Source organism: Neolamprologus multifasciatus, chromosome 4 (assembly GCF_963576455.1).
Source record: "Neolamprologus multifasciatus chromosome 4, fNeoMul1.2, whole genome shotgun sequence".
Lineage (NCBI taxonomy): Eukaryota > Metazoa > Chordata > Actinopteri > Cichliformes > Cichlidae > Neolamprologus > Neolamprologus multifasciatus.
This window is the reverse complement of record NC_140442.1, coordinates 31,252,871-31,397,049: the sequence shown is the minus strand read 5'-3', so window position 1 is coordinate 31,397,049 and position 144,179 is coordinate 31,252,871. Positions and strand designations below refer to the sequence as shown.

Below are 144,179 nucleotides of genomic sequence, written 5' to 3'. Positions count from 1 at the left end.
AGAAATAAAGACCTCCAAGTCATTAACTTGCCCACTCCAGCTCCTACAACCAAATGCAAACAGTAGGGAAGAGGGTTAGCTCCACCCACCACAACTCCCAAGCTAGCAAGAATTATCTATTCACGCTAGCACTGACTGTGCCTATAACACATATGTGACACACACGTACTACACATTTACAGCATCTAGCAAAGTCAGGCACAATGATGACAATAACTGAACTAAAGACACACAATCAGAAACATCAGGGTGGCTAAATATACATTATATGTGTGTTGTACGGTGTCTGGAAAGAAATGACACCCACCCACAGGGGGAGTGTAGAACCGGGGAGAGGCCAAAGGGGTACACTGTATTTATAGGGTTGCACCAAAGAAGAAGAAGAATGGGGAGGGGCTCCAACTGATAATGAACATAACTACAGGCTTGAAGGTCCTAAAAGTCAGGTATAACAGGAACTCAGGACCGTCTTGCTGTGAGGCGACAGTGCTAACCACCGTGCCACCCGAGTCTTTATCCCTTTTCACTTTTTTTCATGTCCCAGTTCAAATCATTGTCAACATTGATTGACTGATTATTTATTTCAACATGTGAACGATATACAAGTACATTTAGAAAAGAAAATAAGAAAGAAAACAAATACTTTACAAAATACATACAAAAAATAGTTCTGATTAATTTACATGTTGAAAGGGAAGAAGTAAACACTTATTTGATCCCACCCCTTTGCCATAAATTATCAGTTAATATTTAGTTGCTTCCTTACTGATATCATTTGTAATAAAAATAGTGAACAGATTTCTGATATACTATAATATCACATCATGAGGTTTTTTTTTAAATAGAGACATTCACTTAATTTAAATATTTTCCTTTTCTTTATAGTTTGAGAAGATCATATTTTTATAACTCTTTTTGAACAGTTTTGTGTTTGGACGTTGCTTTAATTCCATATTCAGACTGTTCCACAGTTTCACTCCATGAACAGAAACACAAAAGCTTTTTCTTGTAGTACGAACCTTCATTGTTTTGAAGTTACAAAAACCCCTTAAATTATAACTTCCTTCTTTCAAACAAACATACTCTGAATATTTCCTGGGAGTTCTTTATTTTTTGCTTTGAATAGAATTTGTGCTGTTTGGAATTTCACTAGATGGACTAAATGTACGGTGGCCCCTAGAGACAAAGCACGTACAAACTCCAAAACACTTGCAAACTCCAAAACACATGCAAACTCCAAAACACTTGCAAACTCCAAAACACTTGCAAACTCCAAAACACATGCAAACTCCAAAACACATGCAAACTCCAAAACACATGCAAACTCCAAAACACATGCAAACTCCAAAACACTTGCAAACTCCAAAACACTTGCAAACTCCAAAACACATGCAAACTCCAAAACACTTGCAAACTCCAAAACACTTGCAAACTCCAAAACACTTGCAAACTCCAAAACACATGCAAACCCCAAAGCACATGCAAATTCCAAAACACAACGGAAGTGCTCCAGGACGCTAGGGGCAGTGTTGAGCTCGCTTTGCAAAATAAACGGCAAGTTTGTCTGTATGGGACGGTCTAGTCTCTGTCGCGCTTCCCAGGTTGCCTAGCAACCATGATACTAACCGCTGGAAACGTGTCATACAACTTTGTTTGACAGAAATGAAGGAGAACATATTTTGTTCATTTGTTTGTTTGTTTCTACAAGAGCTTTGTGTGATTTGATAAGTATCTGAGGCTGAGACGACAGGACTGTAAAACATGATTTTTGGGCTTCATTTCTGTACTGAACAGTCATTTAAGATTAGTTAGTAAATAACAATTAGCTAATGTTGTTCATGAGACTAAAGTCATATCACTTTGGTAATGTAAATATAATATGGCCAATATTATAGTTATTATATTAATCATTATTAGCTATTACAGCAGTGAACATGAACTCTGTGTCAAATACTGAGCTTCAGTACAGATTCAAGTTGCAGTTATTTATAGGTCTTATCACCTTAAATCTTCACTCAAAGACAAGTATCTTTGACAGTGCATATATAGGTGTATCATATATAAGAGAGAAATGTTGTTCCTTCAGTATGTTGGCATTACTAAATTTGGCTCATTGCTTACATACGCGTGTAAAAAGAAATTATATGAGCTGTGATAACTGTGTCTGATAGAATGAAGAGTAGACTGATATATTGAATATTCCTTTATTGGGTGAGAAAATCACACCATGTCATAACTGCTTTAAGTCATACAGAATAGATATCAGAGCCTTAAACAGGCTGACTTCTGCTAAATGGGTCAAACTGGGCAGAAAGTCTACAAACACATAACATCCTTATAGATTATGATGTAACACTATAGATCAACTTAGCTCAGAATATATAAAGCATATAAACAATTACAGCAATATGATGCAACAAACACAGCAGTGCTACTGATCCAAAATACTCAAAGCTTCATAGAACTGAAACAAACATTTATTTTTAGCTCCATTCTGCTGCTGATACAGACTTTAGGTTTCTGAACATTAAACTTGTTGCTGCCTTTCATAGTGTGTAACTTGAAGGCCCTGAGTACTTTCTCCCACACTGAAAACACTGGATGATAACATTATTTGAACATTACCTAATAAGACTGATTCAGGACAGACAATTAGTTATGTTAAACTTTCCTAGCAGTCCTTCACAAACAGGGAACAGTCTGTCTATTCTCTCCATCTGTCAGCTGCTGCTGGCTCTTCCTCCTCCTCTTCCTCACACACTGCTGAGTTTGTCCTGGTGGATCATCAGGGGTGCAAAGCCTCACAGATGATGTGCAGCAGTGGGTCCCTCAGTCTGTCCTCACTCTGGACACTTGCAGTCGTCACACATGGAAATCAAATGTGTGATAAGCTGCAGGATTCAAACACAAGTGTAACTTATAAATACATGTTCATACTTTTATTCCACAATCAGAGAGAAAGAAACAGAGAGAGAGTGCAGGACAGACACACAGGTGACAGTCTCAGGTGTACACACTGCTACAAACAGGAGGATTTAGTGTTTGTGTTATTACGAGTGCTGAACAAGAAGAGTCCCAGATGGTACAGTGGACACATGTGTGACTCTGTGATTAAAGCATCTTTCTTTCAGCGTAACGAGTGAACCGTCAGCTCGTTCAAACACACGTTAAAGCCCGTTTGGCTCGACACCACCGAACAGTGGCAGCAATATAACAGAGCTAACATTAACAGTGCAGTGAATCCTGCTTGTGCCGTGATATTCAGGACTGCAAACCGAGCAGCATCACTGACTTTCAGCTTGTTGTGTTTGTGGATATATGACTGACTTTAATTATCCACAAAATCATCAGATTCTCTGTAAGATTAAAGTCAACTATTGAACGGCGTATATTTTGGAGTAAAGGCTTTAAAACCAAGTTAGTACAAACATCGCTAATGTCACATAACTTTCCCGACATGTGGCCAACAGTAATGTTTTAATGTTCTTCATTATAAAAAACATTTGCGCATAAATAAGTGACATAATATTCATTACTTACTTCTGAAAGTTTACTCTTCGGCGGCTCCGCTTCAGCCGTTTTTTTCGGCAAAATTATCCACATCACCGCCGCGCTATGAAGTCTGGGATATGTTGGGCCATGAAGGCTACAGCGACCCATCCTTAAAATTCAGGGAAATGAAGGACGCATTTGAGGGCCACATTTCGAGCAGCCTTTGAATTGGGACAGCCTTCGTCATGTCGCTGTGACGTAATCGGCCTTAAAATGCGGCCTTTAAGGCTGCAGACCCCAAATCCGGTCATTGGTACATCCTGGCTTGTGTAGTTACTAGGTAACAAAAGCTCAACACTGCCCCTAGCGTCCTGGAGCACTTCCGTTGTGTTTTGGAATTTGCATGTGCTTTGTCTCTAGGGGCCACCGTACTTAACAGCCTTTTGGAAATGATTTTCATACTTTCATGTAACAGTAAAAAAGAAATAATCCCCCTTTTGTTGTAGATGCGTAGTATTAGATGGTGGGCTCCTGAAGCCATCAAATTGCAGAGGTGGAGGTGGAAGGACGTCTGGTTGATGTACTACAACCCTCCAAGCTGGCTGTGGATGCTGGGAGGAGACAGCACTGTCTTATGAAGCCAAGTCAACCAGTGATACATGCAAACTTGTATCCTGGTGATAATTGGAGAGATGTCTGCCAATAAGTCTTTTGTGCAATATGAGGACATCTGAATAAGCAGCTCCCCCTACAACTTCCTGTGAGGTATACACCTTTAAAGAATATACTCTCATATTTCAGAGTTTAAGAACAATTTCAACCAAACAATAATCAAACACATAGAGAGGAAGAAACAGAGAAACACAGGAAACCCTAACCACCATGTTTGGAGGATCAGACTTTTTTGTTTTTGCTTTTTTCTTCAGTAATCAGACATATCATACTGCAATGTGTGCATACATGTACACAGAATAGCTTGAATGAAATGAAACCATAACAGTAGTATTTAACTAAAACTTCTAAAGTACCTTGTATTAAATATAATTGAACCTTTGTTTTTCATGTACTTTAAAATGAAAATAATGTTTAATGTCAGTTTTAGCACACATTCGAACATGAACATGGCCGCTGTCGTCTTCTTCCTCTCTCATTCTCTCTCTGTCTTCTCCCCTGACGATTTCCTCCTCTTTTTCCTTATTTCAGCACCTCCCGACAGTACCACAGTCCCACTCTTGGATGAAACAACAATGAAGTAGAACAAAGGAAGCTTTTATCACAAAAAAGTACATTTGGGATGTGTCCACTAATAAAAGGCACTTTTTTCTTGTTTAAAAACAAAAGTGAGAAATAAACTAATAATGTAGGTAAAACAGAAATATTTCCTGGATTTTTGCTTCTATGGTAGTGAGGTGCAGCAGGGTGTGTACTGATGAGGGCAGCCTGGCTCCTTCATTTAAATTTGGTCAGACTTTGAGGTCATATTGTGAGTTGCTAACCTCTGGATTAGCTCGCATGTCATCATCACACAGAAGATCTCAGAAACTGTAATGTCAATGTCAATGTTTTCATCCTGAATTGATTGAATAAAAATGGCAGTTTTATAAAAGTTACGCCTCCCTATTTTTGCCGTTTCCTGTCTTGGCTGCTTCATTCATGTTGGAAATATCATATCCACCAGCAAGCTGACTCTGAGGGAGACCATCAGCCTCAGCAGTGAAGGGCAGAAAGGTGCACGTGGAATACACATTATGGTATTCTACCAATTATGTAAGTGTTAAGAAAAAAATTATATCTCTATGTTTTGATAATAGTTTTTCAACATCTAATATTTGAGATAATTCTGATCTTTTTGTCATTAATCTCTTGGATGAGCCCCCAACTGTGCATGGCCCCCTGGGCAAGTGTCCAGCATGCCCTTTGGGTGATCCAGCCCAGCCTGGATAGCAAAATGACTCTGGACCGGTGTTGTACCAAAAAGTGATTGTCTGTTCATATTTATTCTACTGTAAATGACTTGTTGGTATAGAATATATGAAACATATGTCAAATGTTTCCTCGTGAATGATATCATCCCTTCTATCCCTTTGAAGACGTGAGGCTCCATAAATGCTAAAGAGGTAAGTATTATTTCTCAGTTGCAATTAATAGAAAATAAACTGTAGAAAAATAAACAAAAGAAAGAAGAAGAGAAATAACAATTTAACATAAACCCGTGACACACTCCAGGGTAGGGCTGGGCCATATCATACCATTCACGATAATACGGGTGTGATGTTGGGCAATGATAAGAAAATGAAATATCGCGATAGAATATGGGTAAAACGCGCATGCCCAGTGCCTTTGTTTACATACGCACATGGCAGCGACGCAGAATGAGAGGAGCGAAAGTAGATCGTTGAATAAAGAAGAATGAAACGGATGAACCAGAATTGGTTTGTAAAAATGCTGCAACTTCAGTGGTGTGGAACTGGCTTACCTTTCGTCCGTCAGATACACAACAAAGCACTATTTTGATAGCGCATGCTAGAGCTGTCGTTATTACCGTGTTTTTTGGAAAATACGGCACACTTAAGATCAATCCTTTGATAATATTTTTTTTAGTCGCATTTGCCACCAAATTGGTCGCACTCTAGAGCCCTGCAAGAGGATAGCAGAAATGGCAACAAATATAACAATAAAGATATTTTAGTTGGCGTAGAAGGACTAATGTGTTTTACCAAAATAAAGAAGAGATTGCAGGCTCTTTAACAGATCCGTGAACGGAGTCCGGATCGGAGTCCACTTGCACAGCGAGTCTGGAACTTGATTTGGATCCGGTCGTTTCCCAGATCATCCGACCCGGATCCGCTGTTGATTATAAGCTAGAATGATGCCCGCTAATGTTTGGCTCGAGTGTCCTAACGGCTATTACGGCAGCCAAGGAGAGCCCTTAATCTCCTACAAGGAGACTTTACACAGGTTAGTGTTGGTCACATGTTCTTTGCTGTCATCCACTGACATAGATGCATGTTTTGTAATCATAATCCATTTGTTCTTCCATGATTTTGTTTTTTCTGTGCAGAATTTTCAAAAGGCGACGGCCCCGTCCAGTCCCTGACAATAATGACCAAGACACAGTTGAATACAACACTGACGACCGTGACACTGTGGACTACAACACTGATGATTTTGTTGACTACAGTAGTGGCAGCAGCAGAGGTCTCTTTAGAGCCATCAAGGCATTGGGACTTTTGGTCCTCCTGCTGGCCTTGTGGTAGTACTACGTGCTTTTCTTCTGGATTAAGCTTCTTATTCTCTGTTTCTCTTCATCCACCAGGATTGATTTTCAGTATTGGAGGGCTGAAAATGGACTTTTCCACCCTGTTCATGAGTGAGGTATGAAAATCATATGAAGCTCATAATATATTCCCTGAAAATTACTCAGATAATGCCGGTTTATTATATATTATTATTAAATAGACTTTTCAATCCAGAGTACTTCAAGATTAGCACCCGCTGCTATCTGTATATCCTCCCTCATAGTAATCACAGTATTCCTAAATTTACCATCCTTTCAAGAGTTAAAAAACTTTTGTCCGACTAACCCATCTTGGTTTTTTTTGTGTCTCAGGATCACAAAGTAGATGTCATCCACTCCGTCACACTGCATGTGTTGAACAACTGGGGCAATTATAATCTGTTGTTGTTGTTGTTGTGAAATAACTGAAATAAAAATTTCAATTCAATTCGAATTCAATCACGAGTATTCTTGTCTGTACAGCTTACGAGTTCATTCTTTATGTATAAAAGAAAAGAGAGGAAAAATGTGAAAGTGAATCAGACTCCAAAACATATTTAAATAATTGTATTAGATCCAAAACATCCGGAAGCATAAACACAAATAACCACACACACAGAGACGGGGGAAAGCAGAGAAAACAACAAAACACTACTACACATGGAAAATAAACATATTTATAAGGACCTCCCGAGGAGGACGGCTAGCCAGCTGACATGATATATTTTGTACCGGCTAATGTATTTAATAAAACACACATACAACACTGCTAAAACAGTGGAAGTAAACAAAATTGAAAATCTCCATAACAGAGTTTTTTGGAGAGTTAGTTATGTTAGCCTAGTTGAGATTATCTATCTGCCGGGTGACTAGCTACAGTGTTGCCAGTACACACAGCAGCACTGCAAGTGTTTGTTAGAATGTTTAGGGTAAGCATTAACTTTCTTTCAATGTACATGTTGAGGGTCAGTCAGTGAGGTTCAGCTCCTGTGAGTGCCCGATTGGCAAAGATAAGTGCCATCATATGGCTGCATTGTTGATTTGGGTGGAGAAGAATGTGTATCGCACTGATGTGGAATGTGTATAGAAGAGCGTGAAATTATCCAAAGCAGAAGAAATTACTGCTTTTCGCTACTCAGGTTAAACAAACCCCAAACCCCAGCAGCAGTCTATTGTATTAAGTGTCCACTAAAATTAAAATAAAAGCGTTCTAACATCTCACTTGCTTGTTTTTATTAAGGCATACATGTACACTATTTTTATTAATAGATATTTCGCTACTGAGGTTAAACATGATATATAAGTCACTTAGATCACTTCTAAATGTTAAGTTTGGTTTATTTCAGTGTTTTATTTGTTCCTGAGTAAATCGGTTTGGCTGTGATTAAAGTTAAGCTTCATAACATATTACTCACAGTTAAATTAAAAGGGGACGGCAGTAAAAACTCCAGACATGTGACATCATCAAGTACGCTGGTGTTCCAATTGTACAAATCGCAAGGCCTTGCTCGCGTTCTCGGCAAGTCTCACCGAGAACGCGAGTATGTACTCGCGTACTTAGAATTGAGAAAGGGCCATGCTGCTAGTGATGGGAGCCGAAAGATCTAAAGGGAGCCGGATCTTTTGGCTCCCAACTAATGATGTGTGGATTGATCCTGAAATATTGATTCCTCCGATACCAATCATTTATGTTCTAGAATCGATTCTCACATTAAAATATCGATATTTTAGTAATTTAGAGTAAATTTGTAGTTTATCATTAACAGGAACACAGTGGAAAGAAACTATAACATTCGGATTGTCTACATTCAAAGGAACTACTTCCTCTTCAGCCTTTCATAGTCATGTGCGAAATACGGCTGTATAAATGTCTCGCAGCCCCTTGGCGTGCGCACTAGGGCTGGGTATCGTCACTGATTTCTAGAATCGATTTAATTCCGATTCCCAAGGTCCCGAATCGATTCGATTCACGATTCGATTTAATTCGATTCAATTCGATTCGATTCGAATCTGGGAAATTTTGACAGTCAGAAATATTATAATTCAGATCAGTACATTTACATATTTTTGTATCTATAAAAAGGAAGCTGACACATTATCAAAGGTGTGAGCATCACAGCAGAGGCCTTTGTGTCAAAGTAGCTGAAGATGAAACAGAAAAACATGAAGGAGATTTTCCTGTTCTGGGATTTTATAAAAATATTCTGCAGTAGATCAAAAACGAAAGAAAACCATTAATCAACACATGAACATTACCTCTGAAGTTACAGCGGTTTTATTAGAGACACGGCTGAGTGTTTTGCATTTTGCATAATTTTAAAAATTTTAAATTTGTTCAGTATTGAACGGCAGAAATTAGGTTTTCTTTTCGGAAGTATCCATCCATCCATCTTCATCCGCTTTATCCGGGGCCGGGTCGCGGGGGCAGCAGCCTAAGCAAAGAGGCCCAGACCTCCCTCTCCCCAGCCACCTCCTCCAGCTCATCCGGGGGAACACCAAGGCGTTCCCAGGCCAGCCGAGAGATATAATCTCTCCAGCGTGTCCTGGGTCTGCCCCGGGGCCTCCTCCCGGTGGGACATGCCTGGAACACCTCACCCAGGAGGCGCCCAGGGGGCATCCTTACCAGATGCCCAAACCACCTCAGCTGGCTCCTTTCGATGTGGAGCAGCAGTGGCTCTACTCTGAGCCCCTCCCGGATGGCCGAACTTCTCACCCTATCTCTAAGGGAGATGCCAGCCACCCTTCGGAGGAAGCTCATTTCCGCCGCTTGTATCCGCGATCTCGTCCTTTCGGTCACTACCCACAGCTCGTGGCCATAGGTGAGGGTAGGGACGTAGATCGACCGGTAAATTGAGAGCTTCGCTTTTACACTCAGCTCCCTCTTCACCACGACGGACCGGTGCAGCATCTGCATTACTGCAGCTGCAGCCCCAATCCGTCTGTCGATCTCCGGCTCCCTTCTCCCATCACTCGCGAACAAGACCCCGAGATACTTGAACTCCTCCACTTGGGGCAGGACCTCATCCCCGACCCGGAGTGGGCACTCCACCCTTTTCCGGCTGAGAACCATGGCCTCAGATTTGGAGGTGCTGATCCTCATTCCCGCTGCGTCACACTCGGCTGCGAACTGCTCCAGTGCGAGCTGGAGGCCCTCACCCGATGAAGCCAACAGAACCACATCATCCGCAAAGATCAGAGATGAGATCCTGAGGCCACCAAAGCGAAAGCCCTCTGCCACTTGGCTGCGCCTAGAAATCCTGTCCATAAAAATTATGAACAGAACCGGTGACAAAGGGCAGCCCTGGCGGAGCCCATCACCCACCGGGAACGAGTCCGACTTATTGCCGGCAATGCGAACCAAGCTCTTGCAACGGTTGTATAGGGATCGAATGGCCCGTAGCAATGGGCCAGACACCCCATACTCCCGCAACACCTCCCACAGGACACCCCGAGGGACACGGTCGAATGCCTTCTCCAAGTCCACAAAACACATGTAGACTGGTTGGGCAAACTCCCATGCACCCTCAAGTATCCTCGAGAGGATGAAGAGCTGGTCCAGTGTTCCGCGACCAGGACAAAAACCGCATTGTTCCTCCTGCATCAGAGGTTCGACTAGCGGACGAACTCTCCTTTCCAGCACCCTGGCATAGACTTTCCCGGGGAGGCTGAGGAGTGTGATCCCCCTGTAGTTGGAACACACCCTCCGGTCCCCCTTCTTAAAGATGGGGACCACCACCCCGGTCTGCCAATCCACGGGTACTGCCCCTGATCTCCACGCAACATTGCAGAGGCGTGTCAACCAGGACAGCCCTACAACGTCCAGAGCCTTCAGGAACTCGGGGCGGACCTCATCAACACCAGGGGCTCTGCCACCAAGGAGTTGTTTAACTGCCTCAGTGACCTCGCCCCCAGAAATTGGCGGGTCATTCCCCTCATCCCCAGACTCTGCTTCCTCCTCGGAAGACGCGTCAGTGGGATTAAGGAGGTCCTCGAAGTATTCCTTCCACCGCCTGACAATTTTCTCAGTCGACGTCAGCAGCGCTCCGCCAGCATTATACACAGTGCAGGTAGAGCACCACTTTCCCCTCCTGAGACGCCTGACGGTTTGCCAGAACCTCTTCGAGGCAGTCCGAAAGTCTTTTTCCATGGCCTCTCCGAACTCCTCCCACACCCGAGTTTTTGCTTCAGCCACTGCCCGAGCCGCATTCCGCTTGGCCTGTCGATACCTGTCGGCTGCCTCCGGAGTCACACAGGCTAACCAAGCCCGATAGGACTCCTTCTTCAGCCTGGTGGCTCCCTTCACCTCTGGTGTCCACCATTTGGTTCGGGGATTACCACCACGGCAGGCACCAACCACCTTGCGGCCGCAGCTCAATGCAGCAGCTTCGGCAATGGAGGCGCTGAACATGGTCCATTCGGACTCAATGTCCCCCGCCTCCCTCGGAATGCTGTTGAAGCTCTGCCGGAGGTGTGCGTTGAAGATCTCGCGGACTGGGGCCTCTGCTAGTCGTTCCCAGCACACCCTCACTACGCGTTTAGGTGCACCAGGTCTGTCCAGCGTCCTCCCCCGCCACCTGATCCAACTCACCACCAGGTGGTGATCAGTTGACAGCTCAGCCCCTCTCTTTAGCCGAGTGTCCAGAACATATGGTCGCAGGTCTGGTGATACGATTACAAAATCGATCATCGACCTACGGCCTAGAGCGTCCTGGTGCCACGTGCACTTATGGACACTCTTATGTTCGAACAAGGTGTTCGTTATGGCCAAACTGTGATTAGCACAGAAGTCCAATAACAAAGCACCGCTCGGGTTCAGATCAGGGAGGCCGTTCCTCCCAATCACGCCCCTCCAGGTCTCGCTGTCGTTACCCACGTGAGCATTGAAGTCTCCCAGCAGGACAACAGAGTCTCCAGGTGGAGCACCTTCCAGCACCCCCCCCAGGGACTCTAAGAAGGCTGGGTACTCCGAACTGCCACTCGGCGCATAAGCGCAGATGACAGTCAGGACCCATTCCCCGACCCTAAGGCGCAGGGAACAAACCCTCTCGTCCACCGGGAAAAACCCCAACGTACCGGCAGCAAGCCGAGGGGATATTAGAATACCCACCCCAGCCCGCCGCCTCTCACCAGGGGCAACTCCAGAGTGAGACAGAGTCCAGCCCCTCTCCAGGAGACTGGTTCCAGAGCCCAAGCCGTGCGTTGAGGTGAGCCCGACTATATCTAGCCGGTACCTCTCAACCTCACGCACTAACTCAGGCTCCTTCCCCACCAGAGAGGTGACATTCCATGTCCCTATTGCCAGTCTTGGCAGCCGGGGGTCAGTCTGCCAGGGCCTCCGCTCCTGGCCGCCACCCGGCACACAATGCACCCGACCCCTATGGCGCCTCCTGCGGGTGGTGGGCCTGCGGGAGGATGGGCCCATGTCTCCTCTTTGGGCTGTGCCCGGCCGGGCCCCATGGACTAAGGCCCGGCCACCAGACGCTCGCCCTCGGGCACCCTCCCTGGGCCTGGCTCCAGGGCGGGGCCCTGGTAACCCTATCCCGGGCAGGGTAAACTGTTCCCTCTGTGTTTTTTTCATAGGGGTCTTCTGAATCGCTCTTTGTCTGGTCCCTCACCCAGGACCAATTTGCCATGGGAGACCCTACCAGGGGGCAAAAGCCCCCAGACAACATAGCCCCTGGGATCCCTGGGACACACAAACCCCTCCACCACGATAAGGTTGCGATTCACGGAGGAGTTTCGGAAGTATATAAAATGAAAAAAAAAAAACGTCAGCTGACAGCGCTGTAAACAACGGTAGACTTGTGCGTAACAAGCAAGCGAATAATGCAGAAAACAGTATGGAGAGAGGGGGGAGAGGGAGAGAGCGAGAGAGAGCTGTGCATCGAGGTCGAAGCAAAATAGTAAAAGTAAGAGTGACAAACATCAAACATGACGATGTTTATGTGACGCGTAGTTTGGATCTTCTTTTGCTGCTGGTTCGGTCAATATTGTTTGGAGAGACATCAAACTAACAGCTTTAGAATCAGCTCATAAAGGGCGTGAACACAAAGCGCAGACCGCCGACAGATCAGAATCAGCGAGCTGTCGGCTTTCAGCCCCGACTGTGAGAAAGGTGACATCTAACTGATTCTGATCTGCGGGTCGCGCTGTGTGTTTACGTCTTTGTGCAGAATCCGTGTACCTGCTCTCATTTACTGTCTTAGCTGTTTGGTGGTTGTTGAAATTTTGTGAGATTTCACAAGAGATTCTGGCATTTCGGGCAAAATAAATTTATATTAAAAAATCGATTCAGGATTTTAATGAATCGATTTTACGTTATCCAAGCCAGAATTTTAATTGATAAATTGATTATAAAAACCCACCCCTAGTGCGCACCCACAACAATGGCTGAGTGTAATTGGAGTCATGTGTGGACATATTTTACCTCCACAAACAGCTGAGACGTGGTTTGCGATATATGTGGCATATATGTATGCTCCAAGAGTGAGGTGTTGTGGCCATACTAGGGAGACATTCAAAAGGGCTGTTGGGGGTGTGTGTGATAAATACATTTTTCAGGGTTTATTTATCGGATAAAATACGTTAAATGTCACCGTTATTATTGGCTGGCCTAGAAACAGTGGGGGTGTCCAAATTCAGAGGCTGCTTCCACCTGAGGACCCGGCCTTCGCGGTCTAAAGAAAGCTGGGTAGTACGTCACGAGCTCCCTCGGTGGACTGAAACTCTGCCGTCTGCTCCTTGCTATCTAAAATATAACCAGGCACTGACTTAAACTCTCGACCGTCTCACACTTCTGTTTAATCAGTTTTCTGTTTGACGTTTATTCAGCTGTGTGAAAACCCCAGAGGAACCCACCTGAGGGATTAATAAAGTTAAATTGAATTTAATCTAATCTAATAACTTTAATCTCAGCCAAACCGATTTACTCACGAACAAATAAAACACTGAAAAAGCTGAACAATAACATTTTTAAGTTATCAAAGTGACTTATATATCATGTTTAACCCGAGTAGCGAAAGACCGCGGGGGTTTGAAAACGATGTGTTGATCGGCTCAGATATTTGAAGTTTACACAGCTACATTCTCACCTGAAAATATGTTAAAAGTTTTTTTGCAACCTAGCAAGAGAAATAAGAGTAATATTAAAACTAAGTAGCTGCAGTAGTAGTAGCCATTGTTGGAAACTGGAATTAGCTGGGCCGCGCTATAAATTCTGCGATATGGTTTTTCAATTTTGTTGTCCGGGTGAAAAATCGGAAAAAGTTCGGGAGAATGGTGGCTACCGGGAGATTTTCGGGAGGTGCACTGAAATTCGGTAATCATATCACATAATATGACGAGCATATGTTGAGGCAACCTGAAGAGGAGGACAGGGACATGTGCTGCTAGAGCGAGACAGACATCTCTCACGGAGTCCTTTAGTGCTGCAGGCAGGCAAGGTGTTAAAATAGCGCACCACTTTTTTTATTTCTATATGATGAACTCTGCATTATTAGAAGCATTTCGTCACTCATTCAAGTGACTTCTTCAGTCTCCGCTGACTGCAGGTTTCCCCAATTTTATAAACAATACATTTGCACAATGACTGAAACTAGCACCACTGAAGGAACAATGGGCTGGGAGGTGAGTTCCTTGATCAATAATATGCAAATTGTCATGACCATTGATCATCAACCACTGATCAAAGACCACTGAGACCTGCAGTCAGCTGAGACTGAAGAAGTCACTTGGATGAGTGACGAAAGGTTTTTCCCACTGAAAACGCTACGTCCAGATGAACAGAGTCAATCTTTTGGAACACCTATAACTCTAAACATTTTGGTAAATGACATTGCTATTTCATGTTGGTACAAACATATGGCTTCGTCATACCTCAGTCTTTGTATATCAGGTCGTCTGCAGCTGTAGACCATAAGCTGAGCGGTTCAGTTTGACGTGGGAGACCTTTATGTGATCTCCTACATGAAAATCATGAATTGATGGCTCCCTGCACAAGGAGACTGTCATGGTGTCGTGCCCATCCTGATATCACAAACATGACAGAATGAAAGATTTATTCATTAATACAAACAGTCACTAACTACCAAAAGCCTGCAAGCTAATACAATCTGCTCATCTAACACCAATCTCAAATATGCTAAATTTCACCATTTTCAATATTACACTTTAGTTGCACCATTACCTGCTTCAGCTGCAGCTTTCTTATAGGCACTTGTTGTTTGCCTGCAACAACTTTCCTCACTGCTGAACACTGAAAATTCAATTAAAATCTAATGTCAGTTATAGTGATTGCATAAACCTGTGTGTGTAGATCTAGGCGTTTCTTTCTTGACTTACTACATCTATTATTTTATTATTGTTGTTAATGATAAATCTACAACCATTTACAAAATAACAGCGGTTGATCTTGTTCTCACAATTTAGTGTTTGTTTGACAACAACAACAAAAATTATTATTTTTACTTTTAAAGACATAAAAAAGTAATGGTTTCTTTGAAAACCTAAAGAAATATCAATTTTGATGGAACCAAAAATATTTACCTCCACAACCTCCCCTTCCACTGTCATAAGCCCTCCAAACGTTACACTCATTTTCAGCGGTGTTGCAGGGACAGGTGGATGAAGAAGCTCCTCTGCTTTTTTCATGAGGGCCTCTGTTACTGTAAGGGCAGGTGCCTTAAAAAGCTGGGTCCTTGCTGTAATATTGGTCAGATAATGGGGAGCTTGGCTCCTCAGCTCATGCCCCCTCATCATGTAAGACATGCCTTCTTTGAAGAATTCTCGTCTAAAGTAAAACAGAGTAATTTTCATCACTGTCTCTCCATCAGTGATGGCTGCCATCTTATTCTTTTGGTTAGCAGTGGTTTAACCACTCCATCTTGGATATCCCAGCTGATCACCCTGAGCTGGTCGCCAAATTTTAACACCCAGATGTGTATGGGTGGGGGCCGGACGTATGGCGTCTCAGGCCGGTTAGTGGTTAACTTCATTAAGGCCATTCTGAAACTGCGTTCTGATATAACGCAATAACACCTGTTGCTTTCATGCTGTTTATGATTTCTGGGTATTTAGATTGAACGGTGGGAACGAGAAGAGGTGGCGTTCATATCAATTGGGTGCTGCGTCCTGTTTCGATTGCCAGAATCCAAAGCCTCGAGAATCTGCTCTGCACATCTGGGCTGTCGGTAAAAACAAAAACAAAGATGTGAACATACACAGAATGCCACACAGTGGAAAACTTACAGTGCACTGCTATCAAAATACATTTTGCACAGTAGCAATCATGATACAAGAATGAAGTGAAACATAGTCTAATACTGCAAGATAATCTGTGATGCATCATATCTGCCCCTGATGAAATAAAACATACACCTAAACATGCTTAAAGCAGGAATTTTAAGCATTTTATTCAGACATTTACATTTCCACACATTTCTGTGCAATATCATTATTTCTCAGTCTTAATAATGAGGCAATTCATTTAATTAGCTTCGTGATTTGCTTTCCCCTGCCTTTATCCCCTGTGAGTTCCTTCTTCTGCAACATAAGTGAGTTAAATTCCTCATTCATTGGATAAGCACTATCATGAAGTAGTGATTCTGGTTAGTCACATTGGTAGAGGAATCTATGTACAGCACCAGACTGCTCAAATAAACATACAGTTGTGGTCAAAAGTTTACATACACTTGTAAAGAACATAATATCATGGCTCTCTTCAGTGTACAAATGTAAAAACTCCAAAACACGTAAAAACTCAGAAGCACATAAAAACTCCAAAACACGCATTTTTGACACATTGCTGAGCAATGAGAACTGAGAAAATCAGTTCGCGGTCAGTAAGCACAACCACAACTCATACATAAGGCGCACTGTCGATTTTTGAGAAAACAAAAGGATTTTAGTGTAAGGTAAGGTATAGTCCGAAAAATACGGTATATGAGTTTTGTAAGGTAGTTTGTTTCGGGGCAGGAGGCTGGGAGACTTCGCCGTCTGGGATACAGCACAGTTTCACACACTCTTCATTTTGCACTTTATGGCGCTATTGTAAATGGTGAAAATACTAGTAGTGCCAGCTGCACGGCGTCACGGAGGTAACCGCTAACCGCAGCGCTTTGACACCGTGCAGCCCCACGCACGGGCCGATCCGCGGTAATTCGTTAACAGAGATTTTCCGCGTTAATACAGTTATGGCGTTAACGTCATTTTAACGAGACTAACGCTGCAGCACTAAAATAGTAATCTCCAAATGTTTTCTACGGTGGCCCTGAGAGGCCAAACGGACTGCAACTTCAGAAAACACCTGCAAAAAGAAAAATGCTGCAAAAAGAAAAACACTTGCAAAAAGAAAAATGCTGCAAAAAGAAAAACGCTGCAAAAGCACACAAAGCACAACGGAAATGTTTCTGGGGAGACAATAACCGGACGGACCAGTTACACGAACCAAAACATGCTAACAAGGCCCTTTCTCAATTCTCAAGTATGCGAGCACGTACTCGCGTTCTCGGCTAGTACGTACTTGCCGAGAACGCACGGGAGTACGGACTCGCGATTTGTACAATTGGAACACCAGCGTACTTGATGATGTCACAGGTCCGGAGTTTTTACTGCCGTCCTTAATTTAACTGAGTAATATGTTATGAAGCTTAACTTTAATCACAGCCAAACCGGTTTACTCAGGAACAAATAAAACACTGAAATAAACCAAACATTAACATTTAGAAGTGATGTAAGTGACTTATATATCATGTTTAACCTCAGTAGTGAAATCTCTATTAATAAAAATAGTGTACATGTACATACGTGTACATACCTTAATAAAAACAAGCAGGTGAGATGTTAGAACGCTTTTATTTTTATTTTAGTGGACACTCAATACAATAGACAGCTGCTGGGGTTTGTTTAACCTACGTAGCGAAAAGACCGCGGGGGGATTGAAAACGATGTGCCGGGAGTCCGCTGTTCTCGCCGCCTGTAATAATCCTCGACCTCGCTGTCTGCTGTGGAGCTGGCGGGTCACAGACGTCTCCGAAAACGTCGGAGCTCGTTTGGAAATATATGATATCTTGATAAATCGAGCAGATATTTGAAGTTTACGCAGCTACATTCTCGCTTGAAAAGAACTTAAAAGTTTATTTTGTGACCCAGAAAGAGTAATATTTAAAAGTTTTTAGCCCCGCTCGTCCGCCATTGCCGCGTTTGAGTTTTGGACGAAATGCATTCTGGGATATTTAGCTGTACCAAGTCCACACAAGTCACCACCGATGCATGCTCGATAAAATGGGCGGAGCGAGAACACATCGGGACTTTTTCGCGTTCTCGGCTTGATGCGTACTTCAAATTGGAACAGTACTTGGTCTCCGACTGATGACGTATCACGAGTACACGAGAACGCAAGTACGCACAAGTACGCATATTGAGAAAGGCCCCAAGTGTGTCACTACCCGATCCGTACCGAAAACCCGATCGGTACATCGCATGCGCGAAAGGTGTCTACTTCCGGTTGAAGCGTTTTACGATAGTTACAGGTCAGAGTATCTGTTAAGATGTTAAGAATAATAAGTATATCTTAAAATGTTTCCGATAATAAAACCTTTAATATAATGTAGACAAAAACAAAAAAAATAAGAAGATAATGACAGATTGGAACTCCCGATTCTTACTGCGCATGTGCAAAGTTGGACCGTACAAATTGGGTCTACCCGATCCGTACCACGCATGTGCAAGGGTTTTCTTCTTCTTCTGTTCGTTTAATGGCAGTGTACTCCCCAGTGTACGAGGATACCGCCACCTGCTGACTGAGCGAATGAACCCTATTGTAAACTGAATTAGCATCATTACAAACTTGTGTTAAATTTGATTTAGTGATAGTCGAGTGTGTTTATGCTTGTCTGTGTGGAGAGGATTGTTGGAATAGTGATGATGATGTTCGCTATCACTGTCAATTGTCAGTAAACACTTCATCTGGCTGCTGAATCTTCACGTGAGATATTACAAAGTCTGTATTATTAACTCTGTCATTAGGCGCCATTCTTCTTATTTTACGGCGCTGTTGTTCAATCGGGGAACGCTCTCTGTTGAGGAGAAAAGAAAAAATTTGTTGCGGATACGGATTATCCATTGTTTAAATGTCCCGGTAGTCGAAAAGGAGGCAGAGCTGTTGAGAAATGCTAGGAGCTAACTGGGCGCTAACTGTGTCATTCAAATATATTGAATGTCGCAATGTTGGCAAAGAGAGGAAGTGACGTAAGATTTGCGCATGCGGGGTACCGATCGGGTTTCCGGTACGGATCGGGTAGTGACAAAGTGCACTGGGACTGGGAGACACTTCAAAGAAGTGGAAGCGGAGCGGCCAAAGAGTGAACTGTCAAAAGTAAGTTCTGAATATTATGTCACTTATTTATGTGCAAATGTTTAATAATGAAGAACATTAAAACATTACTGTTGGCCACATGTTGGCAAAGTTATGTGACATTAGCGATGTTTGTACTTTCAGGGTTTACTTTGTTTTAAAGCCTTTACTTTATACGCCGTTAGATAGTCGACCTTAATCTTACAGAGAATCTGATGATTTTATGGATAATTAAAGTCAGTCATATATCCACAAACACAACAAGCTGAAAGTCAGTGATGCTGCTCGGTTTGCAGTCCTGAATATCACGGCACAAGCAGGATTCACTGCACTGTTAATGTTAGCTATGTTATATTGCTGCCTCTGTTCGGTGGTGTCGAGCCAAACGGACTTTAACGTGTGTTTGAACGAGCTGACGGTTCACTCGTTAAGCTGAAAGAAAGATGCTTTAATCACAGAGTCACACATGTGTCCACTGTACCATCTGGGAACTCTTCTTGTTTAGCACTCGTAATAACACAAACACTAAATCCTCCTGTTTGTAGCAGTGTGTACACCTGAGACTGTCACCTGTCTGTCTGTCCTGCACTCTCTCTCTGTTTCTTTCTCTCTGATTGTGGAATAAAAGTATGAACATGTGTTTATAAGTTACACTTGTGTTTGAATCCTGCAGCTTATCACACATTTGATTTCCATGTGTGACAACTGCAAGTGTCCAGAGTGAGGACAGACTGAGGGACCCACTGCTGCACATCATCTGTGAGGCTTTGCACCCCTGATGATCCACCAGGACAAACTCAGCAGTGTGTGAGGAAGAGGAGGAGGAAGAGCCAGCAGCAGCTGACAGATGGAGAGAATAGACAGACTGTTCCCTGTTTGTGAAGGACTGCTAGAAAAGTTTAACATAACTAATTGTCTGTCCTGAATCAGTCTTATTAGGTAATGTTTAAATAATTTTATCATTCCAGTGTTTGCAGTGTGGGAGAAAGTACTCAGGGCCTTCAAGTTACACACTATGAAAGGAAGAAACAAGTTTAATGTTCAGAAACCTAAAGTATGTATCAGCAGCTGAATGGAGCTAAAAATAAATGTTTGTTTCAGTTCTATGAAGCTTTGAGTATTTTGGATTAGTAGCACTGCTGTGTTTGTTGCATCATATTGCTGTAATTGTTTATATGCTTTATATATTCTGAGCTAAGTTGATCTATAGTGTTACATCATATTCTATAAGGATGTTATGTGTTTGTATACTTTCTGCCCAGTTTGACCCATTTAGCAGAAGTCAGCCTGTTTAAGGCTCTGATATCTATTCTGTATGACTTAAAGCAGTTATGACATGGTCTGATTTTCTCACCCAATAAAGGAATATTCAATATATCAGTCTACTCTTCATTCTATCAGAAACAGTTATCACAGCTCGTACATTTGCTTCTTCCACACATATATAAGCATTGAGCCAAATTTAGTAATGCCAACATATTAAAAGAACAATATTTGTCTCTTATATATAATACATCTATATATACACTGTCACAGATACTTGTCTTTAAGTGAAGATTTAAGGTGATAGGAAATATAAATAAATGCAACTTGAATCTTTACTGAAGCTCAGTGTTTGGCACAGAGTTCATGTTCACTGCTGTAATAACTAATAATGATTAATATAATATTGGCCATATTATATTTACATTACCAAAGTGAGATGACTTTAGTCTCATGAACAACATTAGCTAATTGTTATTTACTAGCTAATCTTAAATGACTGTTCAGTACAGAAATGAAGCCCAAAACTCATGTTTTACAGTCCTGTGGTCTCAGCCTCAGATACTTATCAAATCACACAAAGCTCTTGTAGAAACAAATGTACAAAATATGTTCTTCATTTCTGTCAAACAAAGCTGTATGAAACGTTTCCAGCTGTTAGTATCATGGTTGCTAGGCAACCTGGGCAGCGCGACGGAGGCTAGACCGTCCCGTTTCACAAGCCTACAAGCCTCACACTTCCGGCCTCAGCGGTCTTTGAGTACGCGGCCCTTGAGGACTGTTAAGGCTGCGTACTTTAAGGCTGCTTCCCCTCTAACTAATCACTGTTTGATTTCCTTACTCATCTCATTAACCAAGGTGAAACATCAATCCCTTATTTGGAAATTTAACAACAACCTTCTGCATAATGACAACTTCTGCCTTGAAGTGAGAAATTTAATTGTGGAAATTGACAAATTAGATATGTCACATGTGAGCAAATGGGAATGGTTTAAATTCCAAGTTAAACAGATAGCAATTCAAATGAGCAAATCCATTGCTAAACAGAAAAGACAGGAGCAACAAAGCATTATTGAGAGAATTAACAGGCTATGCTGCAAACAGGATTTATCTCTGGACGAACAAATACAACTAAACACTTTTCAATCTCAACTAGACAAACTGTTCTTAGAGAAAGCCAATGGTGCCTATGTTCGTTCAAGAGCCCGATGGATTGAGGAGGGCGAGAAAAACTCTTCCTATTTTTTTAATTTAGAGAAACACAGACAAGCAAATAAGAAGATTCAATCACTGAATATCAAGGGGGTTTTGACTGAGGACCATGACAAAATAAACGTGGAAATACTTCATTTTTACAGTAACCTTTACAAGTCAACCTATTCAACGGAGAATGGCACTGTGTTTCTGGAAAGTCTTAGAGGCCTTAATGGGACATTGGATGTGGATGTAAAGGTTCGTATGGAGAGTAAACTTGCAATTGAAGAGCTGGAGAAGGCAATCGAACAAATGCCCAGGGGCAAATCACCAGGAATTGATGGGCTAACAGTGAAATTTTACTCCTTTTTCTGGCATGACATTAGATTAATGCTTTACAGTGCATACTTAGAATGTATTTCATCAACTAATCTTTCACCTACAATGAAACAAGGTCTAATCACTTTAATTCCAAAACCCAACAAAGACAAACTACTTCTGGATAATTGGAGACCCATAATCCTTCTGTGTAATGATTATAAATTACTGGCTCATGTCTATGCGAACTGCTTAAATGATTGTTTAACACATTTAGTGGATGAATGTCAGTTGGCGTTTATAAAAGGAAGACATATACACAATCACATTAGATTGATTTTTGATATGCTTGATTATCACCAGTATATAAAGACAGAAAGCTTAGTGTTGTTTTTGGACTTTTATAAGGCTTAAGACACGGTTGAACACCCCTTCCTGCTTAAAGCCTTGCATTTCCTGGGTTTTGGGGTAAACTTTTGTAATGTGATCAAAATGTTTTACAGTAACATTTTTAGCTCTGTTTCGCTTAACACTGGAATGACACCTAGGTTTGAAGTGCAGCGAGGTATCCGTCAGGGATGCCCTATTTCCCCCAAATTGTTCATATTAACCACTCAACTGCTGGCACTTATCATCCAAAAAGACCCTGATTTACATGGTATTAACATTTTTGACAAGGAATTCAAAATAAGCCAATTTGCTGACGATACTGCACTGTTTTTAAGAGATAAATCCATGGTAGCTAAAGCGCTTAACACTATCTCATTATTCTCCCAGGCATCAGGACTGTGTCTGAATATTAACAAATGTGAATTGTTACCTGTTCACACGTGTTCTGATTCTAATATAGCTTCTATAAGAGTTGAATTGGAAGTTAAATATTTAGGTATAGTGATTTCTAAAAATATGTCCCGAAGAGAAGACAACAACATCTATTCAATTCAATTCAATTCAATTCAATTTTATTTATATAGCGCCAAATCACAACAAATGTCGCCTCAAGGCGCTTCATAGATACAGAGAAAAGCCCAACAATCATATGACCCCCTATGAGCAAGCACTTTGGCGACAGTGGAAAGGAAAAACTCCCTTTTAACAGGAAGAAACCTCCGGCAGAACCAGGCTCAGGGAGGGGCGGCCATCTGCTGCGACCGGTTGGGGTGAGAGAAGGAAGACAGGATAAAGACATGCTGTGGAAGAGAGACAGAGATTAATAACAGATACGATTCAATACAGAGAGGTCTGTTAATACATAGTGAGTGAGAAAGGTGACTGGAAAGGAAAAACTCAATGCATCATGGGAATCCCCCGGCAGCCTACATCTATTGCAGCATAACTAAGGGAGGATTCAGGGTCACCTGGTCCAGCCCTAACTATATGCTTTAGCAAAAAGGAAGGTTTTAAGCCTAATCTTAAAAGTAGAGATAGTGTCTGTCTCCTGAATCCAAACTGGAAGCTGGTTCCACAGAAGAGGGGCCTGAAAACTGAAGGCTCTCCCTCCCATTCTACTTTTAAATACTCTAGGAACAACAAGTAGGCCTGCAGAGCGAGAGCGAAGTGCTCTAATAGGGTGATATGGTACTACAAGGTCATTAAGATAAGATGGGGCCTGATTATTTAAGACCTTGTATGTGAGGAGCAGGATTTTGAATTCAATTCTGGATTTAACAGGAAGCCAATGAAGGGAAGCCAAAACAGGAGAAATATGCTCTCTCCTTCTAGTCCCTGTCAGTACTCTTGCTGCAGCATTTTGGATTAACTGAAGGCTTTTCAGTGAGTTTTTTGGACATCCTGATAATAATGAATTGCAGTAGTCTAGCCTGGAAGTAATAAATGCATGAACTAGTTTTTCAGCGTCACTCTGAGACAGGATATTTCTAATTTTAGAGATGTTGCGCAAATGGAAGAACGCAGTCTTACATATTTGTTTAATATGTGCGTTGAAGGACATATCCTGGTCAAAAATGACTCCAAGGTTCCTCACAGTGTTACTGGAGGCCAAGGTAATGCCATCCAGAGTAAGAATCTGGTTAGATACCATATTTCTAAGCTTTTCAGCGCCGAGTACAATGACCTCAGTTTTATCTGAGTTAAGAAGCAGAAAGTTAGTGGCCATCCAAGTCTTTATGTCTTTAAGACATTCCTGCAGTTTAACTAATTGGTGTGTGTTATCTGGCTTCATGGACAGATAGAGCTGGGTGTCATCTGCATAGCAGTGAAAATGTATGCTATGTCTTCTAATGATGCTGCCTAGGGGAAGCATGTATAATGTAAACAGAATTGGTCCTAGCACCGAACCCTGTGGAACTCCATAATTAACCTCAGTGTGTGAAGAGGACTCTCCATTTACATGCACAAATTGGAGTCTATTAGATAGATATGATACAAACCACTGCAGTGCAATACCTGTAATACCTACAGCATGTTCTAATCGCTCTAATAGGATATTATGGTCAACAGTATCGAATGCTGCACTAAGGTCAAGAAGGACAAGCACAGAGATGAGTCCACTGTCAGAGGCCATAAGAAGATCATTTGTAACCTTCAATAAAGCTGTTTCTGTGCTGTGATGAACTCTGAAACCTGACTGAAACTCTTCAAATAAACCATTCCTCTGCAGATGATCTGTTAGCTGTTTGACAACTACTCTTTCAAGGATTTTTGATATGAAAGGAAGGTTGGAGATTGGCCTATAATTAGCTAAGACTGCTGGGTCTAGAGATGGCTTTTTGAGTAAAGGTTTAACTGCAGCCACCTTGAAGGCCTGTGGTACATAGCCGATTATTAGAGATAGGTTGATCATATATAAGATCGAAGAATTAACCAATGGCAGGACTTCTTTGAGCAATTTTGTAGGAATGGGGTCTAAAAGACACGTTGATGGTTTGGAGGAAGTAATTATTGAAGTTAACTCAGAAAGATCGATTGGAGAAAAAGAGTCTAACTTAACATCAATGGTACTAAGAGTAGCTGTAGATAATATTACATCTGTGGGATGATTATTGGTAATTTTTTCTCTAATGATAAAAATTTTATTTGTGAAGAAGTTCATGAAGTCATCACTAGTTAACGTTAAAGGGATGGTTGGCTCAAAAGAGCTCTGACTTTTTGTCAGCCTGGCTACAGTGCTGAAGAGAAACCTGGGGTTGTTCTTATTTTCTTCAATCAGTGATGAGTAGTAAGCTGTTCTGGCTTTGCGGAGGGCTTTCTTATAAAGCAACAAACTATTTCTCCAGGCTAAATGATGATCCTCTAAATTTGTGACACGCCATTTCCTCTCCAGATTACGAGTCATCTGCTTTAGGGTACGTGTTTGAGAATTATACCACGGGGTCAGGTACTTCTGATTAGAGACCTTAGTTTTCACTGGAGCTACAGTATCCAGAGTCGTACGTAGTGAGGAGGTGAAATTATTAACAAGATAATCGACCTCTGTTGGGGTAGCGTTCAGATAGCTGCTCTGCTCTGTGTTGGTACAGGGCATTGACGATGATAACAGTGGCTGGATTATATTCTTAAACTTAGTTACAGCGCTTTCAGAAAGACATCTACTTTGATAAAGTCCACTCTCCACTGCTGCGTAATCAATTATTGTAAATGTAAATGTTATCAAGAAATGATCAGACAGGAGAGGGTTTTCAGGAAACACTGTTAAATGTTCAGTTTCTATGCCATATGTTAAAACAAGATCTAGAGTGTGATTAAAGTGGTGGGTGGGTTCTTTTACATTTTGAGAGAAACCAATTGAGTCTAACAACAGATTAAATGCCATGTTGAGGCTGTCATTTTTAGCATCTACATGGATGTTAAAATCACCCACAATAATTATTTTATCTGAGCTCAGAACTAAATTAGATATAAAGTCTGAGAAATCAGACAGAAACTCTGTGTAAGGCCCAGGTGGACGATAGATGATAACAAGTAAGACTGGTTTCTGAGTTTCACAGCTGGGGTGGACAATGTTAAGCATCAGGCTTTCAAATGAATTAAAAGTCTGTCTTGGTCTTTCATTAATTAATAGACTGGTGTGAAAAATTGCTGCCACACCGCCCCCTCGACCTGTGCTTCGAGATTTCTGGTAGTTAGAATGACTCGGGGGTGTTGATTCATTTAAACTAACATAATCATCCTGCTGCAACCAGGTTTCTGTAAGGCAGAGTAAATCAATTTGTTGATCAATTATTAAGTCATGTACTAACAGAGACTTGGAGGAGAGAGACCTAATATTTAATAATCCACATTTCACTGTTTTACTCTTTGGTTCAGATGTGGATACTGTATTGTTCTTTCTTTGTGATTGTTTAAGTTGTTTGTTGCTGGTTTTTAGTTTGTTTTTTGTCTTTTTGGAAGCAGACACAGTCTCTATGGAGATGGGTTTTTGGGGGGGTAGCAGGAGGAGAGAAGCTGCAGAGAGGCGTGTAAGACTGCAACTCTGCTTCCTGGTCCCAACTCTGGATAGTCATGTTTTGAGGGGTTTAATAAATTTGTCCATATTTATAGAAATGAGAGCTGCTCCATCCAAAGTGGGATGGATGCCATCTCTCCTAACAAGACCAGGTTTCCTCCAGAAGGTTTGCCAATTATCTATGAAGCCCACATCGTTTCTGGGACACCACTCAGACAGCCAGCAATTTAAGGAGAACATGCGGCTAAACATGTCACTCCTGGTCTGATTGGGGAGGGGACCAGAGAAAACTACAGAGTCCGACATTGTTTTGGCAAAGTTACACACCGATTCAATATTGATTTTAGTGACCTCCGATTGGCGTAACCGGGTGTCATTACTGCCGACGTGAATTATGATTTTATTGAATTTACGTTTACCCTTAGCCAGCAGTTTTAAATTTCCTTCAATGTCGCCTGCTCTGGCCCCTGGAAGACAATTGACTATGGTTGCCGGTGTCTCTAGCTTCACATGTCTGAGAACAGAATCACCAATTACCAGAGTTTGACCCCCAGCGGGTGTGTCACCGAGTGGGGAAAAACGGTTAGACACATGAACGGGTTGGTGGTGTACCTGGGGCTTCTGTTTAGGACTACGCTTCCTCCTCACTGTTACCCAGCCTTTCCCCAGCTGCTTGGGGTCTGCCGGGGAACAGCTAGCGGGGCCTACGCTATCTTCGGCTGCACCAGCTACAGGGGCCTGGCTAGCTAAGGGTGAGAGCAGGGTGCAAAGCCGAGTCTCCAATTCAGTAATCCTGGCCTCCAGAGCTGCAAATATGCTACATTTGTTACAGATATCATTACTGCTAAAGGAGGCCGAGGAGTAACTAAACATCTGACACAATGAGCAAGAAAGTGCAGAAGGGACATGTGAAGTAGCCATGGTGCTAACGGGTCGGCTACGAGCTAAGCTAGCGAAACAGTACAGAGACAGTGAGTGAATACTATAAATTAGGTAGTGAGTACACAGAAAGTGTGCTTCAGATGAAGCACGTGAAGATTATACTGTGAAAAAAGAATGTATTTAAAAGTTGTTAATTAAACTGCTAAGCAAATAAGCTACTCAGAAACACCACTGTGTTTGAGCAGGAACAGGAAGCGATACTATACCACAGAGCGAGCGAGCGAACACCTCACATCTGCAATCGTATCGTCGACATGAAGAAATCCCTTAGTCGTTGGTTGACCAGGGATATCACTATATTTGGCAGAGTCATCCTTTCCAAAGCTGAAGGTATTTCTAAATTAATTTACCCATGTCATTCTCTTTATATTTCTCCCCAAAATATTAGGAAAGCCAACTCAATTATTTTTCAATTCCTGTGGAAAAACAAAACCCACTATATTAAGAGATCACAGTTGGTTAAAGACTATGAGAAGGGTGGTGTCAGAGCCTTAGACTTTGAATCAATGATCGGAACTTTTAAAATCAACTGGCTCAGAGCTTGTTTATCTCAGTCTGATTCCATGTGGTTTCATATACCCAGATCTTTATTTAAGGAACTAGGAGGAATTTATTTTCTATTAAGATGTGACTTTGAAACTAGTAAAATACCTGTTACACTCTCTAATTTTCACAAACAGATTCTTCATTTTTGGAAAATGATGTTTACACACAACTTTTCTCCTCACATGTCGACCTTATGGAACAATAGAGTGATAACTGCTAACAAAAAGACATTATTTATCAGGAACTGGTTTGAGAGTGGTATCTTGTTTGTAACTGACTTGCTGGATTCGAGTGGTGCTTTATTGGATTATGTGTCTTTCTCGAAGAGACACGACTTTAATTGTCCATTAAAAGAATACAGAAAAGTTTGCTGTGCTATCCCTTTGGCCCTAAGGCAGCTGATACGCAACACAATGCTTCATTCTGAGGTCAATCCAGCGCTGCCAAACTTAAAAATTGGTAACTGCAACCTAAATGATAGTAAATGTAACAATAAATTTATCAGTGTGAATTTCAAATCTATTCTTTTACAGGGGTTTAACTCAGGTAGATATTTGCAGGCCCTTCATGGGGATCAGTCACTCATGGAAAAGGCATTCTCAAAATTCATCAAGTGGCCTGTCTCCCCAAAAGTAAAAGAAACTCATTTCAAGATAATTAATAATATATATCTTGTGTCTGAATTTCTAAAGAGGAGGTTTAAATTTGAGGTTAATCAGTGTGCATTTTGTGATTCAGCCTGTGAAACATTACACCATTTGTTTTTCTCATGTCCTGCATCAGCTGCCTTTTGGTTAGAACTACACAGCTGGTTATCCCTCAAGATCAACGATATCCCCCAGTTTAATATTTCTGATATTATTTTCTATATGGCTAAACAACATCCATCTGTCTCTACTGTGATTAGCATTGACATCCTGTTAAGTAAATACCATATACATTGTTGTAAATGGAGGAATAGAAAACCATCCTTTACATGGTTCATCAATGACTTCAAACATTATTTCATGTCACTTAAAAAACTGAAGTCAAGCAGATTTGCCACAATCTATGATGACATTTCCCATTTGCTTCTGTTTTGATCATTACCTCTATTGTGTGTCAACCTGTGCTCTCTTTTTTAATTCTTCCCCGTTAATACTGTGAATTTTTGTCTAGCCCACTCCCCCCATGTCCTTGCTGTTAGTTTTGTTGTATTGACTGTTCTTTTTTATTTATCCTCCACGAGAGTTCATTTGCACCCAGATTTTAGTTAGCCTTTGTTAAATTGTCTTTTATATGTCAATATATACGTATGTCACAAATAAAAGTGTCTTGTAAATTATGTTTTTGTAAAGAATTTTCTCCCAAATCTCTTACATGCTAACTGTAACGTGTTATTTCTGCTAAAACCTGAACTTAAATGTGTATGTGGTCTTTATCTGTTTTTCTCTCTGTTTTAGATGCACATATCACATTTGAATTCTGCCACCAAGCCAGAATTGCAGGAATCCCCAGTGGCTGCAGCCAGACCCTTCTCACTTTGACAGCGAAAACGAAATTGTATTTTTGTTACTATTGATGCTGCTGATAAATAAATTTGATTCTAATTGGGTTTTTTTAAACAATCTGGGTTTATTAAAAAAAAAAAATCACCATCCCTCCAGCTTTTTCTTTGCCAAAAGTGTCCGTGTGTTATGTTTTTGTTTCTTTGCTACTTTTTCTGCATAAAGATTTTTCGCAAATATAAAATTGTCATTACTAACTCACCATTTCATATATCAGCAGTGCTACTGGAAATGATTGTACAGTGGTCCCTCGCTATAACGTGGTTCACCTTTCACGGACTCGCTGTTTCGCTGATTTTTTTTTTTAAACAGCAAATTGTTTTGTGCGTTCTGATTGCTGTAGACCATTGTCAATCAATCTAGTGGCGTACGGCTAGATTGGAGCGGTCCGCAACACCCGGACCCGTTTGAGGCTCGGGTGTGAAGTGTATGGTTTTCAGGGTTTTTAATCGTGAAGTCGGGTTCCCTGGGTCTTTTCCGGTGTTGTAGCCGTGTGTCTTATTTTGAAAGAACTATTTACGCGTTACCATAGCGACCGGAGAGCATCAAGAAGCAGAGAGGAGGATGTTACTCTCAATGTTGTTGGTGCATTTCAGGAGGACCCTGCTAATAAAGTTACACAATCACACAGTGAATTCGCGTTTATGGTTATATTTACAAAATACCAGTTAACAGTTGGTTTAAATAATAATAATGGATTGCATTTATATAGCGCTATTCAAGAACCTCAAAGCGCTTTACAATGCCACTATTCATTCACTCTCACATTCACACACTGGTGGAGGCAGCTACAGTTGTAGCCACAGCTGCCCTGGGGCAGACTGACAGATGCGAGGCTGCCATATCGCACCATCGGCCCCTCTGGCCATCACCAGTACGTGGTAGGTGAAGTGTCTTGCCCAAGGACACAACGACCGAGACTGTCGGAGCCGGGGCTCGAACCGGCAACCTTTGGATCGATTTGGATCGTTCGCTTCCCAGGTCATCCGACCCGGATCCGCATTGGATCCGCTGTTGATTATAAGCTAGAATGATGCCCGCTAATGTTTGGCTCGAGTGTCCTAAAATCACACTTTCCCTCTGAGAAACAGTTTCATTACACTTTAATACCGTATTTAAATGACCGTGGTCTTCCCTCATTCTCATATACGTCACAATTTTCTCACAGCAAAATCAAACAAATTAGTGACAGTGAACATGGAAAAGTTTTCTTCATTCACTGCAACACACCTTTGCACATGTGCTCGTGAGCGCATGTGTTGTGCTTTATGAATTTGGACAATATGATGCGGTGTTTATAAAGGGACTGAGAAGGAAAAGTTATTTAATTGAGAGCAAATTTCATTTAAAAAAAAACCCCAGAACTACTCACACCTTTGCGCGTGCGCACACGAAGTGCTGCTCTTATGGAACGCGCGTGCGTCATATTCGATTTGTGCATGTATCTGTTTGTAACGTAACTGAAAAAGCTGCGGTTTGAAATTTTTCTTCTGCACCTAAATTTTCTGGTTCAGATGAGTTCAGTGAGAAGCGCTAAACGTCCATATTTACGGAAAAGCACATTTAGTGATTCAGTTTCTTCAACTTTCGTTTTAAGTGAAGGTAAGTGCAATCTTTAGACTAAAAATCGACATGTTTTATCTTCACATCTTACATTTAATATATGTGTTTCAAATCTGAACATTTTAAAAACGATATCCAGTTGATTATGTCAGAAAAGCACTTTTTAGTGCATTCTACTGTAAAGGTGATTTTACTGCTTACCTGTTAGACGCAGCTTGTCTGATAAATATTAATTTCCTTTTGTATATTAACTATAAAAACAAAGAGTTTTTAATTCTTAAAGACCTTTTGACAGGATTTTGGGCCAAATTCATTTAGTTGCTTTGAGTCTTTACCGCTGTGGTGATTTCCTCTTTTTCTGAATTGTAAAAACTACATTGTGAACAAACAAACTGACATTTGAAAGAGATTTTTTGCAAGAAAAGCAAGAAAATGTTGTAATCTGTTGCTATGATATAAATCATAACAATATGATGCTATGTTTTTGAAGACACTGGGAAAATAAAGTTCTTTATTAAGAGCGGATTTCATAAATGAGTGTGATTCAAATATTATTCTGTTCATTAAAAACAAAACAAGCTGGCACCATGAAGTTTATATATAAGAGAACAGAGTTGCTTCTGATGGAAACATGCTCAAATCATAGTTATGAAGTCTGATAAGCTTTGTGTTAGAGACTCACTTAACCCCATGTTTCCCTTTCATTTTACAGCAATGTTGAGAAGAAGCCAAAGACTTCAGTCTAACGGCTATTACGGCAGCCAAGGAGAGCCGTTAATCTCCTACAAGGAGACTTTACACAGGTTAGTGTTGGTCTACATGTTCTTTGCTGTCATCCACTGACATAGATGCATGTTTTGTAATCATAATCCATTTGTTCTTCCATGATTTTGTTTTTTCTGTGCAGAGTTTTCAAAAGGCGACGTCCCCGTCCAGTCCCTGACAATATTGACAGAGACACAGTTGAATACAACACTGTGGACTGTGACACTGTGGACTACAATAACAATGATTTTGTTGACTACAGCAGTGGCAGCAGCAGAGGTCATTTTAGAGCCATCAAGGCATTGGGACTTTTGGTCCTCATGCTGGCCTTGTGTTTTGGTAAATGATCTCCTTCCACAAACAATTACAGTCTTTCTAGTACTATGTGCTTTTCTTCTGGATTAAGCTTCTCGTCTTATTCTGTGTTTCTCTTCATCCACCAGGATTGATTTTCAGTATTGGAGGGCAGAAAATGGACTTTTCCACCCCGTTCATGAGTGAGGTATGAAAAACATATGAGGCTCATAATATATTCCCTGAAGATTAATCAGATAATAACAGTTTATTATTATATATATATTATAACATGAATGGTTCTTCTCAATTGCAGTACTTAATGAATGGACATAAACAGGTGGAAAGGAAGGTACAAGAGCTGCAAAGGGAGTTAATGGACTTAGGAAAAAGAATTGACTTCCTTCTTCCAGTTGGGGACAGGATGCCCAACTTTGCTCTGGAGGAACTGGGTAAGACATGAAATCGGATCAGAATTCACGTAAGAATTTCTTTGTTGTTGTTTTGCGATTCCTTTCTCACTCTGTGTTTTTGTCTACAGGAGCAAAGATTGTTAAAGAACAGTCTTCAGCATCCTACCTTTCAGAACAGACTGGATTGAAGCTGTGGGGGCTTACATTGATACCCGCAAAACCACCCTGTGTAAGCCCAAGAGTCGTTATTCAGGTATAATCTACTTTCACAAAAAAACAAGATACTATCTCACACATCTGCATGATTTAATAGTCAAACACTAGTGGTCCAAACTGAACTCTGTTTTTGTTTCTTTTTCTCTGTAGGGTCGAGCACCCATGGTCCCAGGAGTGTGTTGGAGTTTTGCGGGCTCCCAGGGACATTTAACAATTAAGCTGCCACACAGCATCGCCATCAGTCATGTGACACTGGGTCACATTTCTAAGATGGTGTCACCATCTGGAAAGGTCTCCAGTGCTCCCAGGATGTTTTCAGTGTTTGTAAGTCACAGATTTCCACTGCACCACTGTTCAACTGTTGCATTTTACATATGTGTATATAGAGAACAACTTTATCTGTATTTATTTCTGTCTTTTCAGGGAAAGAGAGCATTAGACGACAGTGGTGTCCACCTGGGAACATTCGTCTATGATCAAAATGGAGATCCACTCCAAACATTCAGGATTCCCGTGAGTACACTGTGCCATTAGACACATGCACATAGACTTTTCTATCCAGAGTATTTAGAGGTTAGCTCCCCTTGCTATCTGTATATCCACCCTCATAATAATCACAGTATTCCTAAATTTACCATCCTTTCAAGAGTCAAGAAAACTATTATGCAACTAACCCATCTTGTTTTTGTTTTGTCTCTCAGGACGACAAAGTAGACGTCATCCGCTCCATTACGCTGCATGTGTTGAACAACTGGGGCAATCGTGAGTATTCCTGTTTGTACAAGTTCCGAGTTCATGGAAAGCTGGCATAACTAGCTTCCCATGAACTCCATCTATTAAAGAAAAGAGAGGAAAAATGTGAAAGTGAATCAGACTGCAACACATATTTAAATAATTGTATTTGAAAAAAAATTGTCAATTTAACCCATGTTTTTTTCTCCAGCGAACGTCCATCCCACCAGGTAAGACATGTCTGATTAAGATGTTTGCAGTCTGATTCACCTCACCCCCAACCAGCCGTGGCAGAGGGCTTGCCCCTCCCTGAGCCTGGCTCTGCCAGAGGTTTCTTCCTGTTAAAAGGGAGTTTTTCCTCTCCACTGTTGCCAAGTGCTTGCTCAAAGGGGATCATCTGATTGTTGGGGTTTTTCTTCTCTTATATTGTAGGGTTTTTACTCTACATATACAGTGCTTAACAAATTTATTACATCACCTGTCATAGATATAAGAACACCCCAAATTTCTTAAACCTGTAATTCTTACATTAGGTGATGTTCGACTAACTTTGTTAAGCACTGTGTTATTGTGAATTGGCCCTCAATTGGAACTCATTTGGACTGAATTAAATTTCTTGTAAAACAGAAAAATTCTCTAAATTGTCTCCACTGGAAATTTAGAGATATTTTTTAAAACAACAAGAATAAAATTTTAAGAAAATATTTTTCATGTCTTTTGGTATTCTTAATTGTCAGAGTATATTAAACAAGCGTGATAACACTATGGCCAGAGGATTTACATTTTGAAAATGAACATTTAAACTCCCAAAAGTAAAGAAAGTAAAGTCCATGTTGCATGTGCTGTGATATGAGAAGCCTTCACTGTGATGCAGGCTTTGAGGTTTAGTGAGGTAACTTCAGGTTTAACCATGTGTTTGTAGTTGGGACACCAGATAGACCAGGGGTCGGCAACCTGCGGCTCTTTAGTCCTTTTAGTGCGGCTCCGTGTGGCTTGGGAAAATATTTTTTTTTAAGTAATTAGCTGAAGTGTATTTTATTTATGTTAGTTCTTTTTTAACTTGTAGTTCTAAATTGGAAGATTATTGTCATATTGAAATACAAACATAAAATTATATTCTATTATTTTTTGATCGCTCAAAATAAGCGTCACACTCGCACAAGCCGGTATACCCGCCGAAACGCCGTGCATTTATCGAGACTTTCGACCCCAGGTAGGCCAATTATGGATCTTCGGATCCACAGTATGTCAGCAGCTGTTCTCCACCGTGAACTATGTTAAAAACAAACACGCTCGCGCCTCACAGATGACAGCTTACAGTCCTGTGTAAAGATGAAAGTGACTTCGTACAGCCCCGAGTTGCAGACGCTGTGCGCAGAGGTTCAGGAGCAGAAGTCCCATTATAAACATACCACGGCAGACTCGACGATGTTTCCATGAAAATGCTTTTCAGCATCTCTTTATTGACCACTTTTCACACAAAGTTGCTGTACAGCCGGCTGTAGCTTTTCAGCTCACAGCCCGACACACACCAACAACAACACAACAGCAGAGAGAGCACAGACGTTAAGGCGGTGAGGCGTGATTGCGGGTGCCGCTCAGGTGCGTCCGCCTCCCCTGCAGCGGCGCTGCAGACCACGCCCCGCCACACACATTAACCAGGTAAAATACATATTTAGGTACAATTTTACAAATATCTGTTTTTCAATTTTTAGCAGCATAGAGCTGTTTTTCCAATTATTTTTTTAAAAGTCAGGTCAAGGCTCCAAAAGCCCAAAGGCGATATGAGGGTGGCGGCTCACAACAGTTTTTGTTTGCTGGATCATTTTAGTTCAGCTGGGTGTCTTTCCTTTTGTTATATTTCTTTAAGAGTTCAAAATGTGTTAATTACATAAATAAAATAAAAAAAATATTTAAATAAAATTTTTATTTTATTTAAATAAAATTACAATTTTAATTATGTCATGATAGAGAAATATAGAGAAAATGTAATTTTCTCTATAGCAGTTCATGGATTTCATAAGCAACACACCTTAGTTGTTCACACAAAGCATAAAGGTAAAAAAACAATATATAGACTGTTATCTTCATTTTAGATGTCAAAAAGTATTTGTGGCTCCCAGTGTTTTCTTTTGCGTGGAAATCGCGTCCAAAGGGCTCTTTGGGTGTTAAAGCTTGCTGACCCCTGAGATAGACCATTAAGCATATTGCATCTTGTTTTTTAACTTCATCAATTAGCAGATTTTACTGGAAATTTTTATTTAATAACCCCAAATTTGGACTTATTGATAACAGAAACAAGCTTCTACACTCATTTTATTTAGTTCTGTTAATTTCAAAACAAAGCTTCTTTTCCTTTTTCTTCACTAATGGTGTCACCTCCTGTAAGTTGTCATGACTTTTGAGTCATGATATGTATAAATTCTAAATGAGTGAAAGTCAGGGACTGGGCCAGATCGGACGGTCTGAGGCAGCTTTGTTCTGGTCTCCACCTCTGTGTGGAGTTGCTTCCTTGAGCTCATCCACTCACATCTGCAGGTAGTGTGAAATCAAGAGGCTGTGCATTTAGGAGCTGTGGTGCTAGATCTCCACCAGTTTGTATTTCTGCCATGGTAGTAAATGGGCTCTGTCTCTTGTCCTCGTTTCTCTGCGTTTACTCTTTAGTAACTTTTGTATATCATCTTCTCTGTAGAACTCAGTGATTCCTGAGATTAGGGACAAAACAGGTTTTAATTTTCTAAAATATATTTTTTGATTTTTCAAAAACATATTTACATATAATTGTAACACAAAGTTTTGGCTGTCTCACCATGGTTTGGTACAATCTCCCAGGTGTAACATTTTTTAATAATTTATGTTTTTGCTGGAGAAGTGCAAGGTTTTTGTCAACACCGTCAGACACAAAGAAATGCAAAAATATCTATTTTAAATTAAGTTGTTTCAGCTATTTTGAATACTAGCAGCTTCTCTATTTTATTGTTTATGCACATATGTTTTCAAAGTAATTATACCACATTTAAAAGTAAGATTGTTTTGGCTTTTTATTATTAGAGTTACAGTCATACATATTTTCACAAGCTTGTATTTAATCTGTATAAGAAACAGTCATATTAAGCAGCATGCAAATTACACATTTATTGAGAAAATTACATATTTTTATTGGAAGATCATGAGGGAGGAAACTATATGGTTCTCCAAAAGAGAAAAATAAACAAAAACTCCATATTATGGAGTTGACAAGGTGCTGACGGCGGTGACACAAATCTGACGATGGTGACACACTAGTAGAAAACAAGATATTATTTCTTTCAAAATGACCATTAAACATTAGCAACCTTTGTAATATCACAAGACACATCATAACAATTCTGTTTTTGCACATGTCAAGTTCTGCATCTACACAGCAAGTAGCTGCCTACTACTCCTCGATTCCTAAAGTTCTCTGTGGTTGTGTGTTTAGACCCTGCTGGACTTTCTCTCCTTTTGACTCTCTGTGCTTGTTTCCAAAACCTTCTCTTATGACTTTTTTCTCTTCCTTTCAGATCACTGGTGTTCTTTATTTTTCCCTCTTTCACTCTATTTCTCCATCTTTCGCTTTATGAGAAACTCTTTCTTCAACTCAGGCTGGCTGTTAATTTTTTCTCTCTTTCTTTTTTGATCATCCCTGTTCCTTCTCTTTTGTTCCTCTACTGACAGCTTCCCCTTTGCTATTCTAGTCTGAAATGTACCATTTTGTAATTACAATAATTTTTCTGAACCTTGTGCTTTTTCACAGATTAAGGATGACTATTCACAACACAATTATGCATTAAGCAACAGAAATGCTATCCAGCCATTAAGTTTGATGTCATTAGCCATTTCCAGGTCCAAACCCCGCTGCAGATCCCAAAGTCAAAGAAACTCTGCGGTATCACTGAGAGTTACAAATTGTCTAAATTCTTTCATCTTTAATAAAATGATCAGTGTGTGGCTCCACCAGGTGTAACATCCAGGCATCCATGAAAACAGAATATATGAAATTTAACAGAGTTAGAAGTTAGATTGCTTGTTTCCACCTGAACATGATTCACCAGCTTTGCTACCACTTCCAACATAAATGGAGACAAAACTAAACAGCAGTGACTATTGTCAGGTTACGGAAGTTGGGCTAGCTGCTATATAGTGATGTGCTACGTGATCGCTAGCGACACAGCCGTGTTAGCATAATATAAACACAGTGAAGCAAGAGGATGAACGCTAACCCTTTTTCCACTTGATAAAAGTTAACGTGAAGGTTCCTGATGGTTAGGCTGACAGAGATCACTAGCTGCTTTTAGGGCTTGTTCAGATGTAATAGAACAAGATAAAAAGCATTAAAACATTTTAACAGCACAACAGGCTTAATAAACACAGAGTAGTTTGGGCCTGGAAGCGGGATTCATACATCATCACTTAAAGAACAGCTCTCGGGCACAGCTAGCTCAGTAGATGCCACATGATCGAAAGGTTGGGCGTTCAAATCCAACGAACAGAGGCGATCCTGGATTGGTAGCTGCCCACTGCATGACTGAGTGAGTGGGTTAAATGCAGGACTAAGCATTTTCCTACAGGATTAATAATGTATACATAAACAATGAGATTCAAGATAAGGCAAATTTGATAATATTTGACACATCTGTGAAGCAGAAATATCAGTAAAATACACAGGAAGTAATATGACTGAAATATTAGTAAAAAATAACTTAATATAAATGGTGAATAGCACACTTTTGTGACATTTGTCAACACTATTAGAAAAAGGGTCAACACCGTCAGACAAAAATCCTGATGGTGTTGACATCTGATGGTGTTGACAAAATACCCTACTTTCTCTCATAACACATGTTTTTCTGATAGAAGCCATCTTGTTTTTCATCATTTGCTTATGGCCTCTACAATCTACCTAAATGAGGCTGTTTTTACAAAAAAAAATAAAAAATAAAATCTTGGATTACATCGACTTTGGTGTTGACGCACTATGGTTGTGACACAGAGTTTTATCAGAAAGGTATGCAATAAATGAAATAAAAACAAACAAATAATCACAGCAGTGACCTCATGGCATGTGTATCAAACAGGAAGTGGTAAAGGGGTCCTCAGAGTGTAAGCTGCCCACAATAATTCCTGATTTTTTTGTACTTTTGAAAAAATCTGACGGTGTTGACAAAAACTCTGGACACGATTTTAATCACTTAAAAATATTTAAAAATAAATTTTCAATTGCATATTTTGATATTATATAAGGTATTGACTTAAATACTTAGTGACGAGAGCCATGATGTTTAATTTTACATTACTTTTAATTTTTTTTTCTGTATTTTGATATTATCACACCTGCTTCTAGACAATGGATTTTTAAAGTACTGGTAATGTATTGTACCATTTAAAATAAATATATATTTATAAAAAAGGCAAAATCATAGTTTTGTTGTATAAACATTGCCTTGGTTTGTCTTTTAGGCAGTTGGGGTAACACTTGTATGCATATTTTTAACCACAAAATTGGGTTTTATCTGCCGGACATGTTTTGTCCCTTATCTCAAGAATCACTGGAACTACACATCTGCTACTATATAACTCATCTGGAAATCTTACCTCTCCCGTCTCGAGGAATTTCCAGTTATCAGCAGGTTTTTGCCATTCTGCTTGCAGCTACGCCAGGGGTGTCCAACTCCAGGCCTCGAGGGCCGGTGTACTGCAGGTTTTAGATCTCAACCTGGGTCAAGACACCTGAACGAAATGATTAGTTCATTACCAGCCTCTGGAGAACTTCAAGACATGTTGAGGAGGTCATTTAGCCATTTAAATCAGCTGTGCTGGATCAGGGACACATCTCAAACCTGCAGGACACCGGCCCTCAAGGCCTGGAGTTGGACACTCATGAGCTACGCCATGCCTCTCCAAAAAGCCCCCAAATCACTGAAGACTCAGCTCCTCCCCCTCTACGACCCTGCCACACGCTTGGTTTGAAACCCGGCCAGCCCACTGATAACCACCCTCGCCATCATCACCCAGTGCATGCCAAGTAAGGCAAAGCAGAACAGTTATCCAAGCAGCCATTCTCCATCTTCTCACCTACGAGTACTATCTTATATGATACCTGATATAGCTCATAGTTTCTGCCCACCCAGCTCCCCCTCTTCCCAGCAGCACTTTGAAAACAAATACTGAAAACACGAATCCCACCATCCGGCTCCGTTTTTGGGGCTCAGTAACAGTCGAATCATGGCACTGAAAATTCTTTTTTAATGGTATCCGTCATGTTCTCTAGGAAGTGGTTGGAGAGCTCAACCTCACAGCTGTGTAAACTTTCATGTGCTCTTCTACTAAAAACACTTAAAGTGCTTTACACAACTTGCCTCATTCACCCAGAAGATCCATTAGAGCTGATTGAGGAGCATCAGGGTGCAGAAGTAAGCTTGAGAGAAGGTGAGAAGGAGAAAAAACACAACCAACATGAGCACAAGGACAAACTAGGGTCACACACAACTTTATACAAGTAAAGACACACATACATGTACAGTAGTGCAAAGAATATTATGTAAAGCCGCTCGACAATAGTGGAAAGAATACCAATAAAGTGTATCAATATGAGTCAAAGTATGCGTCTGCAGTTCAGCATCAACAAATGAAGTTAACAGGAGTTTATGTGACTAGTTCACATGACATAGAAATCAGCTTTTAAACAGAGTGCAGTTATGGGTTTCTTCAAATATTAACTAGGTGACAATAAATGTCACCCACAGATCCACCAATTAAACTGTAAACAAGACATGATCAGTGTTAATTGTTCACTGTTTCAAAAGAAAATAAAGTCCTTGTTATAACATGTCAGTGACACAGATGTTTTTGAAGCTGTTGTTAAAGTTGTTTACACCAACGTTTAAGTCTAATACAACAGGAAGGAAGAACAAAAATGGTCACAACTATTACTAACAGTGTGACTCACAGTAGTAATTGCTTCATTCAATCTGCCACATCAGAGCACTCTACCTGAAAAAAGGACAGCAGGTGTGTTTTTGTAACTTTTTTTTAAAGAAAAAAACTTAAATGAAATTAAACATGGATTGTTTTTGAAGTTTTCAACAACAACAAAAAAATCCATGTTATGCAAAAACATGCAGGCAGAAAATGCATTACTTCAAAAATCAATGAGGAGAGAAACAGAGGCCCAGACTTCTGAATCAAAACAACAACACATGCAGATGTTTGACATCAACGCCAACTACAGAAGTGACTTAACAGCAGTGAATCTTTGCACTCTGATGTAGTAAATAACCGGATGCTTGGATGTGATCACTAATCTTACCACACATTTACAGATGATTAAATACACAACTTCCTAACCACAGAAATCTGTGTGAGGTGGCATACATGAGATAGTGGCTTCAGTCTTTCCTACTTGCTGTTTTTGTTACAGTGAAGCAGACACAGGGATGATGCCTTTGTTGTTTTGTCATAGATGATGTGAAGGTAATCATTTTCATCAAGGCCTCATTCTTAGAACAGATTACAAATGGTAAAGATGAATTACACTGGACTCACTGTTTCTTATACAAAGTAATTTTGATTATTAATTACATTATTGATTAACAACTGACTGAAAATCAGTATCAGATAATTAAAGGTATTTACAGGTTTATCTGACTTTTATACATCACAACACAGCTTCAGCCAAAGTGCCCACTAGAGGGCACACTTGTTCAAAAGTTTACAAATATTCTAAATCACAAAACGAATGAGTCATAATTCTGGTTTGTTTTTGTCAGATGTCAAACAAATCCAGATGCAGCCTGAGAAGGGAACATGAAAGAGCCTGTGCATCAATCATCCAGGGATGAGGGAAATCTCAGATGGTTGATTCTGTTCATCGTTACATTTATCACTGAGGCATAACTTTCAGCATACTGGTTACTTAACAGCCTTTTGGAAATGATTTTCATACTTTCATGTAACAGTAAAAAAGAAATAATCCCCCTTTTGTTGTAGATGCGTAGTATTAGATGGTGGGCTCCTGAAGCCATCAAATTGCAGAGGTGGAGGTGGAAGGACGTCTGGTTGATGTACTACAACCCTCCAAGCTGGCTGTGGATGCTGGGAGGAGACAGCACTGTCTTATGAAGCCAAGTCAACCAGTGATACATGCAAACTTGTATCCTGGTGATAATTGGAGAGATGTCTGCCAATAAGTCTTTTGTGCAATATGAGGACATCTGAATAAGCAGCTCCCCCTACAACCTCCTGTGAGGTATACACCTTTAAAGAATATACTCTCATATTTCAGAGTTTAAGAACAATTTCAACCAAACAATAATCAAACACATAGAGAGGAAGAAACAGAGAAACACAGGAAACCCTAACCACCATGTTTGGAGGATCAGACTTTTTTGTTTTTGCTTTTTTCTTCAGTAATCAGACATATCATACTGCAATGTGTGCATACATGTACACAGAATAGCTTGAATGAAATGAAACCATAACAGTAGTATTTAACTAAAACTTCTAAAGTACCTTGTATTAAATATAATTGAACCTTTGTTTTTCATGTACTTTAAAATGAAAATAATGTTTAATGTCAGTTTTAGCACACATTCGAACATGAACATGGCCGCTGTCGTCTTCTTCCTCTCTCATTCTCTCTCTGTCTTCTCCCCTGACGATTTCCTCCTCTTTTTCCTTATTTCAGCACCTCCCGACAGTACCACAGTCCCACTCTTGGATGAAACAACAATGAAGTAGAACAAAGGAAGCTTTGATCACAAAAAAGTACATTTGGGATGTGTCCACTAATAAAAGGCACTTTTTTCTTGTTTAAAAACAAAAGTGAGAAATAAACTAATAATGTAGGTAAAACAGAAATATTTCCTGGATTTTTGCTTCTATGGTAGTGAGGTGCAGCAGGGTGTGTACTGATGAGGGCAGCCTGGCTCCTTCATTTAAATTTGGTCAGACTTTGAGGTCATATTGTGAGTTGCTAACCTCTGGATTAGCTCGCATGTCATCATCACACAGAAGATCTCAGAAACTGTAATGTCAATGTCAATGTTTTCATCCTGAATTGATTGAATAAAAATGGCAGTTTTATAAAAGTTACGCCTCCCTATTTTTGCCGTTTCCTGTCTTGGCTGCTTCATTCATGTTGGAAATATCATATCCACCAGCAAGCTGACTCTGAGGGAGACCATCAGCCTCAGCAGTGAAGGGCAGAAAGGTGCACGTGGAATACACATTATGGTATTCTACCAATTATGTAAGTGTTAAGAAAAAAATTATATCTCTATGTTTTGATAATAGTTTTTCAACATCTAATATTTGAGATAATTCTGATCTTTTTGTCATTAATCTCTTGGATGAGCCCCCAACTGTGCATGGCCCCCTGGGCAAATGTCCAGCATGCCCTTTGGGTGATCCAGCCCAGCCTGGATAGCAAAATGACTCTGGACCGGTGTTGTACCAAAAAGTGATTGTCTGTTCATATTTATTCTACTGTAAATGACTTGTTGGTATAGAATATATGAAACATATGTCAAATGTTTCCTCGTGAATGATATCATCCCTTCTATCCCTTTGAAGACGTGAGGCTCCATAAATGCTAAAGAGGTAAGTATTATTTCTCAGTTGCAATTAATAGAAAATAAACTGTAGAAAAATAAACAAAAGAAAGAAGAAGAGAAATAACAATTTAACATAAACCCGTGACACACTCCAGGGTAGGGCTGGGCCATATCATACCATTCACGATAATACGGGTGTGATGTTGGGCAATGATAAGAAAATGAAATATCGCGATAGAATATGGGTAAAACGCGCATGCCCAGTGCCTTTGTTTACATACGCACATGGCAGCGACGCAGAATGAGAGGAGCGAAAGTAGATCGTTGAATAAAGAAGAATGAAACGGATGAACCAGAATTGGTTTGTAAAAATGCTGCAACTTCAGTGGTGTGGAACTGGCTTACCTTTCGTCCGTCAGATACACAACAAAGCACTATTTTGATAGCGCATGCTAGGGCTGTCGTTATTACCGTGTTTTTTGGAAAATACGGCACACTTAAGATCAATCCTTTGATAATATTTTTTTTAGTCGCATTTGCGACCAAATTGGTCGCACTCTAGAGCCCTGCAAGAGGATAGCAGAAATGGCAACAAATATAACAATAAAGATATTTTAGTTGGCGTAGAAGGACTAATGTGTTTTACCAAAATAAAGAAGAGATTGCAGGCTCTTTAACAGATCCGTGAACGGAGTCCGGATCGGAGTCCACTTGCACAGCGAGTCTGGAACTTGATTTGGATCCGGTCGTTTCCCAGATCATCCGACCCGGATCCGCTGTTGATTATAAGCTAGAATGATGCCCGCTAATGTTTGGCTCGTGTCCTAACGGCTATTACGGCAGCCAAGGAGAGCCCTTAATCTCCTACAAGGAGACTTTACACAGGTTAGTGTTGGTCTACATGTTCTTTGCTGTCATCCACTGACATAGATGCATGTTTTGTAATCATAATCCATTTGTTCTTCCATGTACATTTTTTCTTACATGATTTTGTTTTTTCTGTGCAGAATTTTCAAAAGGCGACAGCCCCGTCCAGTCCCTGACAATAATGACCAAGACACAGTTGAATACAACACTGACGACCGTGACACTGTGGACTACAACACTGATGATTTTGTTGACTACGTACGGTGGCCCCTAGAGACAAAGCACGTACAAACTCCAAAACACTTGCAAACTCCAAAACACTTGCAAACTCCAAAACACTTGCAAACTCCAAAACACATGCAAACTCCAAAACACATGCAAACTCCAAAACACTTGCAAACTCCAAAGCACATGCAAACTCCAAAACACTTGCAAACTCCAAAACACTTGCAAACTCCAAAACACATGCAAACTCCAAAACACTTGCAAACTCCAAAACACATGCAAACTCCAAAACACTTGCAAACTCCAAAACACTTGCAAACTCCAAAACACATGCAAACTCCAAAACACTTGCAAACTCCAAAACACTTGCAAACTCCAAAACACATGCAAACTCCAAAACACTTGCAAACTCCAAAACACATGCAAACTCCAAAACACTTGCAAACTCCAAAACACTTGCAAACTCCAAAACACTTGCAAACTCCAAAACACTTGCAAACTCCAAAACACATGCAAACTCCAAAACACATGCAAACTCCAAAACACTTGCAAACTCCAAAACACTTGCAAACTCCAAAACACATGCAAACCCCAAAGCACATGCAAATTCCAAAACACAACGGAAGTGCTCCAGGACGCTAGGGGCAGTGTTGAGCTCGATTTGCAAAATAAACGGCAAGTTTGTCTGTATGGGACGGTCTAGTCTCTGTCGCGCTTCCCAGGTTGCCTAGCAACCATGATACTAACCGCTGGAAACGTGTCATACAACTTTGTTTGACAGAAATGAAGGAAAACATATTTTGTTCATTTGTTTGTTTGTTTCTACAAGAGCTTTGTGTGATTTGATAAGTATCTGAGGCTGAGACCACAGGACTGTAAAACATGATTTTTGGGCTTCATTTCTGTACTGAACAGTCATTTAAGATTAGTTAGTAAATAACAAATAGCTAATGTTGTTCATGAGACTAAAGTCATATCACTTTGGTAATGTAAATATAATATGGCCAATATTATAGTTATTATATTAATCATTATTAGCTATTACAGCAGTGAACATGAACTCTGTGTCAAATACTGAGCCTCAGTACAGATTCAAGTTGCAGTTATTTATAGGTCTTATCACCTTAAATCTTCACTCAAAGACAAGTATCTGTGACAGTGCATATATAGGTGTATCATATATAAGAGAGAAATGTTGTTCCTTCAGTATGTTGGCATTACTAAATTTGGCTCATTGCTTACATACGCGTGTAAAAAGAAATTATATGAGCTGTGATAACTGTTTCTGATAAAATGAAGAGTAGACTGATATATTGAATATTCCTTTATTGGGTGAGAAAATCAGACCATGTCATAACTGCTTTAAGTCATACAGAATAGATATCAGAGCCTTAAACAGGCTGACTTCTGCTAAATGGGTCAAACTGGGCAGAAAGTCTACAAACACATAACATCCTTATAGAATATGATGTAACACTATAGATCAACTTAGCTCAGAATATATAAAGCATATAAACAATTACAGCAATATGATGCAACAAACACAGCAGTGCTACTAATCCAAAATACTCAAAGCTTCATAGAACTGAAACAAACACTTATTTTTAGCTCCATTCTGCTGCTGATACATACTTTAGGTTTCTGAACATTAAACTTGTTTCTTCCTTTCATAGTGTGTAACTTGAAGGCCCTGAGTACTTTCTCCCACACTGAAAACACTGGATGATAACATTATTTGAACATTACCTAATAAGACTGATTCAGGACAGACAATTAGTTATGTTAAACTTTCCTAGCAGTCCTTCACAAACAGGGAACAGTCTGTCTATTCTCTCCATCTGTCAGCTGCTGCTGGCTCTTCCTCCTCCTCTTCCTCACACACTGCTGAGTTTGTCCTGGTGGATCATCAGGGGTGCAAAGCCTCACAGATGATGTGCAGCAGTGGGTCCCTCAGTCTGTCCTCACTCTGGACACTTGCAGTTGTCACACATGGAAATCAAATGTGTGATAAGCTGCAGGATTCAAACACAAGTGTAACTTATAAACACATGTTCATACTTTTATTCCACAATCAGAGAGAAAGAAACAGAGAGAGAGTGCAGGACAGACGGGGGAGAAGGGCAAAAAACAAAAACCAACAGAATAAGCAGACAAAACAAAAAAAACCATATATTGATCACCTGGATCACCTGTTGAGAAAGAAAAAAGAAAACAAGCAGAAGAAAACGAGAGTAATACAATAAACAACATCATGATGATCTATGTGAATATAACAGTAAATACTAAATATTAAACATTATTGTGCAGCACGTAAGATCGACAGCACAGTGTGCTTTGAGGTAGGAGCCAAAAAGGGTGTAGTTTGTGTGCGTGAGCACCCGTGTGTACACCTGTGAGCATGGACGCTTGTTTTTAAAAGGTTCCTTCATGTAATGATCTGCTAGAGGGTGTGCAGTGAATCCTGCTTGTGCCGTGATATTCAGGACTGCAAACTGAGCAGCATCACTGACTTTCAGCTTGTTTGTGGATATATGACTGACTTTAATTATCCACAAAATCATCACATTCTCTGTAAGATTAAAGTCAACTATTGAACGGCGTATATTTTGGAGTAAAGGCTTTAAAACCAAGTTAACGCTGAAAGTACAAACATCACTAATGTCACACAACTTTGCCGACATGTGGCCAACAGCAATGTTTTAATGTTCTTCGTTATTAAACATTCGCACATAAATAAGTGACGTCATATTCAGTACTTACTTTTGACAGTTCACTCTTGGCCGCTCCCTTCTGCTGTATTTTGCGGCAAAATTATCCACACCCACCGCCGCGCTATGAATTGTGGGATATATGGGACCACGAAGCGTGCACCGGACCACGCTTGATATTTGGGGAAATTGACGGCGCATTTGGAGTATGCATTTGGAGTATGCATTTGAAGTATGCATTTGAAGTACACTTCGAATTGGGACAGCCGTCATCGCGTGGCGGTGACGTAATCAGTTTTATGTTTTTTTATGACGTAATAAGTGTGTAGCTGCTTGCTCTCAGCGAAGGCGGTCGCACTTTTCTCCTCTCCCTTATCTTCCCTGCTTAGCTTCTTGTGTCCTTGTCTTGTCTTGTGTTTTTACTTACTTTTCCCTGGAACAGTCTTTCACAGTCTGCTCTCTAAAACCTAAAAGAGGAATTATGGATTTGATCAACTGATCTCTGAATGCAATTGACACCCCTTCTCAACAAGAAGTCTGGGCTTGGGTGAGCCTAAGTGCTGAAGATATCTACCTATTCGGAACCATGGTAACAGAGTTCTTGCTGATCAGAGCTGGCTTGGCCCTGGCTTATCGAAGAATTAAGGAAGTGGAACCGGCTGTTCAAACCCCCACAAGGCTGCCCGCTGGGATTGAAACGATGGGAAGAGGCGTGAGTTTCTCAAAACAGGCTCATTGAGTCAGCACGGAGAAGATCTTGGAGAACGCACGGCTGCCGTGAATACTCAGAATAAGAACTCTGAGTGAAAAACTGGATTACATCTGGAGGGGCTCGCTCGAATAACACCTTTGAGCGCAAATTCGATCACATGTTGGGGAAGTGCACTGCGGTCGGGAGTTCTCAGAACCTGCTCTTTGAGCAAAAAGAATGACAACATCACGGAGCGTAAGTTTGGATAACATCATGGAGAAGCTCGCGGCTCTCCAACGGGAGATTGAGAGACCAGTGTCGGACTGTTAGAACAGCTTTGAAATTCAGATGAGTTGTTCGCACTAAAGTAAAAACCACCATCACTTCATGCGGCTACCACTTCGGCGCCGGCTGCGGCCTCAAGGCTGGAGCTGAGCAAAACACCCTGATAACGACTGTGTTTAGACTGTTCCTTCCCATTCCATGCAAGGCCACCTGGGTTGGCTGGAAGACTGTTTACTTAGCCTGGCAGGACGAAGGACACTGTCTCAGCTGAACTCTGGACACACACACACACACACACACACACACACACACACACTGATATGCACACACTCACCCCCCTTCCTTTCCAAACGCCTTCGATGCTTGTGCCCTCCCGGGGAAGATGGCGGTCGACTGGACCAGCGCAGACATGCTGCAGGACCGGATGCGCTGTCTACACCGGCTCTCTCACCCTTTACCCGCCCCTGTTGCTTGTCTTGTGTTCCTATGGTGTATTGACAGTCATGTGCTTTTTGTGCTGAGGTGTTTTTTCTGTTATCAAACTGTTCTCCCACTAGGAGCTCAGTCTGAGTGGAGTTTTTTTCTCCTCCTCTTACCTCATGTTATGTATTTTCGGTGTTTTTTTCCTATCAGCCCACCTCTCTGACATGTCTCCCAATGTGATGTTTGTGTAAAGTTGGTCAGAAGGTTCCTTTGTAAGTGCGCATGCGCCATTAGCGTGCTGCCTGCTGTAACCCTAATTTCCTTCGGGATTAATAAAGTATTCTGATTCTGATAATCGCACTTGAAATGCGTACTCCAAGCGTGCAGACCCTGAATTGTGTGTCTCTGTGTCTGTGTCGTGATCTACCCTCATCTTGCGGTGTGTGCTGCCTGCCGAGTTAGTTTATTTTGTATTTTAAGTTCAGCCAGTTTTCTGTTTTGCTGTCCAGCATTAAAGCTGTATTTAAGTTCACCTTTTGTTTCCACGAGTCTGCATTTTGGGTCCTTTTCCTGCCTGCACATGACAGTAAAGAACAAAACTACACACACTGGGTCATTGCCTCACATGTTTCTGTGCTGAATTTCTTCTTATGTCTCTGGTGCTGTGTAAGTGCCCCACAGTGACTTCCTGTGAGGGTTTCAATGGTAGATGGACTCCCTTTCCATTCAGTTTGACTTCTTTGAGTACTTTTTCCCCTATGCTCAAGTACTTTTAACTTAACATCCGCACATACAGCACTGTGCATAAGAAGATGTGTGCTTAGTTCTCCGAGATGTTTGGAACAAACTACCAGCCGAGTAAAAACTGTGTGCACGTGGACCCAGAAGAAGGCAAAGGGTGGTTGCACCAAACACTGATGTGGTTTCTCTTTTGTTCATTCACTGCATGTTGTTGATTGATGAAAGTAAATGAGTCACACTGAAAGCATTTCCCTGCACCTGCCTAAAACACTTGCACAGTGCTGTGTTTGTGTTTAGTGTATCTTCCCAGGGATAACGCATCACTATAACTAGAAATGCCTGCAGGAGGAGCCAGAGATCAAGACAGCCGCCTCATCTGCAACCACGATTTCCATACATGACCCTAGAACGTCACGTCATCAGTATCCACTTGCTGAACACCCTCGTGCACAAACTGTGAGCAGCTCTGGTTTCCTGCTTTTTGAGGGGCTTCTGTGGGAAGCAGTTGTGGTAACATCGCCCCTGTGAGCAGCACTGCTTGTTGGATGCTGAACAAAAGTTGAACTCGACACCAGTCCGGTCGTCAGTTATTCCTTTAATATAAAACAGTAACAGAAAGAATGAGGCCACACCAAAGAAGATCTGGTTGAAGGACATGTCATTGTTGTCACTGCAGTTGTAGATGTCTGTAGAAATCAAATCTATGTTCAACATGTAGCCTAAGACTGAGGTCTGCCTACACAGGACACCAAACACAGTTACACAGCTGGAGCTACAGGTACACTACTCCTGAACGCAGGAGACACATCAACATGAACCAGGCAATGAGATGGAGATGATCCACGCTGCACCTTCAAACCTTCATTTCCATGACAGTGTGAGTGAGGGCGCGAGGGAGGGAAGCACGGCAGATGTTGTGTTAGAGCGAACGAGCTAATCTGTCATGAGTTTCTGACACAGGGGGACACGCTGTACACACCAGCTTTCCAAGTAAGTCCTCCTTTATGGAGTGCAGATGAGTTTGTGTTTGTGAGGATAGAAAAGAGGTTGGCAAGAGTATTAACAAGGTTTACAGCAGTGACACTGTGGGTGTGGAGGTCATGCAGCTCCACCTGCACCACCTGCTGTAAGAGTAACACTAAGAATTGCAGCAGCACTTCTCACAGAGACGTCTGTACATGTGCTGCTGACAGGATGAGCCTGGATCAGCAGATCCACCGCTGAGCCCTGTGAGGAGCATTTGGAGTAATTGGAGGGAAAACACTAATTTCATGTGCACAAACAGGCTTTGGCATTAAAACGTGGTCAGTCTGTCCCAGCGAGGGTTTAACTGTCGTCGTGTCCTGTCGTCGAGGGCGTGTTTGCTGCGGACTGTGGTGAAGTGCATGGCGAGGTCAGCTGCTCGTTGGGTGTCTTCTGCCCGGCCCAGGTCTGGACTCAGTCCTCTTTGGCTTGGTGCTGTTCACACGTGATGAGGACTGACGTCTGGAGCTGATGCTGCATCTGCACTCACCGGTTCTGTAGAAGAGGTGGACAGAAAGAGTCTGTAGCAGTATGGTAATAGGAGGCAGTGGTGCCTGCTGCGAGGGGGAAACAACCCTTTGGATAAAGCAAACACAAATAGAGGTGGGAAATACCAGGTTCAGCTGTGAGGGCAGCAGCGAGTGGCTCACACTGTCACTGCAGGTCTGAATCACAAGCTGCTGCTTCCCTTTGAGCCGTGCTGCGATGCTTCTGTCACAGGTCAGCCTCAAAGTCATGTTTTTGGAAACGTACACACAAAGTAACTCATTTGTGTTGCTTTGGTCACAGCTCGGTATTTAACCCTTTAAAGCCGGTCGGAGCAGCACGCTCTGTTTTGCGTAACTATTTTTAAATCCCGGTAGCTCTGCAACCACGTGAGCTAGCGCAATAATTTTTTTTGCATATGAAACCGGAGGAGTTGTACTTACATCTTATGCCATCAGCTTGTCCTCGGTCACAGTTTCCTTCCACATATAGTTTTGCAAAAACTGCATAAAAAGCACTTGCAGCAACAAAAACATAATATTCCAGAAACACGCTTTGCTGATCCGATCAGCTGTTCATAACACTTCCTACGTCCATCAGCGTGAACTATCACATGTCCGCCATGACCTGCCCGAAACCGGAAGTGACGACATTTTCGCGGAAATGTAGTTTTTTACCATCAGGGCCTCATGAACCTATACTGGTGTTTTTAAAAGTTATGTTTGACTTTATGACTTTCTGTGTGGTTTCTGGGATGCTTAGGACTCATATTGCACTGCTGGAAATAGTTTATTTTGATGCATATGCTGCTTTTTAATATTTATTTTCGTTTTTCCTGCAGTGTATAAAAATTGGTGTATTTCAAAAATAAAACTATGAAGACACTCAAAATAAATTTCCTGTGGTGGGAAACTAGTTTGTGCAACTTTTTTGTATTTACAGTTTTGAGGGATAAGCCTCTTAAATTTCTCTAACTAGAAATAAATGTTAAAAAAACAAAAACGATTTTCAATTTTTTTGTAGTTTCTTGCACTTTTTTGCAATTTATGTAATTACTATGCACTTAATGCAGACATATTATTAAAATGTAGGCTGTAATGGTTGTATTGATGTATAGCAACTTGAAATGCTCCCAAAAATGGCTCCACAGCATGTAAAAATATAATATAAGCTCTGGCAGACTTGGTTCAATGGTAGGTCTTAAAGGGTTAAAAAGAAACAGAGCTGAACAACTGAACATGAAGCCAGAACAGTTTCACCTTCTAAAGAAACAGCTTTTAATCATCATCACCACCGCCCCCTTTATATCCTGGAACCCTGCTTTCTCTTCAGCGGATCGGCCTGGTGAGTAAGGATGAGATATTATCCATGTTTCATTGCTCCACTTCAGACCTGCTGCAGAACGATGGACAGCAGTGGTCGCACACTGACTGCTTTAATATATCACTAATATATCCACGTCTGTTATACTGTATGAGGCTGGCACTAAAGACTTTGTATATATATTTTATACTGACCATTATAGCAGAGCTCTTGCTAAAGGATGGCTCATAATTAGTTCATCAGTTCTTCAGCCGTGGCAAAAGAAAACTAATTTTCATCACATTATCTGAAAGTTCGTTGTCTTGTTTGCAGTTTGAACCTTCGTCCTTCCAAACACGGTGTTTCCACGTAGTGTATAAACAGTGTTCAGGCTTTTATTCTGGGTTAGTGAGCTCTGTACCTGTATCAGATGTGAGAGTACACACCCCCTCCACCAGCTCTTTGGCTTCCACAGCCAGCTGGAAGGCTGGGTCTGGAATTGGTGATGGGATGTCGGGGCTTTCCGTGGCAGGAGATGACCTGTTACTCCTGATGGAGACAGACACACAAGCAGAAGGACAGTTGGAGCAGGAACTCGACTGCACAGCTGTGAGGAGCTTGTAAGGTGAAGGTGGCGCTCTCTTACCCCCCTTCTCCAAACAGGCTGGGCGTGGTCAGCACTTTGTGGACGTTCTGTAAAGAGAGATATGTGACAGCTGTGAGGCCGAGCGCAGGCAGCAGTAACACACCGGCTCTCTGTGCCGTCAGGATGAAGCAAACCAGAGTGATTGTTGGACCTCGTCAGTTATTAGTGTTACCAGCTTCCCCTCGTTGTGTTTTTCAAACTGGTTTCTATGCTGATGGCTTTGTGCACACCCCTGCATCTGATTGGTTCCTGCACCTTGCATCCTTCCACCATCACTGACGGCACCGATGGATATGAGCAGATCAGGTCAGAACAGAATCAGTGTTGGAAACATCCACCTATAGCCAGGTCTCCTGGGACAGATGTTGGTGGAGCCTGTACAGCAGCTGGTTTATGGCTGTGGACAGAGCTGTAGCACACTCCCATCACTGGGGGCAGACTGACTCCACCAGGTTATTTCCTGTCACTAGATTTAAAGACCAGAGCTGCAAATCTCAGAGCTGCAGATGCAGCCTCCACATCATCTGTCACAAACCACGGAAGGAAACGTTCAAGCCTTTGGTCAAATTATGCAACAGTTATGTACAGCTCTATGCATTTTCCTACTTTAATAATTCTACAGGTTCCCTTAAATAGTCTTAACTGTAAATAAACCATCACATGTACAGTGGCTGACATGGGTCCCATAATGTGTTTCTCTGACATTTACACTTGAATGTTATCCTGGGGAAACACTGAGCTGTTAATAGGTTTGAATGACGACATCATTTCTGTATTGGCATCTTTTCCAATCAACCATCAGTCTGTATGTGTGTGTGCAGGGAAGACCATGAAATACAAACAGGTGGCGAGCACATCACTCTTGTTGATTAACCACAACTAAAGGGAAAGATGGCACAAACTGCATCCTTATTATCACGGAAGCTAGCATGATAAGCTAACAGAAGAGCAGACGTCTGAGACTATTCTGCAGTTTTGTGTGGATACTCAGTTATTGATCATCTTCCCCTAACGTGGGATATTTAACAACACCTTTAGCACATTAGCAAAGAAAGTGTGTGCATCTCTTATAACAAGTTGTTGGAAAAATAAGCAGCGAGGATGTGATTACACTGACTATCAGCTGCTTCAGTTGCTACAGGTGTGTAGCGAGCTGTTTTGCTGCTTCACCACCTTCACTTTTCAACAATATTGAATCTCTTTGTAGATGCTGACAGTTAACCACGTCACGCTCGAGCCTGTCATTCAGCTGTTTCACTTTTTATTCATGTATTTTTATGCACTTTTTCCTGAACCTGTTAAAAGCTTCTATTAGATACACGCTCTTCAGCTTTGATAACTGAGTTCTTATCAATCAGTATAAGATTATATTCCCCACATTAACTCTCTGTAGAATTTGTATTTTTATTTTAATACTTAAGGCTGAATTGAGCGATCGTGGCTCAAGAGTTGGGCGTTCGTCTTGTAATCGGAAGGTTGCCGGTTCGAGCCCCGGCTTGGACAGTCTCAGTCGTTGTGTCCTTGGGCAAGACACTTCACCCGTTCAGGGTCAGAGGGCCCGGTGGCGCCAGTGTCCGGCAGCCTCGCCTCTGTCAGTGCGCCCCAGGGTGGCTGTGGCTACAATGTAGCTGCCATCACCAGCGTGTGGATGACTGGATGTGTAAAGCACTTTGGGGTCCTTAGGACCAAGTAAAGCACTATACAAATACAGGCCATTTACCAATTGAGTGTGTGTTGTGTAAAACAACTGTAGAAAGCTATGATAACACTTGTTAACAGCTTCGGATCACTGTCCTGAGGTTTAGCTGTGACCAATACAATACTCTGGTATACAGAGTGGGCTCAGTGTCTGCAGGCGTCTGCTTCCTGCCTGTTCACAGCTCATCCAGAGGAACACCAGCAGAGCGGTACCTGAGCAAAGCCGAGCAGTTTCTTGTTGGAGATCTCCAGAGTTTTCCTGCTCAGCTCGGACTTCTTCAGCTGGCAGTCGATGGTCGTCAGCCTCCTCTTCAGCTCGCCCACCTCCTCCTGACAAACACACCAACACACTCAGCTCGTGTAAGTGTGTCATGTAGACAACTCTTTGGGTGCATCATGTATCACTATACAGTACAATGACCTTTGACCTAATGCCTGAACATATTGGATGTGTAAGATGTAGAGTACTGTGAAGATGCATTTAAAAATACAGACAGATGTTCAGACAGATGTTTCCCCAAATTTCAAGGCTGACATGAGGTTTTCTTGCTCTCCTGTCAGTGAACAAGGCTGTGGGCCACCACTCTAACATCCTCGTACCTGCATGGACTCTGCTCCCCGTCTTTGCTTCTTGGTGGCCAGCTGGCTCTTCAGGTCTCTGATCTCAGCCTCCAGCAGCTGGATGACTTCTTCATAGTCCTGCTCGGCGCTGCCGGCCTGCCGATGCACCGCCTCGGCCGCCTGCAGACGACTCTTCAGGCGAGTGTTCTCCTCCACAGTCAGACAGGCTTTCTAGGAGACATGACAGAAGGATTCACTCACTGCCTTCAGTCTTTGTCCACGTTTTCAGAGCTGCCAGTGAGACGTATTTTACTAAATACAACAGGATGATCATATGAATATGTTATTAGCAATTTTATTTTACCAGCTGAGAAATCTTTACATTCTTGGTTCTCACACCTTAAACTGTCCTACGACATGCCCTATCGAGCTGCACAACAGCACCATTTCTAATCTTTCATCAACTAAACAACAGCCGCCATTATCAGCAGACTCCGTTTGATTAGTTTCACTACAAAAATAATTTCCATGCAACTTTGACCCCATCGCCCACGCTCACATCCCACAGTTATAAAGATGTAACTTGAGACACTGCGTGTCTCCACAGGCTGCAGGCTGGCCTCTGACCTCTGAGGTCTTCTGCAACTCCTCCTCGAGGGTTTTCTTGCTGTGTTCCATGTCCTTCAGCATCACCTGCCAAGAGAGGCAGCAGATGAAGTGGCAGCTTCCTGTATGACTGTTAAAGACCCACCTTTCCATTCAGAGGACAGACACACAACTGTGAGGCGCGCGGCCAGGAAAAAGCAGCTAAACCTTGGTGAGGATGCAACGTTAGGCTTCATCTGTGGTTTTCCCACTGAGTGTGTGTTTGTTGGCTAAGTGTGGAAACAGGATTCTTTGTGTTTAGTTTTAAACTGCAAAACGTATTCTCACTATTTCACTTGGTAGCCAAAGAAATGCTAACAGTGTAAATGTGCCTATTAAACCATATTTCTGGGCACTGTTGAAGGAAGCAGGTTTAGCTAGGTTTAGCTAGCAATGCCGAGTTAACTCTGAGACGAGGAAAACTTGTGTTTCCTGAACTTTCCTCCGACTCCTCCCATCCTGTTTATTCTCCAAAGTGTCTGTCAGAGCACGGAGCGAACTGCAGATTTTTAGAAACACTAGAAACAGTTAACCTGAGAGCTTTTACAGTCATTCGTCATCAGTATATAAGAACAACGACAGTAATGATGTCACTCATTTATTATCAGCTCAGAATAAAATCCATTTTTCCATCGTTCTAAATGCTGGTGCCAATTCTGTTACATTATACAAGCTTGCATTTACACTGCTATGCAGATGACACCCAGCTCTATCTGTCCATGAAGCCAGATAACACACACCAATGAGTTAAACTGCAGGAATGTCTTAAAGACATAAAGACCTGGATGGCCGCTAACTTTCTGCTTCTTAATTCAGATCAAACTGAGGTCATTGTACTCGGCGCTGAAAAGCTTAGAAATATTATTTGACTGTTGGAGTTTTATATTATTGTAGGGTACATCCTCTATAGTGAAAATAACAAAGTTTTACAGTTTACATCATATATAGTTAATCTCTGTAATATTCTGAATATTTAAGGAGCTTGCAAAGAAAAGCGTCTGGACTTCTTTAAGTTACTTGAAGACGTTTCACCTTCAGAAGAAGCTTCTTCATCCGAGAAGCTTCTTCAGTTCTAAGGTCAAATGGTGGAGAGTCCCCGATTTAAACCTAGTGGGAGTGTCCCCCCACAGAGGGACAAAAGGACCCCCTGATGATCCTCTAATCGCCTGAGCCAAGGTGTGGAACTGGGTGTGGGTCCCAATCAGCCAGAGTTTCAGGTGAGCTCATTGTGAAACCTGGCCCCACCTTATCATGCGAATTCCTGAGGTCAGATGGCCCAGGATGTGAGTGGGCGTTAAGGCGTCTGGGGAGGAACTCAAAACTGGATTATAGATGGCAGAGAGTTGGTGTCATAAACCACCGCCTCTGTTCAAAGATGGTCGCTCACAGTGGACATAGATGCTTCTTTCACTCCTCTTTCAAACCATCTGTCCTCTCTGTCCAAAATGTGAACATTGGCATCCTCAAAGAGTGACCTTTGACCTTTAGATGCAGATGGACAGCTGAATCTTGTCCTGTGGAGGTGGCTCTTCTGTGTTGTGCCATGCGCTTGTGAAGTGGCTGTTTGGTCTCTCCAATGTAGAGGTCTGGGCATTCCTCGCTGCTGTACAGCAAACACCACATTGTTAAGTCTGTGTTTTGGCGTTTTGTCTTTCGGGTGAACCAGTTTGTGTCTGAGTGTGTTGCTGGGTCTGAAGTACACCGGGATGTCATGCTTGCAGAAAACCCTCCTGAGTTTCTCTGATACACCGGCTACATAGGGGATGACAATGTTGTTGCGTCTGTGCTTCTTATCCTCCCTCGCTGGTGTCTGATCTTCTTTTCTGTGCCTCTTTGCTGACTTTAAAAACGCTCATTTAGGATAGCCGCACGTTTTGAGTGCTTCCTTTACATGTGTGTGTTCCTTCTTTTTCCCTTCAGGCTTAGAGGGAACATGTTCTGCCCGGTGGTGTAGGGTCCTAATTACTCCAAGTTTGTGTTCCAGAGGGTGATGGAGTCAAACAGGAGGTACTGGTCCGTGTGTGTGGGCTTCCGGTAAACTTCGATGTTGAGGTTGCCGTTCTCTTCAATGTGCACAGCGCAGTCCAGGAAAGGCAAACAGTCGTCCTTTGTGTCTTCCTGGTGAACTTGATGTTTTTATCCACAGCGTTGATGTGCGCAGTGAAGGATTCCACTTCCTGTGTCTTGATTTTGACCCAGGTGTCGTCTACATATCTGTGCCAGTGGCTGGGTACTCTTCCTTTGAAAGAGCCAAGAGCCTTCCTTTCCACTTCCTCCATGTAAAGGTTGGCTACAATAGGTACAGCCATGTTTTTGTCTGTAATAGCCTTCGTTGTATTTGAAGTATGTAGTGGTGAGGCAGAGGTCTAACAGTGTGCAGGTCTGATGGGGGGTGAAGCGCACTCAGCCATGACACCACTGGAGTTCAAATGTTTGTTTCAGCTCTGTGCCAGAAAAGCACCAGGACAATGCAGCAGTCGTCTGTGCTCTGACTTACAGTGATACATTTCTCTGTAAGTTTGAATCATTTTGTCACCATTTTATCGATACATGGTGACACGTGTAGGTGCCAATCATGGGGATCATTTTATGTGAGTGTGCTCAGAGTGTGACGCCCAGTTTAACAGAGACCGTTCCTGACCATCATCATCATCTCTAACTGGGGCTTCGGGTTTGTCGAGCCAGCTAAGGTCAATTAGCCTGAGTGTGTTGGACGTCATTCTTAGTAAAGACCACAGGACAGACACGAAACAAGACAGTAGACATGATAAAAGACACTGTGGGACAGAGGGAGACAGTCAAAGAAAAGTAAACTAAGAGAAAACATAACAGCTGGAAGTCCTCAAAACCAGAGAGGGAAAAACAAAGATGTGTTTTCACCTTGAGCTGTTTCATCTGCGTCTGCAGCTGCTTCACCTCCGTCTGAAACTGCTCCATCTCCTCACTGCTGTAGCTGCACTCGGATTCATATGTCTGCACACATACACACACACACACACACACACACACGCACACACACACACAGTTAACCTTCATTTCTGGGTGGAAACTTTAAAATATTAAATTGTGACTGGAGTTTGTTTTAAAACTTAGATTTGATGCTATTTATGCCTTTTTTGCTGCTCTTTTTAAAAACTCATTCTTTTAAACTGTATTGCTTATTGCTGTAGAGGCTGGTGAGAAACAGTATTTGGTGTCAGGCTGGGTAACATCATACAATAAACTTCTTGAACAGCCAGCTGTTTTGTGTCCATATGAGAGGTGGTGAGCGCTGCTTACAGGTGAGTGGAAGGCTGAGGTATCCATCAGACTAGCTGCTTCATGGTAGGAGAATGTGAAGGGACCCGTCTCCAGGCCCAGCTCCTCCAGGTTCTCCTGGAAGATGTTCCGGGTCGCCTCCACAAAGTCTGAGCCATCACACCAAAACAGATGGGATTCATTTTAACAGTAAAACAAGGAAACGCAAACAATCAGGGTCATGTGTACACACACACACACACACACACACACACACACACACACACACACACACACACACACACACACACACACACACGTCCTTCTGGGGACATCTCATTGACATAATGCTAGCTGCTTACCCTAACCATCAACAATGAATGCCTGACCCTGACCCATGACCTAATTGTAACCCTGACACTGAAACCACATTTTGAGCCTTCAGCACTGTGGGGACTTTGGGTCCCCATAAAGAGACACACACAGACACACACACCTTACTGTATATGAAATTATAGACTGGCTCCAACAGCGTTACAGGCTCTGGGCCCTTTCACGTCTGTCTCATGGCTCAGGGTGAACCTGTCTGTTAAAACCACGGGACACCAGTGGTGGACCTGCCACTCCTGGTATTTTGTGATAAACACCAGTTGGGCTCCACGGTACCGTACAGCGTGCACAGCACCCACTAGAGGACATCCAGCCCTCTGACCACTCTCCTTCACACCAGCGGCCTGCTGCAGGTTATTTTGTAGCTCTGACAGTGCTCATCATCTTCCTCCGAAGGAGCAGATGCTGGTCCTGCTCATGGCTTCTGTGTGTCCATCTCTCCTCGAGTAATCACCTGTTCCCTGGACTCTCCTCCATGCTCTTAAGGTTCTGGAAACAGCACATGTGCCATCTTGGTGCATCACCTCATGCTACCAGTAGTAACGCTGAGTCTAGCCTAATGCGACACTCGTGAAAAAACAGTCAGAAAAGATGAGGAGAGACAAATGTCAGCGACTTTCATCTGTAAAATCACTACTGTCTCCCCTCTAATGTCAATGTTAATGTCAATGATACCAAAGCAGCTCAAGCTGATACTGAACTAACCAGACCAATACCCCAAAGGTTCAACTGTTGATGCTATACTCTGATTAAAGTGTTCCTTTAAGTTTTGGGATTAGTGTGCGTCACAAAAGCATAAAAGAAAAGCACAACAACAACAACGAGCCCAAATATCCAAAGACCCTCAGCTGGGTCAACGTCCCAGGAGCCAGACAGCAGAAACACATTCATGCACGTTCTGCTTATTCTCTTTGACTGTACAGCACAGACACTGCACTGCTGTGACGGGGCTGCAGCTTTACTCAGGGGTGTTTCTGAGGTATAGCTCAGTGTGCATCTGAATATCACCTGCGTCAGATACTACAGTTGTGCATCAGGTTAAAAAGCTTCTTTGTCACACTGAAAACTGATTTTAGGTGTAACATACATCTTTAATCCATTACTTTTGCAGAGTAGACCTGATCTGTTCCTCGAGACGCTGAACAACCTGCCCGTCAGGTGACTCATCACTGCAGCATTCATGTTCCTCAGCTCACCTATAGGACCCTACACACTGAACTGTGCTGTCATCAGCATTACAGCAACTGCTTTGTCACAGAAAAGCATCCTGGGAGCTCGGAGGCATGGAGGCATGGAGGCATGTGTCAGGATGGGATCTCTGATGGTTTCTGCAGCCTCATGTTTGACCTGCAGTCTAAAAACAAGCTGCCTGTACTGAGTTTAATATCACGCACAGCCTGTATCATCCAGTCCTGTCTGTCAGTGAGCATGAACAGGTACACGCAGGTGAATTCAGCCCTACGACGTGAACGCTGGCCCTCCAAACGACTGGAAACATGTAGTCACAGCTGGTTACACAACCTGACATTTTACACAAGTGACACAACCAATAAGAAACACGCTGCTGTCACATGAAGCCTGTGATTTGACAGGACCTCAGCACAGATCTTCACCTAACAGCTGACACAACTACAAATCACATCAGTGAGTGTACGTGTGCTGCTTGCATGCACGTCACCTCCATAGGCCACGGTGCCTTGTGGGTCTGTGGTCAGACTCTGTCGCAGCTGCTTCTTCTTCTCTTCTGTGACATCCAAACCGAGGAAGGACAAGGCCTGAGAGAGACAGGAAGACAAGCATGTGCTGTCATCAGACTGCACTCAGTTACAGTTTGTTCTCCAAGTAAAATTATATTTCATTACAAACATGAGCCTAAAGTTACTTCACAAAGCGTCTGCAGAGAGGACGCCTGAGCTACCAGGACAGGATGCAGAAGAAGAAAGTACAAAAACTGCCCACATACACTTTGAGTAGGGATGCAACGATACCAATTTTTTCAAACCGATACGATACCGATACTTGGATCTGAGTACTTGCCGATACTGAGTACAAAAACCGATACTTCTACCACACACACACACACAAATGCAATGAATTGGAAGACAGGTTTTATTTTATTCTCTGCCGATAAAAAATAAAATTTTAATAAAAATGACCACAAAAATTTCAAGTGAAAAATAAGCACTTCTGTTAAATTATTGCAGAGTCTCCACATTGTAATTTAACAAAATATCACTGAACTATTGGCACTGTCTCGAGCTTCTGTCTGGGCAGTTGGGAATTTCATATCGCAGCTCGAGTATGCTGAGAAGACGGTGCAATCCTATGTTTTCCACGGCCGGCATTGGCTGGTCATCCAGAGCGATAAAATGAGTCGAGCCTCTGTTATTTTAACTGCTCGTGGATTTTCTCTTGACATTTTTCATCGCTTTTCCAAAACCTGAGTTAAAGTTGGCTGTTGCACACTGCTGACATTTTGTTTAGCCTAGCTACAGCAGCCTCCAGTTTCTCTTTTTTATCTGGAGCTGCCAGTCTCACTCGCCTAACCCTGTGCCTGTTTAGCGCGGGATGTCCCCCTAGTGGCCAATCTAAAAACTACAACAGAAATGACAAGCCACCCTCTGATTAATGAAATAAGTTGGTATCGGTTCATGGTATCGGTTAACTTTTATGAGTATGAGTACACACACATTTTACAGTATCGGCCCCGATACCAGCATCGGTATCGGTGCATCCCTAACTTTGAGTAATGTGTTTTTCATAAATCGATTATAGAGTTCTTTAATTAGCAAATCCACCGTCGTCATAAAGCAGACACCGCTCTGTTCAACACGTGTGCAGGTGTGTAATTCCTTTGTGTTCAATAGAGTTTTGCACACTGCCTGTTCGTTTTCCTTTGCAGTGTTTAAACTCACTGTGTCTCTGATCCCTGGATCAACACGCCCAAGCAAAATCAACCTAAATAACAGTAACAACTGTACAAAGAGGAAGATAGAAATCGGAGAGTCGTGAAGCTGAAAGGACAGAGTCTGCTGACGGGGTAAAAATAATCCACATGCCTGTAAGAGGGAGATTAGTAACTGGATGCATAAAGATGATGGGCTGGGAGCACTGGGAGTACTGGGAGTACTGGGACACTGTGGGTCCAATCTGGGTTCAGGCTGAGGCCAGTTTCTATTTGTTTCTGATGACAGAAAGTGATGAGTGCACTGCAGGAAGAAGCAGTGAAAAGGCGAAAGAACAGGAAGTGGTTGGGAGCTAAACTGAGTCATAGCAAAATCAGGAAACACGTGAAGCTCACTGAGAGAGGAACTACAGAAGATGAGAAAGGTGAAGCCGTGGTTAACAGAGGTCCCTGTGGTAATCGGAGCACTTGGAGCAGTGACTGTTAAACCAGCAGATCCCAGCAACCACATCTCTGCAGAGAGGAGCAGACTAATACTCAGACTCTCAGGCCTTTGGTAGAGAGCCCAAGCATGAAGGATTAAGAGCACCCAGAGGGCAAGTGGGGGACATTAGTACACACTAATCCATCCAAATCATCCATTATCCAGGTGCTCCAATCACTTCCATTGCCCAGGTGTACAATCCTGGGTCGCTGTCAGGAGCTCAGTGAATCCCAGCGTGCTTCCATGATAGCATGCTGTCTGCAATAATGTCCTCACTGCTAAATATTCCACAATCAACTCTTAGTGGTATTACACAGAGGGGGACAATTGGGATAGACGCCAACTCAGCCACAAGCAGCAGGTCACGTAAAGAGCGCCTCTCAACACCTTTCAGCTACCAACCATATATGCTTCACATGTGTCGTCACTCTCACATAATCTGTGTGATTTCTTTAGTGTCCACTTAACTGTGTATCAGGTATCACAGGTCTAAAGAAGCTGAGCAGGTCAGGACTCACCAAGTCTAACTTGTCTGATTTGAGGCGAATGTAAGGGTCCAGGGTTATCTTAGGCTTCGCTCCTGTCAGGGATCTCTGGCTGGTTGAACCTGGAGACAGAAAATGAAGAAAAGAAAATCAGGACTGAAAAAAACTAAACCAGAAGTTGGGTTGTTTAAAAAAAGTAGACTGCATACAGGCAGCACGAGCTCAGGGCGGCAGCGCGCGGCTCTTCAGTGCTGCGGCTCCACGTGGTTTGGAAAACAAAGTATTTAACTGAAGTGTATTTTATTTGTGTTAGTTCATTTTTAACTTGTACTTCTGAAATGGAAGATTATTGTGATCTTGAAATATAAAAATAAACTTAAGTTATTATTTTTCATCTCTCACAATAAGCGTCACATTCACATAAACCATCACTGCTGAAACGCCGTGCGTTTATCAAGACTTTCAACCCCAGACAGGCCAAGTATGGATCCTCATGCATCCACATTATGTCAGCAGCTGTTCTCCTCCATGAACTATGTTAAAACAAACACGCTCACGCCTCACAGACGACAGCTTACAGTCCTGTAAAGATGAAGTGACTTCGTACAGCTCCGGTCTGTGTGCAGAGGTTCAGGAGCAGAAGTCCCATTGTAAACATATCACGACAGACCCGACGATGTTTGCATGAACACGCTTTTTTCTTTATTGACCACTTTTCACACACGGTTGCTGACGCACACAGCCGGCTGTAGCTTTGCAGCTCACAGCCCGACACACCAACACAACAGCACAGACGTTAAGGCGGCGAGGCGTGATTGCAGGTGCCGCTCAGGTGCGTCCGCCTCCCCTGCAGCGGCGCTGCAGACCACGCCCCAACACACACATTAACCAGGTAAAATACATATTTATCCAGATATTTTGCAAATATCTATTTTTCTTTTTTTTTAGCAGCATAGTGCTTTTTTCCAAATATTTTTAAAACTCAGGTCAAGGCTCCACTACAGGAAGTCCCAAAGGTGATATAAGGATGACGCCTCACTACAGATTTCGTTTGCTATATGAATAATTTAAGTTCAGCTTTTTAATTCATTTGAAAGAGACCTTCATCTGGGCGTATCTCCTTTTTGTTGTATTTTTCAAGAGTTCAAAATGTGTTTATTACATAAATAAAATGTAATTTTCTCTGTAGCACTTCATGGATTTCATAAGCAACACGATTTAGTTGTCTATAAAAGCATAAAGGTAAAAAACAATAACAGTGTTATCTTCATTTTAGATGTCACAAAGTATTCGTGGCTCCCAGTGTTTGCTTTTCTGTGGAAACTGGACCAAATGGCTCTTTGTGTTAAAGGTTGTGACCCCTGCACTTAACAGAACTGAAAGTGTAATGAGGAACAGCAGGAGAAATATCATTTTATAATCTGTCATATCAGAGTTGAACAGACAACCTGATGTTGGTGTTGCTGGTTAAAGCAGGTCTCTGTGACTGTGAGCGATGGTGCAGGAACAGCAGATGATTAAACAGAGAGGAACTGAAGAAAAGTGGATGATTATGTAGACGCGAGGGGAGGCAGCAGCCATTAATTTGATGCGTTTTCCTGTCCCAGATTTGTATGGCTGCTCTGCTCTTCTGACTTTACACTCATGTTACGTTTGATCAGTTTAGGAAAACATGACAGACGAGGTCCAAACTTCATAGTGTGGAGTCATTCTGTAGATTAACTGATTTAAGAGTATTTATCTGAAATGTTGTCACAGTGAACCTTATTTAACCTGGATCATAATTCTGGAATATTTTGTAATATAATAAAAATCTGTTTCTGTGCGTGCGCTCACCTCACTACAAAGTGCTGACATCTGTCGCAGCTAGCAACTGGCTTAGAGGCTGCAGGGAGTGAAATGATTAGAGTACCTAGAAAATAACCTTGGCTGGGTAATCCCAGCCAATTGGATTGGGAAAGGCTGTCCGGTGGCTTTCGGCCGAGAGCCACGGGCAGCCCTGTGACACTGCAGCTGCTGGTCTGAAACAGTCCTTCAGTATGACGACAACTGGACTGCTTCAGATCGTTTTCAGTCTCCTTTGGTGAAATGATGCTCTGCTGAGAGGCTTTTGTTGCACCAAAAAGAAAGAACAGCAAACATAAACGCTGTGTGGCAGACATGATGCGAGCCAAAAATATGTTGAAACGAATATGAACTGTGAAAACCCCCCGCTGTGATCTAGCAGTACTAACCACTGACCCACTGTGCATATGAGTCAAATCAATAAATGACAGAGAAAAATCCCTCACGTGTTGGTGCTCTGTGCTCAGTGTGCATGCATGGCCTCCAGTGCTCCCTTCCTGATAATAATAACAGGCTTTTGACTGGGCTCCCGGGGGGGAGGGGGGGCAGCACTGTAGTCTGAGTGCAAACAGAGGTCTCACCTGAAACATGAATATCTGGAGGACAGATGTCAGGAGAAGGTGAGGAAGGTGGGGCTGGCTCCTCTGCACAGATCTACACCAATACACACAAAGACAATAGTTCAATAGAATTCCAACACTAATGACCAATGAGTTTATTAGTGTAGCTAATATTAGTGTAGCTAATAAACTCATCGTATTCATTAATAACAAGAGCGCTGTCCCAAAGGTTGATCCTGTTCATCTAGACGTCGTGTTTTCAGTGGGAGAAACGTTTCATCCAGCTGCAGGTTTCAATCTTATCAACAGCACATTTACATAATGACTGAAACCAGCCCACTGAAGGAACAATCAGTTCTTTGATCATTAATATGTAAACTGATCAATGGCCATGAGTCCCATTCACAGAGAGTTGGGGAATGGCTGCAATCACATCATTGTAACATGGTGACAGATGGACCCTTAGGCCCCTCCTCCATTCAGAGATGGTCTTTCCCTTTTTAGATTTATTAGGTTTAGTAGCTGGTAGTAGCAGAACTGGGACTGAAGCTAGATGATGCAATGGTCTAGCTCAGTGGTTCCCAAACTTTTTTTGCTGGGCCCCCCTTGTTTTACAAGAAAAATGTTCGCGCCCCCCCTCGCGCGCGCACGCACGCACGCACGAACACATCCTCCAACCACACAGACCCATATTTTGCTCCATTGCGTTTATTTCACACCTCAAACATTTAGTAAACAATTGAGCAAATACAAGAAATCTGCAATAAATTACAGGTACTAAGAAAATAAACTACTAAGTCTTTTACGCTGCGTCCACACCTACACGGGTATTTTTGAACACGCAGCTGTTTCGTCCACGTAAACGGCGTTTCGAATCACCGAGAATGGAGATTTTTTAAAACTCCTTTTTTGTGTTTACGTGTGGACGAGGAATACAGAGTTCGTCGTGCAACGTCAAAGGTATGTGCCTTTTTTCACGTCACGCTGTGTGCACGTTATTGTTTTTTTCCTGTGTAATAATATTCAACATTGCTATCAATACATTTTTCAAAAAATCCCTCTGCAAAATGGGTTCAAAAACATAAACAACTGTTGGATGCTGTTTGTCCGTGATTTGAACCGAGAGAACAAATCGTGGCAGGATCAGCCTGATGTTATTTGTATCCCGCTGTAACTTTACTGTATAAAGAGCTAACATTTCCAAAATGTCAGGAGTAGTTAGTCATTACAACAAGTGTTTGTGAACTACAAATCAAAAATGTGGGATCCTGTTTGTCCGTGATTTAAACAGCCCAGCGCTGCTCCCAACGAAGGGAAAACCAATTCTGCAGGGAGACCTACCTCGGCACTTGTGCAGGTGAAACCAAAGGGAAGATTTGCTTCACCATATTTTCTAGTCTTTGGCTTAGAATGAAGTTGGTTTGGAAACATATTCAGCTATGCTTCATTTCCTGCTTTGCGTTTGCGTGGGCGCCCGTGCTAGCAGTGTCCAAGCGTTGTTGTTTTGGGGTTTTTTTTCCCTTTTCATGCCGCGCCCCCCCCCCCCCTGCAATGGCTCTGCGCCCCCCCTAGGGGGCGGGCCCCACACTTTGGGAACGTCTGGTCTAGCTTCACTTCTGGTTGTCTCTATATTGACAATAAAGACAACAGTTCTAAGTTCTTTGTGGACCAAACTCTATAAATGAGAAAGTAAAGAAATGAAATTCTTCCAACTTTCTTTAACTTTCTAAGACCAGAACTCTTCCACTGCATGCACTTTAATTTCTCTTTGATAATTGGGCTGATTGGGGCCCAATGAATGAATAAATAAAGAATTACCAGATTTTTTTTTTACCTTATTTTTGCTTTTAAGAAAAATAACAGCCACATATCAGGATATTTGTTTAAAATTGTGATAGAACAATAGCAGGATAACGTCCTTGTAAGTGGATATCAGGCCCTTGCTGAGCAAAATTGAGTATTTTGGTCTAAATAACCCAAAATGTTATGTCCACATATGTGGACGGCAAGTTCTAGGAGGTTAAAAATCATAATTATTTAATTCAACTCTACTATTTTTACATTTTACATGTCAGAGAGTTTGAACTGGCTACAGTTTCACTTTGTAAAATCACTCTGATGTTGACCCACCTTATGTAACATATTATATACTGTGAGACGTACAACTACTCTTTAGTCAATAACGGTTCATTAATCAGTGTGTTTATTGGACTATGTTATACCAAAGTACATCGGCCTTTTCAAAGTTATTTGGTTGATCTTTTAGCATTTTTTGGACGACATTAGTACAATATGAGACTTTAGCTCAAAGAATAAATGTAGTCTTAACCTTCAATATTTGAAACAACATAATCGACACATTTAAGGACACCTGGTGTTTTTGTGTTGTTGAATGAGGATAAATAGCAACAGTAACTCTGTTTCCCAGCTCAGTCAGGTTGTTTCTTTTATCCTGCAGTCGGTGTGCTGATATTGTACAGAAGATACAACTCTAATCACTTTTCTTTTACATGGAAATCCTGCTTCTTCTGCAACTTCTGGTGTGCTGTGAGAATAACAGGCCACTTCTTCTATGAATGACCTGTAGGAGCCGTGTATGTGGTGGAGCTGACCTCGGGTGATCGGATGTGGACTTTTAAGCGTCCAGAGTTGTAGCTGTTGCCCGACGCTCGCTGGAGCCCATTGTGAAGAGACGTGCTGCTGGGAAAAAGTCCTTTACCCGGGATGAAGGCTATGTCCACAGCAGTATCTTGGCTAGAGACAAACACATAAGCATGTGATCAGTGTTGGCACACAAAGCGTGGTCCATATATGTGGGACATTTTGTTTACCCATCTACAAAAACACATTCAACTTTGGGCTTAAAGTGTAGTCTCAGCTTTGACGCTGTATTTACAGGTGGGTCTGTGGCAGTCTGTGTAAAGATCATTTAACAAAGCTTAAATCAGGTTGGTTTTCCAACCCAGGATCGAAGATGCTGTAGAAGATAATGTTTCCACGGTATGAAGGTTTATTTATTTAAGTATTATAAGTTATTAGCTTAAACTGTTACAAGAAAAACTGTTAATCCTCAGAGAGTGATATGAGCTTTTCTCAGTTTGAACTGATTTTAATGATCTACATGTAACCCAATGAACTGGAAGAGTGTATATCCATGCCATCACACTGCTTTATGTCTTTTACAGACAATGTTTTACACGTACACTCATCATAGTATCCACCATCCTCTTTACAATGTGTCCAAAACCGTGAGACTTTTTCTTAAGTCTAATCTGGCCTTGCTGTTATCTAGCTGCTTGATGTAAAAAGCCACCACTCTTGCACAAAAAGCCTCCCCTTACATGGATTTCCATGTAAGGGGAGGGATTTCATCCTATAATGTTAATCTCACAAATGACTTTTTGTTTTTTTCACAGAATGTGCCAAAATCCTGAATCATGTGCTCTCACTGGCTGCCTGGTTTCCCATAATTTCATTGTATATGTACAATGACAATAAAGGGCTATTCTATTCTATTCTATTCTATTCTATTGTACTGAGATGTCTTTTGACTTTATGCTCTGTGTTTCCAACTGCAGGTGTCACACTTGGAGTCAGTCCCAGACCTTGGATCTTATTTCTTTATGAGGAAGCTTTGAAAAATCTATCCTGCCTGCATCTGTCAGCTGTCCAACCCTGTGTATAGGAATAACTCTGTTTCAGTGGGTACTGCAGTACTTTTGTTAGGTATATCTTGAAACTGAAACTCTAACTTAATATGTGTTGGAAAACAGTAAAAATAACAAAGAAATCATGTCAATGTCCAAAAACACACAGAACACTAAACTGCTTATACTGTAGCACTGCGTATACGCTGGCTCATTGTTCCACACTAGACTTTGGTACATGTCTAACATGAACACCACTCACCTGAATTTCAGTTTGTTTAGCATGCTTTTGGCCTCTTCATGTGTCACACCAATCAAGGACTCCTTGTTAATAGCAATGAGCTGATCTCCCGGTCTCAACCGTCCATCCTGCACAACAGGGAGACAGTTTTATTCCCACTGAGCAGGAGGCTACAAACCCTGTTTCTCCTTATTTAAAAGTACAATAAACTGTCAGGGCCACTTCTAAGAATCAAAGTGCTTATCCAAGTCTAGTCATTATCAGCTCTTTTCAACTGCAGGAACATAACTGCAATGTGTATTTCAGTTCAATCCAATTCAATTTTATTCATATAGCACCAAATCATAACAACAGTTGGCTCAAGGTGCTTTGTTCTGTAAGGCACGATCAATAATAGAGACAAATCAAAGAAAATTCCAACAACGATGATGACCCCCTAATGAGCAAGTGCTTTGGCAATTGTGTGAAGGAAGAACTCCCTTTTAACAGGAAGAAACCTCCAGCAGAACCAGGCTCAGGGAGGGGCGGGGACCAGATAGGGGAGAGGAGAGAAAGACAAGCTGAGGAAGAGAGCCAGATATGAATCATAACTAATGATGAAATGCAGGGAGGTGTATAAACAGGTGATGAGTGAGAAAGGGTGAGAGAAGGAAAAATGCATCATGGGAATCCCCCGGCAGCCTACACCTATTGCAGCATAACTAAGGGAGGATTCAGGGTCACCTGGTCCAGCCCTAACTATATGCTTTAGCAAAAAGGAAAGTTTGAAGCCTAATCTTGAAAGTAGAGATAGTGTCTGTCTCCTGAATCCAAACTGGAAGCTGGTTCCACAGAAGAGGGGCCTGAAAACTGAAGGCTCTGCCTCCCATTCTACTTTTAAATACTCTAGGAACAACAAGTAGGCCTGCAGAGCGAGAGCGAAGTGCTCTAATAGGGTGATATGATACTACAAGGTCATTAAGATAAGATGGGGCCTGATTATTTAAGACCTTGTATGTGAGGAGCAGGATTTTGAATTCTGGATTTAACAGGAAGCCAAAACAGGAGAAATCTGCTCTCTCTTTCTAGTCCCTGTCAGGACTCTTGCTGCAGCAGTTTGGATTAGCTGAAGGTTTTTCAGGGAGTTTTTAGGACTTCCTGATAATAATGAATTACAGTCGTCCAGCCTGGAAGTAATAAATGCATGAACTAGTTTTTCAGCGTCACTCTGAGACAGGATATTTCTAATTTTAGAGATGTTGTACATATGGAAGAAAGCATCCATCCATCCATTTTCTTCCGCTTATCCAGGGCCGTGTTGCGGGTGCAGCAGCCTAAGCAGAGAGGCCCAGACCTCCCTCTCCCCAGCCACCTCTTCCAGCTTATCCGGGGGAACACCAAGGCGTTCCCAGGCCAGCTGAGAGATATAATCTCTCCAGCGTGTCCTGGATCTGCTCCGGGGCCTCCTCCGGTGGGACATGCCCGGAAACCTCATCCAGGAGGCGCCCAGGGGGCATCCTTGTCAGATGGCCGAACCACCTCAGCTGGCTCCTTTCGATGTGGAGCTGCAGCAGCTCTACTCTGAGCCCCTCCCATATGGCCAAACTTCTCACCCTATCTCTAAGGGAGATGCCAGCCACCCTTCGGAGGAAGCTCATTTCCGTTGCTTGTATTCATGATCTCGTTCTTTCGGTCACTACCCACAGCTCGTGACCATAGGTGAGGGTAAGGGCGTAGATCGACCGGTAAATTGAGAGCTTTGCTTTTATACTCAGCTCTCTCTTCACCACAACAGACCGGTACAGCGTACGGATCACTGCAGCCGCTGCACCAATCCGTCTGTCGATCACCTGCTCCCTTCTCCCATCACTCGCGAACAAGACCCCGAGATACTTGAACTCCTCCACTTGGGGCAGGAACTCATCCCCGACCTGGAGTGGGCACTCCACCCTTTTCCGGCTGAGGACCATGGCCTCAGATTTGGAGGTGTTGATTCTCATTCCCACCGCTTCACACTCGGCTGCGAACCGTTCCAGTGTGAGCTGGAGGCCCTCACCTGATGAAGCCAACAGAACCACATCATCTGCAAAAAGCAGAGATGAGATCCTGAGGCCACCAAAGTGAAAGCCCTCCGCCACTTGGCTACGAAATTCTGTCCATAAAAATTATGAACAGAATTGGTGACAAAGGGCAGCCCTGACGGAGCCCATCACCCACCAGGAACGAGTCCGACTTATTGCCGGCAATGCGAACCAAGCTCTTGCAATGGTTGTATAAGGACTGAATGGCCCATAGCAATGGGCCAGACACCCCATACTCCCGGAGCACCCCCCACAGGACCCGCCAAGGGACATGGTCGAATGCCTTCTCCAAGTCTACAAAACACATGTAGACTGGTTGGGCAAACTCCCATGCACCCTCAAGTATCCACGAGAGGATGAAGAGCTGGTCCAGTGTTCCACGACCGGGACAAAAACCACATTGTTCCTCCTGTATCCGAGGTTCGACTAACGGATGAACTCTTCTCTCCAGCACCCTGGCATAGACTTTCCCAGGGAGGCTGAGGAGTCTGATTTCCCTGTAGTTGGAACACACCCTTCGGTTCCCCTTTCTTAAAGATGGGGACCACCACCCCGGTCTGCCAGTCCGGGGGTACTGCCCCTGATCCCCAGGCAACATTGCAGAGACGTGTCAACCAAGACAGCCTTACAACATCCAGAGCCTTCAGGAACTCGGGGCAGACCTCATCCACCCCAGGGGCTCTGCCACCAAGAAGTTGTTTAACTGCCTCAGTGACCTCGACCTCAGATATTGGCTGTCATCCCCTTCGTCCCCAAACTCTGCTTACGCCACGGAAGACGTGCCAGTGGGATTGAGGAGGTCATCGAAGTATTCCTTCCACCGCATGACGATTTTCTCAGTCGAAGTCAGCAGCACTCCACCCACACTATACACATTGCAGTTGGAACACCGCTTTCCCCTCCTGAGTCACCTGATGGTTTGCCAGAATCTCTTCGAGACAGTCCGAAAGTCTTTTTCCATCGCTTCTCCGAACTCATCCCACACCCGAGCTTTTGCTTCCGTCACCGCCCGCGCTGCATTCCACTTGGCCTGTCAGTACCTATGAGCTGCCCAAAGCCTAACCAAGCCCGGTAGGACTCCTTCTTCAGGTTGGTGGCTCCCCTCACCTCAGGTGTCCACCATTTGGTTTGGGGTTTACCAAAGCGACAGGCACAAACCACCTTGCAGCCGCAGCTCCATGCAGCGGTTTCGGCAATGGAGATGCTGAACATAGTCCATTCGGACTCAATGTCCCCAGTCTCCCTCGGCATGTTGTTGACGCTCTGCCGGAGGTGTGAGTTGAAGATCTCGCGGACCGGGGCCTCTGCTAGACGTTCCCAGCACATCCTCACTGTACGTTTGGGTGTGCCAGGTCTGTCCAGCGTCCTCCCTTGCCACCTAATCCAACTCACCACCAGGTGGTGATCATTTGACAGCTCAGCCCCTCTCTTTACCCGAGTGTCCAAAACATATGGCCCCAGGTCTGGTGATACAATTACAAAATCAATCATCGTCCTGCGGCCTAGAGCGTCCTGGTGCCACGTGCACTTATGAACACTCTTATGTTCAAACATGGTGTTCGTTATGGCCAAACTGTGGTTTGCACAGAAGTCCAATAACAAAGCACCGCTCAGGTTAAGATCTGGGAAGCCGTTCCTCCCAATCACACCCTTGCAGGTCTCAATGTTGTTGCCCACGTGAGCAGTGAAGTCTCCCAGTAGGACAACAGATTCCCCAGGAGGAGCACACTCCAGTGCCCCACTCAGGGACTCCAAGAAGGCTGGGTACTCTGAACTGCCACTCAGCGCATAAGCACAGACGACAGTCAGGTACTGTTCCCTGACCCGAAGGCGAAGGGAACAAACCCTCTCGTCCACTGGGAGAAATCCCAACATACCAGCAGCAAGCCGAGGGGATATTAGAATACCCACCCCAGCTCGACGCCTCTCACCAGGGGCAACTCCAGACTGAGACAGAGTCCAGCCCCTCTCCAGGAGACTGGTTCCAGAGCCCAGGCCATGTGCTGAGGTGAGCCTGACTATATTTAGCCGGTACCTCTCCACCTCATGTACTAGCTCAGGCTCCTTCCCCACCAGAGAGGTGACATTCCATGTCCCAATCGCCAGTCTTGATAGCCAGGGATCGGTCCGCCAGGGCCTCCCGCTCCTGGCCGCCGCCTGGCTCACTTTGCACCCGACCCCTACGGTGCCTCCTGCGGGTGGTGGTCCTGCAGGAAGATGGGCCCATGTCCCTCTTTCGGGCTGTGCCCCGCCGGGCCCTATGGACTAATGCCCGGCCACCAGACGTTCACCCTCGGGTACCCTCCCCGGGCCTGGCTCCAGGGCAGGGCCCCAGTAACCCTATCGTGGGCAGGGTGAACAATGAACCCTGTGGAACTCCATATCAGTTTGGATCAGTTTGGTGGTGAGGATGTCTGGTATTAAGGTGTTGAAGGCTGAGCTGTAGTCAAAGAAGAGCATCCTCATGTAGTGCTTCCTGTTCTCCAAATGGCTCAGCGCTCTCTGAAGGGTGATGGGAACAACATACTCTATGGACTAATTTGACAGCAAGCAAACTGGTGGGGGTCAAGGGAGGGGGTACAGTCTCTGATTGGCTGAGACACTATCCGCTCAAAACACTTTATGACTAGTCTGCATATGCACGCCTCAATTTCTCCTTTCTTATTCTTATGGATAAAGCATGAGGAGAGCGGAAGAGCGAGGAAAAGGAGACTAAACGGTGCTTCATTTCTCCTCTTCCTCTCTACTCATGTTTCATTGAGTTATCTCATGGCCTCCCACTCAGAGATCAAGGAGTGAGGGCTCAAGCAAGCATGCTGAAACTGAATGTTGACAAAGATGATGACAAAGTCTCACTGTAGGAGATTTGTTAGCTGTAAGTGTAGTTTGTACGTCTTGTTCTGCAGTTTGTGTAAAAAGAAAGGTGATAGGACCTTTAGCTAACACAAACTGTAACACAAACTGCGATTTAAATAAGCAAAGGCTTTGCTCCATGATGGCATGTCTTCCACTTCATCACACCGCTCATCTTTCCCTCTCATTGCACTTTAGGTTTATTTGAAGCTGCTGTCCTCTTTTCTTACCCGGTGACAGTCTCCTCCTGACAGGACCTCCTGGATGAAGACTGCAGGGCCATCAGGCCTGTTGGAACCTCCTCCAATGGTGATGCCTAAACTGCCGGATCGTGCTATTGAAATAAGTTGAATCACCCCTTCACCTGGATGACTAAGAACACAAAGACACGGATAATCAATTCTGGAAGTTAGGAAAAGGGATCTGTGGTACACCTCAACTACAGGACCTGCTTCTAACAGCTGGGTGGAAGACAAGAACTAAAATTGCGTCCAGTGTTACTGGCAACTCGGAGGGTTTTTATTTAGCTTGAGTCCACACCTATAGCCAATTTAGAATGAGATCAACCTAACGTATAAGCCTTTGGACAGAAACACAGGGAAATGATGCAAATAACACAATAAAGGCTGATTGCAAGATTCAAGAGTGGATAATGGCAGAAGTAGTTCCATGGTTAAGAAAAACAGCTTAACATAGTTCAGGGACTCACTCGAGGATTTAGGTGTATCATTGGCAACAGTGTACAATCAAGAGATGAATGAATGAAATACAACAAGGTGCAAACCACAGGTTACACTCAGAACTGGAGGCCAGATTAGACTTCGACAGAAACAAGACTTTGCTCTCGAAATGGAAAAACAATGTCTTTGGACAGATGAAACCAGGATGAACTCTGATCACAACATTTGAAGGAGAACAGAAAGGAGAACATGATCCAAAGAACATGTGTCCATCATGGCAGAGGCAGTTAGAGCATCAGAGTCAAAGCTTTGTTGTCAAACACCATACGTACACGTCATACACAGGAATTTGAACTTCACAGTGCTCCCATTACATATTACCTTATGTTACAAATACACAACAGCGTACAACACAATCTAATTGTTTGTAGGCAACAGTTGCTGTGGATGTTGGTGGGGGGGGGGGGGGGGATCAGGGAAGGGCGATGGTGGAGAGTTTTGTATGTCTGGTGTGGGGTTCAGAGGGAAAAGGTGAATGAAGGTGTTCATCTGTAAGTCTGATACCAATAAAAAAAGAGTACATGGAGACAAGGACAAAACAAACTATGGAAGAAAAGGGACACTTTTGTTTTTAATTTTACATTTACACGTAACCTTTTGTATTGTCTATACTGTCGATTTTGTTACCTAACGTTCTGTTTATTTTAACCTTTGTGAATGCCTGTTCATGAAAAGCACTTAATAAATACACTTTACTCTAAATTCTTCTTAGAGTCCTTCTACAATGTCAAAGCAAAGCAGAAAGGAAGCAAAGAAAAGGAAGCAAAGAAAAGGAAGCAAAGAAAAGGAAAGCGGAAAGGAAGCAAAGAAAAGGAAGCAAAGAAAAGGAAGCAAAGAAAAGGAAGCAAAGGAAAGGAAGCAAAGGAAACTAATGGACGATTCAGGCTCCGGTTACCTTGGCAACCAGAGTCTGAATTGTCCATTAGTGACCAACTATGAGCTACACAGCGATGCCTGACTCTTCCACTTCTTTAGGGCAGAGGTGGATGAGGAGGGCTGGATTTGTTTATTTGGCTCCACCTTCAGCTTCCTGTTGCTGTGTTTCCTTTCAGGAGCATCTGGAAGGAAAAGATTCGCTCACTTTTACTTCGAGTACTGATGCTCGATTGTTGGGTTTTTCTCTGTATCTATGAAGCGCCTTGAGGCGACTTTTGTTGTGATTTGGCGCTATATAAATACAATTGAATTGAATTGAATGCTGCACTGATGCTGCGCTGCAGCTGCCAACCAATTCCCAAATCCCTCCAATCTGATTCTCTCTGAGTCAAGTCATTTTCCTCCACATCCATAGTCTCCGCCCACAGCCGACCTGCAGCACGCTAACATCATTACATCAATGCACTCTGATGTTAGCGAGCAGCTCCACTAAAGCATTTACAGCCGTACGCCTGGGGTTTGACCCCATTTACAATCCCATCAACACTGGCATGGAAGAAGATTGGCCTTCTGGGTAATGTAGTTCAGATTCAGAGACTTGAAGGATGGCGAGGTCTTCTGAGCTCGACGGAGCGATGGATGTGAGGGAGGATGGACAGAGAGGAGTTTTAAAGAGGAAAACCAGCACAGAAACACACCTGCTGGTGAAGTGTGTGTGTTTGCAGTGTGAAGGCAGCAGATGGTGTCGTGAAATAACAGGATCAATCGTCATTTTCAGTCGACAGCTTCCCCCATTAACTTCTGCTCTAACCGTTTTAAAGCATTCCCACTCTTTGAATGGAGGAAACACACTGATGTGAGCTTACAGCAGACTGGGTTCCAGCGCTACACGAGGGACCTGCTTCAAACAAACCACCATGCCAATCAGATTACTTCTTCCATGTGAGGGTGAAGAGGTGACCCTTCTGGATAAGATGGTGAAGGTTTGCTGCGTTTGGTGAACAGTGTGATAGTTCACTGATACACTGATTCTACTGATACAGCTTTGTTTTAGCTATGCTGGGTTAAAGCAATTCGATTGGTTTCAATAATAAACAAATGGTTACTGGATGATCATGTTTAAAATAAACAATGTTTCCTACTGGTCTGAAACAGGAAGTGAACAGCAGAGTCTGATGTTAGTCAGAGGTACAATATTGGAGCATAAGTTATGGATGGTAACCTCCCACAGAGAGGCGGGATGGCCACTTTTAATCACCTCTTGATAGGAGGCACACTGTCTCCAAACAATCAGTCTGCAATCAGTCTCAGACAGACTGAGACTGATCACAGATAAGTGCAATTCATCTGCAATGTGTCTCTTTGCAGTAGGGGCTACTCAGATCAGCTGGTTATATTCTGGGTTTATTCCTACATAAACCAAGGCTGCCATCCTGCAGCAGCTCTGTCATGATCTGTGGAAGTTTTCTCATTTCTGTCTCCAGTCACAGCTTTCCTTGTGTGAATGGAGCCTAAACAATCTGGAAAAAGTCCTGCAGCTTCCCAAAACACCGATATGATTTTCTTTTATTTTCTTATTCCATTATTATGATGTTCTGACTTTAATTACATTAGCCCTGCTGACATCTTCCCTTAATAAAAGTGGTTCACTTTCAACCACTTTGTTCATCCCAACCTAACCAACCAGAACTTATTATTTTAGCTCCAAGACTTTCTTGATGGTCGGGCTGACAGTGAGCCTGTATTAAATACGAACTCTTACCTGAGGGAGCGCAGCATGGGCCCACTGTTGTTGTACATACTCTGAGAGCCTGCTGGGCTCAACAGCAAAGGACTCTGGGAGCGTGACGAGGAACCGGAGGATGTGCTATCCAGGTAGCGACCTCCTTTGGATTTGAAAAACAAACAAACAGAAAATTACATGAGAGAGATAACCCAGACTACAGTTATTTTAGGAAAGGGCAGTTAGCAATCCAGACTTTCAGCTGCTCCCTGTAGCACACAGCAGATCATCTGCCTCCATCTCACCCTATCCCAGCATCCTCCTCTGTCACACCGGGATATCCTCCTTCACTACATGCATGAGTCTCTGAGGTCTTCCTCTTTTCCTCCTGCCTAGCAGCTCCATCTTCAGCATCCTTTGTCCGATATATCCACTCTCCCTCCTCTGCTTGTTTCCAAAACCATCCCAAACCCCTGAACTCACTTCCACCCACTCCACCTCACTGCCTGTTGCTTTGGATGCTTGATCCCTGTATTTAAACTACCTTTGCACCTTCATGTTGACCTTTCCACCATCTCCCTCCATACTCCAGTATTCTGTCTGGCTTGTGCAGACTTTCATTAGTCCAGTCTCCAGAGCATACCTCCACCTCTTAAGGCTCTCCTCCACCTGCTCTCTACTCTAATTTTCTCTGCAGAAATCAGGATCACGTCTTAGTCAGTTTGCTCTTTTTAAATTAATTTCCATAAAAGTTGTCTCATAGTATGTCTTCATTAAATTGCCCCATTTTGCATTTTTTCCTTTTAGAACATTATTTCTACTTGAGTCTTAATTTCTATAAATATTTAACACGAGCGAACTGGTCTCATACGACACATATAACAGAGTGTTCTCTGTTTTTTCTTCTAGTTTGTACTTGAACCGTAGCTTAAAGACCTCAGTGCAATGTTTTAGCATCAGTGAGGGTTTAGATTAGCACACCAGACACATCACAATCAGTGTTTTTACACCAAGCGAGGAGTGGTCCATGCAGCCTACAGCAGCCAACAGCATGGACCAGCTCGTCACTGCTGTTAGTGAGGATCTTTTTCTCGCTGTTCTTGTGTCTCTAGAGAGACTTTCAGGCTCTTCCTGTGAACCATCCATACTAACAATTCTTAACGCAGTCCTATAGTGCAAACCACATTATAGTGCTATCTCTCTTTATTCTGGAGCCTGATGTATCAGCAGCACTGCTCACATGCTGGAGCTCTGTTTAACAGCTCCGCAGCAGCTGGCTGCCTCCTCTCCAAGTCAAACAGATGTTGGTAAATGTGCACTTGTCGTAAGGCATTTTAAGGTCGACTTACTCCTTCCTGCCTATAGGCAGAGTACTCTGACTAAAATAGAACGGTTGTTTTCTATTTTTGATTTCAAATGTTAAAGGTCATGCTGGTCTTTGCTTTAGAAATTGGACAACAGTTTGAAGAATAGCTGAAAGTATACTTTTTAAACACAAACTGATCAGGAAAATAATACCAAATAATAATAAAATAGTATTTGCATAATCAATAGACTGAGACGTGACTTTCTCATGGACTTTAAGGCCATTTTCCACTGTTTCCATGGTGTGACTGCTAACCAGGCTCCCTAAGAAACGGTCAGCACTGTTGAAAAGCTGCATGTTAATCCAAACCACAACCACCAAACACCATCAAGTCATTGGTTCAGATATGCGGATGACACCAGGGTGAAAATTAAATCTCAGGACCACAATTTACTAGATCACATCATCTCAGTGGACCGACACATCAAATTCACCAGGGAGGATATGAAAAGTGGCAGGTTAGCCTTCTTAGACTGTCAGATTTCCATCATTAATAGGGGACATCTAAAAGCTGATGTGTACTGTAAACCTACACATACGGACGCTACAACACAGAGCGAACACCATCCCCACTGACACAGCAGCCAGGGAGGCAGAAGAACATCAAGAAGGCCCTGAGTAAATGTGGTTATCCCAGCTGGACTTTTGTCAACGCTGGGAAGGCTCCTAAAGAAAGCTCCAGCTGATCCAGGAGAGAAGGACAACCACTGTCTATGCAAAAACCCGTAGTGATCCTGTACGTGTCAGGAGTATTGCAGCAGTTGATTTTCTCTAAAAGATGCATCTCTGTGGCTTTTAAACCCCAAAACATGCTGCAGTAAAAATCAGTCCACCCGGCACAAACACAGTATGGTGTTCCTAGGGAGCCTGGCTAGCTTAACTGTTCTTATGGGCTACTGTCACAGCATGGAAACAAATGGCCTTAATGAAAAAAGTCCATCAGAAAGCGACTTCTCAGTCTATTGATTATTGTTAGCTAATGACTGAGCTTCCTGACAGAGACATAGCAGAAAAAAGCTGTTTTGTCTCTGTCAGGAAGCCAGTTTGATCTCCTGCAAAGACTGTACTGTGTTGTCTTCATCCAAAGCAGAGGGGCAGAGGAAAACACGTTTCTCTACATGCAAACACATTATTACCGCAGTACTGTGTCACGTGCATGACAAAAACACTTTGTACTAATGCAAATGCAGCAACAGCTTTCTATTAGGAAAGAAATGAAAATGAAAGTGGGAATCACCCAGCAGAGCTAAGCAGAAACATCCCTACCTTGCTGGATCGGAGAGTTCCGTGTTGATCCAGTGCTGCCATTAGATCCATATTTCTCTAGCAGATCAGCAAATTCTCTCCTTTTCAAGAGAAACAGATGTTGAGACATGACAGGATGACTGCATGTTACATGTTAAAGCCAATGATGTTGTAATGATTTGTGTAGACCTGGACAGCTTTGCTTTGGGAAGTGATATAGGTACATATATGCTCTTTTAAGTCACATACAGGAAAATCACAACATGTCAGAAACAATTCAAATGAATGGCAGGCAATCATTCTGCTGAGTACTTTTTGCAGCCCTTCTTTATACCCAAAACATCAGGACACTGTGTAAAACGTAATGTGATTATTTTTAGGCTTCATCAATACATATTTTATCAAAACATAAACATATCAAATGTTTCCATTGAGAGGTTTTTATATTTCATGAACAATATGAGCACATACAGCTCCTATTTCAACAAAGTTAGGTCAGGGTCACGAAACGCTGGACAACTCAAAAGAAACAGCTGCAGCTGATCATGTTAGCTGGTAACAGGTCAGCAGCATCATTGTGTAAAGAACAATAGAACAACTTTAGAATAAGATTGCTTTAATGACACGTCACAGTTGTATTAGTTAACCACAACTAAACTAAAAAACTAAAACTAGGTGTGAAAAACCTTGTAATTAACTGAAATAAAAATGAAGGCCTTCATATTTGAATACTGCAGCTATTAGAACAGCATTGCTCCTGAACTGGCCTCCCTGCAGACCTTTCACCACCTGAGAACATTTAGAGCCTTATGAAATGAAAAAGACAAAGAGAAGAGCCGGGACTGCTGAGAGTCCTCCTTAGCTCACAGAGCATTATGGAAGCAGGGATGCTACGCAGTGGGAAACAGTGTTTTTCACACATGTTGCTGCCATCAAATTCAACATTTTCTCAGTTTAAACATTTGAAATAAATAATTTTCTATGTTCGATTGTGAATAACAAACAGTGTTGTTGTTTCATGAGACGGGCCACAATCTTACAACACCACACTATGGTCGTCCCTGTGGACGCTGGTTTAAATTTGGCATTTCTTAGCGGATTATGAGAAGCAGTCATTGGCTGTGGAAAAATAAAGACACAAACTGAGCTTGGGAAGAAAATAAAAACACCTCACACCTGCTATTATCAGCAGCAGCAGACGAGGTGAGGGTTAAAGGTGCCGTTTAACAGTGAAGGATGAGCAGATGTGACTGACGGGACATTTAGGGTCTAATATCGCACCATGACACACCTGTTCAGCAACATTCACCATCCGTGTGCGTGTGTGCGTCTGCACATATGTGTGCGTCTGTGCATGTCTCTGTGTGTGCGTGTGTGCGTCTGCACATGTGCGTGTGCGTCTCTGCATGTGTGTGTGTGTCTCTGCACATGTGCATGTCTGTGCATGTCTCTGCGTGTGCATGTGTGTGTGGTCTGCGTGTGCATGTGTGTCTCTGCATGTGTGTCTCTGCATGTGCGTGCGTCTGTGCATGTCTCTGCGTGTGCATGCGCCTGCGTGTGTGTCTCTGCATGTGCATGTGCGTGTGTGCGTCTGCACATGTGCGTGTGTCTGTGCATGTCTCTGCATGTGCGTGTGTGTCTCTGCATGTGCGTGTGTGTCTCTGCATGTGCGTGTGTGTCTCTGCATGTGCGTGCGTCTTTGTGAGAGAGAGCCATATTTAGGCTCAGGCACCTTCAGTTGACTGTTGTTGTGATCTCAGAGTCATGATTGAACTGAACTTTGTGTTAGTTTGTGTTGCCGTCTGTTCTCTTTCACTAAAACATGCAAACGTGTTTACAGGTTGCTTCTCACACAGCACAATGCTGCAGCTGCTTAACTGATCAATAAGTGGGTTTTTCTTTTAACTGTAATTTGCTGCCGGTAAGCAAACAGCACATGCTGGGACACTTCTGGGTTGTGTTTGTGTCGGGGTGGGGGTGTAGACAGATATAAAGATAGAGACGAATAATCCCGACTCCCAGTCCCCAGCACTACTGCTGTCTGCCCCGCCAGCTCCTCTGGGCTGCAGGGTAGTTAAAGCACACAGTGCAGATTAACATACAATGCTCATCATCCAAAGCATCGTCTCCGTTAAGCTCTCCCCCTCCCCAACTCTGCTGTCACATCCTCTGCGCAGAGCATAAAGTGATGGAGGAGGGAGGATAGAGTGGCTCAGGCAACCTCACTGCTGACACAGCTTGGCCTCAGAGAAATAGGTACTACACTACACACTACATGTAATTCTACATATCCACCCTGTATATGAGGACAGTGATGACTTCAGTCTGGCATGTATCTTCTCCAACAGCCGGGGTATAAATCCCAACCGTCACGCTGTCTTCACTGAACACGCAGAATATTGCATTTTTAAGTAAAGCTCATGGCTGACACTAGTGTGCAAAGTCTCACTGTTTAAATATGCAAATCCTCTACTACCTTTGTCACGGATCACGTTGTGTGCAGTGGATTTGAAGGGAAGACAAGGCCAATGCTGACAGCTGGCACTGACCTTGTTTTCACTCAGACTGGCCACAGTCAGATTAGAAAGCTGGTTCAACACTAATACTACCAGCCAGGAGTAATGCTAGTATGGTACTGTCAGCACAGTTCAGGCATCATGTGTTCCACTCATTTTGAGCTTGTTATTCACGACTTGTTTGAGTGGAGCTGGTGTGTTAAACAAAAGGAATAAAAATGGATCCATCTTTTTTTGGTGCTAGTTTGCTTTTCACATGTACCTGTACCCCCCCTCCCCCACCCCCAAAACAAAAACAAACAAAAACAATAAGGCTAGAAAACACTGCTGTTCAGGCTGCAACTGGAACGCCCACAATTTTTTTTAGTTCAACGTCATCAAAAACAGTTTTTAGTCCATTCGATCTGGCCCAAATTGAGCCCAAGACGAACTTTTTTGGACCACATGTATCCCTAATGTAACCATAACTCTGTGACAACACTGGCAGATGCCTCAATAGTGAGACATGAAACCCACTCAAAGAAAGTTGTTCGTTGCTTCTACACCTAAAATTCATTTGGTGTCATTTTGGTTTAAAAGTAGAATGGGAGGGAGAGCCTTCAGTTTTCAGGCCCCTCTTCTGTGGAACCAGCTTCCAGTTTGGATTCAGGAGACAGACACTATCTCTACTTTTAAGATTAGGCTTCAAACTTTCCTTTTTGCTAAAGCATATAGTTAGGGCTGGACCAGGTGACCCTGAATCCTCCCTTAATTATGCTGCAATAGACGTAGGCTGCCGGGGATTCCCATGATGCATTGAGTTTTTCCTTTCCAGTCACCTTTCTCACTCACTATGTGTTAACAGACCTCTCTGCATTGAATCATATCTGTTATTAACCTCTGTCTCTCTTCCACAGCATGTCTTTATCCTGTCTTCCTTCTCTCACCCCAACCAATCACAGCAGATGGCCCCGCCCCTCCCTGAGCCTGGTTCTGCTGGAGGTTTCTTCCTGTTAAAAGGGAGTTTTTCCTTCCCACTGTCGCCAAAGTGCTGCTCATAGGGGGTCATATGATTGTTGGGTTTTTCTCTGTATCTATTATTGTATGATCTACTGTACAATATAAAGCACCTTGACGCGACTGCTGTTGTGATTTGGCGCTATATAAATAAAATTGAATTGAATTGATTTGGTAGTGGTTGAGTTTGCTTCTAGATGCTGTGTGATTTCACTGATTTCTATAACTGATTCAATTCTAATTCACAAGGTCTCAATTTGATTCAATTTTAAAAAGATTATAATTCTGATCATTTATCAGCACATATCCATATTTTATATCTATGTATAAAAAGAAAGCTGACACTGTGAGACTTTATCAGAGGTGTGAGCATCACAGCGGACGACAATCATCCATCTTTTTCCACTTTATCCAAGGCCGGGTCGCGGGGGCAGCAGCCCAAGCAGAGAAGCCCAGACCTCCCTCTCCCCAGCCACCTCCTCCAGCTTATCCGGGGGAACACCAAGGCGTTCCCAGGCCAGCCGAGAGATATGATCTCTCCAGCGTGTCCTGGGTCTGCCCCGGGGCCTCCTCCCGGTGGGACATGCCTGGAACATCTCACCCAGGAGGCGCCCAGGAGGCATCCTTGTCAGATGCCCGAACCACCTCAGCTGGCTCCTTTCGATGTGGAGCAGCAGCGGCTCTACTCTGAGCCCCTCCTGGATGGCTGAACTTCTCACCCTATCTCTAAGGGAGAGGCCAGCCACCCACCCACAGTGGATGCTTTTGTGTCAAAGTAACTGAGGATAAAACAAAGAAAACATGAAGGCATGCTGAGATCAGACGAGATCGGGCGATCTCAGGGTGCTATGGCCGTGATCTCAGAAGCTAAGCAGCGTTGGGCTTGGTTAGTACTTGGATGGGAGAGAAACATGAAGGCGACTTTCCTGGCCTGGCTTTTTTAGCAGATTACCTTAAAAATATTCTGCAGTAGAACAAAAACTGAAGAAAAGCATGAACCAACATTTGAACATCACCTGATGCTGCTGAAGTGAAGCAGCGCAAAGTTACAGAGGTTTGATAGGAGACACAGCTAAGAGATTTGCAACTTGGCATCATTTGCAAAAGTTTAAATTTTTTTGGTATTGAACAGCAGAAATGAGACTTTCTTGTCAAAGGTCATTTAAAAAAAAAACAGCGGGCGACAACACTGTACACAACAGTAGACAGATTTTTGATGGTAAACTAGTCTTGAAGTACAGAGAGAGCTGTGCAGGAAGTGTGATTTCATTGTGGTGGAAGCAAAACAGTAAGAGAGAATTCATGATGATGGTTTTCAAACGTGAAGCGTAGTTTGATCTTTGCTGTTGGTTCAGTGAATTTTAGTCGGAGAGTAACGAAACCTGCTGTCAAAGTGAATTGTTAAATGTTGTCATTTTTATGCTTACCATCTCTACATTGTTTCAACTCTGTGATGAAAGGAATTCCTTTGTCCCGCTCCCCAGCCTCTCGAGGTTCTGCGGGGGCTGTAGTGTTTTATCACAAGCACATCCTTGTGAAGGGTTGTTTGATGTTTGGTCAGCTTCCTGCCCTTTTTATGGCTTCACTGTGTTGTGCACGGTGAACCAATACAGGAATTGAACCATATATTGGGTGTGGGGGAGATTGCCATTTTATGACTAAGGATGTTGTTGGAAACAGTTGGAAGTAGGAACACTGCAGAGGTAAGGAAGGAACACTGCCAGAGGTAAGTGACGGAAGTGACGGGAAAAGGTAAGCGACCCATGTGGTAGGTGACGTCAGACGCTGGAGATTTGGCGAAAAAAAAGCGACTGGTAGCGTAGAATTTAACAAAGTTTCTTTAAGCTTCAGTATTGCCAAATAAACTAACCAATTGTCATATAACTAACAACATCTGTTCTATCATCTCTAACACCCTGGAGGACAACGGGGAGAGTTTAGACGCTCTCCAAGATTACATCGACCGGTGCTTCCAAGATTTAGTCATGAAGAAGGCTCAGAGTGCATCTTCTCCGGCCAAAATTGAGACACTGTCATCGAAGAGATGTCGCCCAGCAGACTCCCCCGGTACAACATCGCCTGCTGGCAAAGACATCGCAGACATCCTGGAGTCAATCAACCAACGATTGTCCAGTTTCGATGCGAGGCTGTCCCTGGTGGAGATCTTACACCGGGAATTTAAATGTCTGAGAGAATTCCTGGAATTCAGCCAGCAGCAGATGGAAACGCTTGCCGCTGAAAATGCCACGCTACGGGAGTCGGTCAAATCTCTCACCGATAACGTGACCCAGTTAAACATAGTAAATAAAAAAATAAAAGAATCCGTTATCGATCTACAAGCCCGTAGAATGAGAGACAACCTTGTGTTTTCTGGTATTACAGAATCTGCCGGAGAGGACGCGGAAGCAACGGTGAAAAGCTTCATTAAAACCCACCTGAAGCTGCTGGAGGACACCGTAAAGAACATCGCCTTCGAAAGAGTGCATTGCTTGGGGGCCGTGAGGTGGGAGACCACGTCCAATTGTGGCCAAATTCGGCCAATTCAAACAGAAGGAACAGGTGAAGAGTCGCGGCAGGGAGCTGAAAGGAACGGACTTCAGCGTGAACGACCAGTTCCCCAAAGAGATCCTGGAACGACGCAAGGTCCCGTTCCCAGTTCGACGTAGCTTCATTGTAGATTACGTAGATCACTTAATTTAATAGACTACTCATACAGTAAAAACATTGAAACCACAATATTATCTCTAGCTGAAGAAAAAGCGTTTGACAGCGTTAACTGGAAATTTTTATTTGCAACTTTACACAAATTTAGTTTTGGAAACTCTTTCATAAACTGGCTAAGAATATTATATAACTCCCCAACAGCTTGTGTCAGAACAAATGACCAGACATCCTCCAGCTTCTGTCTCCTGAGGGGCACCAGACAGGGATGCCCACTCTCCCCTTCACTGTTTGCTATTTTTATCTAACCTCTAGCAGCAGCATTTAGACAGGCTACAATAATTAAGGGCATAAAATGTAAGAACGTAGAAGATAAAATCAGTCTCTATGCGGATGATGTGTTGCTTTTTCTCCCAAACTCACAAACCAACCTCTCTGAGGTAATTACTCTAATAAACTGGTTTTCAAGTGTTTCAGATTATTCAATTAACTGGTCGAAAACTTCAGTTCTTCCAATTAACTGCTCCTTCCATAATTCTTCTTCTGCCCCACTACAATGTGGAAATATTAAATATTTAGGTATTAATGTCTCTCCTAAACTTTCAGACTTAACTAAATTAAATCACATCCCACTTCTAAAGAAAGTAGAAGGCGATCTGACTAGATGGAAATCTCTACCCATATCACTCATGGGAAGGGTCGCCACTATAAAAATGATGATCTTGCCAAAAATAAATTACTTATTTTTAATGATCCCAAACAAACCATCACAAGATTGGTTCAGATCTCTGGATTCGTATATTTCTAAATTCCTTTGGAAAGATAAACCCCCACGTATCAGCTTAAAAACACTTCAAAGAACCAAGGATAGAGGAGGATTAGAACTGTCTAATATTCAACAATATTTCTTAGCCAACAGGCTTCAGTACATCTCAGGATGGTTAAAACATACCTTCTTAGATGAGCCCTGGCTAGATGTTGAACAGGCACTAGTTTTCTAAAAATGACAGAGTCTTCATTAATCCCATGCAGACGTACACCTATCTGGAATAACCCTGACATATTACAAAACAATAATATGATTAATTTCCCAGAATGGAGTTGTAAAGGAATTAAATACTTAGAACATATATTAGAAGGAACAGACTTTATTCCATTTGACAGACTAGTTATACAATATGGGATCAACAAGAAAAGATTTTTAGAATATCAACAAATTAAATCCATAGTAAAAAAGAAGTTTAACCTCAGTCAATTTGAATTGCAAACACCAACAAGCGCGGTACATTTGCTTACTCTTAAATCCCCTAAATTATTGTCTAAAATATACAGAACTCTTTCTAAAATAGATGAATCAATATCCCTTCCTATTGCAAAGTGGGAAGCAGATTTGTCAGTCAGCTCAGACCAAGACTTCTGGTCTCAGATTTGCTTAAAAATCTTTAAATTGATTAGAAATCCCAGTCTGCAATTAATACAATACAAAATACTACATAGAGTGCACTATACAGGTCATCGGATGTTCCAGATGGGCTTTACATCTTCCAACAACTGCTCACACTGCCAAGGCAATACACCAGACAATTATATCCACGCTCTTTGGTTCTGTCCACCAGTTCAGACGTTTTGGCGCGAGATATGTGAAGACTTATCAAAGTGTCTGAAATGTAAAATTCCAACCTCCCCTTTAGTGTGTTTGTTGGGCAAATTGGATGATGTCACTACAGAAACTAATACAGTCCACATGGTTTTTACTGCCCTATGCATAGCCAAGAAAACAGTCCTCATGAACTGGAAAAATAAAAATAATCTTAATTCTAACCAATATAGAAATTATCTATTAGATTACATTAGTCTCGAGACAGCCTCTGCCACCACATTAGATCAATCCCTCTGGGCTCCTTTGATCGGCGCCATCACCTAGCGGGGGTGGGGGGTCATGGTTTGGTCCCGCCTTCGCCATTGTGGTTGATGTGGAGGTAGGGACGGGCTTAGGGCGTTTGGAGAATCCCTAGGGACGTTATCCCTGGAGGGCTTAACCCAGGGGTTGTGGTCATAACCTGGTTAGTGGCTCTGGTTGCTCTTAGAGGTTGTTCTCCTCGTGGCCGCGTGCAGCGGGGCTGGGGGAGGGTCTGTGCTGGCGGACGTAGGTTACTGGCCCGGTGGCCTGGCTGCCCCTGAGTGAATCCGGGGCAGGCGTGGGGGCTTGGGGTTCGGGGGTGCTTCGCCTCCGTGCTAGGGCTCTGGCTGGGCCTTGGGGGCTTAGGTCCCTGTTGGTGTGTCGCCGAGGTTGTGGGCGGGTGGGTGCACGGGGGCTCAGCCCTGGCGCAGGGCGCCTCTGGCGCATCGGCCTAACTAGGGGGCTCTTCAACTGACAGGGAGGTTGTTCCATCCTTGCAGGAGTCCACTCTGCAGGTGGGGGAGAGACATAGGAGAGGTGGAGAATAAACTTAACCTGGGTGTCTGTTGTCTTGTGTAGTCTGGGAGATGATTGAATGTTGGGGTGGGTACAGTTTCCTCTGCGGTGGGGTCGGGTGGGCTCTCCCCCGGGTCCTGTGGGGCTGGGCGGTCCTGCTGCTGTAGGACCCAATATTGGTGGGCCTGGGCTCCCTTGCCTTGGTGGGTGCTGAAGGACGGGGGTGCCTATTGGGGTCAGCGGGGGAGCTGGCCCCAGGGAGGGGCATCTTGCTCCTCCCTTCTTTTCCTCCCCATCCTCGGCTGCCTCCCTCTTCCCGCTCCAACACACCCACCCATACAGGTAGGGCCTTGGGGTGCGGGTGTGTCACCAGGGTGCAGGGGAGGCACCCCCCCCCCCCCCCCCCCCCCCCCCCCGTCCCCTTCTGGCAACCTGTACCTCAATTTTATTCCACAACTTAGACATCCACATTACTCACACTCTCATAACACATACATCTAGGGCCTTGAGGGTGGGCACGTTAACAGCGTCCAGTGGACAGTCTGTGTATTCAACCCCACCTCTGGCGCCGGTGCCCACCTCTCAATTTTAAATCCATGTAGACATTGAGGGTTCTCGGGAGGGGCCGTGCTAACACCTGCTGCTCTCTGGCAGCAGCACCATGCTCTCCCGCGTTTTCAATGCACCTTAGAACAACACGCAGCAACACTACGCATGAGCGAGAGGAGGGAGGTTTGGGGTCTTCACACACCCCTGTTCTCTGCTGGCCATTGGGGCGGGGGGGCTGGGAGAAGGTGTTGGCCATCCGATTGGGATCTGGGATGCGGGGCCTCCCTGCTGCTGCGGAGCCTGGGGCGGTCTGCTTGCCCCCACCCCGGGGGAAAGGGTAACATCTCCTGGGTCTAGGTGCCGTTTCCCCTTCCAGGGGTGAGGGTATCTGGACCTGGGGTATAGAGTTTGTTTGGGGAGTGTGATTGTGTGTACAGTGTCCATGTATGTCTATCCCTACGTTGAGTGAGTGCTGAGTATTTGTATATGTGTGCATGACGGTGGGAATGCATGTTTGTGTCTGTGTGTGCCTGTATGTCTGTGTCTATATGTCAGGTCGGGTCTTACACTCCACCTCTCTGGGAACTCCCAGGCCCTCCATAGCGAGACCAGAGGCCTATCTCCCCTCACCGCACTCCCTGCTAGTAACTGATGCCCTCAAGGGGTCAGTGCGTTGGTGGTTCTTGGTGTCCGGGGCTGAGCGCTCAGGTATGTACCAGCTCACTCCCGGTGACTACTTGGTGGGGCCTGGTGCCTGTTGCTCGGTCAGGCCTCTTCCCGGGGCAAAGGGGGCCCTCGGGCCTCCGGCCTCTGGGCCTGCGGCTCGGTTCACTCTGGGCACGCCAGAGTGAACCGAGCCGTGTGTGGATGCAGCCTCTCTGGGGACTGCATCCACACACGGCTCCAACCACACACACCCATGTTTTGCTCCACTGCGGCTTATTTCACACCTCAAACATTTAGTAAACAATTAAGCAAATACAAGTAATCTGCAATAAATTACAGGTAGTAAGAAAATAAACTACTAACTCTTTTACGCTACGTCCACACCTACACGGGTATTTTTGAAAACGCAGCTGTTTCGTTCACACGTAAACGACGTTTCGAATCACCGAAAACTGAGATCTTTTTAAAGCTCCTTTTTTGCATTTACATGTGGACGAGGAATACAGAGTCTGCTGTAGCAGACCATTACATGGGAAACCTTTTGAATACAAGCACACTGATCCACACAGGTGTGCACACGGGTGTTCACTGTTCATAGACATAAACTACACCTCTATTGGCTGCTATTTCCAAGCACATTATGCGCTGTCGGTACTGCTTGCTACACAACAGCATTCAATATTTAGTATTTGCTGCTGTTTACACACCATCGAGCTAGATTAACGTGATGGTGTTGTGTTTAGTATGTTGCTCTGTTCTTTTGCTTGTTTTCTCTTCTTTTTCTCTCAACAGGTGATCCAGGAGATTTTTTTTCTCCTTCTCTTTTTAAGTTTCCTTTCTCACAAAAAAAAGTGGATAAATACTTCATCCTTAGAAAAAAAAGAAAAAAGAAACAGTTGGAAGTCACACAGAGAGACACACATCCTCACACACTCACTCAAACACACATACACACACATAGTGCCTTGTCTTAGAACCATTTGGGGGTTTTACGGTGGGAGGTGCTTGTGTTGTATTGTAACTGTCATGCCAATAAAAGGCAGCAAGAGGAGGCCGTTGTTGGGGTCAGTCTACGGTAGGATTCAGAGTGCTTTCTGAGACACTGGCCGGGGCCTCCCTTGCTAGCAAGTTAAAGATGTCCGTCTTGTTTTTGTCGTTAACGAGAATAAGTTTCTAAACTAGCGGGGCTTGTGGAAACACAGACCCAACACCTGCAGCATCAGAATCTGTGAGTAGAATGGGGGGGGGGGGGGGGGGCTCCACGCTCTGTGTTTACATCTTTGTAGGGAACTTGTTTACCTGCTCTCATTTACTGTTTTAGCTGTTTGGTGATTGTTGAAATAGTTTTGTGAGCTTTAACCTGAGATTCTGGCATTTCTGGTAAAATACATACATATTTAAATCAATTCAGGATTTAATGAATGCAATATTCAAATTGAAATCAGGGAAATTGATTTTTTAAACCCACCCCTAGTGACACCCCTGTCCACAAGGTGGATTTTCAAGGGTTTGTTGACAGTATAAAAAGGGATTCTTGATGGACCAGATACATCGGCCTGTGGCTGCATCACTAATCCAGCCACAAACCACAGGCACTCGCTCTGCATTGCCAGCACTACAGATAGTCCATGGTAAACTTTGTGGCTTAAGGAAGGATTTAATAATCAACTCTCAAACCTGCTGGGAGTTTGATTCCCTTTAAACAGTTGTACAGGTGGAAGTTCATGGTCTTTCTGTAGGCATCATGAAATGCATCCAAATACTCCACTGCTCGACTACACAGCAAGGCCTGAGAACTGATCATTTAATAGCCTGGCTCCCTGCCATCACTCACAGAACCTTTGGGCCCTCTACAAAAGCAGGACCTACAGTAAACCAAGACAGTACTCCTTTTTAAACAGCATTCAGGGGGCAGCACTGCTGTTTAGGGCAAAAAAAATGATTTTGACTACCACATACAAGCTCATTTCTATAGTCTGCAGAGAAACAGTGGCATTAACACACAGGACTGTAGACAGACTTCTGCTTACTTTGCTTCCTCATCTCTGGCTACAAGAAGTCGCATGTGATTGGTTGCAGAGGCTGCTCTCAAGATATCCACAGCTCTGTGAAACACATGCAAACACATTTACACAGATTGTCTTCCAGCATCACTACTGTTAACATGAGAGCAGTGACTTTAGCAGATTACCTTTCACTTGTGACACCTACTAGGCTGTCCCCATTCACTTCCAAGATCTGGTCCCCTGGCATCAGGTTTCCTGCGAAAGGTTAAACACAGCTGTCAGCTGGACAGCAGTGGTTCATTTTGGATGTTCCTTTCTTTCGGGTTGACCCCAAAATGTGTTGTATCTTGGTAAATGGCTTGTATTTGTATAGCGCTTTTCTAGTCCCTAAGGACCCCAAAGCGCTTTACATATCCAGTCATCCACACATTCACACACTGGTGATGGCAGCTACATTGTAGCCACAGCCACCCTGGGGTGCACTGACAGAGGCGAGGCTGCCGGACACTGGCGCCACCGGGCCCTCTGACCACCACCAGTAGGCAACGGGTGAAGTGTCTTGCCCAAGGACACAACGACAGAGACTGTCCAAGCCGGGGCTCGAACCGGCAACCTTCAGATTACAAGACGAACTCCCAACTCTTGAACCACGATCTCCCAAGAAAGTGTTGTCAAGAGAATGAGCTGCCAGGTTAGTTTGAAATATAATGCAATATAATATTATATAATAAGCTCAAGTTATTCATGCTCAGTTATTTCTAAATCAGTAACAATTATCCATTACTATATCACGTTTGTGTAATCAAAGGAAACCTCAGTTTTGCTAGAGTTATCTGATTTTTACTCGACTACAAACATCTTGGAGTAAGTTTAAAAAGAACATAGAAAACAAAATACAATATTGTTCACTTCAAATGAAATATTACCCAGAAAGTGAGCTGCTTGGCTGAGGTTTTCACTCTCAGAGTGAGTCCTTGTTCCATTATACGAGCTTCTTTCAAAGTTTTGTTTCGGTCATGGATTGGCCTCCCCAAAGCCCACACATTACTGAAGCAGTGTGAGATCATCTTGACAGAGAACAGACCAAAAGGCAGAAACATCCAAAGAAGAGCTTTGAATGTTGTCCTTCAAGAAGCCTGGGGAACTATTCTTGAAGACTACTGAAAGAAATGACAGAAAGCTGCCTCAGAGAGTTTAGGCTGGGCTGAAGAAGAAATATTCTCAAATATTCCCTTTCAAATTTGCTGGAACTAAATGAACTCTCTTTTTGCCTTATATCCTATAGGACCCATGAATGTGTCTTACAGAAAAAGGGATTTATGATATGAAGTCCATCCAGCCATGGGGGGTGGCTGTAGCTCAGGAGGTAGAGCAAGTCATCTACATCTACTTGGTGGTTTGATCCGTGGCTCCACCCTAGTCTGCAGGCCAAGTATCCTTGTACAGTAAATGAGAACAAGAAGACTGTGGAGAGTTCCACTGGGATTAAAGACCATCCGTTTGATGCTCAGGACTTTGATTCGTGTGCCGTATTCTGAATCTGCTCATGGTAACATCTGGCCACTTCAAAGACTGTGTTCACTGAGTTAGATGTCCAACATGAGACTCAGTTATGAGTTAAACAGCAACATCTTGCACATTTTAGTGTGAACTCACTTGGAATTGACATGAAAATCTTAGCGAGGAGTCGGGGATGTGAACTGTGAGCTCAGCTCTTCTGACTGCAGTTTAAATGTCAGGAAGAGACCAGTCTGGCGACAATACAGCAAAACCCTTTGACCTGTATACCAGCAGCTGAAGAAGAGTGTGGCCTAACTAAAGTCAAGCATATGTGGTGTTCTGGACAAGCTGTAAGAAACAAACAACAACTTTTACAGACACTTCTCTTCGCTCTTTGCCCTATATCCATCATTCATGGTGCGATACACAAAAAGTAGGCCAAGACAATCTTGTGGTGTATATTATTCATGTTTTAATACTCACAGGAGATATGCTCCAAAAATACTTGTTCTCACTGCAAAGGTCTTCAGTCAGACCACTGTCAACATTCATTTCTATTCTTTGGCTTTTGGAGTCATTCACATGATCTTCATGAATGGAAAAATTTAGCACAAGGGCTCGCTGAATTTCTACATTATGTAGTAAAGGCACAAACAAAGGATTTGTGCATATAAAATAACACCAGCAGCACTGCAGACTGCATGCTTGGTCTCAACCGACATGTTCAAGGTGTTGCTGTGAAATATCGGAGGAGAGAATGGAAATGTCCACAAATAACTGCTGTACTGTTATGTGGCTTTTCTATAGGCCAAGCCAACTTGGTCCTCTTCACCTCTTTTGAACTTTCTGGGAAATATTCAGGAATTACCCATTCAGTAATACTGCTTCACATAGAGCCTATAAATGTTCAGTCGGAGAATGACTGAACATTTATAGTCCCACAAGTATTTTTCTCTTTTTCTTATCGCCCCAATTCAGAGGCTGAAGTAGAAACTTTTACTGCCTTTGTTCTAGAAATATTATCTTCTGTGTTGGGGGTCGAAGTAACTAGTCTAAATTCAAATGACCAAAGGTTTCTGGATTTCAAGTCTTACCATCAGTTGAAGCAAGGCCACCTGGTAAAATCCGTTTGACGTAGACTCCAAACTCCTCTCCTGTTAGCTCCTTCACTCCACCTATCACTTTAATTCCTGTAGAGAGAGATAGAAAAAGAGTACTTTAATGGGTTTTCCAGTGTTTCTTTAATGATTCTTTGCTCTCCAGCCACTTGTGCCTTGTAAAAACTGACTGTCATCTTAAGATGGCAGTGAAGTCACTGCCTGGAAACGATGCATCATAGGGAACACTCTGATTTCCAGGTTAATGACAGTCCTGCAAAACCTGCTCAAGCACAACAGACAGAGGTTCGTGTCTCCTGGCACACTGTTGTCAGATTTCTTCCAACTATGACCTGGTTACATTTCTTATAGCTCAATGGGTTCATTTGACTGACGGGCTTCCCTCTGCATTGCTGTCTTTACCCTTGAGGTGACTGCTCTTATGATTTGACATTATATAAATAAAACTTAGTTGAATTTCTGAAACAAAACGAGCTGGTTGGACGGTGTGCATTTAGACTGTGTTTTCCTGTCTCTGAAACCTGTGCCACTGCAACCACTAAGCATAGAAGAAAGTCTTTATGACCAGATCAAGCTTTATGTAAAGCACTCTTACTTTAATGCACTTTCCCGCGTACACTAAATCACCATTATGTCACTGTTCCACACCATTTCCACAGTAAGAAGCAATTCAATTCCAAACAGAAGAAATGCCCCTGTGAGCTTGAGGGTCCTGCTCAGTATTTTACTGGTCCTAGGACAGTATCCTTCTGGATAGAGATATCCCATGTTGTTCCTGGGATCTGCTGGAGCCACTTGCCTAGTTTGGGAGTCACTGCTCCAGTTGCCACTGGAACCACTGTTAGCTTCACCTTCCACATTTTTCGAGTTCTTTTCTCAGCCGTTGGTACGTCTCCAGCTTCTTGTGTTCCTTCTTCCTGACATTGCTGGTATAGCTACTAGAGATGGACTGATCCGATATTATGTATCGGTATCGGCAGATATCCAAATTTATGATATCGGTATCAGTATCGGACATAAAAAAGCGGTATCGTGCCATCTCTAATAGCTACATCTATTACTGCGGCCATCTCTGGTTGTCCACCACTACTATGTCTGGTTTGTTTGCCATCACCAGTTTGTCCATGTGTAACTAGAAGTCCCACAGGATCTTAGCGCAGTCATTCTTGACCGCCCTAGGGTGCTTCTCCCATTTTGACCTTAAGACTTCCAGGCTATACTCGGCACTGAGGTATTCACTAAGCACGCGGTCAGTTATAGTCATCTTCCTGATGTACTCGTGGATGTTCGTTGTCTCATCCTGGACTGTGGTTCTGACATTCAGTAGTCCCCGGCCTCCTTTCTTCCACTTAGCGTCTCAGGATGCTGGACTTGGGGTGAAGTCCTCCATGCCCGGTAAGGAGCTTCCTTGTCTTATTGTCAGTGGCTTCTATCTCCTCGTTTGGTCACCTTATTATCCCAGCAGGGTATCTGATCGCCAACAGGTTGTAGGTGTTGACAGCCTAGATCTTGTTCTGACCATTCAGCTGACTCCTCAGGACTTGCCTGACCCTCTGCAGGTCCTTGGTGGTTGCAGCTTTCCTAGTCTTTCCCATTTGCCTGTGGGATCCCCAGGTACTTGTAGCTGTCCTCAGTGACATGTTGCCTTCTGGTAGCACGATCCCCTCAGTCCCCTCTGACTACCTTCCTGCTCTTGTTACCATCAGACTACACTTCTCCAGTCTAAATGATGGATGGTGACTTGTGCTATTGGCTTGAAGTTGGCCTCTAGTGTTGTACGCCACATCCCCATTGAGTTTCTGATGAAGGCTTTTAGGGTCCCGTTGATCTTATATAGTTCTAGGATCCATGTGTAGAGCATCGAGTCATAGGCCTTCTGGTAATCAGTCTCGGGTGACTGCTATGTCCAACAGAAGCCAGTGTTTCTCCTCTGGTATTCCTGCTCATGTGTCAAGCCACGTGCCTGTTTGTCTTAGCTGCTATGATGCCTGACAGGAGCTTCTATGTGGTACTGAGGCAGGTTATTGGCCAGTATTTGGATAGGACCAGTCCCTTCTGGGGATCCTTGGGGATCAGGACCTTCCAGCCTTCAGTTAGCCATTCTGGGTGCGTTTCATCCATTAGCAGCCTCATTGAGTGCAGTCAGCTTCTTCAGCCAGTAGGCGTGAATCATACTGATCAGATCAGCTGATTAGTCTCAGTGATGGTTGCAGTAGGGATTGTCCATAGTGCTGCATTCAAGTGCTGCTTCTAGTAGACCTTCAGAGGGTAACTTATGTAATCTTTCTAACCGGCTACAGAGGATCCAGGTTTCCAGCTTCGGCATGATGCAAAGGAGAAAAACTCCAATATGGATAGAAAACGAATAAAAATAATTGTAATAATCTTGGCACTACCAATTAAATGTAAATAATTTAAACAACAGTAACTATAACTGAATCAGTGGACAAAATGATTCCAAGTTCATGTGTTTTATGCACACTTTACACGCACAGCTCTAACAGCCCATCTGATTCCTGCACGTGGATCTTTCATCACTGCACAGAGAATACAGTAGAGTTAATGCTGAAATCAGGCCTTCTTTAGCTTAAGGCGTCCACTGGCCTGCTGGAGCCAACACAGAGTGTTACAACTAATTGGGTCTGGAGTGAAGGGCTCAAGTTAATTATCGCCTGGTGGAACAGTGGGGGTTTAAAGTTCCTTGTCTCGGTCCTCCCATCCTTTTATACTCTTCTCTGAGGAAAACAGTTTCTTGTTCTTTTAAGCCTCAAAGCAGTCTCCTCCCCTCATCTATCATCAGATAAGAAAAACATGCAGCTGGAGCAAATATGAAAGACTTACATCCCTTGTTCTTATTCAGCTTTGCATTTACTTTCCGAATCATTACTTCCCATTCACAATGAGTCAAGGGCATATTTCTTACACAAGAGCTGAATGTTCCAGTGCTTTCAGATCTAAATAAAATGTTATTCAGTGTGATTACAAAAGGTTCTTAAAATGGTTTCTTATTCCCCAGTTAACACAAGAACGTGAAATATAAAATGTCTGTTGAGTAGTGAGAGTGATTTTTGAAAACCGTCTTCTTTAAAGCACAAGCTGCAGATGCTGCCAACATGTCAACAAAATGAACTGTGACGGACACGATTTTCACTACAAACACCGTCCCTGCCCACAGGCTGATGCTGCGCTGCTTTCAGCTGCACTAACAGAGAGATTCAAAAGTGCTGTCCTCTATATGCGATTGTGTGCTACAGTGTGTACAGCAGCCCTTCCCCCTGCTGAAAGCTACATGTGTACACTAAGGAAGCCTTAAGACTTTAATATATGTATCAGAACACTGTGTGCACCTGCACGTGCTCAGGTTGGATGGGAATTAGTTGCTTTGCTTCTCGCCTGCGTGCACATATTGATACACAGGTTGGCTTTTACGCATCTTCATTCTTCAGACTTTTTGGCTCTCCAGTAAGTCAAAAAACCTTTATGACGCTGACACATATGTATAAATACAGCACGATCAATTACTTAAAATCACTGTTATGCCAAAAACTGGATAGAAAATAAAACCCTCACAGTGGCCAGTTCATGACCGATGGTTATGGACTGGACTCCTCAAAGCCCGGACCTCAACATTATTGAAGGGTCATCTTAAGAGAACATCCAAAGAAGAGCTTTGACTATCCATCAAGACGCCTGGAGAACTATTCCTGAGGAATACTTAAAGAAATGACAGAGTCAGAGTCATGCTCAGTCTCTCAGCTGCCTCAGAGAGTTCAGGCAGTGAAGAAGAATAAAGGTGTTCACACCAAATATTCACTTTCAAATTCACACACAAATTGTGTGCATTTCTTTTATTTGTCAAAATAAATGAGACAACAGAGCTGCCCTATGTACTCTGACTCTCTGAATTCTGTTATTTAATATTTATTACTGCTTTAAATGTTTAATTTCAAGAATAATTATAAACTGTATGTTCAGAACTTAAACATATTCAGTTTTATTTATATACTGCCAAACCACAAGGTGCCTCAGCAGTGCACAACTTCTTTATGCCATCAGCTTCTGCAAACGTTACTAAACATCAAATCATGTCAGCAGTAATAGAGTAATACAGTTCTGTTCTGAGGAGATTTATACAACTTCGTGAATATATATGTGTGGACGTATAAATATGGACATAAATACATCTATATGAAGCATTTTTGCTTCACTGTGATGTTTGGCAGCTTGACAGTAGTTGCATTCATGGACATGAGCTGTTTTTTCTTGCTTAGTTGCAGCAGCACAGTGATGGTGGGTAGCAGATAGTGGGAGTGGAGGATAAAAACAACAGCAGCTCCTGTATTCTTAACCCCGCTCAGTTAAGTAGGTTATGGCTTTGACCTACTTCCCCTGCTTGGCAAACACAGTGATCTGTAGCATGATACCTACTCCGCAAATCCCTTTAAAACGCAGACTAATATTATTTAATCTGCTCATTATCATGCTCCATCGCCAGTGGTTAGTGGAGGATGGTTGAATAAGGCCACGTAGATGATTCTTGGTGCAAAGAACTGAACTCTGTTGGGTCCAAAATGTTGTTTTTTTATTAAATTCATGGCTTCATCTCAGCTTGTATGTATTTGGTCAACTATGGGGTATAAAGTGTCCGACCACTACGTCCTGTGAGGGGAACAGTTTCTCTCAGAACTCAGGTTATGTTGACACACCTGCAGAAAACACAAGCTTTATTCACGAGGACAAGTTTTTGTCCGAGTGTGTGGCCGAGCCTGAAGTGGATGTCGTGCTTGGAGAAGCTTCTCCTCTGATAAACCTGCTACACAAGGGATGACAATGTTGTCGTTCAGTTTCTCCCCAGCTGACCTTCTGTCCTTTGCTGATTTGATGAAGGTCCTGTTGGGATAACCACATGTTTTAAGAACTTTCTCTTCTCTGCTGTTGCAGGGTCCTGATTACTCCAAACTTGTGTTCCACGGCATGTTTGGAGTCAAAGAGTAGGTCTGTGTGTGTGGGCTTCAGTGTTGAGGTTTCCATCTTCCTCGCTGCATACAGCACAGTCCAGAAATGGCAAACTATTATTCTTCTACTTCTTGGGTTTTGATTTTGACCCAGATGTCATCCACATTTGTGCCGGTCTTTAGGTGCTGTTCCTTTGAAAGAACCAAAAGCTTTACTTTCCACTTCCTCCTTATAAAGGCTGCAATGGCTGACACTGGGGAGCCCGTGGAGCATCCATATTTGGATGTAGAAACCCTGGTTGTATGTGGTGGTGAGGCGGGGTGAAGCTGATTCTGTTTTCTATGGCGCCGTCTTACTGTCGGTGTTGGGAAGTTTTTGTTTGCCATATATCCATCCATCCATTCGCTTCCGCTTATCCTTTTCAGGGTTGCGGGGGGCGCTGGAGCCTATCCCAGCTGTCATAGGGCGAGAGGCAGGGTACACCCTGGACAGGTCGCCAGTCTGTCGCAGGGCCAACACACAGGGACAGACAACCATTCGCACTCACATTCACTCGCACATTCACACCTAATGGCAATTTGATTATCCAATTAACCTATCCCCACAAGCTGCATGTCTTTGGACGGTGGGAGGAAGCCGGAGTACCCGGAGGGAACCCACGCAAACACGGGGAGAACATGCAAACTCCACACAGAAAGACCTGATGGTGGAATTGAACTCAGGACCTTCTTGCTGTGTGGCAACAGTGGTAACCACCGTGCTGCCGTGCTGCCATATATGGAACTTCCAAAATCGTTCTTCTCCTTTAATGTCTTATGGAAACTGTGCTTAGTCCACAAACTAATGGATCACTAAAGTCAATGTCATTTCATGGACAGTACTAGCTACTTTTTAAGTAATCACTATTTGAATGCGGATCCTAAGTCAGACGTGAGCTGTGTAAGCAGTCAGACAAGTGCGAGTGAAAAAAGTTGAGCATCTTATTGAAGTTAAAGAGCAGAGCAACATCTACAAGCAGCAACACATATGAGCTCTGCAAACACAAAGAGTAGTCGAGTGTTGAGGTGTGTTACTTACCCAGGCCGTTCTCACAGTCTGTGAACTCCATGGAATGAACAGCCCGGTCGACTCCGTACGGACCCATTAGTGTCCTGTTAGAGGTCAATGGATAAAAAGGAAGCAGGGAAAGGAAAGAGAGGGAGGGAGAAAAAGATGACGAAATAGGAAAAAACTATTTTTTTCACAGGCTGCACTGCTCCATAGGAGAACTTTAGTATTGGGAACTTAACCTCAGATAGCTTCTCCTGTCTAGGCCTGAGACTTTGTCACCACACACGAGGCAAGGAGTGTCTTCAGTGTGTGCTGCAGATACGTCGTTGTGCAAATGAGTCTTCTATTCATGGTACTGTCAAAAATCTTTCTCACATTATGAACACAAAAGAATCCTTTCCTCACACTGCTGTTTGAAGACAAATCCAGCTGTGACAGCAGCAGAGGAAGCAGACATGAGATCGGGAAACTCAAAAGCATCTTGGTAAGATCTCACAGTGAGCACTTCTCTGAGAGATAGGGCTGGCACACACGTTGTTCGTCTTATGCAATAATGCTGCACAAGAGGACTGCACACTGCAGCTTTCCCCTTTTCCTTCTTTACTAATCCTCATCTAACACTTGCAAAGCATCCCTTTGCTTCCCTCATTAGACACTAAAGACAATGCAGAATACTGCAAATGAACAACATAAATGTCACTTGTTTGGTATCTGGAACGATGTCTTTTTAGCACTTTACTTTAGTTTGCAGTTCCCTTCCTGTCTACACCCAATGACAAAAAGGACTATCAATATTTTAGCTGCAGAGGGTTCACCACTGCTGTCAGTAAAAACAATGAAACACTGGCCTTATGAATGTGGCAGCAGAATGTAGCTCTGTGTACAGAGCTTCAGATTCTTTAGATGATATTCTGATAGCCTGCTCATCGGCTGATAACACAAAGATGCAACGTTCAGGATGGAGCTGGACATTTTAAAACCATCTGTTAAGGATGGATGTACAAAGTCTCACACTAGAACACCAGGATTCACTGTTGATTTTTGTATTTTTGTGGTTTGGATTCATTTTACTGCTTTGGGCTGTCTTTGATCAACGGTCATGACAATTTGCATATTAATGATCAAGCACTGAGCTCACAGCCCGTTTTCAGTGGTGCTAGTTTCAGTTTTTAGGCACATGTCCTGTTTATAAGGTTGGGAAACCTGCACTTGGATGAGTGACGAAACGTTTCTCCTACATCCACATTTTCCAAAAAGAAATTTGTATTTGTATTCCTTGGACCAGAGGTCGGGTTTCCACTTTGCTACAGTGCATTTTAAACTGATCATGTTCACATGTGGCTTCTTCTTTGCAGGGTGGAGCTTTCACCTGCATGTGTGGACAGCACAGCAAGCTGTTTCCCCACACAGGAAGTGTTCCTGAGCCCATGCATCGATCTCCACCACACAATCGTGTCTGTTTTTAATGCTGCTCGAAGGACCAAAGATCACACGAACAAATGAAAAAAAGAAAATGAAAAACTGCACCACAGCCTCTGCACGACACTCTTTTCATACCCACTTGTGTTACTTACTAGTTAACCTGATTAGCTGTAAATGTTACTCCAGCTGTTTCTTTTGAGCACCACTACTCAAAAGTATCTACGTCCTGTAACTCGAGCCCTTGCAAATGCTGAGGCTTCTACCTCGCTGAATATGGCGCTTTTTAAAGCTCGATCTCTGTCTAATAAAGGCCAGAAATGAGCTCACTCCACAGAAACTCCACAGAAACTCCACAGAAACTCCACAGAAACAGCCCTTATAGGCTCTCAAATGACATTTTGATGAGTAATGATGCAGGAAAATACTCTGTCCTACTTATGTTGGACCTCACAGTGTTGACCACCACATCCTCCTTGAAAGGCTTCAACACTGGGTTGGTGTATCTGGAGCTGCCTCAGAGTGGTTCTCCTCATATCTACATCACGATCCTTTTCTGTGATGGTCTCCGGTTTTAGGTCATCCTAAATTCACATGTGACACATTGCTATCTCAGCTTCACTGGCTTCCTGTGGAATTTAAGTCCATTTTAAGTTGCTGGTCTTGACATTCAGAGGCTTGCATGGACTGGCACCAGCCTACATCTCTGATCTGCTGCAGCCATATGTCCCCAGCAGGTCCCTGAGGTAATCAGGGCTTACTTGCTATAAAAAAGACTAAGATGAGAACTAAGGGTGACAGAGCTTTTGCCACTGTGGCCCCGAGACTGTGGACTCTCTCCCCCAAACCTTAAGAGCTGTGGACTCAGTCGTCAACTCAAAACTCACCTTTTTAACTGTTTTATATTGACTGTTTTACCTTTTATTATTTGTTATCTTACGTGCAGCACTTTGTGACTCTGTCTAGAAAGGTGCTACATAAATAACATTTTAGTTATTTATTTATAAGCTTCATATCAGCATGACCGGAGTAACGAATACACTCGCTGAAGCTCTCAAAAACTCAGTGGTTGTGTTGTTAGACACACATCGATGAAGTATAACTCGTGGCAGGAGAAACATGTTGTAAACATAACTGAAGCAGCTCCACACTGCCGACTGCATCATTCACCCTAACGGATAACATGTCGATGAGACGAGCTTCCAAAAGTCTGTCAGTAAATTGAGTTTAAAGGGTCAGTGCAGTTTAACATAGTTCAAGTGAAGACATGAGACTGATGTGCTGCACAGGTTTATAGCTACTTTTCAACAACTGTCCCTGTTGGGCTACAATCTAAATAGATACATTTTCATAAAACCAAATTACATCATAAATACAATCACAGTTACTCGACAATAATTTTAAATAAAATTAAAATCATTAGTTAAAATGACGACATCTCTGATTTCCCCTTAACCTTCAATGTAAAAGATCTAATGTCTGTAATCAGACGTTAGATGTTCCAACTTTGGTAAAACACGGATCCTCAAATCAGCAACATTTACAAAATCAATGAGCCACACAGTAAAAGCACAGATTGAACATTAAATGTCCACAGTGGAACCAGCGTGTTCGTGGGAGCCGATAAAGCGCCTCATTGAGCCTCTTTTCAAAGGAAACTTGGGCTCTTGGTCTCTGGTGTGGAGCTCATCCGTTTGTAGCGCATGCAAAGATCGCTGCATCATTTCACGCGGAAAACTAGAACATATCGATAAGCCCGAGAGAAGAGCACGAAGCTCTGTGTGAGACACGAAGCAGATCCACGCGCCTGTTACAGACGGACAGTCGGCGTCACGGTTACCAGAAAAAGCCCGAGAAGACACGCGGTGTGTTTGTTTCCACGGGACAGAGTTACGGTTAGTAAACGCATCTCCGTGTTTACAGAGTTCAGCTGTCAGCATCGTGTCGCTGTCACGCAGACTAACCGCCACCTGCGCACAGCCGCGCGCCTTTACCTGCTGATGATCACCGCTCCTTTGTACATGACTGAAAACGTTGGCATGTTGACATGGAGCCCGGTTCTCCGGTGAGACAGGCGGAGGCTCGGTCGCAGCGTTCAGCCTTCAGCCAGCAGCCACATGATGGAGCACAGGCACTAATTCCAGCGGAGCAGCCTGTGCGCTCCAAACATCTCCACCTTCAGCCACACGGTTAATCTCTTACATAACTAAAGTCGGCGGGAAATGAAAAAACCCTCTGAGGCTGCAAATGATGCGGTGGTTTGTTCGCACACATCTCTCACCCTACCTGTCAGTTTCTCTCGCTGTGCAGCGGCTTTATTTGTTGCTGAAACAGCTCCGTTCAATCTGCCTTTTCCCCTCTCTGTGGATGTTTGTGCTACTTTGATGGTAACGTGTTTGTGTTTGGCCTCGTTACGCGTGAACATTTCCACAGATTCTACCCACACTTCCATCTGTATCAACCACAGCTTCTTTTAACACGATATTGGCCATCGCGCTAACAAGTTCTTGTTGAGCCAGAGAGAAGGAGGGGCTTTAAACACATTAATGCACAAGCGCCCTACTCTCCATTTAGAAACTGCAATTTAATCCCCAGATGACATCCATCACTCTGCCTTCATCTTTAGCATTCAGACCTTCTGCTGTCATCTTCATGTTGGCTTTATTTTGATCAGCTAATGTTACAGAAATGCGAGAAAGAGAAAGGAAAGTTACCAGAGTGCTGTCTCAGCTCAGTGCTGCTTTTGTTAGAGACAGCCTCATCCATGATCCCTAAAATGAATTTAATGCAAAGACAAAATCAATCAATCAAATGGAGGCAACGACGCTTAAAGATACAACAGTGGTGACTGTAACTGTTTGTTCAAAGTGATCAAAGCAAAAGAAATGTGCATCCATGTGTTTCCACCCAGCAACATGACGGTGCCCCTCCCACCGGACACAGGTGAAACCTGCTGCACCTGTGTTTGAATTCACTGTTACATTACACTACATTCATAAAAGCGCTCCAGTAAACACTCTGTAGCTTCTTTTTGATTCGGTGCGTAACTTTTCTATCAGTAAAATATCCTGACTGCAGGTACAGGTGGAGGTTTGAATAGAAAGAAGACACTGAGTCTATTTTTTAAGATTCGCGCTTCTAGAATTTCCTGAAATTGTTATTGCATGTAGATCCTTACAGTGTCATTTGCAAATTGCCCAAAGGCATGCAATAATGAGAAAATACATAAACATTTTCTCATATGGTAATTTTAGTTGCTGAAAGTTACCCCCCTAAACGAATAAAGAAATGGAGTAATTACACCATTATCTGTGTGCTGTATTATAAAGTTTCTGAGTGACACGAGCCTGAGGCTGCAGGTCTTTGACACAAACAATAAATAACAGTAAAATTCACAGGAACGTTTCCTGGAGCACCGCGTGCTGAGATATTCAGCTTCAGCCGCTGAAACAGCTGAAAACCTGAGAACCTACCTGGCGAATCCTAGAGGCACTTTGAGTCTTTGAAGCATGTCTGTGCTGTGGTGCAAAAGCCTGGACGTTAGCTTGAGGTTGTTAACATTTGCTCTGCATATTTCCAACCACGATGCACCGCAGCTGCCAAGCAGATATGGAGAGTACCAATTGATGAAGTGATGATAAGCTTATGCACACAAATCCATACGGCACAAGCACGAGCTAAATATAGGCCTCTGTAAGAAGGCTGCTCAAATACTCCGAGCACAGATCCGACTGTGTGACACACGGAGTTGCTTACAGCTCAGTGGGGTGAAACAGACGGCAGTCTGCTTTGCTTCAGGCTGTATCACTCCACACTAAAGCTGCTCTAATTATCTTTACGTGTTTCCTCTTTCATTCCTGCTTCTTTACATTTTCCTCTTAACTCTTTGACTTCTAGCTGCTGAGCACACTCACGTTTATCAGTTCTTAACTTCACATCTGTCTCTGAGCTTCTTCCTTCTTCTGTTTTTGCATTTAGCTTTACTTCCTGTGTCACAATACGGCTGTGTGCAGGCAAGAGTAGGACCCAAACGCAAACTCGCAGAGACAAAAAGTAAACTCAAAAAACAGCTTTATTGCTGGTGTGGAGTAGGACACGAAAAACAATACAAAACTAAACTGGAAAAACTAAAGCACAAGGAGCCACAGGGAAACATCACACCGCTATGAGGGAGGACGCAACACTGACAAAGAGAAACACGGGGCTTAAATACACTGAGGGATAACGAGGGGGAATGAGCCACAGGAGGAGAGCACAGCTGGGAGTAATCAGGCAGGACGAGACAAGGGAAGCAAAACTAGAAACATTAACATAGGACAGACTGTGAAAGTAAAACAGGAAACACACTGACGGAACTCAAGACATGTAAACGTAACAGACTGGGGAGACAGAACATAGGGACCTGAAACATGGAACAGAAAGGCACAGTAGACACAACATGAACATAACAACGCCACAGGGGAAAGTAAAACAAAACGCAGGAACACAGGACCTTTCAAAATAAAATGGGAAACATAATGAAACGCAAACATGACAACATAAGAAACACAGACATGAAGCACATGACTTAACTTAAACAGGGGTTGGATACACAAGGGGAATCTAATAAACAAATGAACTTAGATAACCTAATGAACAAAATAGACTCAAACTTAAAACGCTGGGTCAAAAGACCCAGGATCATGACATCCTGCCTGTGACTGTGTTGACTGTGTGCACCTGTGTCCAACCACCATTAGCATTCACTGTATGTGTATCGTCCTGTATTTGCCTCAGTGTGTTTTTGGACTTTAACTTTCTAACAAAAGCTTGTTCTTGTGTTCTTGGAGCCTGCAGTCTGTCTCCAGCTGGTGTCTCAGTATGTTTCATAGACAACCTGTGTGTCCCTGGAAAGTACATCTAAACTTTTAGTCTGTACAACACAGATTGTTTTGACCATGTTAGCATAAACACAGCGGGTCCATGTTTATATCTGTAATTTTGATCAGAAATTGATTTTTTTTTAAAAAACCCAACAGATAAACAAAAGACAGCCAGATTTGTTCAGCAAAAATACCACATTAATGATGTTTGAAGCATAAACCGCATCACTGATGTTACCATTACCAGCACTGAGCTGCTATGTTAGTTTAATGTGATTCAGATGTCACTGATGGGGTAAAAAGCCAAGCTATGAGTTTCACATCCAGGTCCATGTTTGAGGCTGTGCGGAGATCCCGTATCGCCTGCATGGGTTCATTAGTAGCTGTGCTCAGTGGGGCAAACAGGAGCCCAGAGAGAAGCAGCAAGTTTGACAAATGAACCAGGTCTGTAACTTAGACACAGTTATCCTTGTTACTGCTGCAGTGTGGGGACTTCTCTGTGCAGGTGACGAAGATTTAAACCAGTCAGCTTATATTAGGGTTATATGTATGGGGTATATGTTATAGTACACTGTCTGTCCATGAACAAAATGCCATAAACAAGCTCAATTTAAAACCAGCTGACGAGCAGATTGATCTGGATCCACATCATATTCTTTAAAAGGACAGCAGTGTGGTCGACCCTGATGGACCCTGATGGACCCTGAATTCTGTTCAGACACGCTGGATTCATGAAGTCAGTCCGTGCCGGTAAATTCAACTTTCAGCTTTTAAAACCTGATCCCAGCCCAGTCTGACTATCACATGGACTCACATGTGATTACACATGTAGGTTTAAAGATATTGTTATTAAAACAAAAAGGAACATTTCTGTTCAATCTATCAGTTTCTCAGTTCAATAAAATAAAATAAACCATTATTACAGTAAAAACAGTTCAAAACTGTTAAACCAGTGAGTTGTCCAAAGCCAGGACAAGCTTTGTGATGTTTTCCAGTTGTTGGGATTAAAGAAGCTGGAGTCCTTCCAGGCCCTTACCAAACCCTGAGGTCTTGTACTGACTCCAGAGGCAGGCTTTGGGAGCACAGATGTAAGCTTGGCTAATACTCGACTGCAGTGGTAGCCAACCTGAGATTTGTCTCCAAATGTGAAGCATCTCATCCTTTAGAGCCTGCAGCAGGCGAGGCTTCACAGTCCCAGACACTTCCCACAAACCACAAGGAGACACAGTCCCAGTGAGCAAAGTGGAAATTGATTAAAGTAACAGGCTCTCATCACTAACTTTCCACGCTGCACACAGTGTAAACCAGCGTTTCCCAACCACTGATCAGGTGTGCTGTGGAAGATGATTAGTACTGGCCAACCTGATTGGTCCTTTAGGCTACGTTCACACTGCAGGCGAAAGCGCATCAAATCAGATTTTTTGACCCTCTGCGACCATCTATCCGATCATGATGTGACAGTGTGAACGGCACAAATCTGATATTTTCAAATCCGATCTGGGTCACTTTCGTATGTGGTGCTGAATCCGATACATATCTGATGTTTTAGAAAGCTGCTGTTTGATGGTCAAGTCGCATTAAATCCGTCTTTTACGTCACCGACACAAGACAGACGTCAATTATCAGCGCCGGAGAAGACATCGCGAACGCTTCCTGTCCATCCAGTGAAACTGTTGGGAAGACAACGTTGGAGAAACGTGAACATTTTATTTGTACTGTATAATCTGCAGATTCTGACAGAAATCTGCAGCTATCCTTTGAAGCAGCGCTCCTCTAAAACAGCAATAAGGATCATTATTAGGTTATTTACATTATTATGTCAATAACAAAATAACTTAAAGCAAAAATTGGGAAACGTGAAGTCCGAAGTCTTTATATTAAGACCATCAGTCAAACAATACTGTTGCTCTGGGTCTAAACAGAGCGCGTTGTGTGTGACGTCTTCTTTTGCGCATGCGGCCGCTTTGAGCGTTCACACTAGAGCGCGTTTGCTGTCACATTTTATTTGTAGCGTGAACGAGCAGACAAAAAAATCAGATTTGATCAAAAAATCGGAATTGAGCATTAAGACCTGCAGAGTGAACGTAGCCTAAGCGACGGGCGTGAGTAACGGGCAGAACAATGACGTTCTCTTCCACTAGAGGGCAGTACAACCACCTGCTCTGATAAATGTGTTGCCAACTGGCAGTAAAAACAGAAGAAGACGAAGAAGAACTTAAATAATCGTGATGGTGTGAGATGATGTTTAAAAAGAGAAAGTGTTCAGTCTGACCTGGTCCTGGAGAAAACTCGACCCAGATGAAGGCCCAGCATGAGTAGTGGTCAGAAGGTATACTGGGGACAAACCGAGCCTGTTCTGCTATATTTGGTGGAAGAATGATCCGTATGGTTTTTGACATTTCTGTTTGGTGGGATTTTTCTAATGTGAAATATGAACCGTGGCTCTAAAGCCTGGGAAACACTGGTGCAAACACGCTGCACACTTCACTAAAACATCCCATTAGTTGCAAAGCTGCACATCTGAGTCACAAAGAGCTGGGACATCACTGCACTTCTTGTTGCTTCTCACATTATTTGTTTGATTTCTTTCCTGCCTGGGAGCATGAGCGGCTGCGTGTGTCAGCGATGTGTGCTCTCCTTTGTTTACACAGACGCACACACTGTTGTGTCTCTTTGTGTCGTCGTTTCCCAACAAATGAACACGATGTGAGTCCACAGAAATGATCGAGTATTTTTTGAGATTGTATTTTGTGTTAATATCTGATGTCTTTGGTTCCATTGTGTTTGTTTCTGTGACACCAGAATTAAGATTTCACTTTATTATGTATGTCTCTATATGATGTTGTGAACATAAAGTAGTATGTAAAGCCAGCATCATCTCTCCCAGGAGCAACAAGGAACCGTTAAGCTGGACAGAAGCAGTTATTTGAATTCTAGTTTTCATCACATGTATCTGTTTAAAGTGAGATAAGATATCACAGCCTGCTCACCTGTGTGCAGTTCAGCTTTGTCAGGCACTTCCTGTCTGACTTTATTGTCTGGTGTTTTACTTCCTGTCTGTCATCGTCCTGACTGACTTTAGCTCCGAGGTTCCCCAGGTGTCTCCACTTCCCTTCTTACCTCCTGTGTATTTAAAGTCGCTTTAGGCTCAGAGTGTCTGTGTTCGTGGCTATCATCCCGACTCACGGCTGCTTTGCATAAGCTGTGGCACTTTTTCTGAATTCCACCTTAATAAAGGTGGTTTTGTCATTGAAATAATAACAACAGCAGCTCAACCCTGATAACTTACTGTAGCTCATTGTACCACTGAGAGGAAGAGGAAAAAATCATGGATGACCACAGCCTTACATGGGACTGATCACCAGCACACGGAGGAAGTTGCATTGTTGTGCAGTTAGACGAGAGGAGGCCCCAAATCCAGGACACGAGGCCACGATGAGTAAAGAGCTTTAACCTAAAAGTGTACAAACAGAGGAGCTTCTAACTAACACACAAAGTCCGAGAGAGCAGTGGTGGGACCAAGTCTCAAGTCTTTATCCTCAAGTCAGAGTTGAGTCTCAAGTCACTGGTGTAAAAGTCAGAGTAAAGTCACAAGTCTGAAACTTTGAATTTCAAGTCCTTTCGAGTCTTTAAAAAAACGAAAAAGAAACATGTTGCAGTTATGCTAAATGTAAATATGAGACCATTTTTAAATCTCTGTTTTTCTCAACACATGAAGAAATAGTGACCTTAGAAAATATACACAAATTGTGAAATTGCACCTCTATAAAATGCAGCTCAATTAAACTCCAAGAATAATTTTCACCGACAGTCCTGAGATAAGCTGCATGTTATTCTTGGATGCGTCGGGCTTTAAAATAGCATGACAAAAATATCACACAAATTAAAACCAAACAGTATCATCAACGTAGCCTAGACAAGATTTGCTAGTTAGATGAAGTCATGATCTCATCGTAGCAAAAGGGAACCGACCGTTCTTTATGTAACTTTAACTGTCGGACAAAGTTGGAAGTTGTTCCATCTCTGTCTGTGATTCTCTTCTTGCATGTTTTGCATTTTGGTTTTTTGTTGACTACTTCATAGTTTATGTAAAAAATGAAAAAAAAACTCTTTGCAGCATTTTTGAGTGTTTTTTTCTTCTTAAAAAAAAATCTGGTTAATTTGATTGGCTGTGCTCCAGCTCACGCACACATACGTACAGAGTGTGGTTTGAATAAATGAATGAATGAAGTGAATTAATGGTGCACACTTTCTATATAATATGTGTGTTAAATTTTAGATTTGGGGTGAAATATCAAGTCCAATTCAAGTCCCAGGTCATTGGTGTAAAAGTCCAAGTCAAGTCACAATCTTAGAACATTTTTTCAAGTCAAGTCTAAAGTCATAAAATTAATGACTCGAGTCCAAGTCATGTGACTCGAGTCCACACCTCTGCGAGAGAGAACCACAAACAACGGAAACATGAACCAAGGAAGCAACTATAGACACTGATACACATATGTAGTAATTAGACAATCAGAACAGTCAGAAAGGAGGAAAATGACAAAAAGTTCAAGCATAATGAGAAACAATAAAAAGTCAACCTTGGAGGTAAAACCTGACAGAAGAAGCAAACTCAGCACATATGAGACAGAGGGAACGCCAACAGGGAACCACGATCCAAACAGAAGAATCAAAGCTCTCCATGGCTCCATGAAATCAGGACAAAATTCCAAGACAGAAATCCTGCCAGTGTTTATGAGACAATGGACAGCTCCCACTGCCCAGCACTCAGAGGTTTTCACAGTAAGCATCCACCAAGATGCCCCCATGGTGAGATGGAGCTGTCCTGATGCTGATCGATGACACACCAACATATGGAGTGCAGCAGCCCAGCCCTGCCTCGGGTTTTGAAGATAAGCTTGTTTATGAAGAACATGCAGTTGGTTGTTGACTCGCCTGCTCTGGACTCTTACATTTCCTCTCATATCCATGTTTCATTGGTTTGTTTGTTTGTTTTTGTTTTGTTTTTTGCATATTTCTCAAATGGCAAAGCAATGTTTTGGGTAATCCACCTAAATGAGACTTTAATTTGGGTGACTTGTTCACTTTCATCAGCAGCTGAATTGCATAACACATGGAAGTCTGCATGTTTTAATCTAATACCTAGAGCAGCTTAGCAGTTCTTCAAAGCCTCTTCCAAAGATGCTTTGAAGAACTTCAGGGTTCATCAGCAGCAGCAGGCTGCGAGCGGCTTTTGTCTGTTTGGTGAGTTTAATGTTGAGATTCTGTTTTTTTTCATTACATTATTTGAAAAAACCTGTTAAAAGCAAACTTTTATACCTTTGATTCATAACTTTTGCACTTTGTCATGTCAGCATTCTTTTGTCTTCCATTAAAGCGTCGGTCTGTTAACTGCTGGTGAGTTGAAGTATTAAAAGAGATTCATGCATGTAAACAAGAGGTCCAAAAGTGCCTATATTGTTCTTGGAGGAGCTTTTCGAAGAACTGGAGGTGTCTCCCTTGTTATGTACAGCAATCAAGGATGATGATAACTGTTATACATGTACACGTCCTCCTGAGATGACCACAGCAGAAACGCTGTGAACACTCACAAGGAGGAAAGCCAGACTGCAAACAGACGAAGGTGAAACAGTGTTTGAGTAAAGAAAACTGAAACTGTAGACGGAGACCAAACAAACAACCTGAAAATGAAAACATGAGCTTCTATAAAAAGACAAAAATCCAACTTTGTCCTGAAAGCTAAAACATCTGACAATAGAAAAGTTTGGACAATACATGTCTATCATAGATGCGTGTGTTAATGTCCATGCAACATTACATGTGACTGCTCTGTGCCGCCACACAAACAGTTTCATCTCCTTTTGCCATGGCAACGACCATTTGCCTCGGAACTTTAATCACTAAATCCCCACAGTGGGTCATTATCAGATTAGGAGATTATCCAATCCACACGGAGAAATCAAACAGGCTGGACCCAATCACTGAGAGACATCCGTGCTCCTCCACACATGTTTGTACATCTTTTGTTATCGTGATGGCATGTGCATGTGTGTATGTGTGCATGTGTGTATGTGTGCATGTGTGTATGTGTGCATGTGTGCATGTGTGCATGTGTGTATGTGTGCATGTGTGCATGTGTGTATGTGTGCATGTGTGTATGTGTGCATGTGTGCATGTGTGTATGTGTGCATGTGTGCATGTGTGTATGTGTATAAGAGACTGAGTGAGAGAGACAGCACGAGTGTTTGTAACAGAAAGAGACAAGGAAAACTAAAAGCATGGTTGATCCTTGTCAAGTATTTCCAGTTACAATGCTGCCCCCTACAGGAAGGGAGCTGCACTGCATTTTCTGGAAGATCAAAGTGTGGAAGGATCCCATTACTGATGTATATGTTTGTGCAGTTGAGTGGCGTGCACGCCGCTGTCACAACACCTACAACGTGGCCCTAAGAGAACCTTGAGGCGTTTCACCAAGCAGCTCTCAGTGACTCTTTCTGCAATATTCATCCACATGTTCAAAGGAGCTTGCAAAGAAAAGCGTCTGGACTTCTTTAAGTTACTTGAAGACGTTTCACCTTCATCCGAGAAGCTTCTTCAGTTCTAAGGTCAAATGGTGGAGAGTCCCAGATTTAAACCTGGTGGGAGTTTCCCCCCACAGAGGGACAAAAGGACCCCCTGATGATCCTCTAATCGCCTGAGCCAAGGTGTGGAACTGGGTGTGGGTCCCAATCAGCCAGAGTTTCAGGTGAGTTCATTGTGAAACCTGGCCTCACCTTATCATGTGATTTCCTGAGGTCAGATGGTCCAGGATGTGAGTGGGCGTTAAGGCGTCTGGGGAGGGAACTCAAAACTGGATTATAGATGGCAGACAGTTGGTGTCGTAAACCACCGCCTCTGTTCAAAGATGGTCGTCACAGTGGACATAGATGCTTCTTTCACTCCTCTTTCAAACCATCTGTCCTCTCTGTCCAAAATGTGAACATTGGCTTCCTCAAAGAGTGACCTTTGACCTTTAGATGCAGATGGACAGCTGAGTCTTATCCTGTGGAGGTGGCTCTTCTATGTTGTGCCATGCGCTTGTGAAGTGGCTGTTTGGGTGCTTCTTGGAGCTTCTCGGATGAAGGTGAAACATCTTCAAGTAACTTAAAGAAGTCCAGACGCTTTTCTTTGCAAGCTCCTTTGACTACGATGACCTGGATGACTGAGAACCTTCACAGACATCCACATATTGTTTAAAAGTAAACACACTGTGTAGGCCAAACTACGTGTGGGGGACGTGTTATTAATGCTCATTAAATGTGGTGATATGGTACGCTATCTCAATGTGTGGCAGGGGGACAAGAGATAAAAACGTTCAGTCCCACATAAAGTGGGACACCTGTACACCACGTGTATACTGCACACGCACACGTTTCTACAACAGCAACAAGAAGACATGCTGGTTTTCCATTATATATAGCCATCAGTCAACAGGAGCATACAGCTGATAGAAGAAACATATTCAATTCAATTGTACTTTAAAGGAGCTTTATATTGTAAGGTAAAGACCCTACAATGATCAAGAGAAAACAGAGAAAACCTGCAGAATCATATGAACCCCTATGAACAAGCACGTGAGCGACAGTGGGAAGAAAGAACTCTCTTTTAACAGGAAGGAACCTCCAGCAGAACCAGGCTCAGTGAGGAGCAATCTGCCATGACTGATTAGGAGTGAGGAGAGGCAGCCAGGGCAACAGACACACCGTAGAGCCAGAGATTAAACTAATGATCAAATGCAGAGCAGTGTTTAAACACATAGTGAGTGCAAAGTGCTCTACAGGGGTGATAGAGTACTGTGAGGTCCATTAACTGGCTTACTCACTTTAATACAGATTTTACTTAGTGTCAAAGTGTTTTTTTATTTTGCTGGTTTCTGTATTTTAATTTATTAGAATCTATTTTAATCTACTGTTTTATTGATGTCTTTTCTCTTTCTAAGGTGACCTTGGGTTTTGGCACCCTCAAATAAAATGTATTATTATTAGTAGTAGTATTAGTAGGGATGGGTATTGATACGATTTTCACGATTCTTTTATCGATTCTTTTTAAAAAGGAGAACACTAAGGTCGATTAGCTTAGAACTTTGTTTCATATCTTCTCTTTGAACAAGATAGAAATTTAGGAGTAACATGGCCTTACAAACCCAACAGTGAGATCTTAAGAGATCCACAGCCTACGGCTCTTCAATGGGGCGTCACAGGGTCCCCAGGAAAAAACATTGTAAATGTAAAATAATAAAATAAATATTCTTCTGTAGCAATAACAAAGTATAACATCAATTATTCTGTAGCAGTTACACAAGAATATCCAGTAATGTCCCTGCCTACAATTATCATCTGCTGTGACAAACGGCTGCAAACCTTTGACCACAAACTGAGTCTCTGCTCGGTGACATTCGTCTATCCTGGTCTGAAAGGAGACGCTACAGTAGACTGCAGCGAGAACTGCAGCATCTGAGCCAGACTCTGTCTCATCATGGTCACCTAAACGCACAGTAATGGGAGGTTTTGTAATAAGGCAGATCGCGCTAACATAATCTGCACTGTTAGTTGATTATTTACCTGCCGTATTAACGGGAGAGGACGTGCAAACGTTACCGCTGCTGCTGGGCTGAGATTCACGAGTCCGGAGCGAATTAAAAACACGACATTCATTTAAGGTCATCGTGAGTTTTGTGAGCAAATGCTTTTGCATATTCGTAGTGTTTCCTCCCTTAAATGAAATATCTACTTTGCAAGTATTGCAAGTTGTCCTGTTGTCATCCGTTCTCGTAAAGTATAATCAAACTTTTGAGCGTTTGAGCCGCTTAGGCGCCGTGTTTCCTGCCAGGTAAATGACGCTCCGCAACGTGGTGACGTCATTCGGGGCGACTGGAATCGATAAAGGAATCGTTTGCAAAAATGGCAAACGATTCCAAGGAAGTGAAACAGTGGGAACCGGTTCTCAACAAGAACTGGTTTTGATACCCATCCCTAGGTGTTAGTATTAGTATTGTAAATGCTGTTAAAATGTTCTGTGTAGATTTCATGATGTAGATGACTGATTTATAATAAGTTACATAATTTCATGAATATATATAGTTTGTGTTGAAATGTCTTTATTTGAAATGTAAAGTGTAAGAGCTAGTGTCTCGTGAGAATACCCTTAACGAGAGTACACGAGACTTTGCATGGACTGCGAGGGAGCAGACGTCTCTCATGAAGCGATTTTAAGCTAAAAGTTTGCTAAAAGAAAAAGTAACACAAGGACTTAAGGACCTCTTTTCAGGACAAGCAGCTAACGAGGTATTTGTCATTTGAGAAATGTTTTTATTTGTGTTTGGACTTAATATGTGTACTGTAAAGTTGCTAATTGGTTTGTACTGTTCGCTCGTGACCAGTTCTCACGGCGTATCGACGTACTGGTGATGGCGAAGCCGAGCAGAGAAGGTCAAGTAATAAACGCCCGTTTCAAAGAACCAACCTATGTCTGTGTTGTTGTGAAGAGAGTTACAAGTATTATTATTATTATCAATGTTTGATGGTATTTTACGTTTAACGCTAACAGGAGGTTGATGTCTGGCTTTGAGTGTGTGTGGCTGCTTGCCTGTGCTGCTGTGTTATATATGAATGAAACACATGGATTCATAACTACAGATATGGGAGGCTGACCGGCCGGACTACGGAGGCTGGAACTTGATGCAGCTCTAAAACTAAACTGAAGAGAAAGCAAAAAGTCAAATGGAGAAAAGTTAAGCTTGAGTTCTGGATTCTTAGTTAAGATATTTGGGTTTTTTCGTTGTTCCTTGTGCCAAAGTTTGGATTTTTGTGTTCTGTATTAGGAGTTTTAGTCTTCTTGACTTTCACAGCTGCTTTGATTTCATTGTGATTCCTGTTGTTTCTACCAACCTCAGTGTTCCCCTCTCGGTCTTGTTCTAATGTTGGTTCCTTTGCGTCCCAGGTTTCCTACTTCCTGCTCTGAGTATGCTCACATAAAAGAGGGCATCTGGTTTGCATCTAATTTCTCATCAGTGAGCTGAGCACATCTACTCCAATCAGACACGTTATCAAAGGATTATGGGAATCTATTATAAAAAAGCAACACTTTCTGCAGTTAAGAAGCCTATGTGTATGTGTATGTATACTAGAGATGGACCGATCCGATATTACGTATCGGATCGGTCCGATACTGACCCAAATTACTGGATCGGATATCGGCGAGAAATAAAAAATGTAATCCGATCCATTAAATATCAAAAAAGCACCTCACAAAACTTGCTACACGGCGTAACTCGGCTCATAACCATAGCATGTCACAGCAGTATGCATCACGTGATAGAGCAGCTGTGTGTATTTGTAGCCTTGCTAGCAAACCAGCATTTCATCTCCGCCGAAGTTTTCCCAGAGAGAAATAAAGCAAGTGTGTAAGTTCATCTCTGAATGTAAAGCATTCCCAGATATATGGAGCGACTGCCTCTCTCTCTCTCTCTCTCTCCTGCTGCTACTTCAATCGTGAAACTGATCAATGATCAGCTGATCGGCTTTTCTGTCGCGAGTCCGTCTCTCTTCTTAGTTTTTGGCCCACTTCTCACCAGAAAGAGGAAACCAGCGGCTGAACAACAGCAGCACTATTAAGCTTGATCAGCTGTTGTTAGAATTTATTTAAAATTACTTTCTACACCAGGATCTTTTTCTACGCAGCTGACGGCTGGTAACTGTGCAGGGGCGGATCTAGCAAAGTTTAGCCAGGGGGGCCGATAGGGCATGAACAGGGAAAAGGGGGCACAAAGACATACTTTTCTTTCTTATTCTCATTTAAAATGTCGAGCTTTTAATAAATAATTATCTGACTCTTACACCCAAAGTTTTAATCTTGTGTAAAATATATAGAAGTCCATTACTGTATATAGTAACTGTTAAGTCTAATATACCCTAGTAAGCTATAGTACTTTTTCCTTTGGGAAGATACCATCTGTGCAGTCTGCAGTTCTGTTGAAGAAAGATGTTGAATCTATTTAATTATTCTTGAAAAATAATTTATTTCTGTGCATTTTCCCCCTGCATCAAATTAAATTTGATTACATCGATTAAGCATCATGAGGTGGAGGGTGGTTTGTTTGTTTTTTGCTGGGAGTTTGCAACCCTATTAGTTAGGTTGCTTAATATTTCTGCTAAGTACTCTTTAAAATACCAGAATAGGGAGGATGGAGCAGGTTTAACTTTATTAGATTGGTCCGTGTTGCTGAACTATGAAATATTTTGGGCGCAGTGTATTTTTTACATACAGGTATAACAGAATAGCTTTAGTGTTGTTATTTATTTAAACTTGAGTATGAACTTATACAAAATGCAGCAAGATATTAAAAAAACTTTTACTGATTAAAAACACACTATATCGGATTCATATCGGTATCGGCAGATATCCAAATTTATGATATCGGTATCGGACATAAAAAAGTGGTATCGTGCCATCTCTAATGTATACATATGTATATTTAGTACATGTCTGAATCTATTATGTCTTTTAGGGACCACTCAACAGTTTCCATATATAAATGGTAATTATGCACTTAAAGCACACAGTAAATAAAAGAAGCAGAGCTTTTTATGCTCTGAGCATAACTTGTTGAGCTACGTTACCACGGTGATTTACCTTGTAAAAAGAGAGCTGCGCGACACCAAAAACAGACGTGAAGCTCCACAGTTATGAGCTGCCGTGCTGTGTTCAATATAATGACCTTGACACACACTGAATGAAGGACACGTGTGTGTCACACAGATGATAAGACCAGGTGACTAAATGAGAGCACGTTGTTTTCTTTGTCACAGTGACGTCTGCTGCCAGCACAGGCCTGAATCCACAGGACAGGAGTTGCGAAACCTGTCAAAGTGCATCCAGTCACACCTGTCACAGCCGGGGGTCAAACTCACAGTGGAAACAGGGTGAAGGTCAAACAAACAACACACAACTATATACAAAGGTTAACCAACAGCTTTTCTAAAACGAGACAACTTAATGATCAAATAACTCCTGAAGGTTTTATTTGAATACATGATATTCAACATCATCAGCATCTTTCTTTCTTTATTATAGACTTTTATTTATTCTGAGTTAACTTCTGTAGTTCTGTTTGTAGTTTTCACAGATGTAATATTATCTACAGCTACTCTTAGTACCATTGATAATAATAATGGATTGGATTTATACAGCGCTTTTCAAGGCACCCAAAGCGCTTTACAATGCCACTATTCATTCACTCTCACATTCACACACTGGTGGAGGCAGCTACAGTCGTAGCCACAGCTGCCCTGGGGCAGACTGACAGAGGCGAGGCTGCCATATCGCACCATCGGCCCCTCTGGCCAACACCAGTAGGCGGTAGGTGAAGTGTGTTGCCCAAGGACACAACGACCAGGACAGAGAGCCCGGGGATCGAACCGGCGACCTTCCGGTTACAGATACGCTTGTTGTTCCTAGAGTATTTAAAAGTAGAATGGGAGGCAGAGCCTTCAGTTTTCAGGCCCCTCTTCTGTGGAACCAGCTTCCAGTTTGGATTCAGGAGACAGACACTATCTCTACTTTCAAGATTAGGCTTCAAACTTTCCTTTTTGCTAAAGCATATAGTTAGGGCTGGACCAGGTGACCCTGAATCCTCCCTTAGTTATGCTGCAATAGACGTAGGCTGCCGGGGGATTCCCATGATGTTTCTTTCTCACTCACTATGTGTTAACAGACCTCTCTGCATTGAATCATATCTGTTATTAATCTCTGTTTTTTCTTACTTTTTATCTTTTATATATTTTTAAAATTCCCCTCTCGCCCCCTGCAGGCGGACTTTATCCATCAAGCTCGGGTCCTCTACCAGAGGCCCGGGAACTTTACTGTTCCTAGGATTCTTCTTCTGGACACAGATTTGAATTCAATTGAATTGAAAGCCTTTATTATCATTATTCATAGTATAACGAGATTAGAACAGCTCTAGTGCACACATGCTTTAAAACATTATAAAAACTATACAATAATTTAACTGTACATTTAATATAAGTATAAATACACAGTGCAGTACTGGATGACAGGCAGAGAATTGCTGATATTTCAGTGCAGATTACTTTTTGTGCAAGTTTAAGTAGAGTATGGTGATGGCTTTAGGGAAGAAGCTGTCCCTGAGTTTGTTCTGGCTCGTATGGATCTGAAGCGCCTGCCACAGGGCAGTAGGTTAAAAAGATGGTAGCCAGTGGGTAGTGTGCTTCAGGATGTTTCTGGCCCTGCTGAGACAAAGGGAGTTATAGATGGCAGACAAGCAGGGCAGCCGATGATTCTTTGTGCTGTGTTCCTCTGCAGTCTCTTCCTGTTTGCCTCCATGCAGCACAGGTCAGCAGGCTCTCGATAGTGGATCTGTAGAAGGTCACCAGCAGCGGGGTGTTTAGGTGCTCCTTCCTGAGCACCCTTAGGAAGTGTAGCCACTGCTTGGCTTTCTTGACTAGGGCCGTGGTGTTAGCTGACCAGCAGAGGTCCACAGAGATGTGGACACCAAGGCATTTGAAGGACTCCACTTGCTAACATGGTATATGGTAGCAACTTAACCCTTTAAAGCCGGTCAGAGCAGCACGCTCTGTTTTGTGTAACTATTTTTAAATCCCGGTAGCTCTGCAACCACGTGAGCTAGCACAATAATTTTTTTTGCATATGAAACCGGAGGAGTTGTACTTACATCTTATGCCATCAGCTTGTCCTCGGTCACAGTTTCCTTCCACATGTAGCTTTGCAAAAACTGCATAAAAAGCACTTGCAGCAACAAAAACATAATATTCCAGAATCACGCTTTGCTGATCCGATCAGCTGTTTGTAACACTTCCTACACTGAAACAGACGTCAGCGCGAACGATCGCATGTCCGCCATTTCCTGCCCGAAACCGGAAGTGACGTCATTTTTCGCAAAAAATTTCGTTTTTTACTTGTAGGCCTTAAAAGCCTATACTGGTGTTTTTATAAGTCATGTTTGACTTTTCTGAATAGTTTCTGGGATGCTTAGGACTCGAATTGCACTGCTGGAAATAGTTTATTTTGATGCTGTTTTCTTTGCAAATTTGCATCATAGGATTGTTTTTTTGTTTTTCCTGCAGTGTATAAAAATTGGTGTATCTCAAAAATAAAACTATGAAGACACTCAAAATAAATTTCCTGTGGTGGGAAACTATTTTTTGCAACTTTTTTGTATTTACAGTTTTGAGGGATAAGCCTCTTAAATTTCTCTAACTAGAAATATATGTTAAAAAAAAAAAAAAAAAAAAACGATTTTCAATTTTTTTGTAGTTTACTGCACTTTTTTGCAATTTATGTAATTACTATGCACTTAATGCAGACATATTATTAAAATATGGGCTATAACAGTTGTATTGATGTATATCAACTTGAAATGCTCCCAAAAATGGCTCCACAGCATGTAAACATATAAAGTAAGCTCTGGCAGACTTGGTTCTGTGGTAGGTCTTAAAGGGTTGAAGCATTTCCTTGGCACACTTTGTCCTCCGTAGTATCAACGAAGCGTTGTTTACATTCCACAGTCCGACCTGAGTGTTGCTGCTGACAGTGTATCATCTTCTTCCAGCAGGAGAACACACCATGTTACAAATCCCATATCATGTCAAACTGGTTTCAGGAACATGACGATGTTCACTGTACTCACATGGCCCTGACATGTAGTGAAACTACAACAACTGTATGAATATCATCATCATCATGTTTCCAGCACCTGCAGTTCTGAAATTATAGCAAGAAACCTCTGACAGAACCATCTGCTGCAACTCAGTGAGGGTGAGGGGAGAACAGCACAAAGACAGACTGTGGAAAAGAGCCAGAGATTTACAATAACTAATTATTAAAAGCAGAGAGTTGTTTAAAAGGTGAGTGAAGAAGATACACTCAGTGCATCATGAGGAACCTGCAGAAGCCTACACCCGGTGCAGCGTAACTAAGGAAGGGTTTAAGGTCACGTGATTCAGCCCTAATATGCTTTATCAAAAAGGAAAGTTTTAAAAGTAAAGAGGGCGGCTGTCTCCTGAATCCAAACTGGAAGTGAATGTCTGAACTCACAGTTCACAACTGTGAAACCATCGTTCCCCCCAAACAACGACGAATGAAGAACTGAGAGAGAGACCTGCACTTCTCACTGAGCAGGGAGACGTTTATTTTTCCATGTATCATCTAATATTGGACGTATTATCTCTATTTTTCAGAGATGAAAAATAGTCTTTTCATCTTTTCCAGTGCATCCATGGATTTTTAAGTCCATCTCCTCTTTCCACAAATTTTTGCCGTTTTTTCAAATATCCAGATGATTAAAAATGAAACTACCTTAAAAATCACACCTCTGCCTGGGTCTGTGTTGGGGGACTTTAACGGGACTCAAACCTTTTTTTTTACTACTGAAAAAAAAGGTTTGAGTCACCTGATAAAAAAAGGATAACAATACAAACCTGTTGTAGCTACAAGTAAAGCCCCCTCGCATTACATCAGTGAGGCAGACATTGTGATATCTGAACCAGCTGGATGTTCATGTGTCCAGAGAAACAGTATCAAACGTTCGTTTTGTGCTCAGCAGTGTGAGTTACGCTCTTAACAAGACACAAGCTTCACACAGTAAGAGAATACAACTGGAATTTAATTAAAGCACCGATGCTGATAGGTAATCTGATTACTCCACAAGCACTTCAGCACTCAGCACTTTCGCCTGCATGACTGAACCTGCTGGTAACAGCAGTTATGTCACAAAGACAGCAGACTGCTGATGTCTTAACAACCAACGTTAATGATGTTCTTCTTACTTCATAACTTTATAAACAGAATTGACCAAATGTGTGCAAACTCATGCACAACCAACAAGATTACAGCAGCTGCTGTTACATAAGCTCTCTCATGTCTGTGATAACCGAGCAGACAGAGGGTTTGTTTCCAATGAAGCCAGAGCTGCCGTCCTTCTTGCATTCCTGCAGCTACGAGAAATGAAACTTGGTCACACAAAGGAGACACTGCACTGATGATTACTGTCACATAATCACATGTGTGAAAAAGGAGCAGAGCAAGCTACACAGCCACGGTGCTCACCAAAACTACATGTGCAGTGTCAGTACATGTACATGTGTCCAGCTGAAGACCAAAGCTCTAACCAGCTGCTCAGTGACAGTTGTACCAAAATACACAATTTTCAGACGCTTGTGATATCTAAAAAACTTTTCACAGAATATCCCTGGAGATTTATATTATTATGATGATAGAAATCCTCAGTTGTTTCCTTTTAACATGAATTAATTTCCAAGCAACCCAGACTGACCGGACTCTGTCGTGGGAGCAATGTGAAGCGTTTTCCCTGCACGATTCTGCTTCTGTGAATACTTCCTCTGAGCGTCACCTACCTGGTCTTAATGGTGGGGTTCATCCTGAGAGGAAACAGTCCCAAGTCTACGTCTTCGCTGTCAGGGTTAAACTCTAGTGCTCCTGAGACATAAATCAGAAAGTAGTCCCAGAGCTCGGGCAGCTTCTGAGAGGAGAGAATCATGAGGGAAAGTCGAGGGAGGCTCTGTTTTGGAGAAACAACTAGCTAAAGATGGGTGTGATCCAGAGTGTGGGGCCCACAGCAGCTCTATCACCTCCCTTCAGCTTGCATTTAAGCGTTCCAGCTGATCCAGCTTCAATGTCCACTCAGCAAACACATTTAGCTGACTGACTCCTTCCCTCGGGACATAACACAAGCACAAACCGTTCCTCTCTGCACCACGTCCTCCACAAACAGGACCCGATAGATATATTTATCTGCTTTCCTTTGGAAAACTCAGGAAAATGCTAAAGGTCCTTTTAATTTGGAATGTTGTATCAGTGTAGTTCAGTATGACACTGCATCTGACGAAGGAAATAAAACCGTCGCTGTCACCTCATGCATGCTCTCATATTTCACCGAAACACAGAGTACATGTTGTTAGTGTCTGCTTTGGCTGTTTACCTGTTTGTTTCAGCTGCTTATTACGGCTTTAATTAAGAGATAAACGTGACTGTTCTCTGGGATTATTAAATCACAATCATATGGAGGAAGGATCAAATGTGAGGATTTTGTTCAAGGAAGCATCTGTTAGACTGGCAGGACGGCTCTACCTGGTCACATGACCAACACTTAGCTGGAGGACCAAATCAAATCATGCTTCTACAGTAATTTAGGATTATTTCAGGAAAAAAATCTCCATTTAATGAGAAGCATCCATGAAGAGGACTGTGGTGGTTTCATGTTATTCTGAAAACAACAGCTTTTCTTACCTTCTCTGCCCCTGACAAGTCTGTGACTTTGACCTCAAAGCTGGCTTTTCAAGTTCTCGCGACCTTTTCTGGAATTTATTGTTGGAAATTTAGATTCACCTTAAAGTCACGTGCCCGATCAGTAATGTTGTATGAACACAGGACAAAACTGTCGCTGTCTTCACATTCTAGTGACGCGTTCGTTCCAGTGTGAGGTTGAACGTGCGCGTCTCCTACCGTACTCTGCGCACAGAAGAGGCGCAAAGCGCCCGCTCTCTAGTCCGTGCCGGGCGCACGCGCTTGTTCACGTACCAGTAAATGAGCGACAGTCCGTCGAAGCGCTCGAGCTCCCTGCCGCGCTGCTTCAGCAGAGACATGCTCTCCTCAGTGTGAGCCTGCGGTCCGTGCGCTGACTGTGGGGCTGTGTCAGCACTCACCCCCTCACATCAGTGGTGTGGACAGGTGGGGCTTTTCCTGCTGACTGACCGCAGCCCGTCTGTCTGCTGTCCTGCCTCTGTGAGTGGGTTCGACCCCTGCAGCAGTGACGCTGCTTAGGGAAAGTTGTCGGGTCGCCGTTGACGGGAGAAGTAGGCTAGCCGACTGGACCAGCTGACAGCAGTCAAATTACGCACAGAATACATGAGCGTTGACAACTCTCTTTAACTTTTAGAAAGTCTTAAAGGCAGTCCAAAAAAAGATGTATAAAGCTGAATTATTGCGTGGTTTAGATTTGCAGCATTCGGTTCAAAAATGTATGTATTTTTATTTATGTTTTAAGGTTAGAGCAGTGTCTCTTTTACAATATCAAAGAAAGTGCAAATATCCTGGAAATTAGGGCTGACGCTATCAAAGTGTTTTAGTAATCAAGTATTCTACCAATTATTCCATCGATTATTCGAGTAACTGCAAAAAATACTTTCGACTTATTAATAAGCAATAATTGTAGAACGATCAGGCGTTACTTTTTGTTACAATGTTGCTTTGTTGAGCGTGCAGTGAGCACTCACCAGTCAAAACACAACAACCCTGAAAACGGCTACATTCACCGCTAAACAGCTACTGCTGTAAAGTTACTGCAGATGTCGTAAAGCTGCCGTACACCTCGGCTAACATAAACCCATATATGACGATAATAAATATTCAAAATAGAAAAAACACAGGTCTTTCAAAATTAACTGCTCAGTGGTTTGCATTTTAGAAACTGCAGTGTTTTAATAGTTTAACTGCATACAGCAAAAACGAAACCATTTCATTGTAGTTACATGCCATTTAAAAAGTAATTGTTTAAATAAAACATTTTCTCAAATACAAAAATAAATAAATAATCTAAAGTACAGTAATGTCATATAAAATGTGCTATACATTAGGGCTGCCACTATTAAAATCGTCGACGACTGATTTAATAGCCGACGCGTCGTTTGAAGCTTTGTAAGATCCCAAAAGACGCAGGAATAAGTAGTAGGATTTAAGAGTGTAATAACGGACTGAAACAGAAGATGGCAGCACTGCATGTACAAGGATGCCAGCTGCCGTTAAACCCCGAAGAAGAAGAAGAAGCTGTGTCCCAGAATTCGTAGCGCAGCCCAGCTCAGTTTCCAACAATGGCGGCAGCTAGTTAGTTTTAATATTACTCTTATTATTCTTTCTGGGTCACAAAATAAACGTTTAACATATTTTCAGGCGAGAATGTAGCTGTGTAAACCTCAAATATCTGCTCAGTTTATCAAGACACCACATATTTTCAAAAGCGCTCCGACGTTTTCGGAGACGTCTGTTACCCACTAGCTCGATAGCTAGCCGGGGGCTAGGCTAACTAGAGCTGTGAGAACACCGGACTCCGGGCTAATCGTTTTCAAACCCACCGCCGTCTTTCACTACTCAGGTTAAACATGATATATAAGTCACTTAGATAACTTAAAAATGTTATTGTTTGGCTTTTTTTAGTGTTGTATTTGTTCCTGAGTAAATCGGTTTGGCTGAGATTAAAGTTATAGTTTTTACACAGCTGAATAAACGTCAAGCAGACAGCTGATTATCAGAAGTGTGAGATGCTCGAGAATTTACTCCGGTGTCCTGTTATATTTTAGATAGCAAGGAGTTTATTAAACTTCACCGAAACAATCTGCAAATTTCATTAAAATTTAATAAACTATCATCTTGTCTTTATTTTTAGTTAGCACATACCTTAAACACTTAGAGCTGTAAGCTAATGATAGTTATATAAGAGCAGATGCTGCTGGTGCAATAAGCTGTACGTTTTACGTCCAATGGATGATGATCTGATTAGTTGACTAATCGCAAAAATAATCGGTGACTAGTCGACTATCAAAATAATCGTTTGTGGCAGCCCTAGTATATATGCAACCTAAACTTATGCATAAAAAAGCTACTGTTTCAGTACCTCCACAAACACAAGTACAAGCTTAAGCACCAGTGTTGTGACAAAAAGTGAATGTGGGAATTTAGACAGTTATAAATATTTGTTGGCCTGTAACCTCTCAAATATAGAACAAACATCTCTCATGAATGATATGAAGTCGTTTTGAGAACATTCCTAGCAGGGTGAAGCCTGGAAGCGTCATGGTCCCCGTGTCTCCCCGGCTGACTCCGTGTCAGGTGACATGTTTGTTTTTGTTTTGCTCTCCTGTCTCTTCCCTCGGCCGGGCCGGTGCTCATTGCGGGCTCCCGCCTCTGGCCCCCACGCCTGCGCTCATCATCACATCTGCTGCCGATTCCAGTGGATTAAAGCACTACTTAAGATGTCAGACCTGTGTTATTCTTCATTGTATCGTTGAGCTATCGGCGTCAGTCAACCTGCAGATCCGAAAATCTGAATCGTGAGTTTTGTGCGACTTTTCAGCCACCATTTTAAGTATTACAAAACCAATATTGGAGACAGGCACATCCTTGAAGGGGTGAAAATCTCTGTCATTATCCACGGGGGTTGAGGGCCTCCGCTCCCATCTCCTCTGGGCCCTTGATGACTGGAGGTTGCCATCCCAAAGGAGGCGCTGGGTCCCAGGAATAGAAGGCCTGAATGTTCACAACATGGAAGACTCTCACGTCTTTGACAATTTCAACTTAGCTAACCTGTAGTTTTCATGTGCAGGCAGCCAGGGAAAAGGACCCAAAAGGACTCACGGAGGCAAAGGTGAAACTCAAAACAAACGGCTTTATTGCCAGTTGCAGATTGAACAGGAGACAACTACACTGGGAAAACATAAACTAACGGGCAGGCAAACAGGTTAAGGGAACACACAGTGAAGGCTCCCAGATGGAAAAGAAAAAGGAAAAACTTATAAAAGACTTGCATCAGCTTTAGCTTGCTTCATATAATGAATCATATAAGGCTTATATGATGGTTTCCACTCAGCACAGAAATAAGCACGTCTTCAGGCATGGGTGTGCTCGTTCTCTCTCTGACCTTTTTCTTCACAGAGATCAGAACAAGGTCAGCATTAGCCCAGGGTAAACTAATTAGTTCAGTATAATGGATTCTGCTAAAGCTAAATTCCATCCATCCATCCATCTTCTTCTGCTTTATCCGGGCCCGGGTTGCGGGGGCAGCAGCCTAAGCAGAGAAGCCCAGACCTCCCTCTCCCCAGCCACCTCCTATCTCTAAGGGAGAGGCCAGCCACCCTTCGCAGGAAGCTCATTTCTGCCACTTGTATCCGCGATGTCGTTCTTTCGGTCACTACCCACAGCCTGTGGCCATAGGTGAAGGTAGGGATGTAGATCAACCGGTAAATTGTTTAACTGCCTCAGTGACCTCGCCCCCAGAAATTGGTGGGTCATCCCCCTCATCCCCAGACTCTGCTTCCTCCTCAGAATACGTGTCAGTGGGATTAAGGAGGTCCTCGAAGTATTCCTTCCGCCGCCTGGCAATTTTCTCAGTCCAAGTCAGCAGCGCTCCACCAGCACTATACACAGTGCAGGTAGAGCACCGCTTCCCCCTCCTGAGACGCCTGACGGTTTGCCAGAATCTCTTTGAGGCAGTCCGAAAGTCTTTTTCCATGGCCTCTCCGAACTCCTCCCACACCCGAGTTTTTGCTTCAGCCACTGCCCGAGCCGCATTCCGCTTGGCCTGTCGATACCTGTCGGCTGCCTCCGGAGTCCCACAGGCTAACCAAGCCCGATAGGACTCCTTCTTCAGCCTGGTGGCTCCCCTCACCTCAGGTGTCCACCATTTGGTTTGGGGGTTACCACCACGACAGGCACAAACCACTTTGCGGCCGCAACTCAATGCAGCAGCTTCGGCAATGGAGATGCTGAACATGGTCCATTCGGACTCAATGTCCCCAGTCTCCCTCGGAATGCTGTTGAAGCTCTGCCGGAGGTGTGCGTTGAAGATCTCGCGGACTGGGGCCTCTGCTAGTCGTTCCCAGCACACCCTCACTACGCGTTTAGATGTACCAGGTCTGTCCAGCGTTCTCCTCCACCACCTGATCCAACTCACCACCAGGTGGTGATCAGTTGACAGCTCAGCCCCTCTCTTTACCCGAGTGTCCAGAACATATGGTCGCAGGTCTGGTGATACGATTACAAAATCGATCATCGACCTACGGCCTAGAGCGTCCTGGTGCCACGTGCACTTATGGACACTCTTATGTTTGAACAAGGTGTTCGTTATGGCCAAACTGTGACTTGCACAGAAGTCCAATAACAAAGCACCGCTCGGGTTCAGATCAGGGAGGCCGTTCCTCCCAATCACGCCCCTCCAGGTCTCGCTGTCGTTACCCACGTGAGTGTTGAAGTCTCCCAGCAGGACAACAGAGTCTCCAGGTGGAGCACCTTCCAGCACCCCACCCAGGGCCCCGAGTGGCAGTTCAGAGTACCCACCCAGCTGGGTACTCTGAACTGCCACTCGGTGCATAAGCGCAGATGACAGTCAGGACCCGTTCCCCGAACCTAAGGCGCAGGGAACAAACCCTCTCATCCACTGGGAAGAACCCCAACCTACATGCAGCAAACTGAGGGGATATCAGAATACCCACGCCAGTGGGACAGAGTCCAGCCCCTCTCCAGGAGACTGGTTCCAGAGCCCAAGCCATGCGTTGAGGTGAGCCCGACTATATCCAGCCGGTATCTCTCAACCTCACACACTAACTCAGGCTCCTTCCCTACCAGAGAGGTGACATTCCATGTCCCAATTGCCAGTCTTGGTAGCTGTGGATCAGTCCGCCAGGGCCTCCGCTCCTGGTCGCCGCCCGGCACACAATGCACCCGACCCCTATGGCGCCTCCTGCGGGTGGTGGGCCTGCGGGAGGATGGGCCCATGTCTCCTCTTCGGGCTGTGCCCGGCCGGGCCCCATGGACTAACGCCCGGCCACCAGGCGCTCGCCCTCGGGCACCCTCCCCTGACTGGTGGGCCTCCAAGGTTATGCAGACTTTTGTCAGAGGAAGCAGAGTAGACATTTGAAGGGCTTTTGAGGCATTTAGTACTCGGCTAATCCCCTCACCTTCATCTAAGCTCTGTTCTACTGAGTAAGACTCCTTCCAAAGTAAGGTTTTGGGAGGGTTTTGCTGGGGAGGTACGGTATGAGGGGAGCTTAGTAGGCCTCATATCTCCCATGTTGATCATATGCTCTGTCAAGGACATGTGGCCTAATTGGCCAGCGAACCTGAACTGTCTGAGGAGGTCAACTAATGTTTCTTTTTGATTATCTTCTAGGTTTGCCTCCACAGCTCCAGCAAAGGTTCTAGTAAGCAGTAGCGGTTTTTGATACGGGTGACACGGGCAGTTGCCCGGGGCGGCATCGTGGTGGGGGGCGGCATCACGGGCATCGGCAAAAAAAATAAAATAAAATTGCTCGTACTCATGCCAGCGCATACTGGGGATGGCGTAGGCACTGATCGGTTTTCTATCGCCCATTTGCTGGCAGTAAGGGAGCCCTCCATTTGCGAGGTGCGCCTGCTGCTTGCGGTACAGGGAGGGGAGGGCGGGGCGGCGGGGGATTTTCTGGCTGGCTGGAGCAGCGTCTAATAACCAACTCGCAAAATAAAACAAAATAAAAACAAACCAACAAACATGAAAACACCAGACATTATGATACAGAGGGAGTGTTCGCCCAGGGCGCCAAACGGGCTACGACCGCCACTGCTAGTAAGTAAAGGGCCATAATGGCGTTTACCTTGCCAAACAGATCAGGCTGTGCAGTCCTCTTGCCCCTCCGGTGTTGGACATGAAACATTGTCCATAACTATGGTTCTCCAGGGGATGTGGATCGTCAAAGAGGCCTTAATCATACAGCCCCTCCCTAAGAAGCCCTTTTGCAGCTCCAGTGACTCTTCTAAGCAGACTTTTAAGCTTCCAGACTTCTGCTTGTAAGTTTTCTGCTTTAAGGTTAAAGCCAGTAGGGGAGGGATGATTGTCAGGCTGGCTACCTCAGCTTCAGAGTCACCATCATCATCCTCACTCTTCTCATTATGAGCTTCTCTCTCCCGAAGATCATTATGGTGGAGTGGAAAGAGCTTTCACACAAAGTGTTTTTGAACCCTCAGATGCTTTCAGGTCTCACAATAATGTCCCTCTTTATGAATGCTATCAAAGTCACAAGGGCTCGACTACATTTGTGGCCACGAGGATCATATGGCTACAAACGGAAGTACTCTTCTGTAGGCAACCGTATAAGGGAAAGACTGACGCACTCCCAAGCATCTAAATATTGTCATCTTCGCAAAGTGTTGCCCAGAGGTGGGAAGTAACAAAGTACAAATACTTTGTTACTGTACTTAGTAGAATTTTCAGGTATCAATCCTAAGTCATTTCTGTTTGTGTAATAATGACCAGGGGATGTCGCATAAAAAGAGGTGTTTTTTTTTATTTTTCTTGCAGTAACACCAGAACAACTGCAGGTGTCCTTAAGTTTCGGTTGCAGTACTTCAGCATCTAGCTAGCCCTACAGAAAACAAGCAACCATGCAGGCAATAATGCCTTTTCAGTGGCAGTTTCAAATGCAGCAAACACACAACTGTTTATGTGCAGTTTGTCACACAGTGTGTTGCAGCTAAAGGCGCAGCTGCTGTATTTCACAGGGAGAGAAAAGACAGAGAGCTAACTTTTGACACAGATGGAGAAAGATAAAAAAGGCAATAGCAGAAGATGATTACCATTATGCAAATGTGCTGTTTAAAAGGTTGGAAGCCTTCTATTTAGCTGAGACTGAAGAAGTCACCTGGAGCAGTGACGAAATGTTTCTCCCACTGAAGACGTCCAGAAGAACAGGAACTTTTGGGAAGGCTGAGAGAGCTTTGCACATGGAGGCCTGTCAGCTCTGTGGGCATGGAGGGATGCAGGAAAGCGTAAAAAAACATCACAGTTCTAGAAGCATACAAAAAAGGACGAGATTGATTATGATGTATGTACAGTAATGCAGATGTAGCATAAGGACCCGACAAACTCGGCATTGCAGAGTAGTGAATGTTTATTTGCACCATTTCTTTGTCAGTCTTTGTTAGTGTAGCTAGTCAGCTGCCTTCTGTTGATGATGGAGATCCCCTGTGGTGGTCAGCCTCCCCCGACACCACCCCTGAACCCACTGCTCCACCCATCCCCTGTAACTGATCCACAAATCACACCCTGCCACATACCCCCATCATCTGCCTCAGGCCAAAGAGCCATGCAACCTAACCTGTTACCCACCCCTGCAAGCAGGACAGGAAATCAGCCATGACCATCTGGACCGTTCTTCATATGAGGGTGCACCTGCCCACATCCAAAGAGGGACCCCTGCCACTGTACCTCCCTCCATCCAACCGCACACTTCTCGGGTTTGCTAAAATGTGGTTCGGCCTCTAAACGAGCTGAACGGAAGTGCGACAAACTGGTACGAACTGTAGGCCGTTTTTTTCCTCAGACACCGGAGACGAGGGAATCTGCCAGTAGCTCTGATTTTCCATGTGCCCTCTAACTGGTTCTGTGTACTACTGTGCAAAACATGTCCCATGGCCAAATGACAGAGATATATAGTTGTTTTTTTCCAGATCAAAGAGACGTTTTATTGACTGAATACTTCCTGAAGATAAATCAGCCTGGTCTCTTCTAGCAGTTGCAGTTCCTGCTGTTTTAAACACACTGGCAGCAAATTAGAACTGAAAATAAAAATCTTTATAAATTTTCTACATCAACAAGTTTCTATGGAGCATATACCACTACTCCACTTAAACTCTGAAACTTTCCTGAGACCAGCACACAATACCAACTTTGTCACAATGCTCCTATTTGTTTGACCACATGATTGCAGATCATATATATACCATATTTACATGAACTGTTGTTACTAAACTTGGACTCTTTGTCTTATTGTCCATTCATCTTCAGTCCAGTACTTCTGTTGTATCTGCAGAGATTAGGCGTTAAGCCTCAGCCTATGAGGGCACAGGATGAGGCTCGCGTGGGATTCATGAAGATCAAAACTAAACACACTCAGTGAATCTTAATGACATCATTCTGTCAATCATCATGTTTTGGAGAAATCGTCGTGCAAACAAGGAAAGAAAAGTAAAAAGACTGTTAAAGACAGCAGTGTGCTGCTCAGTGTGCTTCAGGAAAATCTCTGTTAACATTTGTGTTGCTCACAACAAACCGATGTATGAGGCAAAGCATGCAGAGAGGTTTCCTGTAATAACCACAGTTTTACAGCTGTTGTTGGTCAAAGATGTGAAACTTTGCACGTGTTTGGTTGACTTTTAAGCTTTCTAGGAGTTTTTCAAGCAAAGCTAGAAGCTGGCATCGAATAAGACTTCATTTTTTATTAATTTAAACATATATATTTAACTGAAAAGACTATATTTTTCCTTCTGTTTATCACATATTTATGGGCAAATTCAGACCAATCACATGCATGTTTAAATGATCCTCTGCTGAGCAGCCTATAAAGAAACTTTTATTTTATCCTGCTGTGGATTTTGTACCTTGTAACGCTGGCGTGATGTTTTACTGTGAGTCTGCAGTTTTGGTGAACCTGCATAACTCCTGCTGTTTGTGAGATACTCGCAGCAGAAGCATCAGTGGGAATAAAAAGGAAAGAAAAAGCTCATGTGTAATGTGAATTGAATTGGGTCGCGTCTAATTACTTTTATAGCTTTTCACAACATGCATATATTCCTTATGGTGGCACAGTGTGTGTGTCGGGGGTCTAGTGATGAGCGATGCCACTGATTTCCTTTCCAATCCGATACCAAGTAAAAATAATGGTGGTATCGACGACACTGATCCAATACTGATACTTTGTACAAAAACTTATTTTATTTATTTATATTATCTCAAATCATCATGATTACAGGACATCAGATTACTTGATCTTATCACTTAATAATGCAGAGTTCATCATATAGAAATGAAAAAACTGAAGCTATTTGAACACGTTGCCTGCAGCACTAAAGGACTCCCTGAGAGACGTCTGTCTCGCCCTAGCAGCACCTGTCCCTCTCCTCCTCCTCAGTTCGCCTGAACATACACTCGTCATATTCTGTGATATGATTTACTCTGAGGTGTTTAACGAGGTCAGTGGTGTTGCCACAACACCTCACTTTCTTGCCACATGTATCGCAAACCACGTCTCAGCTGTTTGTGGAGGTAAAATACGTCCACACATGACTCTGTTTACACTCAGCCATTGTTGTGAGTGCACACGCCAGCGGCTGCGACACATTTATACAGCCGTGTTTCACACATGAAAGGCGGAAGAGGACGTAGTTCCTTCCAATGTAGACAATCTGAATTATATAGTTTATTTGTTCCTGTTAACAATAAACTACAAATTTACCCTAAATTACTAAAACATCGATATTTTAATGTGAGAATCGATTCTAGAACATAAATGATTGGTATCGGAGGAATCGATATTTCAGTATTGATCTGCACATCACGAGCTGGAGCACCAAACAACATTACATGTTGAAAGCAGAGGTGGTGTTACAGCAGTGTGTGGCTCTCTCTCTCTCTGCTAATAGGAGTGAATGTTGATCGCCCAGCAGTCTCTGTCTCACGTTCTCTCAGTAATCATTAGAATAAGATATTAATCTGTTATTGATGTATCTATATAATGTTTATTTACTCTTCACAATCCACATTATAATAATAATGAGACATATTGAGGATGTTTTCCTTCCCAAGCTGTCCTTCAGCACTAACGAGGCCCGGTGAATCCTTGCGCGTGCCTCTACACGAAGCAGGAACCTAACCCTTGTCTGGTCGTGGTCACGTGACCTGGGTGTTTTGACCCACGCCTTGAGCAGCGTTTGCAAGATCTGTGCTTCTGACACTCGTGACAGTAAACGTCTGTTTCGAGGCTGCCGGCCCCATGCCCAGATCAAGGCAGCCAATCCAAGCCTTCAGTTTCTGTACCACGTGATTTTGAAACGCGGAAAAACACGACCTTTGGTTCCAGTCTCGGAGCGGAGGTTCGGAGACGATGAGGCGGGCCATGGTGCACGTGTCCGTGGGCTTCCTGCTGTGTGTCGGCCTGGTGAACACCGGCCTGTTCGCGGACGTTGACGTGGACCTGAGCTCCGAGCACTACGCGGAGAGGCGCGTCGACGGTCTGCCCGCGTTCTTGGCGATGCCCTGTAACTGCGTGGTCAATGTGGGTTACGTGTGCGTGGGGGTGTACTGGCTGCTGTGGCGCGGGGACGACACTGAGTCGGAGCGCGCCCGCTACCTGAGGCACGTGTTCGCCCTCATGGCCGTCTTTTACGGCCCCGTGCAGTGGACGCGCCTGGCCATGCTGCGGCGCGCTCCCGCCGTTCTGGACCAGTGGCTGACTTTACCGATCTTCGCGTGGGTGCCGGTGTGGATCGACTTTATCCAGAGGCGGACCGAATGGCGCGCGTCGCACGCGGCGGCGCTCGAGCTCGGCTCCGTTCTCAGCTACGGACTGGCGATCGCGCACCGACGCGGCTTCGACACGGCGCTCGCAGGTCACGTGCTCTTTGCGGCGTACAAAGGGGTCGACGTGCAGCGGACGCACGGAGATGTGCGCACGCGCAGACACCTCGTGCTGGCTTTGCTGTCGTGTGCAGGCTTCGTGCTGCTGAAGCTGCTGGATCACCACCTGGCTCAGTACCGCCTGTTTCAGCGCTTCACCGGACACTTCTGGTCCAAAGTGTGCGACGTGCTGCAGTTCCACTTCAGCTTCTGCTTCCTGACCAGGCTGACGAGCAGAGCGCGGCCCAAGACGGAGCCGCAGCAGCAGTGACAGACGCAGCATCCAGCAGCATCCAGCAGCATCCACGCAGCTTCCTCCAGCTGGGAGTTCATTCTGTCTCATTCCACACAAGACCACATCTTCATCTCAGCACAACTCTAGATTCTGTTCAGCTTCAATACTTTAGTTCCACATAAATATTGATTCTCCCTGAGCTGCAGTAGCAGCTGCAGCCACTTGGCTCTAGCTCCAATCAGCTGTATCTAATAACTAGAGGTGGGAATCACCATACATCCCACGATACGATATTATCACAATACTTAACGCACGATACGATATTATTGCAATTTTTAAAAATATTTTGCGATATTCAGATTCTGTCCATAAAGGTAAACTTTATCAATATTCATTTTCTCTAATATCAAAGTCTCACACTCAGTCTTTCTCTCATTTCAGTTTGATTGTTGACAAACTGAACGGTTTGTATTACAGTCTAGTCCAACTTAACTGAATCAACCATCTGGTACAATTATAGCTATTCTGAACTATGCAGTTTATGAAAACTATGCAGCCCCTTCAGCAACTGAAGAATTTGAAATTAAATTAAAACAAAATATAATTTTACATTAAATAAAAAGTTTTAAACGTAATTAAAATAAAACATGTCTTAAATTAAAATAAGTAAACTGTCATGTTTATTAAACACATTTGGACAGTGAAGGAATGTCAGGATTCTTGCTCAGAAAAAGGATCAACATGCTCTGAAGTCAGAGCACAAAAACCTTTTTGTAACAAAGTATCGATTTCTGCTGTCCCTGTATCCATACATTATTAGCAAACAAAATATCACCATGCTACACAGTATCCCTTTTTCCCCACCCCTACTAATAACAGAAAACTGAGCAGGATGATGCCAGTGAGAGGACAGAACAAAGAAAACCGCTGCTCTCAGGAAAAGGACCACTAGCAGAGCCCCCCAGACTTTTGTGGAGTCTTGAGACCAAAGCTGACCCCTGCAGTGTAACTGAAGTAAACATGTGACATTAAGCTTCGGCTGCTCTGCTGGAGGAGGGTGAAGGATTCCTGCTTACATACAATGTTCAGTGGTGCACGTGTGCAGTCTGAGTTAAAATAAAGACAAGTATACATGTCTGTGTGTTTAGTCTGTGACTTACAGAACATTAGTACTCAGATCGACTCGCCATGGTTCGGCTCCGTTTTCAGGGTTTCCCATTATGTCACAGTAGGTGGTACCCCTCCTCACAGGGGCGGAGCTACGGGGGCAGCATGTGCCACCCTAGTTTTGCATATGTCAATGTTAAATAAGATAGCACCCCCACCACTTAAAATGGTTCAGCCTTTTCACATCTCACACTGGTGATTGATTGCGTGAGTGTTATTCACCCTCCGGGGGTGTAAATGTGGACCATGATGGTAACACCTGTGATTTGGTTATTTAGGAAGAGGGGAAAGTTTTGGGACGGCGGCGAGCGAGCGAGCGATGTCGACAGCGACTTTTGAGTTGTGAGAGATTTGTGACGTTTAGCATGTAGTTAGTGTGGAGTCATGAGTTGTGTGTCAAAACAATGAGGAAAGCCGCCAAAGGCAGACTGCAGTGTAAACACTGGAGTGATACAGCAGCTGTTCTCCTGTGCTGTTGTGGTGGACAGACTGTTTTTTGCACTGGCACAAATCATTTGTGGGGCGTCTTATTGTGACAACTAATCGTTCTCTAATGTTAGTGTTAGTATTTTTAAATAGCTGTACAGAAAATGCCAGATGTATTATTTTTAGATAAATGGTTAAATATAACTTTGTTTCTATCTAACTTAATCTACAATTTATATTTGCATTTCAAGTTATGAAGATAATTCACTAAACATGTCTGTGGTTTTTACAGTGAAAAACTTTTTCCTACTCGGTTTTTATGTTTTTATGTGGTTTCAGATCATTTGTGTTAGTACAGCATGTCGATGAAACAATGACTGTAAATTCAGACGTGAGATTGTGCTGAAAAGAATGATGCCACAGAAGGCACGAGAAAAACATTTACAGGTGAAATACAAAGTAGTGAAAGGTGGCCAATGATAGCCTGGAGCCCAGCTCAACCCAACCAATCCTGAAGAATCTGTTTTTTTGTTGATGACAGCGCAGATTTAACTTCGGTTCACCTCTTGTTCCTGTAGCACAAAGTGCAGTTAGTTGCAACATCTTTCTAAATTCTTCTTTTACTGTCATTTTCTTAAACTGACAGCCCATCAAATACATGTGTCTACTGTCCATTTTTATATCTGCATACTATCCTAATAACCAAAGTTATTTCTACAGAGAATTTACTGTAAATTAGAAGCTTTATTAGCCATATCAAACCTACAAAGGCAAAGTCATTCATTACTCTGTTAAAGACTCGTACCAGGTGAGAACAGGAGGCATGTTCAGTGCAGAGTAATGTCAGAGATGTTCCTGAAACTGCTGGATAAACAGACTCACTCAAGAACGAGATCGCACAGCGCTCTTTGTCGCCACAAAGGAAGTAGCTGCCTCCGAACAACTTCAACTAGCTTCCCTCTGCAGGCAGTGTTGGTCAAGTTACTGGATAAAAGTAATCAGTAACTAATTACTGATTACTTCCCCAAAAAAGTAATCCCATTACTTTACTGATTACTTATTTTCAAAAATAATTAATTACTTAGTTACTTAGTTACTTAGTTACTTTTTAAAAACACGATTTACAACCTGAATAGGTGATAAAGTGATAGATCTTTCAGCCCAATTCTACTTTTTCTGCATAATCATCATACAAAATGTAATCAAATGGAAAAGTCTCTTTTTAAAACTTGTTTTATTAGTTTTAATCTTTTAACTTTATGCATCAAGTAAACATTTAATTATCTGCAACATTCTCTGACTGGAAGAAATTAGTTTAATATTTAAACCTATTTTCTGCACATTCCAGCACATAAAATAAAATATTTTGTGTGTTTACACTCAGTCTTTCAAATAGATGCAAGTAAAACACAGCAGAAAATAAATAAAGTCAAAGACTAGCGGTCCTGTTGCTCTATTTTCACCTGTAAAGCAGGAGTGGGGTAGGCGGAGGGTTACCCTGGTGCAGGTGTGCAGCGGTCAGTGGAAGAATCCGCGAGTTTCTCTGTGAGTTTCCCATTACGTCGTAGCTACTCGGAGCTTGTTTGGAAGTTTAGGGGTTTTTTCGCTGTAAAAAGAAGTTTTCTTCCCACGCACAACGGACACTAATGTTTTTGTCACTTTTTATGGAATCAAACTCAAAGTAAGGTCAGTACTTCCACGCTTTAAACGCTGCACGCTCATACTCTCTCTGCACTCGATATATGATCCATTGTTGATCTGCACACAGCTGTTGTCACGAACGTCGCACTCGCTTACGTCACTGTCATGAGACATTCTCGCAAAAAATCACGGTTTTAGTGACGCAGTAACGCAGCGTTCCTACGGGAAAGTAACGGTAATCTAATTACTGTTTTTGCAATAGTAATCCCTTACTTTACTCGTTACTTGAAAAAAGTAATCGGATTACAGTAACGCGTTACTGCCCATCTCTGTCTGCAGGCTGCTTTTATTGGTTACACTCATGAATATGAATATTTACAAATACATGTGACATGCCTAAGCAGGCATATCTGGAAAACATCAGTGTGTGTGTGTGTGAATGTGTGTGTGTGTGTGTGTGTGTGTTTGTGAATGTGTGTGTGTGTGTGTGTGTGTGTGTTTGTGAATGTGTGTGTGTGTGTGTGTGTGTGCGTTTCTGTGTGACTTCCTGCTCACAAAAGGGTCAACTCCCCTCACCCAGTTTATGGCTTAATTCCTGTAACAGTCTGCTGTACACAAGCACAGTTGAGGTCATACAGGGCAGGAAGTTAAACTGACACGCTGGGGGGGGGGGACAGAAACAAAGGGATGTCTTCGATCATGCTGTTTAGGACAAGGTTCACAACATGAAGCACAACAATGACAACATTTAATGAAATCACTCTGAAATATAAGACATTGTAACAAAAAAGAAACATTGATGAAGCGTCAAAAAGCCCCACGGTGAGTAAAATCGCATAAAATCGCGTGCAGCGTGCTTGTATGAGTGAGGCTTGTTGTGTAAAGCACTTTGATTTCTCCTGGAGAGTAGAAAAGTGCTACATAAGAGTCCATTTACCATTAAAAGATGTTTGGATGTTCTGCTTTGTCCTTTCATAGACTTGGTCATGAAGGATGCTCCTGCTCTGCTCCCATCCTACCTGCTGCCTTATACCTCTGTAAAACGTGTGGGAAGTTTTGTCTTTGGTTCCAAGATTTCTTCCTTCTGTTTGTCCCCAAAGTTGGAAAAAGAGCAGTGAGATTTGCAGGTCTGCCCTCGTGCAGCATCAAATGAAACTTAATGAGCTCGTCTTACAAAAAGAATTGTACAAATTTATTTAACAAATTAATAGTAAGACACAGAAACTCAGTATTGATATGGATTAAACATGCGAGAGCGAGTTACTCACAGCCTGCATTACAAAGCCAGCAGCTCATTGTTGATGCTGCTTTGTTTGGTGACCCTGTGTTTGACGGCTGGTTGGTGAGTAGGTCTGTAGGCCTTTAGACTGCAGGCGACTCAGGGGAGAGCCACTGATAACGCTGGAAATTAACCACATTGGTTTTTGTGTTGTAATTAGTAATGTGAGTATTTGGTAACAGAAACAGAACAATTCATGCGAGTAATGCAAAGTGAAGCTTTTTATTGATGAGAATGCACCATGAGGTGTGTGTGTGTGTGTGTGTGTGTGTGTGTGTGTGTGTGTGACTGTGAGCACTAATGGCTCTGCATGGCTTAGTGCTGTGAACTGACAGAGCAGCAGTTTCCTGACTGCAGGGATTTACCCATGCTAGCAGGGCTTTAGGGCTCTCTTTCTCTCACACTCACGCAAATATCTATCTCCAGTTTGTGTTTCCTGAGAAGGCGCCTTGATATTTTCTTGATGTGTCTCTTGCAGTCATGCTCCATTTTAGTTTTGACTGAAAGAAACAGGGGCTGCAAATTGATATGTTTCTTTTTTGGAGTCCCACAGGGTTCAGTGCTAGGACCAATTCTGTTTACATTATACATGCTTCCCTTAGGCAACACTGTGAGGAACCTTGGAGTCATTTTTGACCAGGATATGTCCTTCAACGCACATATTAAACAAATATGTAAGACTGCGTTCTTCCATTTGTGCAACATCTCTAAAATTAGAAATATCCTGTCTCAGAGTGACGCTGAAAAACTAGTTCATGCATTTATTACTTCCAGGCTGGACTACTGTAATTCATTATTATCAGGATGTCCAAAAAACTTCCTGAAAAGCCTTCAGCTAATCCAAAATGCTGCAGCAAGAGTCCTGACAGGGACTAGAAAGAGAGAGCATATTTCTCCTGTTTTGGCTTCCTGTTAAATCCAGAATTCAAAATCCTGCTCCTCACATACAAGGTCTTAAATAATCAGGCCCCATCTTATCTTAATGACCTTGTAGTACCATATCACCCTATTAGAGCACTTCGCTCTCGCTCTGCAGGCCTACTTGTTGTTCCTAGAGTATTTAAAAGTAGAATGGGAGGGAGAGCCTTCAGTTTTCAGGCCCCTCTTCTGTGGAACCAGCTTCCAGTTTGGATTTGGGAGACAGACACTATCTCTACTTTCAAGATTAGGTTTAAAACCTTCCTTTTTGCTAAAGCATATAGTTAGGGCTGGACCAGGTGACCCTGAATCCTCCCTTAGTTATGCTGCAATAGATGTAGGCTGCCGGGGGATTCCCATGATGCATTGAGTTTTTCCTTTCCAGTCACCTTTCTCACTCACTATGTATTAACAGACCTCTCTGTGTTGAATCATATCTGTTATTAACCTCTGTCTCTCTTCCACAGCATGTCTTTATCCTGTCTTCCTTCTCTCACACCAACCAATCACAGCAGATGGCCCCGCCCCTCCCTGAGCCTGGTTCTGCCGGAGGTTTCTTCCTGTTAAAAGGGAGTTTTTCCTTCCCACTGTCGCCAAAGTGCTGCTCATAGGGGGTCATATGATTGTTGGGTTTTTCTCTGTATGTATTATTGTAGGGTCTACTGTACAATATAAAGCACCTTGAAGCGACTGTTGTTGTGATTTGGCGCTGTGTAAATAAAGTTGAATGAAACTGAAAACTTTTTTATATATGAGGCTGTTTGTATTCCTGCTTTTTTATACTTTCCTAGAAGTTCTCTAGTTTATTGTTTGAGTTTTGTATGTTGTTTCCATTTTTATTCTGCTCCCTCAGCACTCCCTATTTAATGCTTTTGTCTCGTTTCCCTGTTTAGGTCATGCTGTATCTTAAAAGCCTGTTTGGATGTGTTCCTTGTTGTGTTCCAAGTGTTTTTCCTGATATTCCCAGCCATGGAGGGCCCACAAGCCTATATATTCTAAGGGGGAGTGGTCAGTGATGATTGGAGCAGACTTCAATGGACTGGTGAAGAGAACAGAGATGAAGAGGCGTTGTATCAAGGACAAGAAATGCAAAAGGACAGATGGAGCGAGTGGAAGTGCATCTGCGACCTGGAAGAGGCCGTTCAGAACACAAGTCATGATCAGCAGCTTCATGCTGAGAAAGAACACTACAGATCGTAGAACAATATGAAGAACCATACGTATGGAGTCCTTTACTCCACACAGGCCTCTGGGCTTCAGTGTCAGACGTTGCATCACTTGTAAAAGGCCTCATCGGTTCATGCTCCTCGTTAAAGTCTCGTACTTACCTCAGTTTCTTTGTGCTTTTAGTTACCTCGTCCTACCATCACCACTCACCTAATGCTGGTGTCCACAGCAGGGCTCTGGTTTTGTTGCTGATTCTTCACCTCTCAGGTTCACACCATTTCCACCTGCATGTCCTCCTGCCACCGTCTCTTGTGGATCTCTGGAAAAACAAGGCTGGAATCATCTCACTTGCTCAGCACTCCAGGAGCTCACCTGGCTTCACCTCTCCCAGAGCCTTTTACGCTTCACCTGCCAAGACTCCAATATCACTCACCTCTGCAGTCTAGCTCCCCCTGCATCATCTCTAACCACACTCTCCCTCTGTTCACAGCTTAACTCACCCTCGCCCTCACCCTGTGTTTGAGTGAATAAAACTAGTTGAAATCCCACCGAAGGAGGAACTGTGGTGCTGCATGAGGAAATGGGGAAACAGAAACGAAGGTCTGTAGAAGCGAGACAGAATACATGAGAGGGAGACAGATGTACCAGCAAAGAGCACAGGTGCAACAGACAGTGCACAAGAGACGTGAGTAAGGGAACGTAGGCAGGGTGGAGTGGGTGGAGATGGGTATCCAGGGTGATTTGTGACTAAAGGACAGCAGCAAGAAGGAAAGGGAAGGTAAGAGGCGGGAGTGAGCATGATGGATAGGATTAGAGATGAGTCCATCAGAGGGACAGCTCAGGTTGAGAGGGGGTACATCAGACAAAGGATGATGAAGATGGAGCTGCTAGGCAGGAAGAAAACCTCAGATAAGACTCGTGGATGTAATGAAGGAGGACATTCAGAGGGCTGGTGTGACAGAGGATGCTGGGATAGGGTGAGATGGTGGCAGATGATGTGTTCGTGATACCTGAAGGATTTACGGCAGCAGGACAGCAGCTGTAAGCAAACTGTTCCCTTCATTACACTGTCTTATTAAAGTTATATGAGGTCAGTTAAAAACAGCTGCAATTATCAACAGATTGTGAAGAAATATGAGAAATCCTATAAAGACTTTTGACTGAGAGCTGGGAGTGTGTGGTGAGTCTGACAGGAAGCTGAGCAGACACACAAATGGCCTCTTCCTTCATTTTTAAAGCATACTGAGATACATTAACAAAATAAAGCTGGGCACTGTGTGACATGGCTGACTGTAAAAACGTGGATGATTCAAAATGAAGGTGGTGTATTAGCAAAAACGCTGGTTAATGGCAGTCGAGTGATTTGTCATAGAGGCTGATCTGAAAGCGATGCTACAGGCTCACCTTTGTCTGTTTGAGTCAACAGGAGTGCCCGTCTCCATCATCAAGGCTCTCTTTGTTAATGTGCTAAACAAATAATTGCAAAGTTTTTACACTGCACTGTCGCTGCTCTACATCACACATGTTGGTCAAGGCTAACACGTAAACTCTGGCTACAGTGAAGCTTGTTTCTTTGCTAACGCTAGTCCTGTTTGCACACAAAGCACAGATGATAACTGATCTCAGTGAAAGTAGAGCCAGTGCTTGTCATGCACTCACAGTCTCCCATCAGCCTCCTGTCAGAGGATTACAAACCAAACTCAGCTTGAGAAGCTTCACAAAGACGCAGCTTTGCTTCTAATACTGCTTGCAGCCACAAGGTGGCAGTAAAGTAAAAGATGGATGCAAATTGGTGTGTAGCTTTTCACTGTTGTGAAAGTCTCTTTCCTCTGTTTACAATGAGAGCTGGGCAGCTTTAGTTTGAGAGGACCATCTGCTGCTCAGGAGGTTGGCAGCTTCAGTTGGCCAAAGTATCCTTGGGCAAGTGTAGAGGTGGGAAGTGATGCAGTACAAATACTTTGTTACTGTACAGTAACATTTTCAGGTACTTTTCTTAAGTGTTTATTTTCCTGATAACTTTCGCATTTACTCCCCACATTTTCACACAAATATCTATCATTTCTACTCCAAACATGCTCGTTACCTTTGCTTGGACACATTCGAGTCATTAATCCAAGTCACGTCAATCTAAGCCTGAAAGCTAACATGTGAAAGGCAGTCCTACCTAAAAGTGTATCAATCACCAGGTGTTCTTGCATACAAAGTGATGAAAGAGGCAACAACACGTCGTTTATGCAGCACCACCAGTGCCTTTGTGGCACAACACCAGTACGACTGCAGATGTCCATAAGCTGTGACAGGACTGCAGCTCGCCCCACAGAGGAGGAGCTGCAGTGGGGCGATACCATTTACTGATATAGTTTCATCACATTAATGAAGCACAAGGTCATCATACTCGTCACTGTGTTGCTATGTTGCCTGATGTGCTGATCTGATGCTGATCGTTACACTAATGGAGTCAGCAGGAATGTTTACAGAGAGCACCACATATTTAAGGGCAGGTGGAGTCGCCTGGCTCCCAACAGACTATTTGAATAATGCGAAGCAGCAA

General features: G+C 43.1%; 4 protein-coding genes across 9 annotated transcripts; 2 read left to right on the top strand and 2 right to left on the bottom strand.

Annotated features, from left to right (window-relative positions):
• Positions 1 to 23,672: 23,672 nt before the first annotated feature.
• LOC146520850 (uncharacterized) lies at positions 23,673 to 27,454 on the bottom strand. The gene has a single exon (XM_085158403.1). It carries the CDS (start codon positions 27,220 to 27,222, stop codon positions 26,356 to 26,358), a length of 867 nt encoding a protein of 288 aa, XP_085014529.1. The 5' UTR covers positions 27,223 to 27,454; the 3' UTR covers positions 23,673 to 26,355.
• Positions 27,455 to 30,736: 3,282 nt separating this feature from the next.
• On the top strand, positions 30,737 to 34,303 carry LOC146520849 (sperm-associated antigen 4 protein-like). Of its 3 annotated transcripts, XM_085155657.1 has the most exons (9): positions 30,743 to 30,938; positions 31,612 to 31,702; positions 31,807 to 32,003; positions 32,108 to 32,166; positions 32,275 to 32,410; positions 32,500 to 32,624; positions 32,738 to 32,911; positions 33,011 to 33,100; positions 33,289 to 34,299. In XM_085155657.1, the coding sequence occupies exons 1-9, from the start codon at positions 30,851 to 30,853 to the stop codon at positions 33,397 to 33,399; spliced, it is 1,071 nt and encodes a 356-aa protein (XP_085011783.1). In that variant the 5' UTR covers positions 30,743 to 30,850; the 3' UTR covers positions 33,400 to 34,299. The 3 variants fall into 3 exon arrangements, with proteins under 3 accessions (XP_085011781.1, XP_085011780.1, XP_085011783.1); XM_085155655.1 differs by having other exon boundaries at positions 30,737 to 30,938; positions 32,299 to 32,410; positions 32,738 to 33,100; positions 33,289 to 34,303; XM_085155654.1 differs by having other exon boundaries at positions 30,738 to 30,938; positions 32,738 to 33,100; positions 33,289 to 34,302.
• A 12,721-nt stretch (positions 34,304 to 47,024) lies between these two features.
• Positions 47,025 to 124,260, bottom strand: LOC146520848 (syntaxin-binding protein 4). 4 transcript variants are annotated; one of them, XM_085155615.1, is made up of 21 exons: positions 124,181 to 124,260; positions 100,311 to 100,384; positions 94,254 to 94,349; positions 91,845 to 91,914; positions 91,684 to 91,758; positions 79,871 to 79,950; positions 77,278 to 77,401; positions 74,130 to 74,271; positions 69,008 to 69,114; positions 67,711 to 67,852; positions 65,120 to 65,192; positions 62,727 to 62,815; positions 60,498 to 60,594; positions 58,472 to 58,599; positions 58,073 to 58,165; positions 55,175 to 55,240; positions 54,587 to 54,778; positions 54,200 to 54,316; positions 52,289 to 52,335; positions 52,064 to 52,191; positions 47,025 to 50,349 (listed from the first exon to the last, which is right to left on the bottom strand). In XM_085155615.1, the coding sequence occupies exons 1-21, from the start codon at positions 124,243 to 124,245 to the stop codon at positions 50,294 to 50,296; spliced, it is 2,061 nt and encodes a 686-aa protein (XP_085011741.1). In that variant the 5' UTR covers positions 124,246 to 124,260; the 3' UTR covers positions 47,025 to 50,293. The 4 variants fall into 4 exon arrangements, with proteins under 4 accessions (XP_085011741.1, XP_085011742.1, XP_085011744.1 ...); XM_085155616.1 differs by having other exon boundaries at positions 55,175 to 55,228; XM_085155618.1 differs by lacking the exon at positions 124,181 to 124,260 and adding an exon at positions 105,176 to 105,445.
• A 9,879-nt stretch (positions 124,261 to 134,139) lies between these two features.
• tmem187 (transmembrane protein 187) lies at positions 134,140 to 136,773 on the top strand. Its single transcript, XM_085158277.1, has one exon. The coding sequence runs from the start codon at positions 134,284 to 134,286 to the stop codon at positions 135,064 to 135,066; it is 783 nt and encodes a 260-aa protein (XP_085014403.1). The 5' UTR covers positions 134,140 to 134,283; the 3' UTR covers positions 135,067 to 136,773.
• The last annotated feature ends 7,406 nt before the right edge of the window (positions 136,774 to 144,179 follow it).

Excerpts from the sequence above, each read along its gene's own strand:
- LOC146520850 (XM_085158403.1), bottom strand. The coding sequence starts at position 27,222 with ATGGCTACTTCACATGTCCCTTCTGCACTTTCTTGCTCATTGTGTCAG.
- LOC146520849 (XM_085155654.1), top strand. The coding sequence starts at position 30,851 with ATGAGTTCAGTGAGAAGCGCTAAACGTCCATATTTACGGAAAAGCACA. Across the intron at positions 32,411-32,499 it reads CTTTGCTCTGGAGGAACTGG|GAGCAAAGATTGTTAAAGAA; the intron begins GTAAGACATGAA and ends TTTTGTCTACAG. Across the intron at positions 33,101-33,288 it reads TCCAAACATTCAGGATTCCC|GACGACAAAGTAGACGTCAT; the intron begins GTGAGTACACTG and ends TTTGTCTCTCAG.
- LOC146520848 (XM_085155615.1), bottom strand. The coding sequence starts at position 124,245 with ATGTCTCTGCTGAAGCAGCGCGGCAGGGAGCTCGAGCGCTTCGACGGA. Across the intron at positions 94,350-100,310 it reads AGACTGTGAGAACGGCCTGG|GAATTAAAGTGATAGGTGGA; the intron begins GTAAGTAACACA and ends CTCTCTCTACAG. Across the intron at positions 54,317-54,586 it reads GGGGAGCAGAGTCCATGCAG|GAGGAGGTGGGCGAGCTGAA; the intron begins GTACGAGGATGT and ends TGTGTTTGTCAG.
- tmem187 (XM_085158277.1), top strand. The coding sequence starts at position 134,284 with ATGAGGCGGGCCATGGTGCACGTGTCCGTGGGCTTCCTGCTGTGTGTC.